The sequence below is a fragment of the Orcinus orca genome, unplaced genomic scaffold (assembly GCF_937001465.1).
Source record: "Orcinus orca unplaced genomic scaffold, mOrcOrc1.1 scaffold_41, whole genome shotgun sequence".
NCBI classification, from domain to species: Eukaryota; Metazoa; Chordata; class Mammalia; order Artiodactyla; family Delphinidae; genus Orcinus; species Orcinus orca.
This window is the reverse complement of record NW_026043744.1, coordinates 1,330,576-1,474,754: the sequence shown is the minus strand read 5'-3', so window position 1 is coordinate 1,474,754 and position 144,179 is coordinate 1,330,576.

Genomic DNA, 144,179 nt, shown 5'->3' with positions numbered 1-144,179 from the left:
GAGAGTTTTGGTGAGCAAATGAAGACCCTTTGAAGTCATATTGCATGGTACCCATTCCACGGGTCTCAACTCTCCAGGTTTAAGGGATTCTTCCTTCAGCTAAAACATGCATGTGGAACCCAGAGTATGATCAACCGTGTGATCGGGAGACGTGTTGAAATATGTCTCAGTTCTCGTACCCTGGTACTCGGGTGCAACATTCCAGATGCTTTACTAACACTCTCCCGACTTGGAGAGTCAGTGCCTTTAACCTCCTGTTTGGCCCAGTTTGCAAATTCCGCGGAAGATGAACAGGAATAGGGAGAACCAATGAGAGACTAGCTGGAGGTGTCTGGACGGGAAAATTTAACTCTCATTTCCCACCAGGAAGAGGAATTAACCAAAGGCTCAGCGTGCCATGCCGGAACCAGATTAGGGCCTGAAGCAATCCTGCGGTGTTGCGGCCAGCTCACAAGAAAGCGAGTTGAAGAAAGGAGCTCAGGGGCACTGTAATTCACAAACCTGCAGAGTTATAAATGACAGCTATCATCCAAAAATATACTGAAGTAAGGCTGCCAAGAGGACTTGAAAGCCGGGCAGAATTGCAGGAAACCGATTTCAGGAGGTAGACTGGAATTGCATTTAAAGCATAGGAAAAGAGGCAGAAGGTCGACAATGATGCACTTGGCCAAAAAGGGCGTATGCGTTTTTTCCTGAATATATTCAGGAAAAAACGCATACGCCCTTTTTGGCCAACCAAGCAAGCTTGCAAAGGAAATCTGCACTACAATGAAGTCTCACTTCCCCCCCCCCGTCAAAAGGGCCATCTGAAAAAAGTGTAAAATCCAGAAAGGCAGGACAGGCCATGGAGAACTGGGAGCCTTGTTATGCTGATGGGCGGGATGTAAATTGCCAACAGCCACTCGGGAGAAGTGTATGGTGTTTCCTGAAACATCTAAAAAACAAAGCAACAGAGCCTAGGGCACTTCCACTTATGGTCCTGCAGCTTAGGGAAATTAAAATCAAAAAGACACAGCCACCCCAACGTTTGGGATGGCTCTGTTTACAAGAAACTCGTTTACGGTACAAGTTCAATATCGCATAAAGCGAAAAATGGATAAAGAAGTTGTGGTACTTACGTACAATGCAATATCACTCAGCAATGACATCTATGTCATCAGGCCCATAGCAGCATAATGAGTGGATTCAGGTATGATGATTCTAACTGAAATAAGTCACACAGAAAAAGAAACATCATAAGATATCACTAATACACGGAATGTAAACTTGGCTACACAGGAACTGAATTTCAAAACAGAACATGGTCCCAAATTTAGAAAATCAACTTATGCTTGCTTAAGGGGAAAGGTGAGTTGGGGTGCTGCATAAAACCAGAGATTGAAATGAGCACAGATAAAGTTCCTTAAGCCAAATATGTAATAGACAAGAGCTACTCCTTGCTCAACGAAATGGACTCAAAACCCCATATTAAACGCCTAATAATGTACCTGACTAGTAAGTATCTTAAAACCTATGGATTGCTATGTCTCTGAAAGTGAATCAATCGTGAGTACAGGGGCAAAAACGCAGCAGTGATAGGATTGGAGAGTTTTGGTGAGCAAATGAAGACCCTTTGAAGTCATATTGCATGGTACCCATTCCACGGGTCTCAACTCTCCAGGTTTAAGGGATTCTTCCTTCAGCTAAAACATGCATGTGGAACCCAGAGTATGATCAACCGTGTGATCGGGAGACGTGTTGAAATATGTCTCAGTTCTCGTCCCCTGGTACTCGGGTGCAACATTCCAGATGCTTTACTAACACTCTCCCGACTTGGAGAGTCAGTGCCTCTAACCTCCTGTTTGGCCCAGTTTGCAAATTCCGCGGAAGATGAACAGGAATAGGAAGAACCAATGAGAGACTAGCTGGAGGTGTCTGGACGGGAAAATTTAACTCTCATTTCCCACCAGGAAGAGGAATTAACCAAAGGCTCAGCGTGCCATGCCGGAACCAGATTAGGGCCTGAAGCAATCCTGCGGTGTTGCGGCCAGCTCACAAGAAAGCGAGTTGAAGAAAGGAGCTCAGGGGCACTGTAATTCACAAACCTGCAGAGTTATAAATGACAGCTATCATCCAAAAATATACTGAAGTAAGGCTGCCAAGAGGACTTGAAAGCCGGGCAGAATTGCAGGAAACCGATTTCAGGAGGTAGACTGGAATTGCATTTAAAGCATAGGAAAAGAGGCAGAAGGTCGACAATGATGCACTTGGCCAAAAAGGGCGTATGCGTTTTTTCCTGAATATATTCAGGAAAAAACGCATACGCCCTTTTCGGCCAACCAAGCAAGCTTGCAAAGGAAATCTGCACTACAATGAAGTCTCACTTCCCCCCCCCGTCAAAAGGGCCATCTGAAAAAAGTGTAAAATCCAGAAAGGCAGGACAGGCCATGGAGAACTGGGAGCCTTGTTATGCTGATGGGCGGGATGTAAATTGCCAACAGCCACTCGGGAGAAGTGTATGGTGTTTCCTGAAACATCTAAAAAACAAAGCAACAGAGCCTAGGGCACTTCCACTTATGGTCCTGCAGCTTAGGGAAATTAAAATCAAAAAGACACAGCCACCCCAAAGTTTGGGATGGCTCTGATTACAAGAAACTCGTTTACGGTACAAGTTCAATATCGCATAAAGCGAAAAATGGATAAAGAAGTTGTGGTACTTACGTACAATGCAATATCACTCAGCAATGACATCTATGTCATCAGGCCCATAGCAGCATAATGAGTGGATTCAGGTATGATGATTCTAACTGAAATAAGTCACACAGAAAAAGAAACATCACAAGATATCACTAATACACGGAATGTAAACTTGGCTACACAGGAACTGAATTTCAAAACAGAACATGGTCCCAAATTTAGAAAATCAACTTATGCTTGCTTAAGGGGAAAGGTGAGTTGGGGTGCTGCATAAAACCAGAGATTGAAATGAGCACAGATAAAGTTCCTTAAGCCAAATATGTAATAGACAAGAGCTACTCCTTGCTCAACGAAATGGACTCAAAACCCCATATTAAACGCCTAATAATGTACCTGACTAGTAAGTATCTTAAAACCTATGGATTGCTATGTCTCTGAAAGTGAATCAATCGTGAGTACAGGGGCAAAAACGCAGCAGTGATAGGATTGGAGAGTTTTGGTGAGCAAATGAAGACCCTTTGAAGTCATATTGCATGGTACCCATTCCACGGGTCTCAACTCTCCAGGTTTAAGGGATTCTTCCTTCAGCTAAAACATGCATGTGGAACCCAGAGTATGATCAACCGTGTGATCGGGAGACGTGTTGAAATATGTCTCAGTTCTCGTCCCCTGGTACTCGGGTGCAACATTCCAGATGCTTTACTAACACTCTCCCGACTTGGAGAGTCAGTGCCTTTAACCTCCTGTTTGGCCCAGTTTGCAAATTCCGTGGAAGATGAACAGGAATAGGGAGAATCAATGAGAGACTAGCTGGAGGTGTCTGGACGGGAAAATTTAACTCTCATTTCCCACCAGGAAGAGGAATTAACCAAAGGCTCAGCGTGCCATGCCGGAACCAGATTAGGGCCTGAAGCAATCCTGCGGTGTTGCGGCCAGCTCACAAGAAAGCGAGTTGAAGAAAGGAGCTCAGGGGCACTGTAATTCACAAACCTGCAGAGTTATAAATGACAGCTATCATCCAAAAATATACTGAAGTAAGGCTGCCAAGAGGACTTGAAAGCCAGGCAGAATTGCAGGAAACCGATTTCAGGAGGTAGACTGGAATTGCATTTAAAGCATAGGAAAAGAGGCAGAAGGTCGACAATGATGCACTTGGCCAAAAAGGGCGTATGCGTTTTTTCCTGAATATATTCAGGAAAAAACGCATACGCCCTTTTTGGCCAACCAAGCAAGCTTGCAAAGGAAATCTGCACTACAATGAAGTCTCACTTCCCCCCCGTCAAAAGGGCCATCTGAAAAAAGTGTAAAATCCAGAAAGGCAGGACAGGCCATGGAGAACTGGGAGCCTTGTTATGCTGATGGGCGGGATGTAAATTGCCAACAGCCACTCGGGAGAAGTGTATGGTGTTTCCTGAAACATCTAAAAAAGAAAGCAACAGAGCCTAGGGCACTTCCACTTATGGTCCTGCAGCTTAGGGAAATTAAAATCAAAAAGACACAGCCACCCCAAAGTTTGGGATGGCTCTGTTTACAAGAAACTCGTTTACGGTACAAGTTCAATATCACATAAAGCGAAAAATGGATAAAGAAGTTGTGGTACTTACGTACAATGCAATATCACTCAGCAATGACATCTATGTCATCAGGCCCATAGCAGCATAATGAGTGGATTCAGGTATGATGATTCTAACTGAAATAAGTCACACAGAAAAAGAAACATCATAAGATATCACTAATACATGGAATGTAACCTTGGCTGCACAGGAACTGAATTTCAAAACAGAACATGGTCCCAAATTTAGAAAATCAACTTATGCTTGCTTAAGGGGAAAGGTGAGTTGGGGTGCTGCATAAAACCAGAGATTGAAATGAGCACAGATAAAGTTCCTTAAGCCAAATATGTAATAGACAAGAGCTACTCCTTGCTCAACGAAATGGACTCAAAACCCCATATTAAACGCCTAATAATGTACCTGACTAGTAAGTATCTTAAAACCTATGGATTGCTATGTCTCTGAAAGTGAATCAATCGTGAGTACAGGGGCAAAAACGCAGCAGTGATAGGATTGGAGAGTTTTGGTGAGCAAATGAAGACCCTTTGAAGTCATATTGCATGGTACCCATTCCACGGGTCTCAACTCTCCAGGTTTAAGGGATTCTTCCTTCAGCTAAAGCATGCATGTGGAACCCAGAGTATGATCAACCGTGTGATCGGGAGACGTGTTGAAATATGTCTCAGTTCTCGTCCCCTGGTACTCGGGTGCAACATTCCAGATGCTTTACTAACACTCTCCCGACTTGGAGAGTCAGTGCCTTTAACCTCCTGTTTGGCCCAGTTTGCAAATTCCGCGGAAGATGAACAGGAATAGGGAGAACCAATGAGAGACTAGCTGGAGGTGTCTGGATGGGAAAATTTAACTCTCATTTCCCACCAGGAAGAGGAATTAACCAAAGGCTCAGCGTGCCATGCCGGAACCAGATTAGGGCCTGAAGCAATCCTGCGGTGTTGCGGCCAGCTCACAAGAAAGCGAGTTGAAGAAAGGAGCTCAGGGGCACTGTAATTCACAAACTTGCAGAGTTATAAATGACAGCTATCATCCAAAAATATACTGAAGTAAGGCTGCCAAGAGGACTTGAAAGCCGGGCAGAATTGCAGGAATCCGACTTCAGGAGGTAGACTGGAATTGCATTTAAAGCATAGGAAAAGAGGCAGAAGGTCGACAATGATGCACTTGGCCAAAAAGGGCGTATGCGTTTTTTCCTGAATATATTCAGGAAAAAACGCATACGCCCTTTTTGGCCAACCAAGCAAGCTTGCAAAGGAAATCTGCACTACAATGAAGTCTCACTTCCCCCCCGTCAAAAGGGCCATCTGAAAAAAGTGTAAAATCCAGAAAGGCAGGACAGGCCATGGAGAACTGGGAGCCTTGTTATGCTGATGGGCGGGATGTAAATTGCCAACAGCCACTCGGGAGAAGTGTATGGTGTTTCCTGAAACATCTAAAAAAGAAAGCAACAGAGCCTAGGGCACTTCCACTTATGGTCCTGCAGCTTAGGGAAATTAAAATCAAAAAGACACAGCCACCCCAAAGTTTGGGATGGCTCTGTTTACAAGAAACTCGTTTACGGTACAAGTTCAATATCGCATAAAGCGAAAAATGGATAAAGAAGTTGTGGTACTTACGTACAATGCAATATCACTCAGCAATGACATCTATGTCATCAGGCCCATAGCAGCATAATGAGTGGATTCAGGTATGATGATTCTAACTGAAATAAGTCACACAGAAAAAGAAACATCATAAGATATCACTAATACATGGAATGTAACCTTGGCTACACAGGAACTGAATTTCAAAACAGAACATGGTCCCAAATTTAGAAAATCAACTTATGCTTGCTTAAGGGGAAAGGTGAGTTGGGGTGCTGCATAAAACCAGAGATTGAAATGAGCACAGATAAAGTTCCTTAAGCCAAATATGTAATAGACAAGAGCTACTCCTTGCTCAACGAAATGGACTCAAAACCCCATATTAAACGCCTAATAATGTACCTGACTAGTAAGTATCTTAAAACCTATGGATTGCTATGTCTCTGAAAGTGAATCAATCGTGAGTACAGGGGCAAAAACGCAGCAGTGATAGGATTGGAGAGTTTTGGTGAGCAAATGAAGACCCTTTGAAGTCATATTGCATGGTACCCATTCCACGGGTCTCAACTCTCCAGGTTTAAGGGATTCTTCCTTCAGCTAAAGCATGCATGTGGAACCCAGAGTATGATCAACCGTGTGATCGGGAGACGTGTTGAAATATGTCTCAGTTCTCGTCCCCTGGTACTCGGGTGCAACATTCCAGATGCTTTACTAACACTCTCCCGACTTGGAGAGTCAGTGCCTTTAACCTCCTGTTTGGCCCAGTTTGCAAATTCCGCGGAAGATGAACAGGAATAGGGAGAACCAATGAGAGACTAGCTGGAGGTGTCTGGATGGGAAAATTTAACTCTCATTTCCCACCAGGAAGAGGAATTAACCAAAGGCTCAGCGTGCCATGCCGGAACCAGATTAGGGCCTGAAGCAATCCTGCGGTGTTGCGGCCAGCTCACAAGAAAGCGAGTTGAAGAAAGGAGCTCAGGGGCACTGTAATTCACAAACTTGCAGAGTTATAAATGACAGCTATCATCCAAAAATATACTGAAGTAAGGCTGCCAAGAGGACTTGAAAGCCGGGCAGAATTGCAGGAATCCGACTTCAGGAGGTAGACTGGAATTGCATTTAAAGCATAGGAAAAGAGGCAGAAGGTCGACAATGATGCACTTGGCCAAAAAGGGCGTATGCGTTTTTTCCTGAATATATTCAGGAAAAAACGCATACGCCCTTTTTGGCCAACCAAGCAAGCTTGCAAAGGAAATCTGCACTACAATGAAGTCTCACTTCCCCCTCGTCAAAAGGGCCATCTGAAAAAAGTGTAAAATCCAGAAAGGCAGGACAGGCCATGGAGAACTGGGAGCCTTGTTATGCTGATGGGCGGGATGTAAATTGCCAACAGCCACTCGGGAGAAGTGTATGGTGTTTCCTGAAACATCTAAAAAACAAAGCAACAGAGCCTAGGGCACTTCCACTTATGGTCCTGCAGCTTAGGGAAATTAAAATCAAAAAGACACAGCCACCCCAAAGTTTGGGATGGCTCTGTTTACAAGAAACTCGTTTACGGTACAAGTTCAATATCGCATAAAGCGAAAAATGGATAAAGAAGTTGTGGTACTTACGTACAATGCAATATCACTCAGCAATGACATCTATGTCATCAGGCCCATAGCAGCATAATGAGTGGATTCAGGTATGATGATTCTAACTGAAATAAGTCACACAGAAAAAGAAACATCATAAGATATCACTAATACACGGAATGTAAACTTGGCTACACAGGAACTGGATTTCAAAACAGAACATGGTCCCAAATTTAGAAAACCAACTTATGCTTGCTTAAGGGGAAAGGTGAGTTGGGGTGCTGCATAAAACCAGAGATTGAAATGAGCACAGATAAAGTTCCTTAAGCCAAATATGTAATAGACAAGAGCTACTCCTTGCTCAACGAAATGGACTCAAAACCCCATATTAAACGCCTAATAATGTACCTGACTAGTAAGTATCTTAAAACCTATGGATTGCTATGTCTCTGAAAGTGAATCAATCGTGAGTACAGGGGCAAAAACGCAGCAGTGATAGGATTGGAGAGTTTTGGTGAGCAAATGAAGACCCTTTGAAGTCATATTGCATGGTACCCATTCCACGGGTCTCAACTCTCCAGGTTTAAGGGATTCTTCCTTCAGCTAAAGCATGCATGTGGAACCCAGAGTATGATCAACCGTGTGATCGGGAGACGTGTTGAAATATGTCTCAGTTCTCGTCCCCTGGTACTCGGGTGCAACATTCCAGATGCTTTACTAACACTCTCCCGACTTGGAGAGTCAGTGCCTTTAACCTCCTGTTTGGCCCAGTTTGCAAATTCCGCGGAAGATGAACAGGAATAGGGAGAACCAATGAGAGACTAGCTGGAGGTGTCTGGACGGGAAAATTTAACTCTCATTTCCCACCAGGAAGAGGAATTAACCAAAGGCTCAGCGTGCCATGCCGGAACCAGATTAGGGCCTGAAGCAATCCTGCGGTGTTGCGGCCAGCTCACAAGAAAGCGAGTTGAAGAAAGGAGCTCAGGGGCACTGTAATTCACAAACCTGCAGAGTTATAAATGACAGCTATCATCCAAAAATATACTGAAGTAAGGCTGCCAAGAGGACTTGAAAGCCGGGCAGAATTGCAGGAATCCGACTTCAAGAGGTAGACTGGAATTGCATTTAAAGCATAGGAAAAGAGGCAGAAGGTCGACAATGATGCACTTGGCCTAAAAGGGCGTATGCGTTTTTTCCTGAATATATTCAGGAAAAAACGCATACGCCCTTTTTGGCCAACCAAGCAAGCTTGCAAAGGAAATCTGCACTACAATGAAGTCTCACTTCCCCCCCGTCAAAAGGGCCATCTGAAAAAAGTGTAAAATCCAGAAAGGCAGGACAGGCCATGGAGAACTGGGAGCCTTGTTATGCTGATGGGCGGGATGTAAATTGCCAACAGCCACTCGGGAGAAGTGTATGGTGTTTCCTGAAACATCTAAAAAACAAAGCAACAGAGCCTAGGGCACTTCCACTTATGGTCCTGCAGCTTAGGGAAATTAAAATCAAAAAGACACAGCCACCCCAAAGTTTGGGATGGCTCTGTTTACAAGAAACTCGTTTACGGTACAAGTTCAATATCGCATAAAGCGAAAAATGGATAAAGAAGTTGTGGTACTTACGTACAATGCAATATCACTCAGCAATGACATCTATGTCATCAGGCCCATAGCAGCATAATGAGTGGATTCAGGTATGATGATTCTAACTGAAATAAGTCACACAGAAAAAGAAACATCATAAGATATCACTAATACACGGAATGTAAACTTGGCTACACAGGAACTGGATTTCAAAACAGAACATGGTCCCAAATTTAGAAAACCAACTTATGCTTGCTTAAGGGGAAAGGTGAGTTGGGGTGCTGCATAAAACCAGAGATTGAAATGAGCACAGATAAAGTTCCTTAAGCCAAATATGTAATAGACAAGAGCTACTCCTTGCTCAACGAAATGGACTCAAAACCCCATATTAAACGCCTAATAATGTACCTGACTAGTAAGTATCTTAAAACCTATGGATTGCTATGTCTCTGAAAGTGAATCAATCGTGAGTACAGGGGCAAAAACGCAGCAGTGATAGGATTGGAGAGTTTTGGTGAGCAAATGAAGACCCTTTGAAGTCATATTGCATGGTACCCATTCCACGGGTCTCAACTCTCCAGGTTTAAGGGATTCTTCCTTCAGCTAAAACATGCATGTGGAACCCAGAGTATGATCAACCGTGTGATCGGGAGACGTGTTGAAATATGTCTCAGTTCTCGTCCCCTGGTACTCGGGTGCAACATTCCAGATGCTTTACTAACACTCTCCCGACTTGGAGAGTCAGTGCCTTTAACCTCCTGTTTGGCCCAGTTTGCAAATTCCGCGGAAGATGAACAGGAATAGGGAGAACCAATGAGAGACTAGCTGGAGGTGTCTGGACGGGAAAATTTAACTCTCATTTCCCACCAGGAAGAGGAATTAACCAAAGGCTCAGCGTGCCATGCCGGAACCAGATTAGGGCCTGAAGCAATCCTGCGGTGTTGCGGCCAGCTCACAAGAAAGCGAGTTGAAGAAAGGAGCTCAGGGGCACTGTAATTCACAAACCTGCAGAGTTATAAATGACAGCTATCATCCAAAAATATACTGAAGTAAGGCTGCCAAGAGGACTTGAAAGCCGGGCAGAATTGCAGGAAACCGATTTCAGGAGGTAGACTGGAATTGCATTTAAAGCATAGGAAAAGAGGCAGAAGGTCGACAATGATGCACTTGGCCAAAAAGGGCGTATGCGTTTTTTCCTGAATATATTCAGGAAAAAACGCATACGCCCTTTTTGGCCAACCAAGCAAGCTTGCAAAGGAAATCTGCACTACAATGAAGTCTCACTTCCCCCCCGTCAAAAGGGCCATCTGAAAAAAGTGTAAAATCCAGAAAGGCAGGACAGGCCATGGAGAACTGGGAGCCTTGTTATGCTGATGGGCGGGATGTAAATTGCCAACAGCCACTCGGGAGAAGTGTATGGTGTTTCCTGAAACATCTAAAAAACAAAGCAACAGAGCCTAGGGCACTTCCACTTATGGTCCTGCAGCTTAGGGAAATTAAAATCAAAAAGACACAGCCACCCCAAAGTTTGGGATGGCTCTGTTTACAAGAAACTCGTTTACGGTACAAGTTCAATATCGCATAAAGCGAAAAATGGATAAAGAAGTTGTGGTACTTACGTACAATGCAATATCACTCAGCAATGACATCTATGTCATCAGGCCCATAGCAGCATAATGAGTGGATTCAGGTATGATGATTCTAACTGAAATAAGTCACACAGAAAAAGAAACATCATAAGATATCACTAATACACGGAATGTAAACTTGGCTACACAGGAACTGGATTTCAAAACAGAACATGCTCCCAAATTTAGAAAACCAACTTATGCTTGCTTAAGGGGAAAGGTGAGTTGGGGTGCTGCATAAAACCAGAGATTGAAATGAGCACAGATAAAGTTCCTTAAGCCAAATATGTAATAGACAAGAGCTACTCCTTGCTCAACGAAATGGACTCAAAACCCCATATTAAACGCCTAATAATGTACCTGACTAGTAAGTATCTTAAAACCTATGGATTGCTATGTCTCTGAAAGTGAATCAATCGTGAGTACAGGGGCAAAAACGCAGCAGTGATAGGATTGGAGAGTTTTGGTGAGCAAATGAAGACCCTTTGAAGTCATATTGCATGGTACCCATTCCACGGGTCTCAACTCTCCAGGTTTAAGGGATTCTTCCTTCAGCTAAAACATGCATGTGGAACCCAGAGTATGATCAACCGTGTGATCGGGAGACGTGTTGAAATATGTCTCAGTTCTCGTCCCCTGGTACTCGGGTGCAACATTCCAGATGCTTTACTAACACTCTCCCGACTTGGAGAGTCAGTGCCTTTAACCTCCTGTTTGGCCCAGTTTGCAAATTCCGCGGAAGATGAACAGGAATAGGGAGAACCAATGAGAGACTAGCTGGAGGTGTCTGGACGGGAAAATTTAACTCTCATTTCCCACCAGGAAGAGGAATTAACCAAAGGCTCAGCGTGCCATGCCGGAACCAGATTAGGGCCTGAAGCAATCCTGCGGTGTTGCGGCCAGCTCACAAGAAAGCGAGTTGAAGAAAGGAGCTCAGGGGCACTGTAATTCACAAACCTGCAGAGTTATAAATGACAGCTATCATCCAAAAATATACTGAAGTAAGGCTGCCAAGAGGACTTGAAAGCCGGGCAGAATTGCAGGAAACCGATTTCAGGAGGTAGACTGGAATTGCATTTAAAGCATAGGAAAAGAGGCAGAAGGTCGACAATGATGCACTTGGCCAAAAAGGGCGTATGCGTTTTTTCCTGAATATATTCAGGAAAAAACGCATACGCACTTTTTGGCCAACCAAGCAAGCTTGCAAAGGAAATCTGCACTACAATGAAGTCTCACTTCCCCCCCCGTCAAAAGGGCCATCTGAAAAAAGTGTAAAATCCAGAAAGGCAGGACAGGCCATGGAGAACTGGGAGCCTTGTTATGCTGATGGGCGGGATGTAAATTGCCAACAGCCACTCGGGAGAAGTGTATGGTGTTTCCTGAAACATCTAAAAAACAAAGCAACAGAGCCTAGGGCACTTCCACTTATGGTCCTGCAGCTTAGGGAAATTAAAATCAAAAAGACACAGCCACCCCAAAGTTTGGGATGGCTCTGTTTACAAGAAACTCGTTTACGGTACAAGTTCAATATCGCATAAAGCGAAAAATAGATAAAGAAGTTGTGGTACTTACGTACAATGCAATATCACTCAGCAATGACATCTATGTCATCAGGCCCATAGCAGCATAATGAGTGGATTCAGGTATGATGATTCTAACTGAAATAAGTCACACAGAAAAAGAAACATCATAAGATATCACTAATACACGGAATGTAAACTTGGCTACACAGGAACTGGATTTCAAAACAGAACATGGTCCCAAATTTAGAAAACCAACTTATGCTTGCTTAAGGGGAAAGGTGAGTTGGGGTGCTGCATAAAACCAGAGATTGAAATGAGCACAGATAAAGTTCCTTAAGCCAAATATGTAATAGACAAGAGCTACTCCTTGCTCAACGAAATGGACTCAAAACCCCATATTAAACGCCTAATAATGTACCTGACTAGTAAGTATCTTAAAACCTATGGATTGCTATGTCTCTGAAAGTGAATCAATCGTGAGTACAGGGGCAAAAACGCAGCAGTGATAGGATTGGAGAGTTTTGGTGAGCAAATGAAGACCCTTTGAAGTCATATTGCATGGTACCCATTCCACGGGTCTCAACTCTCCAGGTTTAAGGGATTCTTCCTTCAGCTAAAACATGCATGTGGAACCCAGAGTATGATCAACCGTGTGATCGGGAGACGTGTTGAAATATGTCTCAGTTCTCGTCCCCTGGTACTTGGGTGCAACATTCCAGATGCTTTACTAACACTCTCCCGACTTGGAGAGTCAGTGCCTTTAACCTCCTGTTTGGCCCAGTTTGCAAATTCCGCGGAAGATGAACAGGAATAGGGAGAACCAATGAGAGACTAGCTGGAGGTGTCTGGACGGGAAAATTTAACTCTCATTTCCCAACAGGAAGAGGAATTAACCAAAGGCTCAGCATGCCATGCCGGAACCAGATTAGGGCCTGAAGCAATCCTGCGGTGTTGCGGCCAGCTCACAAGAAAGCGAGTTGAAGAAAGGAGCTCAGGGGCACTGTAATTCACAAACCTGCAGAGTTATAAATGACAGCTATCATCCAAAAATATACTGAAGTAAGGCTGCCAAGAGGACTTGAAAGCCGGGCAGAATTGCAGGAAACCGATTTCAGGAGGTAGACTGGAATTGCATTTAAAGCATAGGAAAAGAGGCAGAAGGTCGACAATGATGCACTTGGCCAAAAAGGGCGTATGCGTTTTTTCCTGAATATATTCAGGAAAAAACGCATACGCCCTTTTTGGCCAACCAAGCAAGCTTGCAAAGGAAATCTGCACTACAATGAAGTCTCACTTCCCCCCCCCCCCCGTCAAAAGGGCCATCTGAAAAAAGTGTAAAATACAGAAAGGCAGGACAGGCCATGGAGAACTGGGAGCCTTGTTATGCTGATGGGCGGGATGTAAATTGCCAACAGCCACTCGGGAGAAGTGTATGGTGTTTCCTGAAACATCTAAAAAACAAAGCAACAGAGCCTAGGGCACTTCCACTTATGGTCCTGCAGCTTAGGGAAATTAAAATCAAAAAGACACAGCCACCCCAAAGTTTGGGATGGCTCTGTTTACAAGAAACTCGTTTACGGTACAAGTTCAATATCGCATAAAGCGAAAAATGGATAAAGAAGTTGTGGTACTTACGTACAATGCAATATCACTCAGCAATGACATCTATGTCATCAGGCCCATAGCAGCATAATGAGTGGATTCAGGTATGATGATTCTAACTGAAATAAGTCACACAGAAAAAGAAACATCATAAGATATCACTAATACACGGAATGTAAACTTGGCTACACAGGAACTGAATTTCAAAACAGAACATGCTCCCAAATTTAGAAAACCAACTTATGCTTGCTTAAGGGGAAAGGTGAGTTGGGGTGCTGCATAAAACCAGAGATTGAAATGAGCACAGATAAAGTTCCTTAAGCCAAATATGTAATAGACAAGAGCTACTCCTTGCTCAACGAAATGGACTCAAAACCCCATATTAAACGCCTAATAATGTACCTGACTAGTAAGTATCTTAAAACCTATGGATTGCTATGTCTCTGAAAGTGAATCAATCGTGAGTACAGGGGCAAAAACGCAACAGTGATAGGATTGGAGAGTTTTGGTGAGCAAATGAAGACCCTTTGAAGTCATATTGCATGGTACCCATTCCACGGGTCTCAACTCTCCAGGTTTAAGGGATTCTTCCTTCAGCTAAAACATGCATGTGGAACCCAGAGTATGATCAACCGTGTGATCGGGAGACGTGTTGAAATATGTCTCAGTTCTCGTCCCCTGGTACTCGGGTGCAACATTCCAGATGCTTTACTAACACTCTCCCGACTTGGAGAGTCAGTGCCTCTAACCTCCTGTTTGGCCCAGTTTGCAAATTCCGCGGAAGATGAACAGGAATAGGGAGAACCAATGAGAGACTAGCTGGAGGTGTCTGGACGGGAAAATTTAACTCTCATTTCCCACCAGGAAGAGGAATTAACCAAAGGCTCAGCGTGCCATGCCGGAACCAGATTAGGGCCTGAAGCAATCCTGCGGTGTTGCGGCCAGCTCACAAGAAAGCGAGTTGAAGAAAGGAGCTCAGGGGCACTGTAATTCACAAACCTGCAGAGTTATAAATGACAGCTATCATCCAAAAATATACTGAAGTAAGGCTGCCAAGAGGACTTGAAAGCCGGGCAGAATTGCAGGAAACCGATTTCAGGAGGTAGACTGGAATTGCATTTAAAGCATAGGAAAAGAGGCAGAAGGTCGACAATGATGCACTTGGCCAAAAAGGGCGTATGCGTTTTTTCCTGAATATATTCAGGAAAAAACGCATACGCCCTTTTTGGCCAACCAAGCAAGCTTGCAAAGGAAATCTGCACTACAATGAAGTCTCACTTCCCCCCCCCCGTCAAAAGGGCCATCTGAAAAAAGTGTAAAATCCAGAAAGGCAGGACAGGCCATGGAGAACTGGGAGCCTTGTTATGCTGATGGGCGGGATGTAAATTGCCAACAGCCACTCGGGAGAAGTGTATGGTGTTTCCTGAAACATCTAAAAAACAAAGCAACAGAGCCTAGGGCACTTCCACTTATGGTCCTGCAGCTTAGGGAAATTAAAATCAAAAAGACACAGCCACCCCAAAGTTTGGGATGGCTCTGTTTACAAGAAACTCGTTTACGGTACAAGTTCAATATCGCATAAAGCAAAAAATGGATAAAGAAGTTGTGGTACTTACGTACAATGCAATATCACTCAGCAATGACATCTATGTCATCAGGCCCATAGCAGCATAATGAGTGGATTCAGGTATGATGATTCTAACTGAAATAAGTCACACAGAAAAAGAAACATCATAAGATATCACTAATACACGGAATGTAAACTTGGCTACACAGGAACTGAATTTCAAAACAGAACATGGTCCCAAATTTAGAAAACCAACTTATGCTTGCTTAAGGGGAAAGGTGAGTTGGGGTGCTGCATAAAACCAGAGATTGAAATGAGCACAGATAAAGTTCCTTAAGCCAAATATGTAATAGACAAGAGCTACTCCTTGCTCAACGAAATGGACTCAAAACCCCATATTAAACGCCTAATAATGTACCTGACTAGTAAGTATCTTAAAACCTATGGATTGCTATGTCTCTGAAAGTGAATCAATCGTGAGTACAGGGGCAAAAACGCAGCAGTGATAGGATTGGAGAGTTTTGGTGAGCAAATGAAGACCCTTTGAAGTCATATTGCATGGTACCCATTCCACGGGTCTCAACTCTCCAGGTTTAAGGGATTCTTCCTTCAGCTAAAACATGCATGTGGAACCCAGAGTATGATCAACCGTGTGATCGGGAGACGTGTTGAAATATGTCTCAGTTCTCGTCCCCTGGTACTCGGGTGCAACATTCCAGACGCTTTACTAACACTCTCCCGACTTGGAGAGTCAGTGCCTCTAACCTCCTGTTTGGCCCAGTTTGCAAATTCCGCGGAAGATGAACAGGAATAGGGAGAACCAATGAGAGACTAGCTGGAGGTGTCTGGACGGGAAAATTTAACTCTCATTTCCCACCAGGAAGAGGAATTAACCAAAGGCTCAGCGTGCCATGCCGGAACCAGATTAGGGCCTGAAGCAATCCTGCGGTGTTGCGGCCAGCTCACAAGAAAGCGAGTTGAAGAAAGGAGCTCAGGGGCACTGTAATTCACAAACCTGCAGAGTTATAAATGACAGCTATCATCCAAAAATATACTGAAGTAAGGCTGCCAAGAGGACTTGAAAGCCGGGCAGAATTGCAGGAAACCGATTTCAGGAGGTAGACTGGAATTGCATTTAAAGCATAGGAAAAGAGGCAGAAGGTCGACAATGATGCACTTGGCCAAAAAGGGCGTATGCGTTTTTTCCTGAATATATTCAGGAAAAAACGCATACGCCCTTTTTGGCCAACCAAGCAAGCTTGCAAAGGAAATCTGCACTACAATGAAGTCTCACTTCCCCCCCGTCAAAAGGGCCATCTGAAAAAAGTGTAAAATCCAGAAAGGCAGGACAGGCCATGGAGAACTGGGAGCCTTGTTATGCTGATGGGCGGGATGTAAATTGCCAACAGCCACTCGGGAGAAGTGTATGGTGTTTCCTGAAATATCTAAAAAACAAAGCAACAGAGCCTAGGGCACTTCCACTTATGGTCCTGCAGCTTAGGGAAATTAAAATCAAAAAGACACAGCCACCCCAAAGTTTGGGATGGCTCTGTTTACAAGAAACTCGTTTACGGTACAAGTTCAATATCGGATAAAGCGAAAAATGGATAAAGAAGTTGTGGTACTTACGTACAATGCAATATCACTCAGCAATGACATCTATGTCATCAGGCCCATAGCAGCATAATGAGTGGATTCAGGTATGATGATTCTAACTGAAATAAGTCACACAGAAAAAGAAACATCATAAGATATCACTAATACACGGAATGTAAACTTGGCTACACAGGAACTGGATTTCAAAACAGAACATGGTCCCAAATTTAGAAAACCAACTTATGCTTGCTTAAGGGGAAAGGTGAGTTGGGGTGCTGCATAAAACCAGAGATTGAAATGAGCACAGATAAAGTTCCTTAAGCCAAATATGTAATAGACAAGAGCTACTCCTTGCTCAACGAAATGGACTCAAAACCCCATATTAAACGCCTAATAATGTACCTGACTAGTAAGTATCTTAAAACCTATGGATTGCTATGTCTCTGAAAGTGAATCAATCGTGAGTACAGGGGCAAAAACGCAGCAGTGATAGGATTGGAGAGTTTTGGTGAGCAAATGAAGACCCTTTGAAGTCATATTGCATGGTACCCATTCCACGGGTCTCAACTCTCCAGGTTTAAGGGATTCTTCCTTCAGCTAAAGCATGCATGTGGAACCCAGAATATGATCAACCGTGTGATCGGGAGACGTGTTGAAATATGTCTCAGTTCTCGTCCCCTGGTACTCGGGTGCAACATTCCAGACGCTTTACTAACACTCTCCCGACTTGGAGAGTCAGTGCCTCTAACCTCCTGTTTGGCCCAGTTTGCAAATTCCGCGGAAGATGAACAGGAATAGGGAGAACCAATGAGAGACTAGCTGGAGGTGTCTGGACGGGAAAATTTAACTCTCATTTCCCACCAGGAAGAGGAATTAACCAAAGGCTCAGCGTGCCATGCCGGAACCAGATTAGGGCCTGAAGCAATCCTGCGGTGTTGCGGCCAGCTCACAAGAAAGCGAGTTGAAGAAAGGAGCTCAGGGGCACTGTAATTCACAAACCTGCAGAGTTATAAATGACAGCTATCATCCAAAAATATACTGAAGTAAGGCTGCCAAGAGGACTTGAAAGCCGGGCAGAATTGCAGGAAACCGATTTCAGGAGGTAGACTGGAATTGCATTTAAAGCATAGGAAAAGAGGCAGAAGGTCGACAATGATGCACTTGGCCAAAAAGGGCGTATGCGTTTTTTCCTGAATATATTCAGGAAAAAACGCATACGCCCTTTTTGGCCAACCAAGCAAGCTTGCAAAGGAAATCTGCACTACAATGAAGTCTCACTTCCCCCCCGTCAAAAGGGCCATCTGAAAAAAGTGTAAAATCCAGAAAGGCAGGACAGGCCATGGAGAACTGGGAGCCTTGTTATGCTGATGGGCGGGATGTAAATTGCCAACAGCCACTCGGGAGAAGTGTATGGTGTTTCCTGAAATATCTAAAAAACAAAGCAACAGAGCCTAGGGCACTTCCACTTATGGTCCTGCAGCTTAGGGAAATTAAAATCAAAAAGACACAGCCACCCCAAAGTTTGGGATGGCTCTGTTTACAAGAAACTCGTTTACGGTACAAGTTCAATATCGGATAAAGCGAAAAATGGATAAAGAAGTTGTGGTACTTACGTACAATGCAATATCACTCAGCAATGACATCTATGTCATCAGGCCCATAGCAGCATAATGAGTGGATTCAGGTATGATGATTCTAACTGAAATAAGTCACACAGAAAAAGAAACATCATAAGATATCACTAATACACGGAATGTAAACTTGGCTACACAGGAACTGGATTTCAAAACAGAACATGGTCCCAAATTTAGAAAACCAACTTATGCTTGCTTAAGGGGAAAGGTGAGTTGGGGTGCTGCATAAAACCAGAGATTGAAATGAGCACAGATAAAGTTCCTTAAGCCAAATATGTAATAGACAAGAGCTACTCCTTGCTCAACGAAATGGACTCAAAACCCCATATTAAACGCCTAATAATGTACCTGACTAGTAAGTATCTTAAAACCTATGGATTGCTATGTCTCTGAAAGTGAATCAATCGTGAGTACAGGGGCAAAAACGCAGCAGTGATAGGATTGGAGAGTTTTGGTGAGCAAATGAAGACCCTTTGAAGTCATATTGCATGGTACCCATTCCACGGGTCTCAACTCTCCAGGTTTAAGGGATTCTTCCTTCAGCTAAAGCATGCATGTGGAACCCAGAGTATGATCAACCGTGTGATCGGGAGACGTGTTGAAATATGTCTCAGTTCTCGTCCCCTGGTACTCGGGTGCAACATTCCAGATGCTTTACTAACACTCTCCCGACTTGGAGAGTCAGTGCCTTTAACCTCCTGTTTGGCCCAGTTTGCAAATTCCGCGGAAGATGAACAGGAATAGGGAGAACCAATGAGAGACTAGCTGGAGGTGTCTGGACGGAAAAATTTAACTCTCATTTCCCACCAGGAAGAGGAATTAACCAAAGGCTCAGCGTGCCATGCCGGAACCAGATTAGGGCCTGAAGCAATCCTGCGGTGTTGCGGCCAGCTCACAAGAAAGCGAGTTGAAGAAAGGAGCTCAGGGGCACTGTAATTCACAAACCTGCAGAGTTATAAATGACAGCTATCATCCAAAAATATACTGAAGTAAGGCTGCCAAGAGGACTTGAAAGCCGGGCAGAATTGCAGGAAACCGATTTCAGGAGGTAGACTGGAATTGCATTTAAAGCATAGGAAAAGAGGCAGAAGGTCGACAATGATGCACTTGGCCAAAAAGGGCGTATGCGTTTTTTCCTGAATATATTCAGGAAAAAACGCATACGCCCTTTTTGGCCAACCAAGCAAGCTTGCAAAGGAAATCTGCACTACAATGAAGTCTCACTTCCCCCCCCCCCCCCCCGTCAAAAGGGCCATCTGAAAAAAGTGTAAAATACAGAAAGGCAGGACAGGCCATGGAGAACTGGGAGCCTTGTTATGCTGATGGGCGGGATGTAAATTGCCAACAGCCACTCGGGAGAAGTGTATGGTGTTTCCTGAAACATCTAAAAAACAAAGCAACAGAGCCTAGGGCACTTCCACTTATGGTCCTGCAGCTTAGGGAAATTAAAATCAAAAAGACACAGCCACCCCAAAGTTTGGGATGGCTCTGTTTACAAGAAACTCGTTTACGGTACAAGTTCAATATCGCATAAAGCGAAAAATGGATAAAGAAGTTGTGGTACTTACGTACAATGCAATATCACTCAGCAATGACATCTATGTCATCAGGCCCATAGCAGCATAATGAGTGGATTCAGGTATGATGATTCTAACTGAAATAAGTCACACAGAAAAAGAAACATCATAAGATATCACTAATACACGGAATGTAAACTTGGCTACACAGGAACTGGATTTCAAAACAGAACATGGTCCCAAATTTAGAAAACCAACTTATGCTTGCTTAAGGGGAAAGGTGAGTTGGGGTGCTGCATAAAACCAGAGATTGAAATGAGCACAGATAAAGTTCCTTAAGCCAAATATGTAATAGACAAGAGCTACTCCTTGCTCAACGAAATGGACTCAAAACCCCATATTAAACGCCTAATAATGTACCTGACTAGTAAGTATCTTAAAACCTATGGATTGCTATGTCTCTGAAAGTGAATCAATCGTGAGTACAGGGGCAAAAACGCAGCAGTGATAGGATTGGAGAGTTTTGGTGAGCAAATGAAGACCCTTTGAAGTCATATTGCATGGTACCCATTCCACGGGTCTCAACTCTCCAGGTTTAAGGGATTCTTCCTTCAGCTAAAACATGCATGTGGAACCCAGAGTATGATCAACCGTGTGATCGGGAGACGTGTTGAAATATGTCTCAGTTCTCGTCCCCTGGTACTCGGGTGCAACATTCCAGACGCTTTACTAACACTCTCCCGACTTGGAGAGTCAGTGCCTCTAACCTCCTGTTTGGCCCAGTTTGCAAATTCCGCGGAAGATGAACAGGAATAGGGAGAACCAATGAGAGACTAGCTGGAGGTGTCTGGACGGGAAAATTTAACTCTCATTTCCCACCAGGAAGAGGAATTAACCAAAGGCTCAGCGTGCCATGCCGGAACCAGATTAGGGCCTGAAGCAATCCTGCGGTGTTGCGGCCAGCTCACAAGAAAGCGAGTTGAAGAAAGGAGCTCAGGGGCACTGTAATTCACAAACCTGCAGAGTTATAAATGACAGCTATCATCCAAAAATATACTGAAGTAAGGCTGCCAAGAGGACTTGAAAGCCGGGCAGAATTGCAGGAAACCGATTTCAGGAGGTAGACTGGAATTGCATTTAAAGCATAGGAAAAGAGGCAGAAGGTCGACAATGATGCACTTGGCCAAAAAGGGCGTATGCGTTTTTTCCTGAATATATTCAGGAAAAAACGCATACGCCCTTTTTGGCCAACCAAGCAAGCTTGCAAAGGAAATCTGCACTACAATGAAGTCTCACTTCCCCCCCGTCAAAAGGGCCATCTGAAAAAAGTGTAAAATCCAGAAAGGCAGGACAGGCCATGGAGAACTGGGAGCCTTGTTATGCTGATGGGCGGGATGTAAATTGCCAACAGCCACTCGGGAGAAGTGTATGGTGTTTCCTGAAATATCTAAAAAACAAAGCAACAGAGCCTAGGGCACTTCCACTTATGGTCCTGCAGCTTAGGGAAATTAAAATCAAAAAGACACAGCCACCCCAAAGTTTGGGATGGCTCTGTTTACAAGAAACTCGTTTACGGTACAAGTTCAATATCGGATAAAGCGAAAAATGGATAAAGAAGTTGTGGTACTTACGTACAATGCAATATCACTCAGCAATGACATCTATGTCATCAGGCCCATAGCAGCATAATGAGTGGATTCAGGTATGATGATTCTAACTGAAATAAGTCACACAGAAAAAGAAACATCATAAGATATCACTAATACACGGAATGTAAACTTGGCTACACAGGAACTGGATTTCAAAACAGAACATGGTCCCAAATTTAGAAAACCAACTTATGCTTGCTTAAGGGGAAAGGTGAGTTGGGGTGCTGCATAAAACCAGAGATTGAAATGAGCACAGATAAAGTTCCTTAAGCCAAATATGTAATAGACAAGAGCTACTCCTTGCTCAACGAAATGGACTCAAAACCCCATATTAAACGCCTAATAATGTACCTGACTAGTAAGTATCTTAAAACCTATGGATTGCTATGTCTCTGAAAGTGAATCAATCGTGAGTACAGGGGCAAAAACGCAGCAGTGATAGGATTGGAGAGTTTTGGTGAGCAAATGAAGACCCTTTGAAGTCATATTGCATGGTACCCATTCCACGGGTCTCAACTCTCCAGGTTTAAGGGATTCTTCCTTCAGCTAAAGCATGCATGTGGAACCCAGAGTATGATCAACCGTGTGATCGGGAGACGTGTTGAAATATGTCTCAGTTCTCGTCCCCTGGTACTCGGGTGCAACATTCCAGATGCTTTACTAACACTCTCCCGACTTGGAGAGTCAGTGCCTTTAACCTCCTGTTTGGCCCAGTTTGCAAATTCCGCGGAAGATGAACAGGAATAGGGAGAACCAATGAGAGACTAGCTGGAGGTGTCTGGACGGGAAAATTTAACTCTCATTTCCCACCAGGAAGAGGAATTAACCAAAGGCTCAGCGTGCCATGCTGGAACCAGATTAGGGCCTGAAGCAATCCTGCGGTGTTGCGGCCAGCTCACAAGAAAGCGAGTTGAAGAAAGGAGCTCAGGGGCACTGTAATTCACAAACCTGCAGAGTTATAAATGACAGCTATCATCCAAAAATATACTGAAGTAAGGCTGCCAAGAGGACTTGAAAGCCGGGCAGAATTGCAGGAAACCGATTTCAGGAGGTAGACTGGAATTGCATTTAAAGCATAGGAAAAGAGGCAGAAGGTCGACAATGATGCACTTGGCCAAAAAGGGCGTATGCGTTTTTTCCTGAATATATTCAGGAAAAAACGCATACGCCCTTTTTGGCCAACCAAGCAAGCTTGCAAAGGAAATCTGCACCACAATGAAGTCTCACTTCCCCCCCGTCAAAAGGGCCATCTGAAAAAAGTGTAAAATCCAGAAAGGCAGGACAGGCCATGGAGAACTGGGAGCCTTGTTATGCTGATGGGCGGGATGTAAATTGCCAACAGCCACTCGGGAGAAGTGTATGGTGTTTCCTGAAACATCTAAAAAACAAAGCAACAGAGCCTAGGGCACTTCCACTTATGGTCCTGCAGCTTAGGGAAATTAAAATCAAAAAGACACAGCCACCCAAAAGCTTGGGATGGCTCTGTTTACAAGAAACTCGTTTACGGTACAAGTTCAATATCGCATAAAGCGAAAAATGGATAAAGAAGTTGTGGTACTTACGTACAATGCAATATCACTCAGCAATGACATCTATGTCATCAGGCCCATAGCAGCATAATGAGTGGATTCAGGTATGATGATTCTAACTGAAATAAGTCACACAGAAAAAGAAACATCATAAGATATCACTAATACACGGAATGTAAACTTGGCTACACAGGAACTGGATTTCAAAACAGAACATGGTCCCAAATTTAGAAAACCAACTTATGCTTGCTTAAGGGGAAAGGTGAGTTGGGGTGCTGCATAAAACCAGAGATTGAAATGAGCACAGATAAAGTTCCTTAAGCCAAATATGTAATAGACAAGAGCTACTCCTTGCTCAACGAAATGGACTCAAAACCCCATATTAAACGCCTAATAATGTACCTGACTAGTAAGTATCTTAAAACCTATGGATTGCTATGTCTCTGAAAGTGAATCAATCGTGAGTACAGGGGCAAAAACGCAGCAGTGATAGGATTGGAGAGTTTTGGTGAGCAAATGAAGACCCTTTGAAGTCATATTGCATGGTACCCATTCCACGGGTCTCAACTCTCCAGGTTTAAGGGATTCTTCCTTCAGCTAAAGCATGCATGTGGAACCCAGAGTATGATCAACCGTGTGATCGGGAGACGTGTTGAAATATGTCTCAGTTCTCGTCCCCTGGTACTCGGGTGCAACATTCCAGATGCTTTACTAACACTCTCCCGACTTGGAGAGTCAGTGCCTTTAACCTCCTGTTTGGCCCAGTTTGCAAATTCCGCGGAAGATGAACAGGAATAGGGAGAACCAATGAGAGACTAGCTGGAGGTGTCTGGACGGAAAAATTTAACTCTCATTTCCCACCAGGAAGAGGAATTAACCAAAGGCTCAGCGTGCCATGCCGGAACCAGATTAGGGCCTGAAGCAATCCTGCGGTGTTGCGGCCAGCTCACAAGAAAGCGAGTTGAAGAAAGGAGCTCAGGGGCACTGTAATTCACAAACCTGCAGAGTTATAAATGACAGCTATCATCCAAAAATATACTGAAGTAAGGCTGCCAAGAGGACTTGAAAGCCGGGCAGAATTGCAGGAAACCGATTTCAGGAGGTAGACTGGAATTGCATTTAAAGCATAGGAAAAGAGGCAGAAGGTCGACAATGATGCACTTGGCCAAAAAGGGCATATGCGTTTTTTCCTGAATATATTCAGGAAAAAACGCATACGCCCTTTTTGGCCAACCAAGCAAGCTTGCAAAGGAAATCTGCACCACAATGAAGTCTCACTTCCCCCCCGTCAAAAGGGCCATCTGAAAAAAGTGTAAAATCCAGAAAGGCAGGACAGGCCATGGAGAACTGGGAGCCTTGTTATGCTGATGGGCGGGATGTAAATTGCCAACAGCCACTCGGGAGAAGTGTATGGTGTTTCCTGAAACATCTAAAAAACAAAGCAACAGAGCCTAGGGCACTTCCACTTATGGTCCTGCAGCTTAGGGAAATTAAAATCAAAAAGACACAGCCACCCCAAAGCTTGGGATGGCTCTGTTTACAAGAAACTCGTTTACGGTACAAGTTCAATATCGCATAAAGCGAAAAATGGATAAAGAAGTTGTGGTACTTACGTACAATGCAATATCACTCAGCAATGACATCTATGTCATCAGGCCCATAGCAGCATAATGAGTGGATTCAGGTATGATGATTCTAACTGAAATAAGTCACACAGAAAAAGAAACATCATAAGATATCACTAATACACGGAATGTAAACTTGGCTACACAGGAACTGAATTTCAAAACAGAACATGCTCCCAAATTTAGAAAACCAACTTATGCTTGCTTAAGGGGAAAGGTGAGTTGGGGTGCTGCATAAAACCAGAGATTGAAATGAGCACAGATAAAGTTCCTTAAGCCAAATATGTAATAGACAAGAGCTACTCCTTGCTCAACGAAATGGACTCAAAACCCCATATTAAACGCCTAATAATGTACCTGACTAGTAAGTATCTTAAAACCTATGGATTGCTATGTCTCTGAAAGTGAATCAATCGTGTGTACAGGGGCAAAAACGCAGCAGTGATAGGATTGGAGAGTTTTGGTGAGCAAATGAAGACCCTTTGAAGTCATATTGCATGGTACCCATTCCACGGGTCTCAACTCTCCAGGTTTAAGGGATTCTTCCTTCAGCTAAAACATGCATGTGGAACCCAGAGTATGATCAACCGTGTGATCGGGAGACGTGTTGAAATATGTCTCAGTTCTCGTCCCCTGGTACTCGGGTGCAACATTCCAGATGCTTTACTAACACTCTCCCGACTTGGAGAGTCAGTGCCTTTAACCTCCTGTTTGGCCCAGTTTGCAAATTCCGCGGAAGATGAACAGGAATAGGGAGAACCAATGAGAGACTAGCTGGAGGTGTCTGGACGGGAAAATTTAACTCTCATTTCCCACCAGGAAGAGGAATTAACCAAAGGCTCAGCGTGCCATGCCGGAACCAGATTAGGGCCTGAAGCAATCCTGCGGTGTTGCGGCCAGCTCACAAGAAAGCGAGTTGAAGAAAGGAGCTCAGGGGCACTGTAATTCACAAACCTGCAGAGTTATAAATGACAGCTATCATCCAAAAATATACTGAAGTAAGGCTGCCAAGAGGACTTGAAAGCCGGGCAGAATTGCAGGAAACCGATTTCAGGAGGTAGACTGGAATTGCATTTAAAGCATAGGAAAAGAGGCAGAAGGTCGACAATGATGCACTTGGCCAAAAAGGGCGTATGCGTTTTTTCCTGAATATATTCAGGAAAAAACGCATACGCCCTTTTTGGCCAACCAAGCAAGCTTGCAAAGGAAATCTGCACTACAATGAAGTCTCACTTCCCCCCCGTCAAAAGGGCCATCTGAAAAAAGTGTAAAATCCAGAAAGGCAGGACAGGCCATGGAGAACTGGGAGCCTTGTTATGCTGATGGGTGGGATGTAAATTGCCAACAGCCACTCGGGAGAAGTGTATGGTGTTTCCTGAAACATCTAAAAAACAAAGCAACAGAGCCTAGGGCACTTCCACTTATGGTCCTGCAGCTTAGGGAAATTAAAATCAAAAAGACACAGCCACCCCAAAGCTTGGGATGGCTCTGTTTACAAGAAACTCGTTTACGGTACAAGTTCAATATCGCATAAAGCGAAAAATGGATAAAGAAGTTGTGGTACTTACGTACAATGCAATATCACTCAGCAATGACATCTATGTCATCAGGCCCATAGCAGCATAATGAGTGGATTCAGGTATGATGATTCTAACTGAAATAAGTCACACAGAAAAAGAAACATCATAAGATATCACTAATACACGGAATGTAAACTTGGCTACACAGGAACTGAATTTCAAAACAGAACATGCTCCCAAATTTAGAAAACCAACTTATGCTTGCTTAAGGGGAAAGGTGAGTTGGGGTGCTGCATAAAACCAGAGATTGAAATGAGCACAGATAAAGTTCCTTAAGCCAAATATGTAATAGACAAGAGCTACTCCTTGCTCAACGAAATGGACTCAAAACCCCATATTAAACGCCTAATAATGTACCTGACTAGTAAGTATCTTAAAACCTATGGATTGCTATGTCTCTGAAAGTGAATCAATCGTGTGTACAGGGGCAAAAACGCAGCAGTGATAGGATTGGAGAGTTTTGGTGAGCAAATGAAGACCCTTTGAAGTCATATTGCATGGTACCCATTCCACGGGTCTCAACTCTCCAGGTTTAAGGGATTCTTCCTTCAGCTAAAACATGCATGTGGAACCCAGAGTATGATCAACCGTGTGATCGGGAGACGTGTTGAAATATGTCTCAGTTCTCGTCCCCTGGTACTCGGGTGCAACATTCCAGATGCTTTACTAACACTCTCCCGACTTGGAGAGTCAGTGCCTTTAACCTCCTGTTTGGCCCAGTTTGCAAATTCCGCGGAAGATGAACAGGAATAGGGAGAACCAATGAGAGACTAGCTGGAGGTGTCTGGACGGGAAAATTTAACTCTCATTTCCCACCAGGAAGAGGAATTAACCAAAGGCTCAGCGTGCCATGCCGGAACCAGATTAGGGCCTGAAGCAATCCTGCGGTGTTGCGGCCAGCTCACAAGAAAGCGAGTTGAAGAAAGGAGCTCAGGGGCACTGTAATTCACAAACCTGCAGAGTTATAAATGACAGCTATCATCCAAAAATATACTGAAGTAAGGCTGCCAAGAGGACTTGAAAGCCGGGCAGAATTGCAGGAAACCGATTTCAGGAGGTAGACTGGAATTGCATTTAAAGCATAGGAAAAGAGGCAGAAGGTCGACAATGATGCACTTGGCCAAAAAGGGCGTATGCGTTTTTTCCTGAATATATTCAGGAAAAAACGCATACGCCCTTTTTGGCCAACCAAGCAAGCTTGCAAAGGAAATCTGCACTACAATGAAGTCTCACTTCCCCCCCGTCAAAAGGGCCATCTGAAAAAAGTGTAAAATCCAGAAAGGAAGGACAGGCCATGGAGAACTGGGAGCCTTGTTATGCTGATGGGTGGGATGTAAATTGCCAACAGCCACTCGGGAGAAGTGTATGGTGTTTCCTGAAACATCTAAAAAACAAAGCAACAGAGCCTAGGGCACTTCCACTTATGGTCCTGCAGCTTAGGGAAATTAAAATCAAAAACATACAGCCACCCCAAAGTTTGGGATGGCTCTGTTTACAAGAAACTCATTTACGGTAGAAGTTCAATATCGCATAAAGCGAAAAATGGATAAAGAAGTTGTGGTACTTACATACAATGCAATATCACTCAGCAATGACATCTATGTCATCAGGCCCATAGCAGCATAATGAGTGGATTCAGGTATGATGATTCTAACTGAAATAAGTCAAACAGAAAAAGAAACATCATAAGATATCACTAATACACGGAATGTAAACTTGGCTACACAGGAACTGAATTTCAAAACAGAACATGGTCCCAAATTTAGAAAATCAACTTATGCTTGCTTAAGGGAAAAGGTGAGTTGGGGTGCTGCATAAAACCAGAGATTGAAATGAGCACAGATAAAGTTCCTTAAGCCAAATATGTAATAGACAAGAGCTACTCCTTGCTCAATGAAATGGACTCAAAACCCCATATTAAACGCCTAATAATGTACCTGACTAGTAAGTACCTTAAAACCTATGGATTGCTATGTCTCTGAAAGTGAATCAATCGTGAGTACAGGGGCAAAAACGCAGCAGTGATAGGATTGGAGAGTTTTGGTGAGCAAATGAAGACCCTTTGAAGTCATATTGCATGGTACCCATTCCACGGGTCTCAACTCTCCAGGTTTAAGGGATTCTTCCTTCAGCTAAAACATGCATGAGGAACCCAGAGTATGATCAACCGTGTGATCGGGAGACGTGTTGAAATATGTCTCAGTTCTTGTCCCCTGGTACTCGGGTGCAACATTCCAGATGCTTTACTAACACTCTCCCGACTTGGAGAGTCAGTGCCTTTAACCTCCTGTTTGGCCCAGTTTGCAAATTCCGCGGAAGATGAACAGGAATAGGGAGAACCAATGAGAGACTAGCTGGAGGTGTCTGGACGGGAAAATTTAACTCTCATTTCCCACCAGGAAGAGGAATTAACCAAAGGCTCAGCGTGCCATGCCGGAACCAGATTAGGGCCTGAAGCAATCCTGCGGTGTTGCGGCCAGCTCACAAGAAAGCGAGTTGAAGAAAGGAGCTCAGGGGCACTGTAATTCACAAACCTGCAGAGTTATAAATGACAGCTATCATCCAAAAATATACTGAAGTAAGGCTGCCAAGAGGACTTGAAAGCCGGGCAGAATTGCAGGAAACCGATTTCAGGAGGTAGACTGGAATTGCATTTAAAGCATAGGAAAAGAGGCAGAAGGTCGACAATGATGCACTTGGCCAAAAAGGGCGTATGCGTTTTTTCCTGAATATATTCAGGAAAAAACGCATACGCCCTTTTTGGCCAACCAAGCAAGCTTGCAAAGGAAATCTGCACTACAATGAAGTCTCACTCCCCCCCCCGTCAAAAGGGCCATCTGAAAAAAGTGTAAAATCCAGAAAGGCAGGACAGGCCATGGAGAACTGGGAGCCTTGTTATGCTGATGGGCGGGATGTAAATTGCCAACAGCCACTCGGGAGAAGTGTATGGTGTTTCCTGAAACATCTAAAAAACAAAGCAACAGAGCCTAGGGCACTTCCACTTATGGTCCTGCAGCTTAGGGAAATTAAAATCAAAAAGACACAGCCACCCCAAAGCTTGGGATGGCTCTGTTTACAAGAAACTCGTTTACGGTACAAGTTCAATATCGCATAAAGCGAAAAATGGATAAAGAAGTTGTGGTACTTACGTACAATGCAATATCACTCAGCAATGACATCTATGTCATCAGGCCCATAGCAGCATAATGAGTGGATTCAGGTATGATGATTCTAACTGAAATAAGTCACACAGAAAAAGAAACATCATAAGATATCACTAATACACGGAATGTAAACTTGGCTACACAGGAACTGAATTTCAAAACAGAACATGCTCCCAAATTTAGAAAACCAACTTATGCTTGCTTAAGGGGAAAGGTGAGTTCGGGTGCTGCATAAAACCAGAGATTGAAATGAGCACAGATAAAGTTCCTTAAGCCAAATATGTAATAGACAAGAGCTACTCCTTGCTCAACGAAATGGACTCAAAACCCCATATTAAACGCCTAATAATGTACCTGACTAGTAAGTATCTTAAAACCTATGGATTGCTATGTCTCTGAAAGTGAATCAATCGTGAGTACAGGGGCAAAAACGCAGCAGTGATAGGATTGGAGAGTTTTGGTGAGCAAATGAAGACCCTTTGAAGTCATATTGCATGGTACCCATTCCACGGGTCTCAACTCTCCAGGTTTAAGGGATTCTTCCTTCAGCTAAAACATGCATGTGGAACCCAGAGTATGATCAACCGTGTGATCGGGAGACGTGTTGAAATATGTCTCAGTTCTCGTCCCCTGGTACTCGGGTGCAACATTCCAGATGCTTTACTAACACTCTCCCGACTTGGAGAGTCAGTGCCTTTAACCTCCTGTTTGGCCCAGTTTGCAAATTCCGCGGAAGATGAACAGGAATAGGGAGAACCAATGAGAGACTAGCTGGAGGTGTCTGGACGGGAAAATTTAACTCTCATTTCCCACCAGGAAGAGGAATTAACCAAAGGCTCAGCGTGCCATGCCGGAACCAGATTAGGGCCTGAAGCAATCCTGCGGTGTTGCGGCCAGCTCACAAGAAAGCGAGTTGAAGAAAGGAGCTCAGGGGCACTGTAATTCACAAACCTGCAGAGTTATAAATGACAGCTATCATCCAAAAATATACTGAAGTAAGGCTGCCAAGAGGACTTGAAAGCCGGGCAGAATTGCAGGAAACCGATTTCAGGAGGTAGACTGGAATTGCATTTAAAGCATAGGAAAAGAGGCAGAAGGTCGACAATGATGCACTTGGCCAAAAAGGGCGTATGCGTTTTTTCCTGAATATATTCAGGAAAAAACGCATACGCCCTTTTTGGCCAACCAAGCAAGCTTGCAAAGGAAATCTGCACTACAATGAAGTCTCACTTCCCCCCCGTCAAAAGGGCCATCTGAAAAAAGTGTAAAATCCAGAAAGGCAGGACAGGCCATGGAGAACTGGGAGCCTTGTTATGCTGATGGGTGGGATGTAAATTGCCAACAGCCACTCGGGAGAAGTGTATGGTGTTTCCTGAAACATCTAAAAAACAAAGCAACAGAGCCTAGGGCACTTCCACTTATGGTCCTGCAGCTTAGGGAAATTAAAATCAAAAACATACAGCCACCCCAAAGTTTGGGATGGCTCTGTTTACAAGAAACTCATTTACGGTAGAAGTTCAATATCGCATAAAGCGAAAAATGGATAAAGAAGTTGTGGTACTTACGTACAATGCAATATCACTCAGCAATGACATCTATGTCATCAGGCCCATAGCAGCATAATGAGTGGATTCAGGTATGATGATTCTAACTGAAATAAGTCAAACAGAAAAAGAAACATCATAAGATATCACTAATACACGGAATGTAAACTTGGCTACACAGGAACTGAATTTCAAAACAGAACATGGTCCCAAATTTAGAAAATCAACTTATGCTTGCTTAAGGGAAAAGGTGAGTTGGGGTGCTGCATAAAACCAGAGATTGAAATGAGCACAGATAAAGTTCCTTAAGCCAAATATGTAATAGACAAGAGCTACTCCTTGCTCAATGAAATGGACTCAAAACCCCATATTAAACGCCTAATAATGTACCTGACTAGTAAGTACCTTAAAACCTATGGATTGCTATGTCTCTGAAAGTGAATCAATCGTGAGTACAGGGGCAAAAACGCAGCAGTGATAGGATTGGAGAGTTTTGGTGAGCAAATGAAGACCCTTTGAAGTCATATTGCATGGTACCCATTCCACGGGTCTCAACTCTCCAGGTTTAAGGGATTCTTCCTTCAGCTAAAACATGCATGTGGAACCCAGAGTATGATCAACCGTGTGATCGGGAGACGTGTTGAAATATGTCTCAGTTCTCGTCCCCTGGTACTCGGGTGCAACATTCCAGATGCTTTACTAACACTCTCCCGACTTGGAGAGTCAGTGCCTTTAACCTCCTCTTTGGCCCAGTTTGCAAATTCCACGGAAGATGAACAGGAATAGGGAGAACCAATGAGAGACTAGCTGGAGGTTTCTGGACGGGAAAATTTAACTCTCATTTCCCACCAGGAAGAGGAATTAACCAAAGGCTCAGCGTGCCATGCCGGAACCAGATTAGGGCCTGAAGCAATCCTGCGGTGTTGCGGCCAGCTCACAAGAAAGCGAGTTGAAGAAAGGAGCTCAGGGGCACTGTAATTCACAAACCTGCAGAGTTATAAATGACAGCTATCATCCAAAAATATACTGAAGTAAGGCTGCCAAGAGGACTTGAAAGCCGGGCAGAATTGCAGGAAACCGATTTCAGGAGGTAGACTGGAATTGCATTTAAAGCATAGGAAAAGAGGCAGAAGGTCGACAATGATGCACTTGGCCAAAAAGGGCATATGCGTTTTTTCCTGAATATATTCAGGAAAAAACGCATACGCCCTTTTTGGCCAACCAAGCAAGCTTGCAAAGGAAATCTGCACTACAATGAAGTCTCACTTCCCCCCCGTCAAAAGGGCCATCTGAAAAAAGTGTAAAATCCAGAAAGGCAGGACAGGCCATGGAGAACTGGGAGCCTTGTTATGCTGATGGGCGGGATGTAAATTGCCAACAGCCACTCGGGAGAAGTGTATGGTGTTTCCTGAAACATCTAAAAAACAAAGCAACAGAGCCTAGGGCACTTCCACTTATGGTCCTGCAGCTTAGGGAAATTAAAATCAAAAAGACACAGCCACCCCAAAGTTTGGGATGGCTCTGTTTACAAGAAACTCGTTTACGGTACAAGTTCAATATCGCATAAAGCGAAAAATGGATAAAGAAGTTGTGGTACTTACGTACAATGCAATATCACTCAGCAATGACATCTATGTCATCAGGCCCATAGCAGCATAATGAGTGGATTCAGGTATGATGATTCTAACTGAAATAAGTCACACAGAAAAAGAAACATCATAAGATATCACTAATACACGGAATGTAAACTTGGCTACACAGGAACTGAATTTCAAAACAGAACATGGTCCCAAATTTAGAAAATCAACTTATGCTTGCTTAAGGGAAAAGGTGAGTTGGGGTGCTGCATAAAACCAGAGATTGAAATGAGCACAGATAAAGTTCCTTAAGCCAAATATGTAATAGACAAGAGCTACTCCTTGCTCAACGAAATGGACTCAAAACCCCATATTAAACGCCTAATAATGTACCTGACTAGTAAGTATCTTAAAACCTATGGATTGCTATGTCTCTGAAAGTGAATCAATCGTGAGTACAGGGGCAAAAACGCAGCAGTGATAGGATTGGAGAGTTTTGGTGAGCAAATGAAGACCCTTTGAAGTCATATTGCATGGTACCCATTCCACGGGTCTCAACTCTCCAGGTTTAAGGGATTCTTCCTTCAGCTAAAACATGCATGTGGAACCCAGAGTATGATCAACCGTGTGATCGGGAGACGTGTTGAAATATGTCTCAGTTCTCGTCCCCTGGTACTCGGGTGCAACATTCCAGATGCTTTACTAACACTCTCCCGACTTGGAGAGTCAGTGCCTTTAACCTCCTGTTTGGCCCAGTTTGCAAATTCCGCGGAAGATGAACAGGAATAGGGAGAATCAATGAGAGACTAGCTGGAGGTGTCTGGACGGGAAAATTTAACTCTCATTTCCCACCAGGAAGAGGAATTAACCAAAGGCTCAGCGTGCCATGCCGGAACCAGATTAGGGCCTGAAGCAATCCTGCGGTGTTGCGGCCAGCTCACAAGAAAGCGAGTTGAAGAAAGGAGCTCAGGGGCACTGTAATTCACAAACCTTCAGAGTTATAAATGACAGCTATCATCCAAAAATATACTGAAGTAAGGCTGCCAAGAGGACTTGAAAGCCGGGCAGAATTGCAGGAAACCGATTTCAGGAGGTAGACTGGAATTGCATTTAAAGCATAGGAAAAGAGGCAGAAGGTCGACAATGATGCACTTGGCCAAAAAGGGCGTATGCGTTTTTTCCTGAATATATTCAGGAAAAAACGCATACGCCCTTTTTGGCCAACCAAGCAAGCTTGCAAAGGAAATCTGCACTACAATGAAGTCTCACTTCCCCCCGTCAAAAGGGCCATCTGAAAAAAGTGTAAAATCCAGAAAGGCAGGACAGGCCATGGAGAACTGGGAGCCTTGTTATGCTGATGGGCGGGATGTAAATTGCCAACAGCCACTCAGGAGAAGTGTATGGTGTTTCCTGAAACATCTAAAAAACAAAGCAACAGAGCCTAGGGCACTTCCACTTATGGTCCTGCAGCTTAGGGAAATTAAAATAAAAAAGACACAGCCACCCCAAAGTTTGGGATGGCTCTGTTTACAAGAAACTCGTTTACGGTACAAGTTCAATATCGCATAAAGCGAAAAATGGATAAAGAAGTTGTGGTACTTACGTACAATGCAATATCACTCAGCAATGACATCTATGTCATCAGGCCCATAGCAGCATAATGAGTGGATTCAGGTATGATGATTCTAACTGAAATAAGTCACACAGAAAAAGAAACATCATAAGATATCACTAATACACGGAATGTAAACTTGGCTACACAGGAACTGGATTTCAAAACAGAACATGGTCCCAAATTTAGAAAACCAACTTATGCTTGCTTAAGGGGAAAGGTGAGTTGGGGTGCTGCATAAAACCAGAGATTGAAATGAGCACAGATAAAGTTCCTTAAGCCAAATATGTAATAGACAAGAGCTACTCCTTGCTCAACGAAATGGACTCAAAACCCCATATTAAACGCCTAATAATGTACCTGACTAGTAAGTATCTTAAAACCTATGGATTGCTATGTCTCTGAAAGTGAATCAATCGTGAGTACAGGGGCAAAAACGCAGCAGTGATAGGATTGGAGAGTTTTGGTGAGCAAATGAAGACCCTTTGAAGTCATATTGCATGGTACCCATTCCACGGGTCTCAACTCTCCAGGTTTAAGGGATTCTTCCTTCAGCTAAAACATGCATGTGGAACCCAGAGTATGATCAACCGTGTGATCGGGAGACGTGTTGAAATATGTCTCAGTTCTCATCCCCTGGTACTCGGGTGCAACATTCCAGATGCTTTACTAACACTCTCCCGACTTGGAGAGTCAGTGCCTTTAACCTCCTGTTTGGCCCAGTTTGCAAATTCCGCGGAAGATGAACAGGAATAGGGAGAACCAATGAGAGACTAGCTGGAGGTTTCTGGACGGGAAAATTTAACTCTCATTTCCCACCAGGAAGAGGAATTAACCAAAGGCTCAGCGTGCCATGCCGGAACCAGATTAGGGCCTGAAGCAATCCTGCGGTGTTGCGGCCAGCTCACAAGAAAGCGAGTTGAAGAAAGGAGCTCAGGGGCACTGTAATTCACAAACCTGCAGAGTTATAAATGACAGCTATCATCCAAAAATATACTGAAGTAAGGCTGCCAAGAGGACTTGAAAGCCGGGCAGAATTGCAGGAAACCGATTTCAGGAGGTAGACGGGAATTGCATTTAAAGCATAGGAAAAGAGGCAGAAGGTCGACAATGATGCACTTGGCCAAAAAGGGCGTATGCGTTTTTTCCTGAATATATTCAGGAAAAAACGCATACGCCCTTTTTGGCCAACCAAGCAAGCTTGCAAAGGAAATCTGCACCACAATGAAGTCTCACTTCCCCCCCCCGTCAAAAGGGCCATCTGAAAAAAGTGTAAAATCCAGAAAGGCAGGACAGGCCATGGAGAACTGGGAGCCTTGTTATGCTGATGGGCGGGATGTAAATTGCCAACAGCCACTCCGGAGAAGTGTATGGTGTTTCCTGAAACATCTAAAAAACAAAGCAACAGAGCCTAGGGCACTTCCACTTATGGTCCTATAGCTTAGGGAAATTAAAATCAAAAAGACACAGCCACCCCAAAGTTTGGGATGGCTCTGTTTACAAGAAACTCGTTTACGGTACAAGTTCAATATCGCATAAAGCGAAAAATGGATAAAGAAGTTGTGGTACTTACGTACAATGCAATATCACTCAGCAATGACATCTATGTCATCAAGCCCATAGCAGCATAATGAGTGGATTCACGTATGATGATTCTAACTGAAATAAGTCACACAGAAAAAGAAACATCATAAGATATCACTAATACACGGAATGTAAACTTGGCTACACAGGAACTGAATTTCAAAACAGAACATGGTCCCAAATTTAGAAAACCAACTTATGCTTGCTTAAGGGGAAAGGTGAGTTGGGGTGCTGCATAAAACCAGAGATTGAAATGAGCACAGATAAAGTTCCTTAAGCCAAATATGTAATAGACAAGAGCTACTCCTTGCTCAACGAAATGGACTCAAAACCCCATATTAAACGCCTAATAATGTACCTGACTAGTAAGTATCTTAAAACCTATGGATTGCTATGTCTCTGAAAGTGAATCAATCGTGAGTACAGGGGCAAAAACGCAGCAGTGATAGGATTGGAGAGTTTTGGTGAGCAAATGAAGACCCTTTGAAGTCATATTGCATGGTACCCATTCCACGGGTCTCAACTCTCCAGGTTTAAGGGATTCTTCCTTCAGCTAAAACATGCATGAGGAACCCAGAGTATGATCAACCGTGTGATCGGGAGACGTGTTGAAATATGTCTCAGTTCTCGTCCCCTGGTACTCGGGTGCAACATTCCAGATGCTTTACTAACACTCTCCCGACTTGGAGAGTCAGTGCCTTTAACCTCCTGTTTGGCCCAGTTTGCAAATTCCGCGGAAGATGAACAGGAATAGGGAGAACCAATGAGAGACTAGCTGGAGGTGTCTGGACGGGAAAATTTAACTCTCATTTCCCACCAGGAAGAGGAATTAACCAAAGGCTCAGCGTGCCATGCCGGAACCAGATTAGGGCCTGAAGCAATCCTGTGGTGTTGCGGCCAGCTCACAAGAAAGCGAGTTGAAGAAAGGAGCTCAGGGGCACTGTAATTCACAAACCTGCAGAGTTATAAATGACAGCTATCATCCAAAAATATACTGAAGTAAGGCTGCCAAGAGGACTTGAAAGCTGGGCAGAATTGCAGGAAACCGATTTCAGGAGGTAGACTGGAATTGCATTTAAAGCATAGGAAAAGAGGCAGAAGGTCGACAATGATGCACTTGGCCAAAAAGGGCGTATGCGTTTTTTCCTCAATATATTCAGGAAAAAACGCATACGCCCTTTTTGGCCAACCAAGCAAGCTTGCAAAGGAAATCTGCACTACAATGAAGTCTCACTTCCCCCCCGTCAAAAGGGCCATCTGAAAAAAGTGTAAAATCCAGAAAGGCAGGACAGGCCATGGAGAACTGGGAGCCTTGTTATGCTGATGGGCGGGATGTAAGTTGCCAACAGCCACTCGGGAGAAGTGTATGGTGTTTCCTGAAACATCTAAAAAACAAAGCAACAGAGCCTAGGGCACTTCCACTTATGGTCCTATAGCTTAGGGAAATTAAAATCAAAAAGACACAGCCACCCCAAAGTTTGGGATGGCTCTGTTTACAAGAAACTCGTTTACGGTACAAGTTCAATATCGCATAAAGCGAAAAATGGATAAAGAAGTTGTGGTACTTACGTACAATGCAATATCACTCAGCAATGACATCTATGTCATCAAGCCCATAGCAGCATAATGAGTGGATTCAGGTATGATGATTCTAACTGAAATAAGTCACACAGAAAAAGAAACATCATAAGATATCACTAATACACGGAATGTAAACTTGGCTACACAGGAACTGAATTTCAAAACAGAACATGGTCCCAAATTTAGAAAACCAACTTATGCTTGCTTAAGGGGAAAGGTGAGTTGGGGTGCTGCATAAAACCAGAGATTGAAATGAGCACAGATAAAGTTCCTTAAGCCAAATATGTAATAGACAAGAGCTACTCCTTGCTCAACGAAATGGACTCAAAACCCCATATTAAACGCGTAATAATGTACCTGACTACTAAGTATCTTAAAACCTATGGATTGCTATGTCTCTGAAAGTGAATCAATCGTGAGTACAGGGGCAAAAACGCAGCAGTGATAGGATTGGAGAGTTTTGGTGAGCAAATGAAGACCCTTTGAAGTCATATTGCATGGTACCCATTCCACGGGTCTCAACTCTCCAGGTTTAAGGGATTCTTCCTTCAGCTAAAACATGCATGTGGAACCCAGAGTATGATCAACCGTGTGATCGGGAGACGTGTTGAAATATGTCTCAGTTCTCGTCCCCTGGTACTCGGGTGCAACATTCCAGATGCTTTACTAACACTCTCCCGACTTGGAGAGTCAGTGCCTTTAACCTCCTGTTTGGCCCAGTTTGCAAATTCCGCAGAAGATGAACAGGAATAGGGAGAACCAATGAGAGACTAGCTGGAGGTGTCTGGACGGGAAAATTTAACTCTCATTTCCCACCAGGAAGAGGAATTAACCAAAGGCTCAGCGTGCCATGCCGGAACCAGATTAGGGCCTGAAGCAATCCTGCGGTGTTGCGGCCAGCTCACAAGAAAGCGAGTTGAAGAAAGGAGCTCAGGGGCACTGTAATTCACAAACCTTCAGAGTTATAAATGACAGCTATCATCCAAAAATATACTGAAGTAAGGCTGCCAAGAGGAGTTGAAAGCCGGGCAGAATTGCAGGAAACCGATTTCAGGAGGTAGACTGGAATTGCATTTAAAGCATAGGAAAAGAGGCAGAAGGTCGACAATGATGCACTTGGCCAAAAAGGGCATATGCGTTTTTTCCTGAATATATTCAGGAAAAAACGCATATGCCCTTTTTGGCCAACCAAGCAAGCTTGCAAAGGAAATCTGCACTACAATGAAGTCTCACTCCCACCCACCCCCGTCAAAAGGGCCATCTGAAAAAAGTGTAAAATCCAGAAAGGCAGGACAGGCCATGGAGAACTGGGAGCCTTGTTATGCTGATGGGCGGGATGTAAATTGCCAACAGCCACTCGGGAGAAGTGTATGGTGTTTCCTGAAACATCTAAAAAACAAAGCAACAGAGCCTAGGGCACTTCCACTTATGGTCCTATAGCTTAGGGAAATTAAAATCAAAAAGACACAGCCACCCCAAAGTTTGGGATGGCTCTGTTTACAAGAAACTCGTTTACGGTACAAGTTCAATATCGCATAAAGCGAAAAATGGATAAAGAAGTTGTGGTACTTACGTACAATGCAATATCACTCAGCAATGACATCTATGTCATCAGGTCCATAGCAGCATAATGAGTGGATTCAGGTATGATGATTCTAACTGAAATAAGTCACACAGAAAAAGAAACATCATAAGATATCACTAATACACGGAATGTAAACTTGGCTACACAGGAACTGAATTTCAAAACAGAACATGGTCCCAAATTTAGAAAATCAACTTATGCTTGCTTAAGGGGAAAGGTGAGTTGGGGTGCTGCATAAAACCAGAGATTGAAATGAGCACAGATAAAGTTCCTTAAGCCAAATATGTAATAGACAAGAGCTACTCCTTGCTCAACGAAATGGACTCAAAACCCCATATTAAACGCCTAATAATGTACCTGACTAGTAAGTATCTTAAAACCTATGGATTGCTATGTCTCTGAAAGTGAATCAATCGTGAGTACAGGGGCAAAAACGCAGCAGTGATAGGATTGGAGAGTTTTGGTGAGCAAATGAAGACTCTTTGAAGTCATATTGCATGGTACCCATTCCACGGGTCTCAACTCTCCAGGTTTAAGGGATTCTTCCTTCAGCTAAAACATGCATGTGGAACCCAGAGTATGATCAACCGTGTGATCGGGAGACGTGTTGAAATATGTCTCAGTTCTCGTCCCCTGGTACTCGGGTGCAACATTCCAGATGCTTTACTAACACTCTCCCGACTTGGAGAGTCAGTGCCTTTAACCTCCTCTTTGGCCCAGTTTGCAAATTCCACGGAAGATGAACAGGAATAGGGAGAACCAATGAGAGACTAGCTGGAGGTGTCTGGACGGGAAAATTTAACTCTCATTTCCCACCAGGAAGAGGAATTAACCAAAGGCTCAGCGTGCCATGCCGGAACCAGATTAGGGCCTGAAGCAATCCTGCGGTGTTGCGGCCAGCTCACAAGAAAGCGAGTTGAAGAAAGGAGCTCAGGGGCACTGTAATTCACAAACCTGCAGAGTTATAAATGACAGCTATCATCCAAAAATATACTGAAGTAAGGCTGCCAAGAGGACTTGAAAGCCGGGCAGAATTGCAGGAAACCGATTTCAGGAGGTAGACTGGAATTGCATTTAAAGCATAGGAAAAGAGGCAGAAGGTCGACAATGATGCACTTGGCCAAAAAGGGCATATGCGTTTTTTCCTGAATATATTCAGGAAAAAACGCATACGCCCTTTTTGGCCAACCAAGCAAGCTTGCAAAGGAAATCTGCACTACAATGAAGTCTCACTTCCCCCCCGTCAAAAGGGCCATCTGAAAAAAGTGTAAAATCCAGAAAGGCAGGACAGGCCATGGAGAACTGGGAGCCTTGTTATGCTGATGGGCGGGATGTAAATTGCCAACAGCCACTCGGGAGAAGTGTATGGTGTTTCCTGAAACATCTAAAAAACAAAGCAACAGAGCCTAGGGCACTTCCACTTATGGTCCTATAGCTTAGGGAAATTAAAATCAAAAAGACACAGCCACCCCAAAGTTTGGGATGGCTCTGTTTACAAGAAACTCGTTTACGGTACAAGTTCAATATCGCAGAAAGCGAAAAATGGATAAAGAAGTTGTGGTACTTACGTACAATGCAATATCACTCAGCAATGACATCTATGTCATCAGGCCCATAGCAGCATAATGAGTGGATTCAGGTATGATGATTCTAACTGAAATAAGTCACACAGAAAAAGAAACATCATAAGATATCACTAATACACGGAATGTAAACTTGGCTACACAGGAACTGGATTTCAAAACAGAACATGGTCCCAAATTTAGAAAACCAACTTATGCTTGCTTAAGGGGAAAGGTGAGTTGGGGTGCTGCATAAAACCAGAGATTGAAATGAGCACAGATAAAGTTCCTTAAGCCAAATATGTAATAGACAAGAGCTACTCCTTGCTCAACGAAATGGACTCAAAACCCCATATTAAACGCCTAATAATGTACCTGACTAGTAAGTATCTTAAAACCTATGGATTGCTATGTCTCTGAAAGTGAATCAATCGTGAGTACAGGGGCAAAAACGCAGCAGTGATAGGATTGGAGAGTTTTGGTGAGCAAATGAAGACCCTTTGAAGTCATATTGCATGGTACCCATTCCACGGGTCTCAACTCTCCAGGTTTAAGGGATTCTTCCTTCAGCTAAAACTTGCATGTGGAACCCAGAGTATGATCAACCGTGTGATCGGGAGACGTGTTGAAATATGTCTCAGTTCTCGTCCCCTGGTACTCGGGTGCAACATTCCAGATGCTTTACTAACACTCTCCCGACTTGGAGAGTCAGTGCCTTTAACCTCCTGTTTGGCCCAGTTTGCAAATTCCACGGAAGATGAACAGGAATAGGGAGAACCAATGAGAGACTAGCTGGAGGTGTCTGGACGGGAAAATTTAACTCTCATTTCCCACCAGGAAGAGGAATTAACCAAAGGCTCAGCGTGCCATGCCGGAACCAGATTAGGGCCTGAAGCAATCCTGCGGTGTTGCGGCCAGCTCACAAGAAAGCGAGTTGAAGAAAGGAGCTCAGGGGCACTGTAATTCACAAACCTGCAGAGTTATAAATGACAGCTATCATCCAAAAATATACTGAAGTAAGGCTGCCAAGAGGACTTGAAAGCCGGGCAGAATTGCAGGAAACCGATTTCAGGAGGTAGACTGGAATTGCATTTAAAGCATAGGAAAAGAGGCAGAAGGTCGACAATGATGCACTTGGCCAAAAAGGGCATATGCGTTTTTTCCTGAATATATTCAGGAAAAAACGCATATGCCCTTTTTGGCCAACCAAGCAAGCTTGCAAAGGAAATCTGCACTACAATGAAGTCTCACTTCCCCCCCGTCAAAAGGGCCATCTGAAAAAAGTGTAAAATCCAGAAAGGCAGGACAGGCCATGGAGAACTGGGAGCCTTGTTATGCTGATGGGCGGGATGTAACTTGCCAACAGCCACTCGGGAGAAGTGTATGGTGTTTCCTGAAACATCTAAAAAACAAAGCAACAGAGCCTAGGGCACTTCCACTTATGGTCCTGCAGCTTAGGGAAATTAAAATCAAAAAGACACAGCCACCCCAAAGTTTGGGATGGCTCTGTTTACAAGAAACTCGTTTACGGTACAAGTTCAATATCGCATAAAGCGAAAAATGGATAAAGAAGTTGTGGTACTTACGTACAATGCAATATCACTCAGCAATGACATCTATGTCATCAAGCCCATAGCAGCATAATGAGTGGATTCAGGTATGATGATTCTAACTGAAATAAGTCACACAGAAAAAGAAACATCATAAGATATCACTAATACACGGAATGTAAACTTGGCTACACAGGAACTGAATTTCAAAACAGAACATGGTCCCAAATTTAGAAAACCAACTTATGCTTGCTTAAGGGGAAAGGTGAGTTGGGGTGCTGCATAAAACCAGAGATTGAAATGAGCACAGATAAAGTTCCTTAAGCCAAATATGTAATAGACAAGAGCTACTCCTTGCTCAACGAAATGGACTCAAAACCCCATATTAAACGCCTAATAATGTACCTGACTAGTAAGTATCTTAAAACCTATGGATTGCTATGTCTCTGAAAGTGAATCAATCGTGAGTACAGGGGCAAAAACGCAGCAGTGATAGGATTGGAGAGTTTTGGTGAGCAAATGAAGACCCTTTGAAGTCATATTGCATGGTACCCATTCCACGGGTCTCAACTCTCCAGGTTTAAGGGATTCTTCCTTCAGCTAAAACATGCATGTGGAACCCAGAGTATGATCAACCGTGTGATCGGGAGACGTGTTGAAATATGTCTCAGTTCTCGTCCCCTGGTACTCGGGTGCAACATTCCAGATGCTTTACTAACACTCTCCCGACGTGGAGAGTCAGTGCCTTTAACCTCCTGTTTGGCCCAGTTTGCAAATTCCGCGGAAGATGAACAGGAATAGGGAGAACCAATGAGAGACTAGCTGGAGGTGTCTGGACGGGAAAATTTAACTCTCATTTCCCACCAGGAAGAGGAATTAACCAAAGGCTCAGCGTGCCATGCCGGAACCAGATTAGGGCCTGAAGCAATCCTGCGGTGTTGCGGCCAGCTCACAATAAAGCGAGTTGAAGAAAGGAGCTCAGGGGCACTGTAATTCACAAACCTTCAGAGTTATAAATGACAGCTATCGTCCAAAAATATACTGAAGTAAGGCTGCCAAGAGGACTTGAAAGCCGGGCAGAATTGCAGGAAACCGATTTCAGGAGGTAGACTGGAATTGCATTTAAAGCATAGGAAAAGAGGCAGAAGGTCGACAATGATGCACTTGGCCAAAAAGGGCGTATGCGTTTTTTCCTGAATATATTCAGGAAAAAACGCATACGCCCTTTTTGGTCAACCAAGCAAGCTTGCAAAGGAAATCTGCACTACAATGAAGTCTCACTTCCCCCCCGTCAAAAGGGCCATCTGAAAAAAGTGTAAAATCCAGAAAGGCAGGACAGGCCATGGAGAACTGGGAGCCTTGTTATGCTGATGGGCGGGATGTAAATTGCCAACAGCCACTCGGGAGAAGTGTATGGTGTTTCCTGAAACATCTAAAAAAGAAAGCAACAGAGCCTAGGGCACTTCCACTTATGGTCCTATAGCTTAGGGAAATTAAAATCAAAAAGACACAGCCACCCCAAAGTTTGGGATGGCTCTGTTTACAAGAAACTCGTTTACGGTACAAGTTCAATATCGCAGAAAGCGAAAAATGGATAAAGAAGTTGTGGTACTTACGTACAATGCAATATCACTCAGCAATGACATCTATGTCATCAGGCCCATAGCAGCATAATGAGTGGATTCAGGTATGATGATTCTAACTGAAATAAGTCACACAGAAAAAGAAACATCATAAGATATCACTAATACACGGAATGTAAACTTGGCTACACAGGAACTGAATTTCAAAACAGAACATGGTCCCAAATTTAGAAAATCAACTTATGCTTGCTTAAGGGGAAAGGTGAGTTGGGGTGCTGCATAAAACCAGAGATTGAAATGAGCACAGATAAAGTTCCTTAAGCCAAATATGTAATAGACAAGAGCTACTCCTTGCTCAACGAAATGGACTCAAAACCCCATATTAAACGCCTAATAATGTACCTGACTAGTAAGTATCTTAAAACCTATGGATTGCTATGTCTCTGAAAGTGAATCAATCGTGAGTACAGGGGCAAAAACGCAGCAGTGATAGGATTGGAGAGTTTTGGTGAGCAAATGAAGACCCTTTGAAGTCATATTGCATGGTACCCATTCCACGGGTCTCAACTCTCCAGGTTTAAGGGATTCTTCCTTCAGCTAAAACATGCATGTGGAACCCAGAGTATGATCAACCGTGTGATCGGGAGACGTGTTGAAATATGTCTCAGTTCTCGTCCCCTGGTACTCGGGTGCAACATTCCAGATGCTTTACTAACACTCTCCCGACTTGGAGAGTCAGTGCCTTTAACCTCCTGTTTGGCCCAGTTTGCAAATTCCGCGGAAGATGAACAGGAATAGGGAGAACCAATGAGAGACTAGCTGGAGGTTTCTGGACGGGAAAATTTAACTCTCATTTCCCACCAGGAAGAGGAATTAACCAAAGGCTCAGCGTGCCATGCCGGAACCAGATTAGGGCCTGAAGCAATCCTGCGGTGTTGCGGCCAGCTCACAAGAAAGCGAGTTGAAGAAAGGAGCTCAGGGGCACTGTAATTCACAAACCTGCAGAGTTATAAATGACAGCTATCATCCAAAAATATACTGAAGTAAGGCTGCCAAGAGGACTTGAAAGCCGGGCAGAATTGCAGGAAACCGATTTCAGGAGGTAGACTGGAATTGCATTTAAAGCATAGGAAAAGAGGCAGAAGGTCGACAATGATGCACTTGGCCAAAAAGGGCGTATGCGTTTTTTCCTGAATATATTCAGGAAAAAACGCATACGCCCTTTTTGGTCAACCAAGCAAGCTTGCAAAGGAAATCTGCACTACAATGAAGTCTCACTTCCCCCCCGTCAAAAGGGCCATCTGAAAAAAGTGTAAAATCCAGAAAGGCAGGACAGGCCATGGAGAACTGGGAGCCTTGTTATGCTGATGGGCGGGATGTAAATTGCCAACAGCCACTCGGGAGAAGTGTATGGTGTTTCCTGAAACATCTAAAAAACAAAGCAACAGAGCCTAGGGCACTTCCACTTATGGTCCTATAGCTTAGGGAAATTAAAATCAAAAAGACACAGCCACCCCAAAGTTTGGGATGGCTCTGTTTACAAGAAACTCGTTTACGGTACAAGTTCAATATCGCATAAAGCGAAAAATGGATAAAGAAGTTGTGGTACTTACGTACAATGCAATATCACTCAGCAATGACATCTATGTCATCAGGTCCATAACAGCATAATGAGGGGATTCAGGTATGATGATTCTAACTGAAATAAGTCACACAGAAAAAGAAACATCATAAGATATCACTAATACACGGAATGTAAACTTGGCTACACAGGAACTGAATTTCAAAACAGAACATGGTCCCAAATTTAGAAAATCAACTTATGCTTGCTTAAGGGGAAAGGTGGGTTGGGGTGCTGCATAAAACCAGAGATTGAAATGAGCACAGATAAAGTTCCTTAAGCCAAATATGTAATAGACAAGAGCTACTCCTTGCTCAACGAAATGGACTCAAAACCCCATATTAAACGCCTAATAATGTACCTGACTAGTAAGTATCTTAAAACCTATGGATTGCTATGTCTCTGAAAGTGAATCAATCGTGAGTACAGGGGCAAAAACGCAGCAGTGATAGGATTGGAGAGTTTTGGTGAGCAAATGAAGACCCTTTGAAGTCATATTGCATGGTACCCATTCCACGGGTCTCAACTCTCCAGGTTTAAGGGATTCTTCCTTCAGCTAAAACATGCATGTGGAGCCCAGAGTATGATCAACCGTGTGATCAGGAGACGTGTTCCAATATGTCTCAGTTCTCGTCCCTGGTACTCGGGTGCAACATTTCAGACGCTTTACTAACACTCTCCCGACTTGGAGAGTCAGTGCCTTTAACCTCTTGTTTTGCGCAGTTTGCAATTTCAGCGGAAGATGAACGGGAATAGGGAGAACCAATGAGAGACTAGCTGGAGGTGTCTGGATGGGCAAATTTAACTCTCATTTCCCACCAGGAAGAGGAATTAACCAAAGGCTCAGCTTGCCGTGCCAGAACAAGATTAGGGCCTGAAGCAATCCTGTGGTGTTGCGGCCAGCTTACAAGCAAGTGAGTTGAAGAAAGGAGCTCAGGGGCACTGTAATTCACAAACCTGCAGAGTTATAAATGAGAGCAATCATCCAAAAATATACTGAAGAATGGCTGCCAAGAGGATTTCAAAGCGGGGCAGAATTGCAGGAAACCGATTTCAGGAGGTAGACTGCAATTGCATTTAAAGCATAGGAAAAGAGGCAGAACGTCGACAATGATACACTTGGCAAAAAAGGGCGTATGTTTTTTTTCCTGAATATATTCAGGAAAAAACACATACGCTCTTTTAGGCCAACCAAGGAAGCTTGAAAAGGAAATCTACACTATAATGAAGTCTCACTTCCCACCGGTCAAAAGGGCCATCTGAAAAAAGTGTAAAATCCAGAAAGGCAGGACAGGCCATGGAGAACTGGGAGCGTTGTTATGCTGATCGGCGGGATGTAAATTGCCAGCAGCCAATCGGGAGATGTGTATGGTGTTTCCTGAAACATCTAAAAAACAAAGCAACAGAGCCTAGGGCACTTCCAATTATGGTCCTATAGCTTAGGGAAATTAAAATAAAAAAGACACAGCCACCCCAAAATTTGGGATGGCTCTGTTTACAAGAACCTCGTTTATGGTACAAGTTCAATATCGCAGAAAGCGAAAAATGGATAAAGAAGTTGTGGTACTTACGTACAATGCAATATCAATCAGCAATGAAATCTATGTCATCAGGCCCGTAGCAGCATAATGAGTGGATTCAGGTATGATGATTCTAACTGAAATAAGTCACACAGAAAAAGAAACATCATAAGATATCAGTAATACACGGAATGTAAACTTGGCTACACAGGAACCTGATTACAAAACAGAAGAGGGTCTCAAATTTAGAAAACCAACTTATGCTTGCTTAAGGGGAAAGGGGAGTTGGGGTGCTGCATAAAACCAGAGATTGAAATGAGCACAGATAAATTTCCTTAAGCCAAATATGTAACAGACAAGAGCTACTCCTTGCTCAATGAAATGGACTCAACACCCCATATTAAACGCCTAAGAATGTACCTGACTAGTAAGTATCTTAAAACCTATGGATTGCTATGTCTCCGAAAGAGAATCAAGCGTGTGTACAGGGGCATAAACGCAGCAGTGATAGTATTGCAGAGGTTCGGTGAGCAAATGAAGACCCTTTGAAGTCATATTGCATGGTACCCATTGAACGGGTCTCAACTCTCCAGGTTTAAGGGATTCTTCCTTCAGCTAAAACATGCATGTGGAACCCAGAGTATGATCAGCCGTGTGATCGGGACACGTGTTCAAATATATTTCAGTTTTCCTACCCTGGTACTCGGGTGCAACATTCCAGATGCTTTACTAACACTCTCCCAACTTGGAGAGTCAGTGCCTTTAACCTCCTGTTTGGCCCAGTTTGCAATTTCTGCGGAAGATGAACAGGAATAGGGAGAACCAATGAGAGACTAGCTGGAGGTGTCTGGACGGGCAAATTTAACTCTCATTTCCCACCAGGAAGAGGAATTAACCAAAGGCTCAGCGTGCCATGCCGGAACCAGATTAGGGCCTGAAGCAATCCTGCGGTGTTGCGGCCAGCTCACAAGAAAGCGAGTTGAAGAAAGGAGCTCAGGGGCACTGTAATTCACAAACCTGCAGAGTTATAAATGACAGCTATCGTCCAAAAATATACTGAAGTAAGGCTGCCAAGAGGACTTGAAAGCGGCGCAGAATTGCAGGAAACCAATTTCAGGAGGTAGACTGGAATTGCATTTAAAGCATAGGAAAAGAGGCAGAACGTCGACAATGATGCACTTGGCCAAAAAGGGCGTATGCGTTTTTTCCTGAATATATTCAGGAACAAATGCATACGCACTTTTTGGCCAACCAAGCAAGCTTGCAAAGGAAATCTGCACTACAATGAAGTGTCACTTCCCCCCGGTCAAAAGGGCCATCTGAAAAAAGTGTAAAATCCAGAAAGGCAGGACAGGTCATGGAGCACTGGGAGCCTTGTTATGCTGATGGGTGGGATGTAAATTGCCAACAGCCACTTGGGAGAAGTGTATGGTGTTTCCTGAAACATCTAAAAAACAAAGCAACAGAGCCTAGGGCACTTCCACTTATGGTCCTACAGCTTAGGGAAATTAAAATCAAAAAGACACAGCCACCCCAAAATTTCGGACGGCTCTGTTTAGAAGAACATCATTTACGGTACAATTTCAATATCGCAGAAAGTGAAAAATGGATAAAGAAGTTGGTACTTACGTACAATGCAATATCACTCAGCAAAGAAATCTATGCCATCAGGCACGTAGCAGCATAATGAGTGGATTCAGGTATGATGATTCTAACTGAAATAAGTCACACAGAAAAAGAAACATCATAAGATATCACTAATACACGGAATGTAAACTTGGCTACACAGGAACTGGATTACAAAACAGAACAGGGTCTCAAATTTAGAAAACCAACTTATGCTTGCTTAAGGGGAAAGGTGAGTTGGGGTGCTGCATAAATCCAGAGATTGAAATGAGCACAGATAAAGTTCCTTAAGCCAAATATGGAATAGAAAAGAGCTACTCCTTGCTCAACGAAATGGACTCAAAACCCCATATTAAACGCCTAAGAATGTACCTGACTAGTAAGTATCTTAAAACCTATAGATTGCTATGTCTCTGAAAGAGAATCAAGCGTGAGTACAGGGGCATAAACGCAGCAGTGATAGGATTGGAGAGGTTTGGTGAGCAAATGAAGACCCTTTGAAGTCATATTGCATGGTACCAATTCCACGGGTCTCAACTCTCCAGGTTTAAGGGATTCTACCTTCAGCTAAACATGCATGTGGAACTCAGACTATGATCAACCGTGTGATCGTGAGTCATGTTCAAATATGTGTCAGTTCTCATCCCCTGGTACTCGGGTGCAACATTCCAGACGCTTTACTAACACTCTCCCAACTTGGAGAGTCAGTGCCTTTAACCTCCTGTTTGGCCCAGTTTGCAAATTCCGCGGAAGATGAACAGGAATAGGGAGAACCAATGAGAGACTAGCTGGAGGTGTCTGGACGGGCAAATTTAACTCTCATTTCCCACCAGGAAGAGGAATTAACGAAAGGCTCAGCCTGCTGTGCCAGAACCAGATTAGGGCCTGAAGCAATCCTGCGGTGTTGCGGCCAGCTCACAAGAAAGCGAGTTGAAGAAAGGAGCTCGGGGCACTGTAATTCACAAACCTGCAGAGTTATAAATGACAGCTATCGTCCAAAAATATACTGAAGTAAGGCTGCCAAGAGGACTTGAAAGCGGGGCAGAATTGCAGGAAGCCGATTTCAGGAGGTAGACTGGAATTGCATTTAAAGCATAGGAAAAGAGGCAGAACGTCGACAATGATGCACTTGGCCAAAAAGGGCGTATGCGTTTTTTCCTGAATATATTCAGGAAAAAACGCATACGCCCTTTTTGGCCAACCAAGCAAGCTTGCAAAGGAAATCTGCACTACAATGAAGTCTCACTTCCCCCCGGTCAAAAGGGCCATCTGAAAAAAGTGTAAAATCCAGAAAGGCAGGACAGGCCATGGAGAACTGGGAGCCTTGTTATGCTGATGGGCGGGATGTAAATTGCCAACAGCCACTCGGGTGAAGTGTATGGTGTTTCCTGAAACATCTAAAAAACAAAGCAACAGAGCCTAGGGCACTTCCACTTATGGTCCTATAGCTTAGGGAAATTAAAATCAAAAAGACACATCCACCCCAAAATTTGGGACGGCTCTGTTTACAGGAACCTCTTCTGCAGCACAAGTTAAATATGTCAGAGAGCAAATAATGGATAAAGAAGTTGCGGTACTTACGTACAACAGAATACCTCTCAGCAATGAAAACTATGTCACCAGGCCCGTACCAGCATAATGAGTGGATTGAGGCACGGTGATTCTAAGTGAAAAATGTCACACAGAAAAAAAACATCATAAGGTACCACTAATACATGGAATGAGAACTTGGCTACTCATGAACTGAATTACAAAACAGAACAGGGTCTCATGTTTAGAAAACCAACTTATGCTTGCTTAAGGGGGAACGTGAGTTGGGGTGCTGCATAAAACCTGAGTTTGAAATTAGCACAGATACCGTTCCATAAGCTAAATATGTAATAGACAAGACCGACCCCTTGCTCAAGGAAATGGACTCAACAATGAGATATCACCTCACACCTGGTAGAATGGGCATCATCAGAAAATCTACAAACAAAAAATGCTGGAAAGGGTGTGGAGAAAAGGAACCCTCTTCCACTATTGTTGGGAATATAAATTGATACAGTCACTATGGAGAACAATATGGAGTTTCTTAAGAAACTAACAGTAGAATTACCATATGATACAGCAATCCCAGTTCTGGACATATACCCAGACAAAACCATAAATCAAAAAGAGACATTCACCGCAATGTTCATTGCCTCACTCTTTACAATATCGAGGTAATGGAAGCAACCTAAATGCCCACAGACAGACGAATGCATAAAGCTGTGGTACATATATAAAATGGAATATTAGTAAGCCATGAAAAGGAATGAAATTGGGTCATTTGTAGAGACGTCGATGGATCTAGAGAGTGTCATACAGAGTGAAGTAAGTCAGAAAGAGAAAAACAAATCTTGTATATTCATGCATATATGTGGAACCTAGAAATACTGTACAGGTTAACCATTTTGCAAGGCATAAATAGAGCAACAGATGTAGACAACAAACGTATGGACAACAAGGGGGGAAAGCTGTTGGGGTGGTGGTGGTGGGAGGAGTTGAGAGACTGGGATTGGCATGTATACATTTATATGTATAAAATAGATAACCAATAAGAACCTGCTGTATAAAAATATAAAATAAAATTCAAAATTAAAAAGAAATAAAATTTAAAAAATAAAACAGAAAAAACAATTATTCCCTTCACATACATGTATTTATATGAATAAATTATTTCAATGCTTATATCTGTAAATACAAAAAAGAGGAATAAAATCTACCTTGAACCAAAAACGAAAAAGAGAAAAAAATCACAGAACCCACCAGTTCCACAGAGGAAAACCGTATCAGGGCACTTGCTCCAGTTGTAAACAATTCTGAAGTTGGTCAGTGGTGGGGAATCGTCTCCCATTCAGCCAGCAGCCCCCATGCAACAAGCGTCCTCATTGCAAAGCTGGGGCACCGTGCCGAGGCATCTGTGAGTAAACGTGAGCTGAGCCCCAGGCCAGTTGCTGCTGAACTATTCCCACCCGTCCCAGGTAAAACACCTGAATATATACAAGGACTTGAAAGCCTAGAGGAAGGGCCATAGAGCCACACGAGTGACAGCATGCTGGCCGACTTGGTGCCTGCAGGCCAGCCAGGATGGTCCTGGCCCTGGGTGCTCTTCTGGAAGATTTCCATTTCCCTGCCTGAGATACCCGTTCTGTCCCTGCCCCCACTGCTTTTTTCCTTCCTCACCTCTGCCCAGGGAGAAATTCCAGCAGCAGGTATGGGTGACACATCCTCTTCTTTAGCAGGTGGCAGCCTGGCAACTGCTGCAGAAAGTCCAGCAGAGCCCCACTCACACTGGGCCACCCACAAAGCCGTGGCCTCTCACTCCCTCCCACCAGCCCAGCCCCGAGACTGCTGACAGGGCAGAGAAAATGGCGTCAGGCATGGCTGCAGGGGCTCTTGCTGCCTGGAGTGGTATTTATATTGATCTCAACCCAGGCACACCTGGGGAGGGCTGGCCGGCACGGTAAGGCTGCCCAGGTCAGCCAATCATCACCCCTCAGGGGCTCACAGTTGCAGAAAATGGAACTTGCTGAACCGGCCAGGTCCAAGGAACAGGTGTGGGCTCCTGAGAGTCAGGATAGACAAGGGGCTGCAGCTTTGGCTTGTTTTCTAATCATTTTATCTGGCCCATGAGTGGGAGACAACTTCAAAAAACCCTCTGCTAATGAGAGGAACCCAGGAGTCAGGGAGAGGAGGGGTGGGTGGTGGTTGGAGACAGAGGCCTGGTGCCCCGGGTGCAGTGGAAGTCTCTGGAAGACCAGGTGGAGGGAGGCCGCACAGAGTGATGCCCAGGGTCACAGACCTGTCGCAGCTGCTGTTTGTTAGTTCCAGTCCTGCTCTGAGGTGCTCTGTGTCAGCTCTGAGTGACAGGTGAGCTGGGGGTGCTCTGCAATGAGGGCTATGTGCACGGTTCCTGTGTGCCCAGCCCTGCCACGGTACCTGCAATGGTAGCTCTGTATCCTGGGAGGGGCCTGACCACGAGAGCCCCGTGGGCTGGTGTGGGGGTGGGGTACCTGCCCAGGTGAGCTCCATATTCTGGGATTGGTCTGACCACGAGAGCCCACTGGGCGCTGGGGACCTGGTAAAGGATGTCAGGACAGTCAGTGAAGCCACCGAGGATATACCTCCAACTGCTCCTAATTCCTACACCCTGCTGGTCATTCTACCAACCACCAGGACATGGTATTCTGTATTAGTCTTCAATGATGCCTTCTTTTGTATTCCATTAGTCCCAGAGTCACAAGAAATTTTGGCTTGTGAGTGGCAGGACTCAACATACAACTAAAACAATACTTCTGGGCCGTCTTGCCCCAAGGGTGCAAAAATTCCCACACCATCTTTGGGGAAAGCTTAGCTAAAGACCTAAAAGTTCTACCTCTGGAAAAGGAAACTCTCCTTCAGTACGCAGACGACATTCTGATCGCCAGCCCTACTAAGGAGGCCTCTGAACTACCAAGCCAATAAAGGATAGAAGTTGTCCAAGAAAAAGCTCAAATATCACAGACTGCGGTGACCTGCCTGGGCTTCATTCTCACAGAAGGTCGGAGAAGCCCATCCCAGGAAAGGAAAGAAACCATTTTCAGCCTTACCCCTTTCTAAAACTAGAAGACAGCTTAGGGGTTCCTGGGGAGGCCAGGGTTTGCTGCTTCTGGATCCCTAACTACAGTCTACTAGCTGGGCCTCTATATGAAACACTGAAAGGAAAAGTTGATGATCCTTTTGAATAGAATCCAGAAGTGGCCTTTCAAGAATGGAAAGAGCAGTCAATTCAGACCCTTGCCCCGGAACTCCCTAATTTAGCTAAACCCTTTGACCTTTACATTCCCGGTGAAAGGTGAATCGCCATTGGAGAATTAGTGCAAAAACTGGGACCACTTGAAATGGAACAATGCAAGAATGCCATCCAGGTAGGATAAACTACGGTCACCAAGGGGCTTGGCCCACTGCCACATCTGGCCAAGATACTGGCGGTATCTAAAAACCTGGAAATCAGCATCCCCAAAGGCCACCTCCCTCCTAAGGGAAAAGGACCCCACATGGTGATCCTAACCACCAACCATGCTCTGAAGTTGCAGGGTTCGCTCTGTGGGCACACCAACCTCGAGTGAGGAGGCCTTCCAACTCCAACATCCAGAGAGATAACCGGGGGCAACAGGGCACCATGACGACTCATGTGAACATCACTTGACCTGGAGTTTCTCTCATAAAACAACAAGAGTGTGTCCCAAAAGAGTAGACTACTGCTTGCAGGACTTACTGCACCCAGAGGGGAGCTAATAATCTTGGCGGGGGAACCATATATCACACTGTCACCATAGAAAAGCCTACAGACACCGTGATGATGGTGGCCAATGAGACTGGCTGGACTCCTGTTTACTTCAAAAGGCTGTTGAGGTGGGCTTCCCTGGTGGCGCAGTGGTTGAGAGTCTGCCTGCCAATGCAGGGGACGCGGGTTCGAGCCTTGGTCTGGGAGGATCCTCCATGCCGCGGAGCAACTAGGCCCGTGAGCCACAACTGCTGAGCCTGCGCGTCTGGAGCCTGTGCTCCACAACAAGAGAGGCCGCGATAGTGAGAGGCCTGCGCACTGCGATGAGGAGTGGCCCCCGCTTGCCGCAAATAGGGAAAGCCCTCACACAGAAATGACCTAGCATAGCCAACAATTAAATAAATACAAAAAAAACCCCAAAATGGTCCTTTAATTTACTGTTCAAAAAAAAAAAGGCTGTTGACTCAGTGGCCATCATGGTCCTTGATCAGCACTGACCCTGGACTGTCTGGGAGTTGAGCGGGCAGGGCTCTGACACCTGGTGCTGTTTGTACGTTAATTCAGGGGCCTAATTGAAGAAAGCGCAGACTACTGGTCAGAGCATCTAGGCTGGCAGAAACGCTCAGCCTAAGGTGGCCGAACAAATGTGGGGCGGGGTGACACCGGTCCCCACAGCGTCTCTGCACATCTCTTTCCTGGACCCTTAAAGGTCATTAGAATCTATAACACTTCCAATGCTGGTGCTCAGGTGGACGAGCAGGGAGGCCCGGGGCCTGGGGACAATCAACGTCATCTGGAGGCTGCTGGGGAGAAGCTCTGACCCTCGCCCCCGGGTATGAGGGCTCCCAACTCAGCACTCAGCAGTTACAGAAGAAGGGTCTGCACCCTCAGCACTCCAAGAATGAGGAACGGGACAAAAGGCAGAGGAGGGGTTTGTCCCCAGCAAAGCCCATTAAAAATCCCTGGGAGATAAAAATAGAATCTGGGCAATAAAGTCAAGTCTAACCGTTTTTATCCTTTGTGCTTTGTCTAATTTCATGTGCTCCTAGGGTCCCGCATGCAGAGGTTCCACACCCGGCACTTCAGACCAGATTTCCTAGTGCAGAATGGCTGGGTCGACACCTCAGCTCCTGGGGCCCAGTGCAGACTCCGCGATATAGAGCCTGAGCTGCAGCCAACCCGGCCCTCGAGAGCTCCGCCCCCTCCCTCCCACTGACTCTGACAGGATCTCTACACAGCAGCCCAGCCCACAGCCCACGGGGTAGTGCATGCTCTCACCTCTCCATTCTCTGATCAAAATATAAAGTTTCCTTTGCTTGTGAACCAAACTCAGTCTCGATCTGTTGGCCCCAATGACACTGGGCAGGGGTCACTTGTTGGGGTCCACTCTGGAGGATCAGTAACAGAAATTGAGACTATTGTAACCTCAATGAACAGATGTGTGAGCCAAACTGTAGTTAACATAGAACAGTGTATAAGGCTCGGGTAAAATAAGATGTTTCTAACACTTCCATTTGATATTTCCATCACTTTATTATAAGCAAGTTCAGTGAAAAGGTTTGTCTTATTTGTCAGGTCAATATTAGAGAAACGAAGTGATTTCTTTCCAAGGATGTACATCTAATAATCTTGGTTAAAGCTTCAATCTTGTTTTAAATGCTTTTCCATTGAAAATGATACCTCTCTTTCAGCTCCCCCATTTCTGAGAAGTATAAAATCTTATAATTTATTATTACCAAAGGGGAAAGGTGGGAGGAGGGATAAATTAACAGTTTGGGATTAACACATACACACTGCCATGTATAAAATAGATCATCAACAAGGAACTACTGTATAGCACAGGGAACTACACTCAACATTTTGCAATAAGCTATAAGGGGAAATAATCTGAAAAAGAATAGATATTTTTATTGACATCATCTATCAATGACAGTTAAAGTGTAACCTAAGGGAAGCTGGTGGTGAGTGCTTCTGACCCTGAAGACTTCAATCATCTAAAGTTTGGACTCTGCCTACTTCCCAAGGCCCTTAATGAACATATGTGTAGCCGTAGCTTAAAAAATTCCCCAGTTTGTGTTTCGGGGAGACACTGATTTTGAAAAAGCCCTGATGTTCTCCTTACATGAATGGGACTCTTCCTACTGCTAAAACATGTCTGTCACACCCAGAGGATGGTATACCGTCTGATCGGGAAGAGTTTGGAAAAGGCATCTCATCTCCTCATCTCCTGGTGCTCGGGTTCACCCCTCCAGCGTCTTTACTAACAGTCTCCCCACTTGGAGATGTCAGCACTGTCAACATCCTGTTGTGTACAGTTTGGAATTTGTCCAGAGGATGAAGCGGAAGGATGAAGAACAATGAGAGACAAGTCCTAGGTGTTCAGACAGGCACATGTCACTCTAATTTCCAATCAGGAAGACGAACTGACCAAAGGCTAGGGTTGCCCATGGAAACAGTATAGGGCTTGAGGAAATCCCGCTGCTTTGTGGCCAGTTCCCATAAACACAAGTTGAACAATGGAACTCAGGGGCAGTAAAATTCACGAAACTGCAGAGTTGAAAATATCCATCACTGAAAAATGTCTTGAGGAAAGTCAGAGAAAAGGACTTGTAAGCAAGGGAGAATGGCAGGAAAGGGATTTGAGGAGGTAGAAAGGACTCGCCATTAAGCACAAGAAAAGGAGCTGAACATTGCCAACATTGCAGTTGGCCAAAAAGGGTGTATGCGTTTTTTTCTGTATATATTCAAGAAAAGGGCATACACTTTTTTAGCCAAGCAAACAGGTGGGCACTGGAAGTCAATACTACAAAAGATATCACTTCGCATCAGTCAGAAGAGCCATCCTCATAAAGCGTAAACAACAGAAATGCAGGACAGGGCAAGGAAAAGAGGGAGCCCTGTGAGACTTATAGTGGAAATGTATATTGCCAACGGCCATTCTGGAGAAGTGTATTGTGTTTACTAAAGCATCTAAAAAATGAGCTACAGAGCATAGGGCACTTGCACTCATGGGCGTATATCTTGGGAAAAACAAAAATTGAGAGGACACAGGCACCCCAATGTTTACCCCCTCTCTGTTTAAAAGATCCTCGACTAGGATATAACTTAAATGTCTCTGGAGGGAAAAAATGGATAGAGATGTGGTACTTAGGTAGAGTGGAATATTATTCAGCCTGGAAATCAATGAAATATGGCCAGTTGTAACAACTCCGGAGGAGTTACGTATGATCTTTCTAAGTGACATAATTCAAAAAGAAAAAGACACATATCATAAGATATCACTTAAAGGTGGAATCCAAAATGGCTACACATGAAATAAATTACAAAACAAAAACATAGTCAAATATGTAGAAAACACGCATAAGGCTGCTAAACGGGAAAGGTGGGGAGGGGTGAGGCATCATCCAGGAGGTTGAAATTAGCAAAGATACCATTCCAAATACCAAACTGATAATCAACAAGGCCTACACGGTAGCTAAAAGAACTGCACTCAGCACACTCAAGTCACCGGAAAAGAATATATACGACTGGTAAGAATCTGAAAAAGAATTTACTGATGTCTCTCTGTACGTGAATCAAGTGGATGTACAGCAGCAAGAAACAGAGCTTTGAAAATCAGCTGTAACCAATATAGTAATAAATTGAAAAAAATAAACGACAGAGAGACAGAGAAAACCTCTTACAACTTTTCCTCAGGGACGGTGATGCAACATGGATTGAACACATCTAGACCCACAGCAGGATGAGACATAAGGCTGGAAACTGTTTGCACTAAGAGAAATGTGAGGTTGGGTGAGGAAATGCACACCCTTTAAAGTAATACTACCTGGTACCCATTCAATGGGTCCCAAATCTGCAGGTTCAAGGGATCTTCCTACAGCTAAAACATGCATGGAAAACCCAGAGGACTGTACACCATGTGATCGGGAGATGTGTCTAAAATGCAGCTCATTTATCCTCTCCTGGTGCACCTGTTCACCATTCCAGCCACGTTACTTAGAATCTCCCCACTTGGAGAATCAGCACATTTCAACTTCTGTTTCACACATTTTGCAAATTGTGAGGAGGATGAATGGGAAGAGGGGGAACCAATGAGAGAATAGTTGTAGGGGTTTGGACGGGCACATATCACTCTAATTTCCCATTAAGAATAAGAATTGAAAAAAGGCTCAGCCCGCCTCGCCGGAGCCAAAATAGGGCCTGAAGCAATCCTGTGGGTTTGAGGCCAGCTCACAAAAGAGCAACTTAAAAAATGGAGCTCAGGGTCACTGCAATTCACAAACCTGCAGAGTTATAAATGAAAACTAACGTCCAAAAATATGTTGAGGTAAGGCAAAGAAGAGGATCTGAATGCAAGACAGAATTGCAAGAAACAGATTTCAAGAGATAGATTGGACTCGTCTTTAAAGCACATGAAAAGCGGCAGAATTTCGACAATGATGCAGTTGGCCCAAAAGGGCGTATGCGTTTTTTCCTGATTATATCCAGGAAATAACGCATACGCACTTTATGGGCAACGAAGCAAGCAAGCAATGCAAATGTGCACAACAAAGAAGTCTCATTTCCCACCGGTCAAAAGGGCCATCCTAAAAAATTGTAAAAACCAGAAATGCAGGACAGGCCATAGAGAACAGGGAGCCTTTATACGCTGATGGGCAGTGTGTGAACTGCCAAGAGCCACTCTGGAGAAGTGTATGGTGGTTCCTAAATCATCTAAAAAACAGAGCTACAGAGCATAGGACACTTCCAATCATGGGAGTATATCTAGGGAAGTCTAAAAATCAACAAGACACAAGCACACCACAGTTTAGGGCTACTCTGTTTACAAGAACCTCAACTTCAGTACACCTTAAATATCCCAGGAAAGAGAACAATGGATAAAGAAGATGTGGTACTTATGTACAATGGAATATCTCTTCACCATGAAATCAAGGTAATAAGGCTAGTAGAAGGATAAAGAGTGGATTTAGGTCCGATAATACTACTTGAAATAAGTCAAACAGAAAAAGAAACATATCATAAGATATCACTTATAGAGGGAGGGTAAATATGGCTGCACAAGAAATGAATTACAGAACAGAACAGTGTCTCACATTTAGAAAACACACTTATGTCAGCTTAAGGGGAAAGGAAAGGTGGGGTGATGCATAAAACCAGAGTTTGAAATTAGCACAGATACCGTTCAATAAACCAAATAGATATTAGACAAGATCTACACCTTGCTCAATGAACTGGCCTCAACACACCCTATACACCGCAGAGAAATATATCTGAGTAATAAGAATCTTAAAACCCATGTATTGATATATCTCCATAAGGGAATCAAGTGTGTGCAGAGCGGCACAAACACAGCAGTGAAAATGAGCTAAACCCCATTATAGAAATAAATTTTAAAAACAAAACGCAGAAACAATGAAAGAGAGAAAAATTCTTACAAAATTTGCTCAGGGGCTGTGATGCAACCTGGATTGACCACATATAAACCCACAGCTGGATAAGACATAAGGCTGGACACTTGGGGCTGAGAGGATTGGTGAGCTTTGGTGAGCAACTGCCAAAAGTTTAATGCAATACTTCATGCTACTCATTCCAAGGGTCCCAAAACTCCAGGTTGAAGGGAATCTTCCTACAGCTAAACCATGCTTGGGAAACCCAGCGACTGGTATACCATATGATCGGGAAAGGTTTCTAAAACACACATCATTTTTCCTCTCCTGGGGCTCCAGATCGACATTCCAGCCGCTTTACTAACAATATCCCCACATGGAGAGTCAATGCCTTTAAGTTCTGGTATCGCACAGTCTGCAGTTAGTGCGGAGGATGAATGGGAATAGGGGGAACCAAGGAGAAACTAGCTGTAACAGTGTCAATGGGCACATGTCACTCTAATTTCACATCAGTAAGAAGAATTAACCAAAGGCACAGCAAGGTGCCCCAGAAGAAGAATAGGGCCTGAAGGAATCCTGTGGTTATGAGGCAAGATAACAAAAATAAGAGCTGAAAAATGGAGCTAAGGGCCACTGCAATTCAAAAACCTGCAGAGTTATAAAGGCCAACTATTTTCAAAAAATATATTGAGATAAGGCTATGAAGAGGCATTGAAAGCAAGGCACAATTGCAGGAAACCGATTTCAGGAGGTAGACTGGAATTGCATTTAAAGCATAGGAAAAGAGGCAGAAGGTCGACAATGATGCACTTGGCCAAAAAGGGCGTATGCGTTTTTTCCTGAATATATTCAGGAAAAAACGCATACGCCCTTTTTGGCCAACCAAGCAAGCTTGCAAAGGAAATCTGCACTACAATGAAGTCTCACTTCCCCCACCCCCGTCAAAAGGGCCATCTGAAAAAAGTGTAAAATCCAGAAAGGCAGGACAGGCCATGGAGAACTGGGAGCCTTGTTATGCTGATGGGCGGGATGTAAATTGCCAACAGCCACTCGGGAGAAGTGTATGGTGTTTCCTGAAACATCTAAAAAACAAAGCAACAGAGCCTAGGGCACTTCCACTTATGGTCCTGCAGCTTAGGGAAATTAAAATCAAAAAGACACAGCCACCCCAAAGTTTGGGATGGCTCTGTTTACAAGAAACTCGTTTACGGTACAAGTTCAATATCGCAGAAAGCGAAAAATGGATAAAGAAGTTGTGGTACTTACGTACAATGCAATATCACTCAGCAATGACATCTATGTCATCAGGCCCATAGCAGCATAATGAGTGGATTCAGGTATGATGATTCTAACTGAAATAAGTCACACAGAAAAAGAAACATCATAAGATATCACTAATACACGGAATGTAAACTTGGCTACACAGGAACTGAATTTCAAAACAGAACATGGTCCCAAATTTAGAAAACCAACTTATGCTTGCTTAAGGGGAAAGGTGAGTTGGGGTGCTGCATAAAACCAGAGATTGAAATGAGCACAGATAAAGTTCCTTAAGCCAAATATGTAATAGACAAGAGCTACTCCTTGCTCAACGAAATGGACTCAAAACCCCATATTAAACGCCTAATAATGTACCTGACTAGTAAGTATCTTAAAACCTATGGATTGCTATGTCTCTGAAAGTGAATCAATCGTGAGTACAGGGGCAAAAACGCAGCAGTGATAGGATTGGAGAGTTTTGGTGAGCAAATGAAGACCCTTTGAAGTCATATTGCATGGTACCCATTCCACGGGTCTCAACTCTCCAGGTTTAAGGGATTCTTCCTTCAGCTAAAACATGCATGTGGAACCCAGAGTATGATCAACCGTGTGATCGGGAGACGTGTTGAAATATGTCTCAGTTCTCGTCCCCTGGTACTCGGGTGCAACATTCCAGATGCTTTACTAACACTCTCCCGACTTGGAGAGTCAGTGCCTTTAACCTCCTGTTTGGCCCAGTTTGCAAATTCCGTGGAAGATGAACAGGAATAGGGAGAACCAATGAGAGACTAGCTGGAGGTGTCTGGACGGGAAAATTTAACTCTCATTTCCCACCAGGAAGAGGAATTAACCAAAGGCTCAGCGTGCCATGCCGGAACCAGATTAGGGCCTGAAGCAATCCTGCGGTGTTTCGGCCAGCTCACAAGAAAGCGAGTTGAAGAAAGGAGCTCAGGGGCACTGTAATTCACAAACCTGCAGAGTTATAAATGACAGCTATCATCCAAAAATATACTGAAGTAAGGCTGCCAAGAGGACTTGAAAGCCGGGCAGAATTGCAGGAAACCGATTTCAGGAGGTAGACTGGAATTGCATTTAAAGCATAGGAAAAGAGGCAGAAGGTCGACAATGATGCACTTGGCCAAAAAGGGCGTATGCGTTTTTTCCTGAATATATTCAGGAAAAAACGCATACGCCCTTTTTGGCCAACCAAGCAAGCTTGCAAAGGAAATCTGCACTACAATGAAGTCTCACTTCCCCCCCGTCAAAAGGGCCATCTGAAAAAAGTGTAAAATCCAGAAAGGCAGGACAGGCCATGGAGAACTGGGAGCCTTGTTATGCTGATGGGCGGGATGTAAATTGCCAACAGCCACTCGGGAGAAGTGTATGGTGTTTCCTGAAACATCTAAAAAACAAAGCAACAGAGCCTAGGGCACTTCCACTTATGGTCCTGCAGCTTAGGGAAATTAAAATCAAAAAGACACAGCCACCCCAAAGTTTGGGATGGCTCTGTTTACAAGAAACTCGTTTACGGTACAAGTTCAATATCGCATAAAGCGAAAAATGGATAAAGAAGTTGTGGTACTTACGTACAATGCAATATCACTCAGCAATGACATCTATGTCATCAGGCCCATAGCAGCATAATGAGTGGATTCAGGTATGATGATTCTAACTGAAATAAGTCACACAGAAAAAGAAACATCATAAGATATCACTAATACACGGAATGTAAACTTGGCTACACAGGAACTGAATTTCAAAACAGAACATGGTCCCAAATTTAGAAAATCAACTTATGCTTGCTTAAGGGGAAAGGTGAGTTGGGGTGCTGCATAAAACCAGAGATTGAAATGAGCACAGATAAAGTTCCTTAAGCCAAATATGTAATAGACAAGAGCTACTCCTTGCTCAACGAAATGGACTCAAAACCCCATATTAAACGCCTAATAATGTACCTGACTAGTAAGTATCTTAAAACCTATGGATTGCTATGTCTCTGAAAGTGAATCAATCGTGAGTACAGGGGCAAAATCGCAGCAGTGATAGGATTGGAGAGTTTTGGTGAGCAAATGAAGACGCTTTGAAGTCATATTGCATGGTACCCATTCCACGGGTCTCAACTCTCCAGGTTTAAGGGATTCTTCCTTCAGCTAAAGCATGCATGTGGAACCCAGAGTATGATCAACCGTGTGATCGGGAGACGTGTTGAAATATGTCTCAGTTCTCGTCCCCTGGTACTCGGGTGCAACATTCCAGATGCTTTACTAACACTCTCCCGACTTGGAGAGTCAGTGCCTTTAACCTCCTGTTTGGCCCAGTTTGCAAATTCCGCGGAAGATGAACAGGAATAGGGAGAACCAATGAGAGACTAGCTGGAGGTGTCTGGACGGGAAAATTTAACTCTCATTTCCCACCAGGAAGAGGAATTAACCAAAGGCTCAGCATGCCATGCCGGAACCAGATTAGGGCCTGAAGCAATCCTGCGGTGTTTCGGCCAGCTCACAAGAAAGCGAGTTGAAGAAAGGAGCTCAGGGGCACTGTAATTCACAAACCTGCAGAGTTATAAATGACAGCTATCATCCAAAAATATACTGAAGTAAGGCTGCCAAGAGGACTTGAAAGCCGGGCAGAATTGCAGGAAACCGATTTCAGGAGGTAGACTGGAATTGCATTTAAAGCATAGGAAAAGAGGCAGAAGGTCGACAATGATGCACTTGGCCAAAAAGGGCGTATGCGTTTTTTCCTGAATATATTCAGGAAAAAACGCATACGCCCTTTTTGGCCAACCAAGCAAGCTTGCAAAGGAAATCTGCACTACAATGAAGTCTCACTTCCCCCCCGTCAAAAGGGCCATCTGAAAAAAGTGTAAAATCCAGAAAGGCAGGACAGGCCATGGAGAACTGGGAGCCTTGTTATGCTGATGGGCGGGATGTAAATTGCCAACAGCCACTCGGGAGAAGTGTATGGTGTTTCCTGAAACATCTAAAAAACAAAGCAACAGAGCCTAGGGCACTTCCACTTATGGTCCTGCAGCTTAGGGAAATTAAAATCAAAAAGACACAGCCACCCCAAAGTTTGGGATGGCTCTGTTTACAAGAAACTCGTTTACGGTACAAGTTCAATATCGCATAAAGCGAAAAATGGATAAAGAAGTTGTGGTACTTACGTACAATGCAATATCACTCAGCAATGACATCTATGTCATCAGGCCCATAGCAGCATAATGAGTGGATTCAGGTATGATGATTCTAACTGAAATAAGTCACACAGAAAAAGAAACATCATAAGATATCACTAATACACGGAATGTAAACTTGGCTACACAGGAACTGAATTTCAAAACAGAACATGGTCCCAAATTTAGAAAATCAACTTATGCTTGCTTAAGGGGAAAGGTGAGTTGGGGTGCTGCATAAAACCAGAGATTGAAATGAGCACAGATAAAGTTCCTTAAGCCAAATATGTAATAGACAAGAGCTACTCCTTGCTCAACGAAATGGACTCAAAACCCCATATTAAACGCCTAATAATGTACCTGACTAGTAAGTATCTTAAAACCTATGGATTGCTATGTCTCTGAAAGTGAATCAATCGTGTGTACAGGGGCAAAAACGCAGCAGTGATAGGATTGGAGAGTTTTGGTGAGCAAATGAAGACCCTTTGAAGTCATATTGCATGGTACCCATTCCACGGGTCTCAACACTCCAGGTTTAAGGGATTCTTCCTTCAGCTAAAACATGCATGTGGAACCCAGAGTATGATCAACCGTGTGATCGGGAGACGTGTTGAAATATGTCTCAGTTCTCGTCCCCTGGTACTCGGGTGCAACATTCCAGATGCTTTACTAACACTCTCCCGACTTGGAGAGTCAGTGCCTCTAACCTCCTGTTTGGCCCAGTTTGCAAATTCCGCGGAAGATGAACAGGAATAGGGAGAACCAATGAGAGACTAGCTGGAGGTGTCTGGACGGGAAAATTTAACTCTCATTTCCCACCAGGAAGAGGAATTAACCAAAGGCTCAGCGTGCCATGCCGGAACCAGATTAGGGCCTGAAGCAATCCTGCGGTGTTGCGGCCAGCTCACAAGAAAGCGAGTTGAAGAAAGGAGCTCAGGGGCACTGTAATTCACAAACCTGCAGAGTTATAAATGACAGCTATCATCCAAAAATATACTGAAGTAAGGCTGCCAAGAGGACTTGAAAGCCGGGCAGAATTGCAGGAAACCGATTTCAGGAGGTAGACTGGAATTTCATTTAAAGCATAGGAAAAGACGCAGAAGGTCGACAATGATGCACTTGGCCAAAAAGGGCGTATGCGTTTTTTCCTGAATATATTCAGGAAAAAACGCATACGCCCTTTTTGGCCAACCAAGCAAGCTTGCAAAGGAAATCTGCACTACAATGAAGTCTCACTTCCTCCCCGTCAAAAGGGCCATCTGAAAAAAGTGTAAAATCCAGAAAGGCAGGACAGGCCATGGAGAACTGGGAGCCTTGTTATGCTGATGGGCGGGATGTAAATTGCCAACAGCCACTCTGGAGAAGTGTATGGTGTTTCCTGAAACATCTAAAAAACAAAGCAACAGAGCCTAGGGCACTTCCACTTATGGTCCTGCAGCTTAGGGAAATTAAAATCAAAAAGACACAGCCACCCCAAAGTTTGGGATGGCTCTGTTTACAAGAAACTCGTTTACGGTACAAGTTCAATATCGCATAAAGCGAAAAATGGATAAAGAAGTTGTGGTACTTACGTACAATGCAATATCACTCAGCAATGACATCTATGTCATCAGGCCCATAGCAGCATAATGAGTGGATTCAGGTATGATGATTCTAACTGAAATAAGTCACACAGAAAAAGAAACATCATAAGATATCACTAATACACGGAATGTAAACTTGGCTACACAGGAACTGAATTTCAAAACAGAACATGGTCCCAAATTTAGAAAATCAACTTATGCTTGCTTAAGGGGAAAGGTGAGTTGGGGTGCTGCATAAAACCAGAGATTGAAATGAGCACAGATAAAGTTCCTTAAGCCAAATATGTAATAGACAAGAGCTACTCCTTGCTCAACGAAATGGACTCAAAACCCCATATTAAACGCCTAATAATGTACCTGACTAGTAAGTATCTTAAAACCTATGGATTGCTATGTCTCTGAAAGTGAATCAATCGTGTGTACAGGGGCAAAAACGCAGCAGTGATAGGATTGGAGAGTTTTGGTGAGCAAATGAAGACCCTTTGAAGTCATATTGCATGGTACCCATTCCACGGGTCTCAACTCTCCAGGTTTAAGGGATTCTTCCTTCAGCTAAAACATGCATGTGGAACCCAGAGTATGATCAACCGTGTGATCGGGAGACGTGTTGAAATATGTCTCAGTTCTCGTCCCCTGGTACTCGGGTGCAACATTCCAGATGCTTTACTAACACTCTCCCGACTTGGAGAGTCAGTGCCTCTAACCTCCTGTTTGGCCCAGTTTGCAAATTCCGCGGAAGATGAACAGGAATAGGGAGAACCAATGAGAGACTAGCTGGAGGTGTCTGGACGGGAAAATTTAACTCTCATTTCCCACCAGGAAGAGGAATTAACCAAAGGCTCAGCGTGCCATGCCGGAACCAGATTAGGGCCTGAAGCAATCCTGCGGTGTTGCGGCCAGCTCACAAGAAAGCGAGTTGAAGAAAGGAGCTCAGGGGCACTGTAATTCACAAACCTGCAGAGTTATAAATGACAGCTATCATCCAAAAATATACTGAAGTAAGGCTGCCAAGAGGACTTGAAAGCCGGGCAGAATTGCAGGAAACCGATTTCAGGAGGTAGACTGGAATTGCATTTAAAGCATAGGAAAAGACGCAGAAGGTCGACAATGATGCACTTGGCCAAAAAGGGCGTATGCGTTTTTTCCTGAATATATTCAGGAAAAAACGCATACGCCCTTTTTGGCCAACCAAGCAAGCTTGCAAAGGAAATCTGCACTACAATGAAGTCTCACTTCCCCCCCGTCAAAAGGGCCATCTGAAAAAAGTGTAAAATCCAGAAAGGCAGGACAGGCCATGGAGAACTGGGAGCCTTGTTATGCTGATGGGCGGGATGTAAATTGCCAACAGCCACTCGGGAGAAGTGTATGGTGTTTCCTGAAACATCTAAAAAACAAAGCAACAGAGCCTAGGGCACTTCCACTTATGGTCCTGCAGCTTAGGGAAATTAAAATCAAAAAGACACAGCCACCCCAAAGTTTGGGATGGCTCTGTTTACAAGAAACTCGTTTACGGTACAAGTTCAATATCGCATAAAGCGAAAAATGGATAAAGAAGTTGTGGTACTTACGTACAATGCAATATCACTCAGCAATGACATCTACGTCATCAGGCCCATAGCAGCATAATGAGTGGATTCAGGTATGATGATTCTAACTGAAATAAGTCACACAGAAAAAGAAACATCATAAGATATCACTAATACACGGAATGTAAACTTGGCTACACAGGAACTGAATTTCAAAACAGAACATGGTCCCAAATTTAGAAAATCAACTTATGCTTGCTTAAGGGGAAAGGTGAGTTGGGGTGCTGCATAAAACCAGAGATTGAAATGAGCACAGATAAAGTTCCTTAAGCCAAATATGTAATAGACAAGAGCTACTCCTTGCTCAATGAAATGGACTCAAAACCCCATATTAAACGCCTAATAATGTACCTGACTAGTAAGTATCTTAAAACCTATGGATTGCTATGTCTCTGAAAGTGAATCAATCGTGAGTACAGGGGCAAAAACGCAGCAGTGATAGGATTGGAGAGTTTTGGTGAGCAAATGAAGACCCTTTGAAGTCATATTGCATGGTACCCATTCCACGGGTCTCAACTCTCCAGGTTTAAGGGATTCTTCCTTCAGCTAAAACATGCATGTGGAACCCAGAGTATGATCAACCGTGTGATCGGGAGACGTGTTGAAATATGTCTCAGTTCTCGTCCCCTGGTACTCGGGTGCAACATTCCAGATGCTTTACTAACACTCTCCCGACTTGGAGAGTCAGTGCCTCTAACCTCCTGTTTGGCCCAGTTTGCAAATTCCGCGGAAGATGAACAGGAATAGGGAGAACCAATGAGAGACTAGCTGGAGGTGTCTGGACGGGAAAATTTAACTCTCATTTCCCACCAGGAAGAGGAATTAACCAAAGGCTCAGCGTGCCATGCCGGAACCAGATTAGGGCCTGAAGCAATCCTGCGGTGTTGCGGCCAGCTCACAAGAAAGCGAGTTGAAGAAAGGAGCTCAGGGGCACTGTAATTCACAAACCTGCAGAGTTATAAATGACAGCTATCATCCAAAAATATACTGAAGTAAGGCTGCCAAGAGGACTTGAAAGCCGGGCAGAATTGCAGGAAACCGATTTCAGGAGGTAGACTGGAATTGCATTTAAAGCATAGGAAAAGAGGCAGAAGGTCGACAATGATGCACTTGGCCAAAAAGGGCGTATGCGTTTTTTCCTGAATATATTCAGGAAAAAACGCATACGCCCTTTTTGGCCAACCAAGCAAGCTTGCAAAGGAAATCTGCACTACAATGAAGTCTCACTTCCCCCCCGTCAAAAGGGCCATCTGAAAAAAGTGTAAAATCCAGAAAGGCAGGACAGGCCATGGAGAACTGGGAGCCTTGTTATGCTGATGGGCGGGATGTAAATTGCCAACAGCCACTCGGGAGAAGTGTATGGTGTTTCCTGAAACATCTAAAAAACAAAGCAACAGAGCCTAGGGCACTTCCACTTATGGTCCTGCAGCTTAGGGAAATTAAAATCAAAAAGACACAGCCACCCCAAAGTTTGGGATGGCTCTGTTTACAAGAAACTCGTTTACGGTACAAGTTCAATATCGCATAAAGCGAAAAATGGATAAAGAAGTTGTGGTACTTACGTACAATGCAATATCACTCAGCAATGACATCTATGTCATCAGGCCCATAGCAGCATAATGAGTGGATTCAGGTATGATGATTCTAACTGAAATAAGTCACACAGAAAAAGAAACATCATAAGATATCACTAATACACGGAATGTAAACTTGGCTACACAGGAACTGAATTTCAAAACAGAACATGGTCCCAAATTTAGAAAATCAACTTATGCTTGCTTAAGGGGAAAGGTGAGTTGGGGTGCTGCATAAAACCAGAGATTGAAATGAGCACAGATAAAGTTCCTTAAGCCAAATATGTAATAGACAAGAGCTACTCCTTGCTCAACGAAATGGACTCAAAACCCCATATTAAACGCCTAATAATGTACCTGACTAGTAAGTATCTTAAAACCTATGGATTGCTATGTCTCTGAAAGTGAATCAATCGTGAGTACAGGGGCAAAAACGCAGCAGTGATAGGATTGGAGAGTTTTGGTGAGCAAATGAAGACCCTTTGAAGTCATATTGCATGGTACCCATTCCACGGGTCTCAACTCTCCAGGTTTAAGGGATTCTTCCTTCAGCTAAAACATGCATGTGGAACCCAGAGTATGATCAACCGTGTGATCAGGAGACGTGTTGAAATATGTCTCCGTTCTCGTCCCCTGGTACTCGGGTGCAACATTCCAGATGCTTTACTAACACTCTCCCGACTTGGAGAGTCAGTGCCTCTAACCTCCTGTTTGGCCCAGTTTGCAAATTCCGCGGAAGATGAACAGGAATAGGGAGAACCAATGAGAGACTAGCTGGAGGTGTCTGGACGGGAAAATTTAACTCTCATTTCCCACCAGGAAGAGGAATTAACCAAAGGCTCAGCGTGCCATGCCGGAACCAGATTAGGGCCTGAAGCAATCCTGCGGTGTTGCGGCCAGCTCACAAGAAAGCGAGTTGAAGAAAGGAGCTCAGGGGCACTGTAATTCACAAACCTGCAGAGTTATAAATGACAGCTATCATCCAAAAATATACTGAAGTAAGGCTGCCAAGAGGACTTGAAAGCCGGGCAGAATTGCAGGAAACCGATTTCAGGAGGTAGACTGGAATTGCATTTAAAGCATAGGAAAAGAGGCAGAAGGTCGACAATGATGCACTTGGCCAAAAAGGGCGTATGCGTTTTTTCCTGAATATATTCAGGAAAAAACGCATACGCCCTTTTTGGCCAACCAAGCAAGCTTGCAAAGGAAATCTGCACTACAATGAAGTCTCACTTCCCCCCCGTCAAAAGGGCCATCTGAAAAAAGTGTAAAATCCAGAAAGGCAGGACAGGCCATGGAGAACTGGGAACCTTGTTATGCTGATGGGCGGGATGTAAATTGCCAACAGCCACTCGGGAGAAGTGTATGGTGTTTCCTGAAACATCTAAAAAACAAAGCAACAGAGCCTAGGGCACTTCCACTTATGGTCCTGCAGCTTAGGGAAATTAAAATCAAAAAGACACAGCCACCCCAAAGTTTGGGATGGCTCTGTTTACAAGAAACTCGTTTACGGTACAAGTTCAATATCGCATAAAGCGAAAAATGGATAAAGAAGTTGTGGTACTTACGTACAATGCAATATCACTCAGCAATGATATCTATGTCATCAGGCCCATAGCAGCATAATGAGTGGATTCAGGTATGATGATTCTAACTGAAATAAGTCACACAGAAAAAGAAACATCATAAGATATCACTAATACACGGAATGTAAACTTGGCTACACAGGAACTGAATTTCAAAACAGAACATGGTCCCAAATTTAGAAAATCAACTTATGCTTGCTTAAGGGGAAAGGTGAGTTGGGGTGCTGCATAAAACCAGAGATTGAAATGAGCACAGATAAAGTTCCTTAAGCCAAATATGTAATAGACAAGAGCTACTCCTTGCTCAACGAAATGGACTCAAAACCCCATATTAAACGCCTAATAATGTACCTGACTAGTAAGTATCTTAAAACCTATGGATTACTATATCTCTGAAAGTGAATCAATCGTGAGTACAGGGGCAAAAACGCAGCAGTGATAGGATTGGAGAGTTTTGGTGAGCAAATGAAGACCCTTTGAAGTCATATTGCATGGTACCCATTCCACGGGTCTCAACTCTCCAGGTTTAAGGGATTCTTCCTTCAGCTAAAACATGCATGTGGAACCCAGAGTATGATCAACCGTGTGATCGGGAGACGTGTTGAAATATGTCTCAGTTCTCGTCCCCTGGTACTCGGGTGCAACATTCCAGATGCTTTACTAACACTCTCCCGACTTGGAGAGTCAGTGCCTTTAACCTCCTGTTTGGCCCAGTTTGCAAATTCCGCGGAAGATGAACAGGAATAGGGAGAACCAATGAGAGACTAGCTGGAGGTGTCTGGACGGGAAAATTTAACTCTCATTTCCCACCAGGAAGAGGAATTAACCAAAGGCTCAGCGTGCCATGCCGGAACCAGATTAGGGCCTGAAGCAATCCTGCGGTGTTGCGGCCAGCTCACAAGAAAGCGAGTTGAAGAAAGGAGCTCAGGGGCACTGTAATTCACAAACCTGCAGAGTTATAAATGACAGCTATCATCCAAAAATATACTGAAGTAAGGCTGCCAAGAGGACTTGAAAGCCGGGCAGAATTGCAGGAAACCGATTTCAGGAGGTAGACTGGAATTGCATTTAAAGCATAGGAAAAGAGGCAGAAGGTCGACAATGATGCACTTGGCCAAAAAGGGCGTATGCGTTTTTTCCTGAATATATTCAGGAAAAAACGCATACGCCCTTTTTGGCCAACCAAGCAAGCTTGCAAAGGAAATCTGCACTACAATGAAGTCTCACTTCCCCCCCCCGTCAAAAGGGCCATCTGAAAAAAGTGTAAAATCCAGAAAGGCAGGACAGGCCATGGAGAACTGGGAGCCTTGTTATGCTGATGGGCGGGATGTAAATTGCCAACAGCCACTCGGGAGAAGTGTATGGTGTTTCCTGAAACATCTAAAAAACAAAGCAACAGAGCCTAGGGCACTTCCACTTATGGTCCTGCAGCTTAGGGAAATTAAAATCAAAAAGACACAGCCACCCCAAGGTTTGGGATGGCTCTGTTTACAAGAAACTCGTTTACGGTACAAGTTCAATATCGCATAAAGCGAAAAATGGATAAAGAAGTTGTGGTACTTACGTACAATGCAATATCACTCAGCAATGACATCTATGTCATCAGGCCCATAGCAGCATAATGAGTGGATTCAGGTATGATGATTCTAACTGAAATAAGTCACACAGAAAAAGAAACATCATAAGATATCACTAATACACGGAATGTAAACTTGGCTACACAGGAACTGAATTTCAAAACAGAACATGGTCCCAAATTTAGAAAATCAACTTATGCTTGCTTAAGGGGAAAGGTGAGTTGGGGTGCTGCATAAAACCAGAGATTGAAATGAGCACAGATAAAGTTCCTTAAGCCAAATATGTAATAGACAAGAGCTACTCCTTGCTCAACGAAATGGACTCAAAACCCCATATTAAACGCCTAATAATGTACCTGACTAGTAAGTATCTTAAAACCTATGGATTGCTATGTCTCTGAAAGTGAATCAATCGTGAGTACAGGGGCAAAAACGCAGCAGTGATAGGATTGGAGAGTTTTGGTGAGCAAATGAAGACCCTTTGAAGTCATATTGCATGGTACCCATTCCACGGGTCTCAACTCTCCAGGTTTAAGGGATTCTTCCTTCAGCTAAAACATGCATGTGGAACCCAGAGTATGATCAACCGTGTGATCGGGAGACGTGTTGAAATATGTCTCAGTTCTCGTCCCCTGGTACTCGGGTGCAACATTCCAGATGCTTTACTAACACTCTCCCGACTTGGAGAGTCAGTGCCTCTAACCTCCTGTTTGGCCCAGTTTGCAAATTCCGCGGAAGATGAACAGGAATAGGAAGAACCAATGAGAGACTAGCTGGAGGTGTCTGGACGGGAAAATTTAACTCTCATTTCCCACCAGGAAGAGGAATTAACCAAAGGCTCAGCGTGCCATGCCGGAACCAGATTAGGGCCTGAAGCAATCCTGCGGTGTTGCGGCCAGCTCACAAGAAAGCGAGTTGAAGAAAGGAGCTCAGGGGCACTGTAATTCACAAACCTGCAGAGTTATAAATGACAGCTATCATCCAAAAATATACTGAAGTAAGGCTGCCAAGAGGACTTGAAAGCCGGGCAGAATTGCAGGAAACCGATTTCAGGAGGTAGACTGGAATTGCATTTAAAGCATAGGAAAAGAGGCAGAAGGTCGACAATGATGCACTTGGCCAAAAAGGGCGTATGCGTTTTTTCCTGAATATATTCAGGAAAAAACGCATACGCCCTTTTTGGCCAACCAAGCAAGCTTGCAAAGGAAATCTGCACTACAATGAAGTCTCACTTCCCCCCCCCCGTCAAAAGGGCCATCTGAAAAAAGTGTAAAATCCAGAAAGGCAGGACAGGCCATGGAGAACTGGGAGCCTTGTTATGCTGATGGGCGGGATGTAAATTGCCAACAGCCACTCGGGAGAAGTGTATGGTGTTTCCTGAAACATCTAAAAAACAAAGCAACAGAGCCTAGGGCACTTCCACTTATGGTCCTGTAGCTTAGGGAAATTAAAATCAAAAAGACACAGCCACCCCAAAGTTTGGGATGGCTCTGATTACAAGAAACTCGTTTACGGTACAAGTTCAATATCGCATAAAGCGAAAAATGGATAAAGAAGTTGTGGTACTTACGTACAATGCAATATCACTCAGCAATGACATCTATGTCATCAGGCCCATAGCAGCATAATGAGTGGATTCAGGTATGATGATTCTAACTGAAATAAGTCACACAGAAAAAGAAACATCATAAGATATCACTAATACACGGAATGTAAACTTGGCTACACAGGAACTGAATTTCAAAACAGAACATGGTCCCAAATTTAGAAAATCAACTTATGCTTGCTTAAGGGGAAAGGTGAGTTGGGGTGCTGCATAAAACCAGAGATTGAAATGAGCACAGATAAAGTTCCTTAAGCCAAATATGTAATAGACAAGAGCTACTCCTTGCTCAACGAAATGGACTCAAAACCCCATATTAAACGCCTAATAATGTACCTGACTAGTAAGTATCTTAAAACCTATGGATTGCTATGTCTCTGAAAGTGAATCAATCGTGAGTACAGGGGCAAAAACGCAGCAGTGATAGGATTGGAGAGTTTTGGTGAGCAAATGAAGACCCTTTGAAGTCATATTGCATGGTACCCATTCCACGGGTCTCAACTCTCCAGGTTTAAGGGATTCTTCCTTCAGCTAAAACATGCATGTGGAACCCAGAGTATGATCAACCGTGTGATCGGGAGACGTGTTGAAATATGTCTCAGTTCTCGTCCCCTGGTACTCGGGTGCAACATTCCAGATGCTTTACTAACACTCTCCCGACTTGGAGAGTCAGTGCCTCTAACCTCCTGTTTGGCCCAGTTTGCAAATTCCGTGGAAGATGAACAGGAATAGGGAGAACCAATGAGAGACTAGCTGGAGGTTTCTGGACGGGAAAATTTAACTCTCATTTCCCACCAGGAAGAGGAATTAACCAAAGGCTCAGCGTGCCATGCCGGAACCAGATTAGGGCCTGAAGCAATCCTGCGGTGTTGCGGCCAGCTCACAAGAAAGCGAGTTGAAGAAAGGAGCTCAGGGGCACTGTAATTCACAAACCTGCAGAGTTATAAATGACAGCTATCATCCAAAAATATACTGAAGTAAGGCTGCCAAGAGGACTTGAAAGCCGGGCAGAATTGCAGGAAACCGATTTCAGGAGGTAGACTGGAATTGCATTTAAAGCATAGGAAAAGAGGCAGAAGGTCGACAATGATGCACTTGGCCAAAAAGGGCGTATGCGTTTTTTCCTGAATATATTCAGGAAAAAACGCATACGCCCTTTTTGGCCAACCAAGCAAGCTTGCAAAGGAAATCTGCACTACAATGAAGTCTCACTTCCCCCCCGTCAAAAGGGCCATCTGAAAAAAGTGTAAAATCCAGAAAGGCAGGACAGGCCATGGAGAACTGGGAGCCTTGTTATGCTGATGGGCGGGATGTAAATTGCCAACAGCCACTCGGGAGAAGTGTATGGTGTTTCCTGAAACATCTAAAAAACAAAGCAACAGAGCCTAGGGCACTTCCACTTATGGTCCTGCAGCTTAGGGAAATTAAAATCAAAAAGACACAGCCACCCCAAAGTTTGGGATGGCTCTGTTTACAAGAAACTCGTTTACGGTACAAGTTCAATATCGCATAAAGCGAAAAATGGATAAAGAAGTTGTGGTACTTACGTACAATGCAATATCACTCAGCAATGACATCTATGTCATCAGGCCCATAGCAGCATAATGAGTGGATTCAGGTATGATGATTCTAACTGAAATAAGTCACACAGAAAAAGAAACATCATAAGATATCACTAATACACGGAATGTAAACTTGGCTACACAGGAACTGGATTTCAAAACAGAACATGGTCCCAAATTTAGAAAACCAACTTATGCTTGCTTAAGGGGAAAGGTGAGTTGGGGTGCTGCATAAAACCAGAGATTGAAATGAGCACAGATAAAGTTCCTTAAGCCAAATATGTAATAGACAAGAGCTACTCCTTGCTCAACGAAATGGACTCAAAACCCCATATTAAACGCCTAATAATGTACCTGACTAGTAAGTATCTTAAAACCTATGGATTGCTATGTCTCTGAAAGTGAATCAATCGTGAGTACAGGGGCAAAAACGCAGCAGTGATAGGATTGGAGAGTTTTGGTGAGCAAATGAAGACCCTTTGAAGTCATATTGCATGGTACCCATTCCACGGGTCTCAACTCTCCAGGTTTAAGGGATTCTTCCTTCAGCTAAAACATGCATGTGGAACCCAGAGTATGATCAACCGTGTGATCGGGAGACGTGTTGAAATATGTCTCAGTTCTCGTCCCCTGGTACTCGGGTGCAACATTCCAGATGCTTTACTAACACTCTCCCGACTTGGAGAGTCAGTGCCTCTAACCTCCTGTTTGGCCCAGTTTGCAAATTCCGCGGAAGATGAACAGGAATAGGGAGAACCAATGAGAGACTAGCTGGAGGTGTCTGGACGGCAAAATTTAACTCTCATTTCCCACCAGGAAGAGGAATTAACCAAAGGCTCAGCGTGCCATGCCGGAACCAGATTAGGGCCTGAAGCAATCCTGCGGTGTTGCGGCCAGCTCACAAGAAAGCGAGTTGAAGAAAGGAGCTCAGGGGCACTGTAATTCACAAACCTGCAGAGTTATAAATGACAGCTATCATCCAAAAATATACTGAAGTAAGGCTGCCAAGAGGACTTGAAAGCCGGGCAGAATTGCAGGAAACCGATTTCAGGAGGTAGACTGGAATTGCATTTAAAGCATAGGAAAAGAGGCAGAAGGTCGACAATGATGCACTTGGCCAAAAAGGGCGTATGCGTTTTTTCCTGAATATATTCAGGAAAAAACGCATACGCCCTTTTTGGCCAACCAAGCAAGCTTGCAAAGGAAATCTGCACTACAATGAAGTCTCACTTCCCCCCCGTCAAAAGGGCCATCTGAAAAAAGTGTAAAATCCAGAAAGGCAGGACAGGCCATGGAGAACTGGGAGCCTTGTTATGCTGATGGGCGGGATGTAAATTGCCAACAGCCACTCGGGAGAAGTGTATGGTGTTTCATGAAACATCTAAAAAACAAAGCAACAGAGCCTAGGGCACTTCCACTTATGGTCCTGCAGCTTAGGGAAATTAAAATCAAAAAGACACAGCCACCCCAAAGTTTGGGATGGCTCTGTTTACAAGAAACTCGTTTACGGTACAAGTTCAATATCACATAAAGCGAAAAATGGATAAAGAAGTTGTGGTACTTACGTACAATGCAATATCACTCAGCAATGACATCTATGTCATCAGGCCCATAGCAGCATAATGAGTGGATTCAGGTATGATGATTCTAACTGAAATAAGTCACACAGAAAAAGAAACATCATAAGATATCACTAATACATGGAATGTAACCTTGGCTACACAGGAACTGAATTTCAAAACAGAACATGGTCCCAAATTTAGAAAATCAACTTATGCTTGCTTAAGGGGAAAGGTGAGTTGGGGTGCTGCATAAAACCAGAGATTGAAATGAGCACAGATAAAGTTCCTTAAGCCAAATATGTAATAGACAAGAGCTACTCCTTGCTCAACGAAATGGACTCAAAACCCCATATTAAACGCCTAATAATGTACCTGACTAGTAAGTATCTTAAAACCTATGGATTGCTATGTCTCTGAAAGTGAATCAATCGTGAGTACAGGGGCAAAAACGCAGCAGTGATAGGATTGGAGAGTTTTGGTGAGCAAATGAAGACCCTTTGAAGTCATATTGCATGGTACCCATTCCACGGGTCTCAACTCTCCAGGTTTAAGGGATTCTTCCTTCAGCTAAAGCATGCATGTGGAACCCAGAGTATGATCAACCGTGTGATCGGGAGACGTGTTGAAATATGTCTCAGTTCTCGTCCCCTGGTACTCGGGTGCAACATTCCAGATGCTTTACTAACACTCTCCCGACTTGGAGAGTCAGTGCCTTTAACCTCCTGTTTGGCCCAGTTTGCAAATTCCGCGGAAGATGAACAGGAATAGGGAGAACCAATGAGAGACTAGCTGGAGGTGTCTGGATGGGAAAATTTAACTCTCATTTCCCACCAGGAAGAGGAATTAACCAAAGGCTCAGCGTGCCATGCCGGAACCAGATTAGGGCCTGAAGCAATCCTGCGGTGTTGCGGCCAGCTCACAAGAAAGCGAGTTGAAGAAAGGAGCTCAGGGGCACTGTAATTCACAAACCTGCAGAGTTATAAATGACAGCTATCATCCAAAAATATACTGAAGTAAGGCTGCCAAGAGGACTTGAAAGCCGGGCAGAATTGCAGGAATCCGACTTCAGGAGGTAGACTGGAATTGCATTTAAAGCATAGGAAAAGAGGCAGAAGGTCGACAATGACGCACTTGGCCAAAAAGGGCGTATGCGTTTTTTCCTGAATATATTCAGGAAAAAACGCATACGCCCTTTTTGGCCAACCAAGCAAGCTTGCAAAGGAAATCTGCACTACAATGAAGTCTCACTTCCCCCTCGTCAAAAGGGCCATCTGAAAAAAGTGTAAAATCCAGAAAGGCAGGACAGGCCATGGAGAACTGGGAGCCTTGTTATGCTGATGGGCGGGATGTAAATTGCCAACAGCCACTCGGGAGAAGTGTATGGTGTTTCCTGAAACATCTAAAAAACAAAGCAACAGAGCCTAGGGCACTTCCACTTATGGTCCTGCAGCTTAGGGAAATTAAAATCAAAAAGACACAGCCACCCCAAAGTTTGGGATGGCTCTGTTTACAAGAAACTCGTTTACGGTACAAGTTCAATATCACATAAAGCGAAAAATGGATAAAGAAGTTGTGGTACTTACGTACAATGCAATATCACTCAGCAATGACATCTATGTCATCAGGCCCATAGCAGCATAATGAGTGGATTCAGGTATGATGATTCTAACTGAAATAAGTCACACAGAAAAAGAAACATCATAAGATATCACTAATACACGGAATGTAAACTTGGCTACACAGGAACTGGATTTCAAAACAGAACATGGTCCCAAATTTAGAAAACCAACTTATGCTTGCTTAAGGGGAAAGGTGAGTTGGGGTGCTGCATAAAACCAGAGATTGAAATGAGCACAGATAAAGTTCCTTAAGCCAAATATGTAATAGACAAGAGCTACTCCTTGCTCAACGAAATGGACTCAAAACCCCATATTAAACGCCTAATAATGTACCTGACTAGTAAGTATCTTAAAACCTATGGATTGCTATGTCTCTGAAAGTGAATCAATCGTGAGTACAGGGGCAAAAACGCAGCAGTGATAGGATTGGAGAGTTTTGGTGAGCAAATGAAGACCCTTTGAAGTCATATTGCATGGTACCCATTCCACGGGTCTCAACTCTCCAGGTTTAAGGGATTCTTCCTTCAGCTAAAGCATGCATGTGGAACCCAGAGTATGATCAACCGTGTGATCGGGAGACGTGTTGAAATATGTCTCAGTTCTCGTCCCCTGGTACTCGGGTGCAACATTCCAGATGCTTTACTAACACTCTCCCGACTTGGAGAGTCAGTGCCTTTAACCTCCTGTTTGGCCCAGTTTGCAAATTCCGCGGAAGATGAACAGGAATAGGGAGAACCAATGAGAGACTAGCTGGAGGTGTCTGGACGGGAAAATTTAACTCTCATTTCCCACCAGGAAGAGGAATTAACCAAAGGCTCAGCGTGCCATGCCGGAACCAGATTAGGGCCTGAAGCAATCCTGCGGTGTTGCGGCCAGCTCACAAGAAAGCGAGTTGAAGAAAGGAGCTCAGGGGCACTGTAATTCACAAACCTGCAGAGTTATAAATGACAGCTATCATCCAAAAATATACTGAAGTAAGGCTGCCAAGAGGACTTGAAAGCCGGGCAGAATTGCAGGAATCCGACTTCAAGAGGTAGACTGGAATTGCATTTAAAGCATAGGAAAAGAGGCAGAAGGTCGACAATGATGCACTTGGCCAAAAAGGGCGTATGCGTTTTTTCCTGAATATATTCAGGAAAAAACGCATACGCCCTTTTTGGCCAACCAAGCAAGCTTGCAAAGGAAATCTGCACTACAATGAAGTCTCACTTCCCCCCCGTCAAAAGGGCCATCTGAAAAAAGTGTAAAATCCAGAAAGGCAGGACAGGCCATGGAGAACTGGGAGCCTTGTTATGCTGATGGGCGGTATGTAAATTGCCAACAGCCACTCGGGAGAAGTGTATGGTGTTTCCTGAAACATCTAAAAAACAAAGCAACAGAGCCTAGGGCACTTCCACTTATGGTCCTGCAGCTTAGGGAAATTAAAATCAAAAAGACACAGCCACCCCAAAGTTTGGGATGGCTCTGTTTACAAGAAACTCGTTTACGGTACAAGTTCAATATCGCATAAAGCGAAAAATGGATAAAGAAGTTGTGGTACTTACGTACAATGCAATATCACTCAGCAATGACATCTATGTCATCAGGCCCATAGCAGCATAATGAGTGGATTCAGGTATGATGATTCTAACTGAAATAAGTCACACAGAAAAAGAAACATCATAAGATATCACTAATACACGGAATGTAAACTTGGCTACACAGGAACTGGATTTCAAAACAGAACATGGTCCCAAATTTAGAAAACCAACTTATGCTTGCTTAAGGGGAAAGGTGAGTTGGGGTGCTGCATAAAACCAGAGATTGAAATGAGCACAGATAAAGTTCCTTAAGCCAAATATGTAATAGACAAGAGCTACTCCTTGCTCAACGAAATGGACTCAAAACCCCATATTAAACGCCTAATAATGTACCTGACTAGTAAGTATCTTAAAACCTATGGATTGCTATGTCTCTGAAAGTGAATCAATCGTGAGTACAGGGGCAAAAACGCAGCAGTGATAGGATTGGAGAGTTTTGGTGAGCAAATGAAGACCCTTTGAAGTCATATTGCATGGTACCCATTCCACGGGTCTCAACTCTCCAGGTTTAAGGGATTCTTCCTTCAGCTAAAACATGCATGTGGAACCCAGAGTATGATCAACCGTGTGATCGGGAGACGTGTTGAAATATGTCTCAGTTCTCGTCCCCTGGTACTCGGGTGCAACATTCCAGATGCTTTACTAACACTCTCCCGACTTGGAGAGTCAGTGCCTTTAACCTCCTGTTTGGCCCAGTTTGCAAATTCCGCGGAAGATGAACAGGAATAGGGAGAACCAATGAGAGACTAGCTGGAGGTGTCTGGACGGGAAAATTTAACTCTCATTTCCCACCAGGAAGAGGAATTAACCAAAGGCTCAGCGTGCCATGCCGGAACCAGATTAGGGCCTGAAGCAATCCTGCGGTGTTGCGGCCAGCTCACAAGAAAGCGAGTTGAAGAAAGGAGCTCAGGGGCACTGTAATTCACAAACCTGCAGAGTTATAAATGACAGCTATCATCCAAAAATATACTGAAGTAAGGCTGCCAAGAGGACTTGAAAGCCGGGCAGAATTGCAGGAAACCGATTTCAGGAGGTAGACTGGAATTGCATTTAAAGCATAGGAAAAGAGGCAGAAGGTCGACAATGATGCACTTGGCCAAAAAGGGCGTATGCGTTTTTTCCTGAATATATTCAGGAAAAAACACATACGCCCTTTTTGGCCAACCAAGCAAGCTTGCAAAGGAAATCTGCACTACAATGAAGTCTCACTTCCCCCCCGTCAAAAGGGCCATCTGAAAAAAGTGTAAAATCCAGAAAGGCAGGACAGGCCATGGAGAACTGGGAGCCTTGTTATGCTGATGGGCGGGATGTTACTTGCCAACAGCCACTCGGGAGAAGTGTATGGTGTTTCCTGAAACATCTAAAAAACAAAGCAACAGAGCCTAGGGCACTTCCACTTATGGTCCTGCAGCTTAGGGAAATTAAAATCAAAAAGACACAGCCACCCCAAAGTTTGGGATGGCTCTGTTTACAAGAAACTCGTTTACGGTACAAGTTCAATATCACATAAAGCGAAAAATGGATAAAGAAGTTGTGGTACTTACGTACAATGCAATATCACTCAGCAATGACATCTATGTCATCAGGCCCATAGCAGCATAATGAGTGGATTCAGGTATGATGATTCTAACTGAAATAAGTCACACAGAAAAAGAAACATCATAAGATATCACTAATACACGGAATGTAAACTTGGCTACACAGGAACTGAATTTCAAAACAGAACATGGTCCCAAATTTAGAAAATCAACTTATGCTTGCTTAAGGGGAAAGGTGAGTTGGGGTGCTGCATAAAACCAGAGATTGAAATGAGCACAGATAAAGTTCCTTAAGCCAAATATGTAATAGACAAGAGCTACTCCTTGCTCAACGAAATGGACTCAAAACCCCATATTAAACGCCTAATAATGTACCTGACTAGTAAGTATCTTAAAACCTATGGATTGCTATGTCTCTGAAAGTGAATCAATCGTGAGTACAGGGGCAAAAACGCAGCAGTGATAGGATTGGAGAGTTTTGGTGAGCAAATGAAGACCCTTTGAAGTCATATTGCATGGTACCCATTCCACGGGTCTCAACTCTCCAGGTTTAAGGGATTCTTCCTTCAGCTAAAACATGCATGTGGAACCCAGAGTATGATCAACCGTGTGATCGGGAGACGTGTTGAAATATGTCTCAGTTCTCGTCCCCTGGTACTCGGGTGCAACATTCCAGATGCTTTACTAACACTCTCCCGACTTGGAGAGTCAGTGCCTTTAACCTCCTGTTTGGCCCAGTTTGCAAATTCCGCGGAAGATGAACAGGAATAGGGAGAACCAATGAGAGACTAGCTGGAGGTGTCTGGACGGGAAAATTTAACTCTCATTTCCCACCAGGAAGAGGAATTAACCAAAGGCTCAGCGTGCCATGCCGGAACCAGATTAGGGCCTGAAGCAATCCTGCGGTGTTGCGGCCAGCTCACAAGAAAGCGAGTTGAAGAAAGGAGCTCAGGGGCACTGTAATTCACAAACCTGCAGAGTTATAAATGACAGCTATCATCCAAAAATATACTGAAGTAAGGCTGCCAAGAGGACTTGAAAGCCGGGCAGAATTGCAGGAAACCGATTTCAGGAGGTAGACTGGAATTGCATTTAAAGCATAGGAAAAGAGGCAGAAGGTCGACAATGATGCACTTGGCCAAAAAGGGCGTATGCGTTTTTTCCTGAATATATTCAGGAAAAAACACATACGCCCTTTTTGGCCAACCAAGCAAGCTTGCAAAGGAAATCTGCACTACAATGAAGTCTCACTTCCCCCCCGTCAAAAGGGCCATCTGAAAAAAGTGTAAAATCCAGAAAGGCAGGACAGGCCATGGAGAACTGGGAGCCTTGTTATGCTGATGGGCGGGATGTTACTTGCCAACAGCCACTCGGGAGAAGTGTATGGTGTTTCCTGAAACATCTAAAAAACAAAGCAACAGAGCCTAGGGCACTTCCACTTATGGTCCTGCAGCTTAGGGAAATTAAAATCAAAAAGACACAGCCACCCCAAAGTTTGGGATGGCTCTGTTTACAAGAAACTCGTTTACGGTACAAGTTCAATATCACATAAAGCGAAAAATGGATAAAGAAGTTGTGGTACTTACGTACAATGCAATATCACTCAGCAATGACATCTATGTCATCAGGCCCATAGCAGCATAATGAGTGGATTCAGGTATGATGATTCTAACTGAAATAAGTCACACAGAAAAAGAAACATCATAAGATATCACTAATACACGGAATGTAAACTTGGCTACACAGGAACTGAATTTCAAAACAGAACATGGTCCCAAATTTAGAAAATCAACTTATGCTTGCTTAAGGGGAAAGGTGAGTTGGGGTGCTGCATAAAACCAGAGATTGAAATGAGCACAGATAAAGTTCCTTAAGCCAAATATGTAATAGACAAGAGCTACTCCTTGCTCAACGAAATGGACTCAAAACCCCATATTAAACGCCTAATAATGTACCTGACTAGTAAGTATCTTAAAACCTATGGATTGCTATGTCTCTGAAAGTGAATCAATCGTGAGTACAGGGGCAAAAACGCAGCAGTGATAGGATTGGAGAGTTTTGGTGAGCAAATGAAGACCCTTTGAAGTCATATTGCATGGTACCCATTCCACGGGTCTCAACTCTCCAGGTTTAAGGGATTCTTCCTTCAGCTAAAGCATGCATGTGGAACCCAGAGTATGATCAACCGTGTGATCGGGAGACGTGTTGAAATATGTCTCAGTTCTCGTCCCCTGGTACTCGGGTGCAACATTCCAGATGCTTTACTAACACTCTCCCGACTTGGAGAGTCAGTGCCTTTAACCTCTTGTTTGGCCCAGTTTGCAAATTCCGCGGAAGATGAACAGGAATAGGGAGAACCAATGAGAGACTAGCTGGAGGTGTCTGGACGGGAAAATTTAACTCTCATTTCCCACCAGGAAGAGGAATTAACCAAAGGCTCAGCGTGCCATGCCGGAACCAGATTAGGGCCTGAAGCAATCCTGCGGTGTTGCGGCCAGCTCACAAGAAAGCGAGTTGAAGAAAGGAGCTCAGGGGCACTGTAATTCACAAACCTGCAGAGTTATAAATGACAGCTATCATCCAAAAATATACTGAAGTAAGGCTGCCAAGAGGACTTGAAAGCCGGGCAGAATTGCAGGAATCCGACTTCAGGAGGTAGACTGGAATTGCATTTAAAGCATAGGAAAAGAGGCAGAAGGTCGACAATGATGCACTTGGCCAAAAAGGGCGTATGCGTTTTTTCCTGAATATATTCAGGAAAAAACGCATACGCCCTTTTTGGCCAACCAAGCAAGCTTGCAAAGGAAATCTGCACTACAATGAAGTCTCACTTCCCCCCCGTCAAAAGGGCCATCTGAAAAAAGTGTAAAATCCAGAAAGGCAGGACAGGCCATGGAGAACTGGGAGCCTTGTTATGCTGATGGGCGGGATGTAAATTGCCAACAGCCACTCGGGAGAAGTGTATGGTGTTTCCTGAAACATCTAAAAAACAAAGCAACAGAGCCTAGGGCACTTCCACTTATGGTCCTGCAGCTTAGGGAAATTAAAATCAAAAAGACACAGCCACCCCAAAGTTTGGGATGGCTCTGTTTACAAGAAACTCGTTTACGGTACAAGTTCAATATCGCATAAAGCGAAAAATGGATAAAGAAGTTGTGGTACTTACGTACAATGCAATATCACTCAGCAATGACATCTATGTCATCAGGCCCATAGCAGCATAATGAGTGGATTCAGGTATGATGATTCTAACTGAAATAAGTCACACAGAAAAAGAAACATCATAAGATATCACTAATACACGGAATGTAAACTTGGCTACACAGGAACTGGATTTCAAAACAGAACATGGTCCCAAATTTAGAAAACCAACTTATGCTTGCTTAAGGGGAAAGGTGAGTTGGGGTGCTGCATAAAACCAGAGATTGAAATGAGCACAGATAAAGTTCCTTAAGCCAAATATGTAATAGACAAGAGCTACTCCTTGCTCAACGAAATGGACTCAAAACCCCATATTAAACGCCTAATAATGTACCTGACTAGTAAGTATCTTAAAACCTATGGATTGCTATGTCTCTGAAAGTGAATCAATCGTGAGTACAGGGGCAAAAACGCAGCAGTGATAGGATTGGAGAGTTTTGGTGAGCAAATGAAGACCCTTTGAAGTCATATTGCATGGTACCCATTCCACGGGTCTCAACTCTCCAGGTTTAAGGGATTCTTCCTTCAGCTAAAACATGCATGTGGAACCCAGAGTATGATCAACCGTGTGATCGGGAGACGTGTTGAAATATGTCTCAGTTCTCGTCCCCTGGTACTTGGGTGCAACATTCCAGATGCTTTACTAACACTCTCCCGACTTGGAGAGTCAGTGCCTTTAACCTCCTGTTTGGCCCAGTTTGCAAATTCCGCGGAAGATGAACAGGAATAGGGAGAACCAATGAGAGACTAGCTGGAGGTGTCTGGACGGGAAAATTTAACTCTCATTTCCCAACAGGAAGAGGAATTAACCAAAGGCTCAGCATGCCATGCCGGAACCAGATTAGGGCCTGAAGCAATCCTGCGGTGTTGCGGCCAGCTCACAAGAAAGCGAGTTGAAGAAAGGAGCTCATGGGCACTGTAATTCACAAACCTGCAGAGTTATAAATGACAGCTATCATCCAAAAATATACTGAAGTAAGGCTGCCAAGAGGACTTGAAAGCCGGGCAGAATTGCAGGAATCCGACTTCAGGAGGTAGACTGGAATTGCATTTAAAGCATAGGAAAAGAGGCAGAAGGTCGACAATGACGCACTTGGCCAAAAAGGGCGTATGCGTTTTTTCCTGAATATATTCAGGAAAAAACGCATACGCCCTTTTTGGCCAACCAAGCAAGCTTGCAAAGGAAATCTGCACTACAATGAAGTCTCACTTCCCCCTCGTCAAAAGGGCCATCTGAAAAAAGTGTAAAATCCAGAAAGGCAGGACAGGCCATGGAGAACTGGGAGCCTTGTTATGCTGATGGGCGGGATGTAAATTGCCAACAGCCACTCGGGAGAAGTGTATGGTGTTTCCTGAAACATCTAAAAAACAAAGCAACAGAGCCTAGGGCACTTCCACTTATGGTCCTGCAGCTTAGGGAAATTAAAATCAAAAAGACACAGCCACCCCAAAGTTTGGGATGGCTCTGTTTACAAGAAACTCGTTTACGGTACAAGTTCAATATCGCATAAAGCGAAAAATGGATAAAGAAGTTGTGGTACTTACGTACAATGCAATATCACTCAGCAATGACATCTATGTCATCAGGCCCATAGCAGCATAATGAGTGGATTCAGGTATGATGATTCTAACTGAAATAAGTCACACAGAAAAAGAAACATCATAAGATATCACTAATACACGGAATGTAAACTTGGCTACACAGGAACTGGATTTCAAAACAGAACATGGTCCCAAATTTAGAAAACCAACTTATGCTTGCTTAAGGGGAAAGGTGAGTTGGGGTGCTGCATAAAACCAGAGATTGAAATGAGCACAGATAAAGTTCCTTAAGCCAAATATGTAATAGACAAGAGCTACTCCTTGCTCAACGAAATGGACTCAAAACCCCATATTAAACGCCTAATAATGTACCTGACTAGTAAGTATCTTAAAACCTATGGATTGCTATGTCTCTGAAAGTGAATCAATCGTGAGTACAGGGGCAAAAACGCAGCAGTGATAGGATTGGAGAGTTTTGGTGAGCAAATGAAGACCCTTTGAAGTCATATTGCATGGTACCCATTCCACGGGTCTCAACTCTCCAGGTTTAAGGGATTCTTCCTTCAGCTAAAGCATGCATGTGGAACCCAGAGTATGATCAACCGTGTGATCGGGAGACGTGTTGAAATATGTCTCAGTTCTCGTCCCCTGGTACTCGGGTGCAACATTCCAGATGCTTTACTAACACTCTCCCGACTTGGAGAGTCAGTGCCTTTAACCTCCTGTTTGGCCCAGTTTGCAAATTCCGCGGAAGATGAACAGGAATAGGGAGAACCAATGAGAGACTAGCTGGAGGTGTCTGGACGGGAAAATTTAACTCTCATTTCCCACCAGGAAGAGGAATTAACCAAAGGCTCAGCGTGCCATGCCGGAACCAGATTAGGGCCTGAAGCAATCCTGCGGTGTTGCGGCCAGCTCACAAGAAAGCGAGTTGAAGAAAGGAGCTCAGGGGCACTGTAATTCACAAACCTGCAGAGTTATAAATGACAGCTATCATCCAAAAATATACTGAAGTAAGGCTGCCAAGAGGACTTGAAAGCCGGGCAGAATTGCAGGAATCCGACTTCAAGAGGTAGACTGGAATTGCATTTAAAGCATAGGAAAAGAGGCAGAAGGTCGACAATGATGCACTTGGCCAAAAAGGGCGTATGCGTTTTTTCCTGAATATATTCAGGAAAAAACGCATACGCCCTTTTTGGCCAACCAAGCAAGCTTGCAAAGGAAATCTGCACTACAATGAAGTCTCACTTCCCCCCCCGTCAAAAGGGCCATCTGAAAAAAGTGTAAAATCCAGAAAGGCAGGACAGGCCATGGAGAACTGGGAGCCTTGTTATGCTGATGGGCGGGATGTAAATTGCCAACAGCCACTCGGGAGAAGTGTATGGTGTTTCCTGAAACATCTAAAAAACAAAGCAACAGAGCCTAGGGCACTTCCACTTATGGTCCTGCAGCTTAGGGAAATTAAAATCAAAAAGACACAGCCACCCCAAAGTTTGGGATGGCTCTGTTTACAAGAAACTCGTTTACGGTACAAGTTCAATATCGCATAAAGCGAAAAATGGATAAAGAAGTTGTGGTACTTACGTACAATGCAATATCACTCAGCAATGACATCTATGTCATCAGGCCCATAGCAGCATAATGAGTGGATTCAGGTATGATGATTCTAACTGAAATAAGTCACACAGAAAAAGAAACATCATAAGATATCACTAATACACGGAATGTAAACTTGGCTACACAGGAACTGGATTTCAAAACAGAACATGGTCCCAAATTTAGAAAACCAACTTATGCTTGCTTAAGGGGAAAGGTGAGTTGGGGTGCTGCATAAAACCAGAGATTGAAATGAGCACAGATAAAGTTCCTTAAGCCAAATATGTAATAGACAAGAGCTACTCCTTGCTCAACGAAATGGACTCAAAACCCCATATTAAACGCCTAATAATGTACCTGACTAGTAAGTATCTTAAAACCTATGGATTGCTATGTCTCTGAAAGTGAATCAATCGTGAGTACAGGGGCAAAAACGCAGCAGTGATAGGATTGGAGAGTTTTGGTGAGCAAATGAAGACCCTTTGAAGTCATATTGCATGGTACCCATTCCACGGGTCTCAACTCTCCAGGTTTAAGGGATTCTTCCTTCAGCTAAAACATGCATGTGGAACCCAGAGTATGATCAACCGTGTGATCGGGAGACGTGTTGAAATATGTCTCAGTTCTCGTCCCCTGGTACTCGGGTGCAACATTCCAGATGCTTTACTAACACTCTCCCGACTTGGAGAGTCAGTGCCTTTAACCTCCTGTTTGGCCCAGTTTGCAAATTCCGCGGAAGATGAACAGGAATAGGGAGAACCAATGAGAGACTAGCTGGAGGTGTCTGGACGGGAAAATTTAACTCTCATTTCCCACCAGGAAGAGGAATTAACCAAAGGCTCAGCGTGCCATGCCGGAACCAGATTAGGGCCTGAAGCAATCCTGCGGTGTTGCGGCCAGCTCACAAGAAAGCGAGTTGAAGAAAGGAGCTCAGGGGCACTGTAATTCACAAACCTGCAGAGTTATAAATGACAGCTATCATCCAAAAATATACTGAAGTAAGGCTGCCAAGAGGACTTGAAAGCCGGGCAGAATTGCAGGAAACCGATTTCAGGAGGTAGACTGGAATTGCATTTAAAGCATAGGAAAAGAGGCAGAAGGTCGACAATGATGCACTTGGCCAAAAAGGGCGTATGCGTTTTTTCCTGAATATATTCAGGAAAAAACGCATACGCCCTTTTTGGCCAACCAAGCAAGCTTGCAAAGGAAATCTGCACTACAATGAAGTCTCACTTCCCCCCCGTCAAAAGGGCCATCTGAAAAAAGTGTAAAATCCAGAAAGGCAGGACAGGCCATGGAGAACTGGGAGCCTTGTTATGCTGATGGGCGGGATGTAAATTGCCAACAGCCACTCGGGAGAAGTGTATGGTGTTTCCTGAAACATCTAAAAAACAAAGCAACAGAGCCTAGGGCACTTCCACTTATGGTCCTGCAGCTTAGGGAAATTAAAATCAAAAAGACACAGCCACCCCAAAGTTTGGGATGGCTCTGTTTACAAGAAACTCGTTTACGGTACAAGTTCAATATCACATAAAGCGAAAAATGGATAAAGAAGTTGTGGTACTTACGTACAATGCAATATCACTCAGCAATGACATCTATGTCATCAGGCCCATAGCAGCATAATGAGTGGATTCAGGTATGATGATTCTAACTGAAATAAGTCACACAGAAAAAGAAACATCATAAGATATCACTAATACATGGAATGTAAACTTGGCTACACAGGAACTGAATTTCAAAACAGAACATGGTCCCAAATTTAGAAAATCAACTTATGCTTGCTTAAGGGGAAAGGTGAGTTGGGGTGCTGCATAAAACCAGAGATTGAAATGAGCACAGATAAAGTTCCTTAAGCCAAATATGTAATAGACAAGAGCTACTCCTTGCTCAACGAAATGGACTCAAAACCCCATATTAAACGCCTAATAATGTACCTGACTAGTAAGTATCTTAAAACCTATGGATTGCTATGTCTCTGAAAGTGAATCAATCGTGAGTACAGGGGCAAAAACGCAGCAGTGATAGGATTGGAGAGTTTTGGTGAGCAAATGAAGACCCTTTGAAGTCATATTGCATGGTACCCATTCCACGGGTCTCAACTCTCCAGGTTTAAGGGATTCTTCCTTCAGCTAAAGCATGCATGTGGAACCCAGAGTATGATCAACCGTGTGATCGGGAGACGTGTTGAAATATGTCTCAGTTCTCGTCCCCTGGTACTCGGGTGCAACATTCCAGATGCTTTACTAACACTCTCCCGACTTGGAGAGTCAGTGCCTTTAACCTCTTGTTTGGCCCAGTTTGCAAATTCCGCGGAAGATGAACAGGAATAGGGAGAACCAATGAGAGACTAGCTGGAGGTGTCTGGACGGGAAAATTTAACTCTCATTTCCCACCAGGAAGAGGAATTAACCAAAGGCTCAGCGTGCCATGCCGGAACCAGATTAGGGCCTGAAGCAATCCTGCGGTGTTGCGGCCAGCTCACAAGAAAGCGAGTTGAAGAAAGGAGCTCAGGGGCACTGTAATTCACAAACCTGCAGAGTTATAAATGACAGCTATCATCCAAAAATATACTGAAGTAAGGCTGCCAAGAGGACTTGAAAGCCGGGCAGAATTGCAGGAATCCGACTTCAGGAGGTAGACTGGAATTGCATTTAAAGCATAGGAAAAGAGGCAGAAGGTCGACAATGATGCACTTGGCCAAAAAGGGCGTATGCGTTTTTTCCTGAATATATTCAGGAAAAAACGCATACGCCCTTTTTGGCCAACCAAGCAAGCTTGCAAAGGAAATCTGCACTACAATGAAGTCTCACTTCCCCCCCGTCAAAAGGGCCATCTGAAAAAAGTGTAAAATCCAGAAAGGCAGGACAGGCCATGGAGAACTGGGAGCCTTGTTATGCTGATGGGTGGGATGTAAATTGCCAACAGCCACTCGGGAGAAGTGTATGGTGTTTCCTGAAACATCTAAAAAACAAAGCAACAGAGCCTAGGGCACTTCCACTTATGGTCCTGCAGCTTAGGGAAATTAAAATCAAAAAGACACAGCCACCCCAAAGTTTGGGATGGCTCTGTTTACAAGAAACTCGTTTACGGTACAAGTTCAATATCGCATAAAGCGAAAAATAGATAAAGAAGTTGTGGTACTTACGTACAATGCAATATCACTCAGCAATGACATCTATGTCATCAGGCCCATAGCAGCATAATGAGTGGATTCAGGTATGATGATTCTAACTGAAATAAGTCACACAGAAAAAGAAACATCATAAGATATCACTAATACACGGAATGTAAACTTGGCTACACAGGAACTGGATTTCAAAACAGAACATGGTCCCAAATTTAGAAAACCAACTTATGCTTGCTTAAGGGGAAAGGTGAGTTGGGGTGCTGCATAAAACCAGAGATTGAAATGAGCACAGATAAAGTTCCTTAAGCCAAATATGTAATAGACAAGAGCTACTCCTTGCTCAACGAAATGGACTCAAAACCCCATATTAAACGCCTAATAATGTACCTGACTAGTAAGTATCTTAAAACCTATGGATTGCTATGTCTCTGAAAGTGAATCAATCGTGAGTACAGGGGCAAAAACGCAGCAGTGATAGGATTGGAGAGTTTTGGTGAGCAAATGAAGACCCTTTGAAGTCATATTGCATGGTACCCATTCCACGGGTCTCAACTCTCCAGGTTTAAGGGATTCTTCCTTCAGCTAAAACATGCATGTGGAACCCAGAGTATGATCAACCGTGTGATCGGGAGACGTGTTGAAATATGTCTCAGTTCTCGTCCCCTGGTACTTGGGTGCAACATTCCAGATGCTTTACTAACACTCTCCCGACTTGGAGAGTCAGTGCCTTTAACCTCCTGTTTGGCCCAGTTTGCAAATTCCGCGGAAGATGAACAGGAATAGGGAGAACCAATGAGAGACTAGCTGGAGGTGTCTGGACGGGAAAATTTAACTCTCATTTCCCAACAGGAAGAGGAATTAACCAAAGGCTCAGCATGCCATGCCGGAACCAGATTAGGGCCTGAAGCAATCCTGCGGTGTTGCGGCCAGCTCACAAGAAAGCGAGTTGAAGAAAGGAGCTCATGGGCACTGTAATTCACAAACCTGCAGAGTTATAAATGACAGCTATCATCCAAAAATATACTGAAGTAAGGCTGCCAAGAGGACTTGAAAGCCGGGCAGAATTGCAGGAATCCGACTTCAGGAGGTAGACTGGAATTGCATTTAAAGCATAGGAAAAGAGGCAGAAGGTCGACAATGACGCACTTGGCCAAAAAGGGCGTATGCGTTTTTTCCTGAATATATTCAGGAAAAAACGCATACGCCCTTTTTGGCCAACCAAGCAAGCTTGCAAAGGAAATCTGCACTACAATGAAGTCTCACTTCCCCCTCGTCAAAAGGGCCATCTGAAAAAAGTGTAAAATCCAGAAAGGCAGGACAGGCCATGGAGAACTGGGAGCCTTGTTATGCTGATGGGCGGGATGTAAATTGCCAACAGCCACTCGGGAGAAGTGTATGGTGTTTCCTGAAACATCTAAAAAACAAAGCAACAGAGCCTAGGGCACTTCCACTTATGGTCCTGCAGCTTAGGGAAATTAAAATCAAAAAGACACAGCCACCCCAAAGTTTGGGATGGCTCTGTTTACAAGAAACTCGTTTACGGTACAAGTTCAATATCGCATAAAGCGAAAAATGGATAAAGAAGTTGTGGTACTTACGTACAATGCAATATCACTCAGCAATGACATCTATGTCATCAGGCCCATAGCAGCATAATGAGTGGATTCAGGTATGATGATTCTAACTGAAATAAGTCACACAGAAAAAGAAACATCATAAGATATCACTAATACACGGAATGTAAACTTGGCTACACAGGAACTGGATTTCAAAACAGAACATGGTCCCAAATTTAGAAAACCAACTTATGCTTGCTTAAGGGGAAAGGTGAGTTGGGGTGCTGCATAAAACCAGAGATTGAAATGAGCACAGATAAAGTTCCTTAAGCCAAATATGTAATAGACAAGAGCTACTCCTTGCTCAACGAAATGGACTCAAAACCCCATATTAAACGCCTAATAATGTACCTGACTAGTAAGTATCTTAAAACCTATGGATTGCTATGTCTCTGAAAGTGAATCAATCGTGAGTACAGGGGCAAAAACGCAGCAGTGATAGGATTGGAGAGTTTTGGTGAGCAAATGAAGACCCTTTGAAGTCATATTGCATGGTACCCATTCCACGGGTCTCAACTCTCCAGGTTTAAGGGATTCTTCCTTCAGCTAAAGCATGCATGTGGAACCCAGAGTATGATCAACCGTGTGATCGGGAGACGTGTTGAAATATGTCTCAGTTCTCGTCCCCTGGTACTCGGGTGCAACATTCCAGATGCTTTACTAACACTCTCCCGACTTGGAGAGTCAGTGCCTTTAACCTCCTGTTTGGCCCAGTTTGCAAATTCCGCGGAAGATGAACAGGAATAGGGAGAACCAATGAGAGACTAGCTGGAGGTGTCTGGACGGGAAAATTTAACTCTCATTTCCCACCAGGAAGAGGAATTAACCAAAGGCTCAGCGTGCCATGCCGGAACCAGATTAGGGCCTGAAGCAATCCTGCGGTGTTGCGGCCAGCTCACAAGAAAGCGAGTTGAAGAAAGGAGCTCAGGGGCACTGTAATTCACAAACCTGCAGAGTTATAAATGACAGCTATCATCCAAAAATATACTGAAGTAAGGCTGCCAAGAGGACTTGAAAGCCGGGCAGAATTGCAGGAATCCGACTTCAAGAGGTAGACTGGAATTGCATTTAAAGCATAGGAAAAGAGGCAGAAGGTCGACAATGATGCACTTGGCCAAAAAGGGCGTATGCGTTTTTTCCTGAATATATTCAGGAAAAAACGCATACGCCCTTTTTGGCCAACCAAGCAAGCTTGCAAAGGAAATCTGCACTACAATGAAGTCTCACTTCCCCCCCCGTCAAAAGGGCCATCTGAAAAAAGTGTAAAATCCAGAAAGGCAGGACAGGCCATGGAGAACTGGGAGCCTTGTTATGCTGATGGGCGGGATGTAAATTGCCAACAGCCACTCGGGAGAAGTGTATGGTGTTTCCTGAAACATCTAAAAAACAAAGCAACAGAGCCTAGGGCACTTCCACTTATGGTCCTGCAGCTTAGGGAAATTAAAATCAAAAAGACACAGCCACCCCAAAGTTTGGGATGGCTCTGTTTACAAGAAACTCGTTTACGGTACAAGTTCAATATCGCATAAAGCGAAAAATGGATAAAGAAGTTGTGGTACTTACGTACAATGCAATATCACTCAGCAATGACATCTATGTCATCAGGCCCATAGCAGCATAATGAGTGGATTCAGGTATGATGATTCTAACTGAAATAAGTCACACAGAAAAAGAAACATCATAAGATATCACTAATACACGGAATGTAAACTTGGCTACACAGGAACTGGATTTCAAAACAGAACATGGTCCCAAATTTAGAAAACCAACTTATGCTTGCTTAAGGGGAAAGGTGAGTTGGGGTGCTGCATAAAACCAGAGATTGAAATGAGCACAGATAAAGTTCCTTAAGCCAAATATGTAATAGACAAGAGCTACTCCTTGCTCAACGAAATGGACTCAAAACCCCATATTAAACGCCTAATAATGTACCTGACTAGTAAGTATCTTAAAACCTATGGATTGCTATGTCTCTGAAAGTGAATCAATCGTGAGTACAGGGGCAAAAACGCAGCAGTGATAGGATTGGAGAGTTTTGGTGAGCAAATGAAGACCCTTTGAAGTCATATTGCATGGTACCCATTCCACGGGTCTCAACTCTCCAGGTTTAAGGGATTCTTCCTTCAGCTAAAACATGCATGTGGAACCCAGAGTATGATCAACCGTGTGATCGGGAGACGTGTTGAAATATGTCTCAGTTCTCGTCCCCTGGTACTCGGGTGCAACATTCCAGATGCTTTACTAACACTCTCCCGACTTGGAGAGTCAGTGCCTTTAACCTCCTGTTTGGCCCAGTTTGCAAATTCCGCGGAAGATGAACAGGAATAGGGAGAACCAATGAGAGACTAGCTGGAGGTGTCTGGACGGGAAAATTTAACTCTCATTTCCCACCAGGAAGAGGAATTAACCAAAGGCTCAGCGTGCCATGCCGGAACCAGATTAGGGCCTGAAGCAATCCTGCGGTGTTGCGGCCAGCTCACAAGAAAGCGAGTTGAAGAAAGGAGCTCAGGGGCACTGTAATTCACAAACCTGCAGAGTTATAAATGACAGCTATCATCCAAAAATATACTGAAGTAAGGCTGCCAAGAGGACTTGAAAGCCGGGCAGAATTGCAGGAAACCGATTTCAGGAGGTAGACTGGAATTGCATTTAAAGCATAGGAAAAGAGGCAGAAGGTCGACAATGATGCACTTGGCCAAAAAGGGCGTATGCGTTTTTTCCTGAATATATTCAGGAAAAAACGCATACGCCCTTTTTGGCCAACCAAGCAAGCTTGCAAAGGAAATCTGCACTACAATGAAGTCTCACTTCCCCCCCGTCAAAAGGGCCATCTGAAAAAAGTGTAAAATCCAGAAAGGCAGGACAGGCCATGGAGAACTGGGAGCCTTGTTATGCTGATGGGCGGGATGTAAATTGCCAACAGCCACTCGGGAGAAGTGTATGGTGTTTCCTGAAACATCTAAAAAACAAAGCAACAGAGCCTAGGGCACTTCCACTTATGGTCCTGCAGCTTAGGGAAATTAAAATCAAAAAGACACAGCCACCCCAAAGTTTGGGATGGCTCTGTTTACAAGAAACTCGTTTACGGTACAAGTTCAATATCACATAAAGCGAAAAATGGATAAAGAAGTTGTGGTACTTACGTACAATGCAATATCACTCAGCAATGACATCTATGTCATCAGGCCCATAGCAGCATAATGAGTGGATTCAGGTATGATGATTCTAACTGAAATAAGTCACACAGAAAAAGAAACATCATAAGATATCACTAATACATGGAATGTAAACTTGGCTACACAGGAACTGAATTTCAAAACAGAACATGGTCCCAAATTTAGAAAATCAACTTATGCTTGCTTAAGGGGAAAGGTGAGTTGGGGTGCTGCATAAAACCAGAGATTGAAATGAGCACAGATAAAGTTCCTTAAGCCAAATATGTAATAGACAAGAGCTACTCCTTGCTCAACGAAATGGACTCAAAACCCCATATTAAACGCCTAATAATGTACCTGACTAGTAAGTATCTTAAAACCTATGGATTGCTATGTCTCTGAAAGTGAATCAATCGTGAGTACAGGGGCAAAAACGCAGCAGTGATAGGATTGGAGAGTTTTGGTGAGCAAATGAAGACCCTTTGAAGTCATATTGCATGGTACCCATTCCACGGGTCTCAACTCTCCAGGTTTAAGGGATTCTTCCTTCAGCTAAAGCATGCATGTGGAACCCAGAGTATGATCAACCGTGTGATCGGGAGACGTGTTGAAATATGTCTCAGTTCTCGTCCCCTGGTACTCGGGTGCAACATTCCAGATGCTTTACTAACACTCTCCCGACTTGGAGAGTCAGTGCCTTTAACCTCTTGTTTGGCCCAGTTTGCAAATTCCGCGGAAGATGAACAGGAATAGGGAGAACCAATGAGAGACTAGCTGGAGGTGTCTGGACGGGAAAATTTAACTCTCATTTCCCACCAGGAAGAGGAATTAACCAAAGGCTCAGCGTGCCATGCCGGAACCAGATTAGGGCCTGAAGCAATCCTGCGGTGTTGCGGCCAGCTCACAAGAAAGCGAGTTGAAGAAAGGAGCTCAGGGGCACTGTAATTCACAAACCTGCAGAGTTATAAATGACAGCTATCATCCAAAAATATACTGAAGTAAGGCTGCCAAGAGGACTTGAAAGCCGGGCAGAATTGCAGGAATCCGACTTCAGGAGGTAGACTGGAATTGCATTTAAAGCATAGGAAAAGAGGCAGAAGGTCGACAATGATGCACTTGGCCAAAAAGGGCGTATGCGTTTTTTCCTGAATATATTCAGGAAAAAACGCATACGCCCTTTTTGGCCAACCAAGCAAGCTTGCAAAGGAAATCTGCACTACAATGAAGTCTCACTTCCCCCCCGTCAAAAGGGCCATCTGAAAAAAGTGTAAAATCCAGAAAGGCAGGACAGGCCATGGAGAACTGGGAGCCTTGTTATGCTGATGGGTGGGATGTAAATTGCCAACAGCCACTCGGGAGAAGTGTATGGTGTTTCCTGAAACATCTAAAAAACAAAGCAACAGAGCCTAGGGCACTTCCACTTATGGTCCTGCAGCTTAGGGAAATTAAAATCAAAAAGACACAGCCACCCCAAAGTTTGGGATGGCTCTGTTTACAAGAAACTCGTTTACGGTACAAGTTCAATATCGCATAAAGCGAAAAATAGATAAAGAAGTTGTGGTACTTACGTACAATGCAATATCACTCAGCAATGACATCTATGTCATCAGGCCCATAGCAGCATAATGAGTGGATTCAGGTATGATGATTCTAACTGAAATAAGTCACACAGAAAAAGAAACATCATAAGATATCACTAATACACGGAATGTAAACTTGGCTACACAGGAACTGGATTTCAAAACAGAACATGGTCCCAAATTTAGAAAACCAACTTATGCTTGCTTAAGGGGAAAGGTGAGTTGGGGTGCTGCATAAAACCAGAGATTGAAATGAGCACAGATAAAGTTCCTTAAGCCAAATATGTAATAGACAAGAGCTACTCCTTGCTCAACGAAATGGACTCAAAACCCCATATTAAACGCCTAATAATGTACCTGACTAGTAAGTATCTTAAAACCTATGGATTGCTATGTCTCTGAAAGTGAATCAATCGTGAGTACAGGGGCAAAAACGCAGCAGTGATAGGATTGGAGAGTTTTGGTGAGCAAATGAAGACCCTTTGAAGTCATATTGCATGGTACCCATTCCACGGGTCTCAACTCTCCAGGTTTAAGGGATTCTTCCTTCAGCTAAAACATGCATGTGGAACCCAGAGTATGATCAACCGTGTGATCGGGAGACGTGTTGAAATATGTCTCAGTTCTCGTCCCCTGGTACTTGGGTGCAACATTCCAGATGCTTTACTAACACTCTCCCGACTTGGAGAGTCAGTGCCTTTAACCTCCTGTTTGGCCCAGTTTGCAAATTCCGCGGAAGATGAACAGGAATAGGGAGAACCAATGAGAGACTAGCTGGAGGTGTCTGGACGGGAAAATTTAACTCTCATTTCCCAACAGGAAGAGGAATTAACCAAAGGCTCAGCATGCCATGCCGGAACCAGATTAGGGCCTGAAGCAATCCTGCGGTGTTGCGGCCAGCTCACAAGAAAGCGAGTTGAAGAAAGGAGCTCAGGGGCACTGTAATTCACAAACCTGCAGAGTTATAAATGACAGCTATCATCCAAAAATATACTGAAGTAAGGCTGCCAAGAGGACTTGAAAGCCGGGCAGAATTGCAGGAAACCGATTTCAGGAGGTAGACTGGAATTGCATTTAAAGCATAGGAAAAGAGGCAGAAGGTCGACAATGATGCACTTGGCCAAAAAGGGCGTATGCGTTTTTTCCTGAATATATTCAGGAAAAAACGCATACGCCCTTTTTGGCCAACCAAGCAAGCTTGCAAAGGAAATCTGCACTACAATGAAGTCTCACTTCCCCCCCGTCAAAAGGGCCATCTGAAAAAAGTGTAAAATCCAGAAAGGCAGGACAGGCCATGGAGAACTGGGAGCCTTGTTATGCTGATGGGCGGGATGTAAATTGCCAACAGCCACTCGGGAGAAGTGTATGGTGTTTCCTGAAACATCTAAAAAACAAAGCAACAGAGCCTAGGGCACTTCCACTTATGGTCCTGCAGCTTAGGGAAATTAAAATCAAAAAGACACAGCCACCCCAAAGTTTGGGATGGCTCTGTTTACAAGAAACTCGTTTACGGTACAAGTTCAATATCGCATAAAGCGAAAAATGGATAAAGAAGTTGTGGTACTTACGTACAATGCAATATCACTCAGCAATGACATCTATGTCATCAGGCCCATAGCAGCATAATGAGTGGATTCAGGTATGATGATTCTAACTGAAATAAGTCACACAGAAAAAGAAACATCATAAGATATCACTAATACACGGAATGTAAACTTGGCTACACAGGAACTGGATTTCAAAACAGAACATGCTCCCAAATTTAGAAAACCAACTTATGCTTGCTTAAGGGGAAAGGTGAGTTGGGGTGCTGCATAAAACCAGAGATTGAAATGAGCACAGATAAAGTTCCTTAAGCCAAATATGTAATAGACAAGAGCTACTCCTTGCTCAACGAAATGGACTCAAAACCCCATATTAAACGCCTAATAATGTACCTGACTAGTAAGTATCTTAAAACCTATGGATTGCTATGTCTCTGAAAGTGAATCAATCGTGAGTACAGGGGCAAAAACGCAGCAGTGATAGGATTGGAGAGTTTTGGTGAGCAAATGAAGACCCTTTGAAGTCATATTGCATGGTACCCATTCCACGGGTCTCAACTCTCCAGGTTTAAGGGATTCTTCCTTCAGCTAAAACATGCATGTGGAACCCAGAGTATGATCAACCGTGTGATCGGGAGACGTGTTGAAATATGTCTCAGTTCTCGTCCCCTGGTACTCGGGTGCAACATTCCAGATGCTTTACTAACACTCTCCCGACTTGGAGAGTCAGTGCCTTTAACCTCCTGTTTGGCCCAGTTTGCAAATTCCGCGGAAGATGAACAGGAATAGGGAGAACCAATGAGAGACTAGCTGGAGGTGTCTGGACGGGAAAATTTAACTCTCATTTCCCACCAGGAAGAGGAATTAACCAAAGGCTCAGCGTGCCATGCCGGAACCAGATTAGGGCCTGAAGCAATCCTGCGGTGTTGCGGCCAGCTCACAAGAAAGCGAGTTGAAGAAAGGAGCTCAGGGACACTGTAATTCACAAACCTGCAGAGTTATAAATGACAGCTATCATCCAAAAATATACTGAAGTAAGGCTGCCAAGAGGACTTGAAAGCCGGGCAGAATTGCAGGAAACCGATTTCAGGAGGTAGACTGGAATTGCATTTAAAGCATAGGAAAAGAGGCAGAAGGTCGACAATGATGCACTTGGCCAAAAAGGGCGTATGCGTTTTTTCCTGAATATATTCAGGAAAAAACGCATACGCACTTTTTGGCCAACCAAGCAAGCTTGCAAAGGAAATCTGCACTACAATGACGTCTCACTTCCCCCCCCGTCAAAAGGGCCATCTGAAAAAAGTGTAAAATCCAGAAAGGCAGGACAGGCCATGGAGAACTGGGAGCCTTGTTATGCTGATGGGCGGGATGTAAATTGCCAACAGCCACTCGGGAGAAGTGTATGGTGTTTCCTGAAACATCTAAAAAACAAAGCAACAGAGCCAAGGGCACTTCCACTTATGGTCCTGCAGCTTAGGGAAATTAAAATCAAAAAGACACAGCCACCCCAAAGCTTGGGATGGCTCTGTTTACAAGAAACTCGTTTACGGTACAAGTTCAATATCGCATAAAGCGAAAAATGGATAAAGAAGTTGTGGTACTTACGTACAATGCAATATCACTCAGCAATGACATCTATGTCATTAGGCCCATAGCAGCATAATGAGTGGATTCAGGTATGATGATTCTAACTGAAATAAGTCACACAGAAAAAGAAACATCATAAGATATCACTAATACACGGAATGTAAACTTGGCTACACAGGAACTGAATTTCAAAACAGAACATGGTCCCAAATTTAGAAAACCAACTTATGCTTGCTTAAGGGGAAAGGTGAGTTGGGGTGCTGCATAAAACCAGAGATTGAAATGAGCACAGATAAAGTTCCTTAAGCCAAATATGTAATAGACAAGAGCTACTCCTTGCTCAACGAAATGGACTCAAAACCCCATATTAAACGCCTAATAATGTACCTGACTAGTAAGTATCTTAAAACCTATGGATTGCTATGTCTCTGAAAGTGAATCAATCGTGAGTACAGGGGCAAAAACGCAGCAGTGATAGGATTGGAGAGTTTTGGTGAGCAAATGAAGACCCTTTGAAGTCATATTGCATGGTACCCATTCCACGGGTCTCAACTCTCCAGGTTTAAGGGATTCTTCCTTCAGCTAAAACATGCATGTGGAACCCAGAGTATGATCAACCGTGTGATCGGGAGACGTGTTGAAATATGTCTCAGTTCTCGTCCCCTGGTACTCGGGTGCAACATTCCAGATGCTTTACTAACACTCTCCCGACTTGGAGAGTCAGTGCCTCTAACCTCCTGTTTGGCCCAGTTTGCAAATTCCGCGGAAGATGAACAGGAATAGGGAGAACCAATGAGAGACTAGCTGGAGGTGTCTGGACGGGAAAATTTAACTCTCATTTCCCACCAGGAAGAGGAATTAACCAAAGGCTCAGTGTGCCATGCCGGAACCAGATTAGGGCCTGAAGCAATCCTGCGGTGTTGCGGCCAGCTCACAAGAAAGCGAGTTGAAGAAAGGAGCTCAGGGGCACTGTAATTCACAAACCTGCAGAGTTATAAATGACAGCTATCATCCAAAAATATACTGAAGTAAGGCTGCCAAGAGGACTTGAAAGCCGGGCAGAATTGCAGGAAACCGATTTCAGGAGGTAGACTGGAATTGCATTTAAAGCATAGGAAAAGAGGCAGAAGGTCGACAATGATGCACTTGGCCAAAAAGGGCGTATGCGTTTTTTCCTGAATATATTCAGGAAAAAACGCATACGCCCTTTTTGGCCAACCAAGCAAGCTTGCAAAGGAAATCTGCACTACAATGAAGTCTCACTTCCCCCCCCCCCGTCAAAAGGGCCATCTGAAAAAAGTGTAAAATACAGAAAGGCAGGACAGGCCATGGAGAACTGGGAGCCTTGTTATGCTGATGGGCGGGATGTAAATTGCCAACAGCCACTCGGGAGAAGTGTATGGTGTTTCCTGAAACATCTAAAAAACAAAGCAACAGAGCCTAGGGCACTTCCACTTATGGTCCTGCAGCTTAGGGAAATTAAAATCAAAAAGACACAGCCACCCCAAAGTTTGGGATGGCTCTGTTTACAAGAAACTCGTTTACGGTACAAGTTCAATATCGCAGAAAGCGAAAAATGGATAAAGAAGTTGTGGTACTTACGTACAATGCAATATCACTCAGCAATGACATCTATGTCATCAGGCCCATAGCAGCATAATGAGTGGATTCAGGTATGATGATTCTAACTGAAATAAGTCACACAGAAAAAGAAACATCATAAGATATCACTAATACACGGAATGTAAACTTGGCTACACAGGAACTGGATTTCAAAACAGAACATGGTCCCAAATTTAGAAAACCAACTTATGCTTGCTTAAGGGGAAAGGTGAGTTGGGGTGCTGCATAAAACCAGAGATTGAAATGAGCACAGATAAAGTTCCTTAAGCCAAATATGTAATAGACAAGAGCTACTCCTTGCTCAACGAAATGGACTCAAAACCCCATATTAAACGCCTAATAATGTACCTGACTAGTAAGTATCTTAAAACCTATGGATTGCTATGTCTCTGAAAGTGAATCAATCGTGAGTACAGGGGCAAAAACGCAACAGTGATAGGATTGGAGAGTTTTGGTGAGCAAATGAAGACCCTTTGAAGTCATATTGCATGGTACCCATTCCACGGGTCTCAACTCTCCAGGTTTAAGGGATTCTTCCTTCAGCTAAAACATGCATGTGGAACCCAGAGTATGATCAACCGTGTGATCGGGAGACGTGTTGAAATATGTCTCAGTTCTCGTCCCCTGGTACTCGGGTGCAACATTCCAGATGCTTTACTAACACTCTCCCGACTTGGAGAGTCAGTGCCTCTAACCTCCTGTTTGGCCCAGTTTGCAAATTCCGCGGAAGATGAACAGGAATAGGGAGAACCAATGAGAGACTAGCTGGAGGTGTCTGGACGGGAAAATTTAACTCTCATTTCCCACCAGGAAGAGGAATTAACCAAAGGCTCAGCGTGCCATGCCGGAACCAGATTAGGGCCTGAAGCAATCCTGCGGTGTTGCGGCCAGCTCACAAGAAAGCGAGTTGAAGAAAGGAGCTCAGGGGCACTGTAATTCACAAACCTGCAGAGTTATAAATGACAGCTATCATCCAAAAATATACTGAAGTAAGGCTGCCAAGAGGACTTGAAAGCCGGGCAGAATTGCAGGAAACCGATTTCAGGAGGTAGACTGGAATTGCATTTAAAGCATAGGAAAAGAGGCAGAAGGTCGACAATGATGCACTTGGCCAAAAAGGGCGTATGCGTTTTTTCCTGAATATATTCAGGAAAAAACGCATACGCCCTTTTTGGCCAACCAAGCAAGCTTGCAAAGGAAATCTGCACTACAATGAAGTCTCACTTCCCCCCCCCCCGTCAAAAGGGCCATCTGAAAAAAGTGTAAAATCCAGAAAGGCAGGACAGGCCATGGAGAACTGGGAGCCTTGTTATGCTGATGGGCGGGATGTAAATTGCCAACAGCCACTCGGGAGAAGTGTATGGTGTTTCCTGAAACATCTAAAAAACAAAGCAACAGAGCCTAGGGCACTTCCACTTATGGTCCTGCAGCTTAGGGAAATTAAAATCAAAAAGACACAGCCACCCCAAAGTTTGGGATGGCTCTGTTTACAAGAAACTCGTTTACGGTACAAGTTCAATATCGCATAAAGCAAAAAATGGATAAAGAAGTTGTGGTACTTACGTACAATGCAATATCACTCAGCAATGACATCTATGTCATCAGGCCCATAGCAGCATAATGAGTGGATTCAGGTATGATGATTCTAACTGAAATAAGTCACACAGAAAAAGAAACATCATAAGATATCACTAATACACGGAATGTAAACTTGGCTACACAGGAACTGAATTTCAAAACAGAACATGGTCCCAAATTTAGAAAACCAACTTATGCTTGCTTAAGGGGAAAGGTGAGTTGGGGTGCTGCATAAAACCAGAGATTGAAATGAGCACAGATAAAGTTCCTTAAGCCAAATATGTAATAGACAAGAGCTACTCCTTGCTCAACGAAATGGACTCAAAACCCCATATTAAACGCCTAATAATGTACCTGACTAGTAAGTATCTTAAAACCTATGGATTGCTATGTCTCTGAAAGTGAATCAATCGTGAGTACAGGGGCAAAAACGCAGCAGTGATAGGATTGGAGAGTTTTGGTGAGCAAATGAAGACCCTTTGAAGTCATATTGCATGGTACCCATTCCACGGGTCTCAACTCTCCAGGTTTAAGGGATTCTTCCTTCAGCTAAAACATGCATGTGGAACCCAGAGTATGATCAACCGTGTGATCGGGAGACGTGTTGAAATATGTCTCAGTTCTCGTCCCCTGGTACTCGGGTGCAACATTCCAGACGCTTTACTAACACTCTCCCGACTTGGAGAGTCAGTGCCTCTAACCTCCTGTTTGGCCCAGTTTGCAAATTCCGCGGAAGATGAACAGGAATAGGGAGAACCAATGAGAGACTAGCTGGAGGTGTCTGGACGGGAAAATTTAACTCTCATTTCCCACCAGGAAGAGGAATTAACCAAAGGCTCAGCGTGCCATGCCGGAACCAGATTAGGGCCTGAAGCAATCCTGCGGTGTTGCGGCCAGCTCACAAGAAAGCGAGTTGAAGAAAGGAGCTCAGGGGCACTGTAATTCACAAACCTGCAGAGTTATAAATGACAGCTATCATCCAAAAATATACTGAAGTAAGGCTGCCAAGAGGACTTGAAAGCCGGGCAGAATTGCAGGAAACCGATTTCAGGAGGTAGACTGGAATTGCATTTAAAGCATAGGAAAAGAGGCAGAAGGTCGACAATGATGCACTTGGCCAAAAAGGGCGTATGCGTTTTTTCCTGAATATATTCAGGAAAAAACGCATACGCCCTTTTTGGCCAACCAAGCAAGCTTGCAAAGGAAATCTGCACTACAATGAAGTCTCACTTCCCCCCCGTCAAAAGGGCCATCTGAAAAAAGTGTAAAATCCAGAAAGGCAGGACAGGCCATGGAGAACTGGGAGCCTTGTTATGCTGATGGGCGGGATGTAAATTGCCAACAGCCACTCGGGAGAAGTGTATGGTGTTTCCTGAAATATCTAAAAAACAAAGCAACAGAGCCTAGGGCACTTCCACTTATGGTCCTGCAGCTTAGGGAAATTAAAATCAAAAAGACACAGCCACCCCAAAGTTTGGGATGGCTCTGTTTACAAGAAACTCGTTTACGGTACAAGTTCAATATCGGATAAAGCGAAAAATGGATAAAGAAGTTGTGGTACTTACGTACAATGCAATATCACTCAGCAATGACATCTATGTCATCAGGCCCATAGCAGCATAATGAGTGGATTCAGGTATGATGATTCTAACTGAAATAAGTCACACAGAAAAAGAAACATCATAAGATATCACTAATACACGGAATGTAAACTTGGCTACACAGGAACTGGATTTCAAAACAGAACATGGTCCCAAATTTAGAAAACCAACTTATGCTTGCTTAAGGGGAAAGGTGAGTTGGGGTGCTGCATAAAACCAGAGATTGAAATGAGCACAGATAAAGTTCCTTAAGCCAAATATGTAATAGACAAGAGCTACTCCTTGCTCAACGAAATGGACTCAAAACCCCATATTAAACGCCTAATAATGTACCTGACTAGTAAGTATCTTAAAACCTATGGATTGCTATGTCTCTGAAAGTGAATCAATCGTGAGTACAGGGGCAAAAACGCAGCAGTGATAGGATTGGAGAGTTTTGGTGAGCAAATGAAGACCCTTTGAAGTCATATTGCATGGTACCCATTCCACGGGTCTCAACTCTCCAGGTTTAAGGGATTCTTCCTTCAGCTAAAGCATGCATGTGGAACCCAGAGTATGATCAACCGTGTGATCGGGAGACGTGTTGAAATATGTCTCAGTTCTCGTCCCCTGGTACTCGGGTGCAACATTCCAGACGCTTTACTAACACTCTCCCGACTTGGAGAGTCAGTGCCTCTAACCTCCTGTTTGGCCCAGTTTGCAAATTCCGCGGAAGATGAACAGGAATAGGGAGAACCAATGAGAGACTAGCTGGAGGTGTCTGGACGGGAAAATTTAACTCTCATTTCCCACCAGGAAGAGGAATTAACCAAAGGCTCAGCGTGCCATGCCGGAACCAGATTAGGGCCTGAAGCAATCCTGCGGTGTTGCGGCCAGCTCACAAGAAAGCGAGTTGAAGAAAGGAGCTCAGGGGCACTGTAATTCACAAACCTGCAGAGTTATAAATGACAGCTATCATCCAAAAATATACTGAAGTAAGGCTGCCAAGAGGACTTGAAAGCCGGGCAGAATTGCAGGAAACCGATTTCAGGAGGTAGACTGGAATTGCATTTAAAGCATAGGAAAAGAGGCAGAAGGTCGACAATGATGCACTTGGCCAAAAAGGGCGTATGCGTTTTTTCCTGAATATATTCAGGAAAAAACGCATACGCCCTTTTTGGCCAACCAAGCAAGCTTGCAAAGGAAATCTGCACTACAATGAAGTCTCACTTCCCCCCCGTCAAAAGGGCCATCTGAAAAAAGTGTAAAATCCAGAAAGGCAGGACAGGCCATGGAGAACTGGGAGCCTTGTTATGCTGATGGGCGGGATGTAAATTGCCAACAGCCACTCGGGAGAAGTGTATGGTGTTTCCTGAAATATCTAAAAAACAAAGCAACAGAGCCTAGGGCACTTCCACTTATGGTCCTGCAGCTTAGGGAAATTAAAATCAAAAAGACACAGCCACCCCAAAGTTTGGGATGGCTCTGTTTACAAGAAACTCGTTTACGGTACAAGTTCAATATCGGATAAAGCGAAAAATGGATAAAGAAGTTGTGGTACTTACGTACAATGCAATATCACTCAGCAATGACATCTATGTCATCAGGCCCATAGCAGCATAATGAGTGGATTCAGGTATGATGATTCTAACTGAAATAAGTCACACAGAAAAAGAAACATCATAAGATATCACTAATACACGGAATGTAAACTTGGCTACACAGGAACTGGATTTCAAAACAGAACATGGTCCCAAATTTAGAAAACCAACTTATGCTTGCTTAAGGGGAAAGGTGAGTTGGGGTGCTGCATAAAACCAGAGATTGAAATGAGCACAGATAAAGTTCCTTAAGCCAAATATGTAATAGACAAGAGCTACTCCTTGCTCAACGAAATGGACTCAAAACCCCATATTAAACGCCTAATAATGTACCTGACTAGTAAGTATCTTAAAACCTATGGATTGCTATGTCTCTGAAAGTGAATCAATCGTGAGTACAGGGGCAAAAACGCAGCAGTGATAGGATTGGAGAGTTTTGGTGAGCAAATGAAGACCCTTTGAAGTCATATTGCATGGTACCCATTCCACGGGTCTCAACTCTCCAGGTTTAAGGGATTCTTCCTTCAGCTAAAGCATGCATGTGGAACCCAGAGTATGATCAACCGTGTGATCGGGAGACGTGTTGAAATATGTCTCAGTTCTCGTCCCCTGGTACTCGGGTGCAACATTCCAGATGCTTTACTAACACTCTCCCGACTTGGAGAGTCAGTGCCTTTAACCTCCTGTTTGGCCCAGTTTGCAAATTCCGCGGAAGATGAACAGGAATAGGGAGAACCAATGAGAGACTAGCTGGAGGTGTCTGGACGGAAAAATTTAACTCTCATTTCCCACCAGGAAGAGGAATTAACCAAAGGCTCAGCGTGCCATGCCGGAACCAGATTAGGGCCTGAAGCAATCCTGCGGTGTTGCGGCCAGCTCACAAGAAAGCGAGTTGAAGAAAGGAGCTCAGGGGCACTGTAATTCACAAACCTGCAGAGTTATAAATGACAGCTATCATCCAAAAATATACTGAAGTAAGGCTGCCAAGAGGACTTGAAAGCCGGGCAGAATTGCAGGAAACCGATTTCAGGAGGTAGACTGGAATTGCATTTAAAGCATAGGAAAAGAGGCAGAAGGTCGACAATGATGCACTTGGCCAAAAAGGGCGTATGCGTTTTTTCCTGAATATATTCAGGAAAAAACGCATACGCCCTTTTTGGCCAACCAAGCAAGCTTGCAAAGGAAATCTGCACTACAATGAAGTCTCACTTCCCCCCCCCCCCCGTCAAAAGGGCCATCTGAAAAAAGTGTAAAATCCAGAAAGGCAGGACAGGCCATGGAGAACTGGGAGCCTTGTTATGCTGATGGGCGGGATGTAAATTGCCAACAGCCACTCGGGAGAAGTGTATGGTGTTTCCTGAAACATCTAAAAAACAAAGCAACAGAGCCTAGGGCACTTCCACTTATGGTCCTGCAGCTTAGGGAAATTAAAATCAAAAAGACACAGCCACCCCAAAGTTTGGGATGGCTCTGTTTACAAGAAACTCGTTTACGGTACAAGTTCAATATCGCATAAAGCGAAAAATGGATAAAGAAGTTGTGGTACTTACGTACAATGCAATATCACTCAGCAATGACATCTATGTCATCAGGCCCATAGCAGCATAATGAGTGGATTCAGGTATGATGATTCTAACTGAAATAAGTCACACAGAAAAAGAAACATCATAAGATATCACTAATACACGGAATGTAAACTTGGCTACACAGGAACTGGATTTCAAAACAGAACATGGTCCCAAATTTAGAAAACCAACTTATGCTTGCTTAAGGGGAAAGGTGAGTTGGGGTGCTGCATAAAACCAGAGATTGAAATGAGCACAGATAAAGTTCCTTAAGCCAAATATGTAATAGACAAGAGCTACTCCTTGCTCAACGAAATGGACTCAAAACCCCATATTAAACGCCTAATAATGTACCTGACTAGTAAGTATCTTAAAACCTATGGATTGCTATGTCTCTGAAAGTGAATCAATCGTGAGTACAGGGGCAAAAACGCAACAGTGATAGGATTGGAGAGTTTTGGTGAGCAAATGAAGACCCTTTGAAGTCATATTGCATGGTACCCATTCCACGGGTCTCAACTCTCCAGGTTTAAGGGATTCTTCCTTCAGCTAAAACATGCATGTGGAACCCAGAGTATGATCAACCGTGTGATCGGGAGACGTGTTGAAATATGTCTCAGTTCTCGTCCCCTGGTACTCGGGTGCAACATTCCAGATGCTTTACTAACACTCTCCCGACTTGGAGAGTCAGTGCCTCTAACCTCCTGTTTGGCCCAGTTTGCAAATTCCGCGGAAGATGAACAGGAATAGGGAGAACCAATGAGAGACTAGCTGGAGGTGTCTGGACGGGAAAATTTAACTCTCATTTCCCACCAGGAAGAGGAATTAACCAAAGGCTCAGCGTGCCATGCCGGAACCAGATTAGGGCCTGAAGCAATCCTGCGGTGTTGCGGCCAGCTCACAAGAAAGCGAGTTGAAGAAAGGAGCTCAGGGGCACTGTAATTCACAAACCTGCAGAGTTATAAATGACAGCTATCATCCAAAAATATACTGAAGTAAGGCTGCCAAGAGGACTTGAAAGCCGGGCAGAATTGCAGGAAACCGATTTCAGGAGGTAGACTGGAATTGCATTTAAAGCATAGGAAAAGAGGCAGAAGGTCGACAATGATGCACTTGGCCAAAAAGGGCGTATGCGTTTTTTCCTGAATATATTCAGGAAAAAACGCATACGCCCTTTTTGGCCAACCAAGCAAGCTTGCAAAGGAAATCTGCACTACAATGAAGTCTCACTTCCCCCCACCGTCAAAAGGGCCATCTGAAAAAAGTGTAAAATCCAGAAAGGCAGGACAGGCCATGGAGAACTGGGAGCCTTGTTATGCTGATGGGCGGGATGTAAATTGCCAACAGCCACTCGGGAGAAGTGTATGGTGTTTCCTGAAACATCTAAAAAACAAAGCAACAGAGCCTAGGGCACTTCCACTTATGGTCCTGCAGCTTAGGGAAATTAAAATCAAAAAGACACAGCCACCCCAAAGTTTGGGATGGCTCTGTTTACAAGAAACTCGTTTACGGTACAAGTTCAATATCGCAGAAAGCGAAAAATGGATAAAGAAGTTGTGGTACTTACGTACAATGCAATATCACTCAGCAATGACATCTATGTCATCAGGCCCATAGCAGCATAATGAGTGGATTCAGGTATGATGATTCTAACTGAAATAAGTCACACAGAAAAAGAAACATCATAAGATATCACTAATACACGGAATGTAAACTTGGCTACACAGGAACTGGATTTCAAAACAGAACATGGTCCCAAATTTAGAAAACCAACTTATGCTTGCTTAAGGGGAAAGGTGAGTTGGGGTGCTGCATAAAACCAGAGATTGAAATGAGCACAGATAAAGTTCCTTAAGCCAAATATGTAATAGACAAGAGCTACTCCTTGCTCAACGAAATGGACTCAAAACCCCATATTAAACGCCTAATAATGTACCTGACTAGTAAGTATCTTAAAACCTATGGATTGCTATGTCTCTGAAAGTGAATCAATCGTGAGTACAGGGGCAAAAACGCAACAGTGATAGGATTGGAGAGTTTTGGTGAGCAAATGAAGACCCTTTGAAGTCATATTGCATGGTACCCATTCCACGGGTCTCAACTCTCCAGGTTTAAGGGATTCTTCCTTCAGCTAAAACATGCATGTGGAACCCAGAGTATGATCAACCGTGTGATCGGGAGACGTGTTGAAATATGTCTCAGTTCTCGTCCCCTGGTACTCGGGTGCAACATTCCAGACGCTTTACTAACACTCTCCCGACTTGGAGAGTCAGTGCCTCTAACCTCCTGTTTGGCCCAGTTTGCAAATTCCGCGGAAGATGAACAGGAATAGGGAGAACCAATGAGAGACTAGCTGGAGGTGTCTGGACGGGAAAATTTAACTCTCATTTCCCACCAGGAAGAGGAATTAACCAAAGGCTCAGCGTGCCATGCCGGAACCAGATTAGGGCCTGAAGCAATCCTGCGGTGTTGCGGCCAGCTCACAAGAAAGCGAGTTGAAGAAAGGAGCTCAGGGGCACTGTAATTCACAAACCTGCAGAGTTATAAATGACAGCTATCATCCAAAAATATACTGAAGTAAGGCTGCCAAGAGGACTTGAAAGCCGGGCAGAATTGCAGGAAACCGATTTCAGGAGGTAGACTGGAATTGCATTTAAAGCATAGGAAAAGAGGCAGAAGGTCGACAATGATGCACTTGGCCAAAAAGGGCGTATGCGTTTTTTCCTGAATATATTCAGGAAAAAACGCATACGCCCTTTTTGGCCAACCAAGCAAGCTTGCAAAGGAAATCTGCACTACAATGAAGTCTCACTTCCCCCCCCCCCGTCAAAAGGGCCATCTGAAAAAAGTGTAAAATCCAGAAAGGCAGGACAGGCCATGGAGAACTGGGAGCCTTGTTATGCTGATGGGCGGGATGTAAATTGCCAACAGCCACTCGGGAGAAGTGTATGGTGTTTCCTGAAACATCTAAAAAACAAAGCAACAGAGCCTAGGGCACTTCCACTTATGGTCCTGCAGCTTAGGGAAATTAAAATCAAAAAGACACAGCCACCCCAAAGTTTGGGATGGCTCTGTTTACAAGAAACTCGTTTACGGTACAAGTTCAATATCGCATAAAGCAAAAAATGGATAAAGAAGTTGTGGTACTTACGTACAATGCAATATCACTCAGCAATGACATCTATGTCATCAGGCCCATAGCAGCATAATGAGTGGATTCAGGTATGATGATTCTAACTGAAATAAGTCACACAGAAAAAGAAACATCATAAGATATCACTAATACACGGAATGTAAACTTGGCTACACAGGAACTGAATTTCAAAACAGAACATGGTCCCAAATTTAGAAAACCAACTTATGCTTGCTTAAGGGGAAAGGTGAGTTGGGGTGCTGCATAAAACCAGAGATTGAAATGAGCACAGATAAAGTTCCTTAAGCCAAATATGTAATAGACAAGAGCTACTCCTTGCTCAACGAAATGGACTCAAAACCCCATATTAAACGCCTAATAATGTACCTGACTAGTAAGTATCTTAAAACCTATGGATTGCTATGTCTCTGAAAGTGAATCAATCGTGAGTACAGGGGCAAAAACGCAGCAGTGATAGGATTGGAGAGTTTTGGTGAGCAAATGAAGACCCTTTGAAGTCATATTGCATGGTACCCATTCCACGGGTCTCAACTCTCCAGGTTTAAGGGATTCTTCCTTCAGCTAAAACATGCATGTGGAACCCAGAGTATGATCAACCGTGTGATCGGGAGACGTGTTGAAATATGTCTCAGTTCTCGTCCCCTGGTACTCGGGTGCAACATTCCAGACGCTTTACTAACACTCTCCCGACTTGGAGAGTCAGTGCCTCTAACCTCCTGTTTGGCCCAGTTTGCAAATTCCGCGGAAGATGAACAGGAATAGGGAGAACCAATGAGAGACTAGCTGGAGGTGTCTGGACGGGAAAATTTAACTCTCATTTCCCACCAGGAAGAGGAATTAACCAAAGGCTCAGCGTGCCATGCCGGAACCAGATTAGGGCCTGAAGCAATCCTGCGGTGTTGCGGCCAGCTCACAAGAAAGCGAGTTGAAGAAAGGAGCTCAGGGGCACTGTAATTCACAAACCTGCAGAGTTATAAATGACAGCTATCATCCAAAAATATACTGAAGTAAGGCTGCCAAGAGGACTTGAAAGCCGGGCAGAATTGCAGGAAACCGATTTCAGGAGGTAGACTGGAATTGCATTTAAAGCATAGGAAAAGAGGCAGAAGGTCGACAATGATGCACTTGGCCAAAAAGGGCGTATGCGTTTTTTCCTGAATATATTCAGGAAAAAACGCATACGCCCTTTTTGGCCAACCAAGCAAGCTTGCAAAGGAAATCTGCACTACAATGAAGTCTCACTTCCCCCCCGTCAAAAGGGCCATCTGAAAAAAGTGTAAAATCCAGAAAGGCAGGACAGGCCATGGAGAACTGGGAGCCTTGTTATGCTGATGGGCGGGATGTAAATTGCCAACAGCCACTCGGGAGAAGTGTATGGTGTTTCCTGAAATATCTAAAAAACAAAGCAACAGAGCCTAGGGCACTTCCACTTATGGTCCTGCAGCTTAGGGAAATTAAAATCAAAAAGACACAGCCACCCCAAAGTTTGGGATGGCTCTGTTTACAAGAAACTCGTTTACGGTACAAGTTCAATATCGGATAAAGCGAAAAATGGATAAAGAAGTTGTGGTACTTACGTACAATGCAATATCACTCAGCAATGACATCTATGTCATCAGGCCCATAGCAGCATAATGAGTGGATTCAGGTATGATGATTCTAACTGAAATAAGTCACACAGAAAAAGAAACATCATAAGATATCACTAATACACGGAATGTAAACTTGGCTACACAGGAACTGGATTTCAAAACAGAACATGGTCCCAAATTTAGAAAACCAACTTATGCTTGCTTAAGGGGAAAGGTGAGTTGGGGTGCTGCATAAAACCAGAGATTGAAATGAGCACAGATAAAGTTCCTTAAGCCAAATATGTAATAGACAAGAGCTACTCCTTGCTCAACGAAATGGACTCAAAACCCCATATTAAACGCCTAATAATGTACCTGACTAGTAAGTATCTTAAAACCTATGGATTGCTATGTCTCTGAAAGTGAATCAATCGTGAGTACAGGGGCAAAAACGCAGCAGTGATAGGATTGGAGAGTTTTGGTGAGCAAATGAAGACCCTTTGAAGTCATATTGCATGGTACCCATTCCACGGGTCTCAACTCTCCAGGTTTAAGGGATTCTTCCTTCAGCTAAAGCATGCATGTGGAACCCAGAGTATGATCAACCGTGTGATCGGGAGACGTGTTGAAATATGTCTCAGTTCTCGTCCCCTGGTACTCGGGTGCAACATTCCAGACGCTTTACTAACACTCTCCCGACTTGGAGAGTCAGTGCCTCTAACCTCCTGTTTGGCCCAGTTTGCAAATTCCGCGGAAGATGAACAGGAATAGGGAGAACCAATGAGAGACTAGCTGGAGGTGTCTGGACGGGAAAATTTAACTCTCATTTCCCACCAGGAAGAGGAATTAACCAAAGGCTCAGCGTGCCATGCCGGAACCAGATTAGGGCCTGAAGCAATCCTGCGGTGTTGCGGCCAGCTCACAAGAAAGCGAGTTGAAGAAAGGAGCTCAGGGGCACTGTAATTCACAAACCTGCAGAGTTATAAATGACAGCTATCATCCAAAAATATACTGAAGTAAGGCTGCCAAGAGGACTTGAAAGCCGGGCAGAATTGCAGGAAACCGATTTCAGGAGGTAGACTGGAATTGCATTTAAAGCATAGGAAAAGAGGCAGAAGGTCGACAATGATGCACTTGGCCAAAAAGGGCGTATGCGTTTTTTCCTGAATATATTCAGGAAAAAACGCATACGCCCTTTTTGGCCAACCAAGCAAGCTTGCAAAGGAAATCTGCACTACAATGAAGTCTCACTTCCCCCCCGTCAAAAGGGCCATCTGAAAAAAGTGTAAAATCCAGAAAGGCAGGACAGGCCATGGAGAACTGGGAGCCTTGTTATGCTGATGGGCGGGATGTAAATTGCCAACAGCCACTCGGGAGAAGTGTATGGTGTTTCCTGAAATATCTAAAAAACAAAGCAACAGAGCCTAGGGCACTTCCACTTATGGTCCTGCAGCTTAGGGAAATTAAAATCAAAAAGACACAGCCACCCCAAAGTTTGGGATGGCTCTGTTTACAAGAAACTCGTTTACGGTACAAGTTCAATATCGGATAAAGCGAAAAATGGATAAAGAAGTTGTGGTACTTACGTACAATGCAATATCACTCAGCAATGACATCTATGTCATCAGGCCCATAGCAGCATAATGAGTGGATTCAGGTATGATGATTCTAACTGAAATAAGTCACACAGAAAAAGAAACATCATAAGATATCACTAATACACGGAATGTAAACTTGGCTACACAGGAACTGGATTTCAAAACAGAACATGGTCCCAAATTTAGAAAACCAACTTATGCTTGCTTAAGGGGAAAGGTGAGTTGGGGTGCTGCATAAAACCAGAGATTGAAATGAGCACAGATAAAGTTCCTTAAGCCAAATATGTAATAGACAAGAGCTACTCCTTGCTCAACGAAATGGACTCAAAACCCCATATTAAACGCCTAATAATGTACCTGACTAGTAAGTATCTTAAAACCTATGGATTGCTATGTCTCTGAAAGTGAATCAATCGTGAGTACAGGGGCAAAAACGCAGCAGTGATAGGATTGGAGAGTTTTGGTGAGCAAATGAAGACCCTTTGAAGTCATATTGCATGGTACCCATTCCACGGGTCTCAACTCTCCAGGTTTAAGGGATTCTTCCTTCAGCTAAAGCATGCATGTGGAACCCAGAGTATGATCAACCGTGTGATCGGGAGACGTGTTGAAATATGTCTCAGTTCTCGTCCCCTGGTACTCGGGTGCAACATTCCAGATGCTTTACTAACACTCTCCCGACTTGGAGAGTCAGTGCCTTTAACCTCCTGTTTGGCCCAGTTTGCAAATTCCGCGGAAGATGAACAGGAATAGGGAGAACCAATGAGAGACTAGCTGGAGGTGTCTGGACGGAAAAATTTAACTCTCATTTCCCACCAGGAAGAGGAATTAACCAAAGGCTCAGCGTGCCATGCCGGAACCAGATTAGGGCCTGAAGCAATCCTGCGGTGTTGCGGCCAGCTCACAAGAAAGCGAGTTGAAGAAAGGAGCTCAGGGGCACTGTAATTCACAAACCTGCAGAGTTATAAATGACAGCTATCATCCAAAAATATACTGAAGTAAGGCTGCCAAGAGGACTTGAAAGCCGGGCAGAATTGCAGGAAACCGATTTCAGGAGGTAGACTGGAATTGCATTTAAAGCATAGGAAAAGAGGCAGAAGGTCGACAATGATGCACTTGGCCAAAAAGGGCGTATGCGTTTTTTCCTGAATATATTCAGGAAAAAACGCATACGCCCTTTTTGGCCAACCAAGCAAGCTTGCAAAGGAAATCTGCACTACAATGAAGTCTCACTTCCCCCCCCCCCCCCGTCAAAAGGGCCATCTGAAAAAAGTGTAAAATCCAGAAAGGCAGGACAGGCCATGGAGAACTGGGAGCCTTGTTATGCTGATGGGCGGGATGTAAATTGCCAACAGCCACTCGGGAGAAGTGTATGGTGTTTCCTGAAACATCTAAAAAACAAAGCAACAGAGCCTAGGGCACTTCCACTTATGGTCCTGCAGCTTAGGGAAATTAAAATCAAAAAGACACAGCCACCCCAAAGTTTGGGATGGCTCTGTTTACAAGAAACTCGTTTACGGTACAAGTTCAATATCGCATAAAGCGAAAAATGGATAAAGAAGTTGTGGTACTTACGTACAATGCAATATCACTCAGCAATGACATCTATGTCATCAGGCCCATAGCAGCATAATGAGTGGATTCAGGTATGATGATTCTAAGTGAAATAAGTCACACAGAAAAAGAAACATCATAAGATATCACTAATACACGGAATGTAAACTTGGCTACACAGGAACTGGATTTCAAAACAGAACATGGTCCCAAATTTAGAAAACCAACTTATGCTTGCTTAAGGGGAAAGGTGAGTTGGGGTGCTGCATAAAACCAGAGATTGAAATGAGCACAGATAAAGTTCCTTAAGCCAAATATGTAATAGACAAGAGCTACTCCTTGCTCAACGAAATGGACTCAAAACCCCATATTAAACGCCTAATAATGTACCTGACTAGTAAGTATCTTAAAACCTATGGATTGCTATGTCTCTGAAAGTGAATCAATCGTGAGTACAGGGGCAAAAACGCAACAGTGATAGGATTGGAGAGTTTTGGTGAGCAAATGAAGACCCTTTGAAGTCATATTGCATGGTACCCATTCCACGGGTCTCAACTCTCCAGGTTTAAGGGATTCTTCCTTCAGCTAAAACATGCATGTGGAACCCAGAGTATGATCAACCGTGTGATCGGGAGACGTGTTGAAATATGTCTCAGTTCTCGTCCCCTGGTACTCGGGTGCAACATTCCAGATGCTTTACTAACACTCTCCCGACTTGGAGAGTCAGTGCCTCTAACCTCCTGTTTGGCCCAGTTTGCAAATTCCGCGGAAGATGAACAGGAATAGGGAGAACCAATGAGAGACTAGCTGGAGGTGTCTGGACGGGAAAATTTAACTCTCATTTCCCACCAGGAAGAGGAATTAACCAAAGGCTCAGCGTGCCATGCCGGAACCAGATTAGGGCCTGAAGCAATCCTGCGGTGTTGCGGCCAGCTCACAAGAAAGCGAGTTGAAGAAAGGAGCTCAGGGGCACTGTAATTCACAAACCTGCAGAGTTATAAATGACAGCTATCATCCAAAAATATACTGAAGTAAGGCTGCCAAGAGGACTTGAAAGCCGGGCAGAATTGCAGGAAACCGATTTCAGGAGGTAGACTGGAATTGCATTTAAAGCATAGGAAAAGAGGCAGAAGGTCGACAATGATGCACTTGGCCAAAAAGGGCGTATGCGTTTTTTCCTGAATATATTCAGGAAAAAACGCATACGCCCTTTTTGGCCAACCAAGCAAGCTTGCAAAGGAAATCTGCACTACAATGAAGTCTCACTTCCCCCCACCGTCAAAAGGGCCATCTGAAAAAAGTGTAAAATCCAGAAAGGCAGGACAGGCCATGGAGAACTGGGAGCCTTGTTATGCTGATGGGCGGGATGTAAATTGCCAACAGCCACTCGGGAGAAGTGTATGGTGTTTCCTGAAACATCTAAAAAACAAAGCAACAGAGCCTAGGGCACTTCCACTTATGGTCCTGCAGCTTAGGGAAATTAAAATCAAAAAGACACAGCCACCCCAAAGTTTGGGATGGCTCTGTTTACAAGAAACTCGTTTACGGTACAAGTTCAATATCGCATAAAGCAAAAAATGGATAAAGAAGTTGTGGTACTTACGTACAATGCAATATCACTCAGCAATGACATCTATGTCATCAGGCCCATAGCAGCATAATGAGTGGATTCAGGTATGATGATTCTAACTGAAATAAGTCACACAGAAAAAGAAACATCATAAGATATCACTAATACACGGAATGTAAACTTGGCTACACAGGAACTGAATTTCAAAACAGAACATGGTCCCAAATTTAGAAAACCAACTTATGCTTGCTTAAGGGGAAAGGTGAGTTGGGGTGCTGCATAAAACCAGAGATTGAAATGAGCACAGATAAAGTTCCTTAAGCCAAATATGTAATAGACAAGAGCTACTCCTTGCTCAACGAAATGGACTCAAAACCCCATATTAAACGCCTAATAATGTACCTGACTAGTAAGTATCTTAAAACCTATGGATTGCTATGTCTCTGAAAGTGAATCAATCGTGAGTACAGGGGCAAAAACGCAGCAGTGATAGGATTGGAGAGTTTTGGTGAGCAAATGAAGACCCTTTGAAGTCATATTGCATGGTACCCATTCCACGGGTCTCAACTCTCCAGGTTTAAGGGATTCTTCCTTAAGCTAAAACATGCATGTGGAACCCAGAGTATGATCAACCGTGTGATCGGGAGACGTGTTGAAATATGTCTCAGTTCTCGTCCCCTGGTACTCGGGTGCAACATTCCAGACGCTTTACTAACACTCTCCCGACTTGGAGAGTCAGTGCCTCTAACCTCCTGTTTGGCCCAGTTTGCAAATTCCGCGGAAGATGAACAGGAATAGGGAGAACCAATGAGAGACTAGCTGGAGGTGTCTGGACGGGAAAATTTAACTCTCATTTCCCACCAGGAAGAGGAATTAACCAAAGGCTCAGCGTGCCATGCCGGAACCAGATTAGGGCCTGAAGCAATCCTGCGGTGTTGCGGCCAGCTCACAAGAAAGCGAGTTGAAGAAAGGAGCTCAGGGGCACTGTAATTCACAAACCTGCAGAGTTATAAATGACAGCTATCATCCAAAAATATACTGAAGTAAGGCTGCCAAGAGGACTTGAAAGCCGGGCAGAATTGCAGGAAACCGATTTCAGGAGGTAGACTGGAATTGCATTTAAAGCATAGGAAAAGAGGCAGAAGGTCGACAATGATGCACTTGGCCAAAAAGGGCGTATGCGTTTTTTCCTGAATATATTCAGGAAAAAACGCATACGCCCTTTTTGGCCAACCAAGCAAGCTTGCAAAGGAAATCTGCACTACAATGAAGTCTCACTTCCCCCCCGTCAAAAGGGCCATCTGAAAAAAGTGTAAAATCCAGAAAGGCAGGACAGGCCATGGAGAACTGGGAGCCTTGTTATGCTGATGGGCGGGATGTAAATTGCCAACAGCCACTCGGGAGAAGTGTATGGTGTTTCCTGAAATATCTAAAAAACAAAGCAACAGAGCCTAGGGCACTTCCACTTATGGTCCTGCAGCTTAGGGAAATTAAAATCAAAAAGACACAGCCACCCCAAAGTTTGGGATGGCTCTGTTTACAAGAAACTCGTTTACGGTACAAGTTCAATATCGGATAAAGCGAAAAATGGATAAAGAAGTTGTGGTACTTACGTACAATGCAATATCACTCAGCAATGACATCTATGTCATCAGGCCCATAGCAGCATAATGAGTGGATTCAGGTATGATGATTCTAACTGAAATAAGTCACACAGAAAAAGAAACATCATAAGATATCACTAATACACGGAATGTAAACTTGGCTACACAGGAACTGGATTTCAAAACAGAACATGGTCCCAAATTTAGAAAACCAACTTATGCTTGCTTAAGGGGAAAGGTGAGTTGGGGTGCTGCATAAAACCAGAGATTGAAATGAGCACAGATAAAGTTCCTTAAGCCAAATATGTAATAGACAAGAGCTACTCCTTGCTCAACGAAATGGACTCAAAACCCCATATTAAACGCCTAATAATGTACCTGACTAGTAAGTATCTTAAAACCTATGGATTGCTATGTCTCTGAAAGTGAATCAATCGTGAGTACAGGGGCAAAAACGCAGCAGTGATAGGATTGGAGAGTTTTGGTGAGCAAATGAAGACCCTTTGAAGTCATATTGCATGGTACCCATTCCACGGGTCTCAACTCTCCAGGTTTAAGGGATTCTTCCTTCAGCTAAAGCATGCATGTGGAACCCAGAGTATGATCAACCGTGTGATCGGGAGACGTGTTGAAATATGTCTCAGTTCTCGTCCCCTGGTACTCGGGTGCAACATTCCAGATGCTTTACTAACACTCTCCCGACTTGGAGAGTCAGTGCCTTTAACCTCCTGTTTGGCCCAGTTTGCAAATTCCGCGGAAGATGAACAGGAATAGGGAGAACCAATGAGAGACTAGCTGGAGGTGTCTGGACGGAAAAATTTAACTCTCATTTCCCACCAGGAAGAGGAATTAACCAAAGGCTCAGCGTGCCATGCCGGAACCAGATTAGGGCCTGAAGCAATCCTGCGGTGTTGCGGCCAGCTCACAAGAAAGCGAGTTGAAGAAAGGAGCTCAGGGGCACTGTAATTCACAAACCTGCAGAGTTATAAATGACAGCTATCATCCAAAAATATACTGAAGTAAGGCTGCCAAGAGGACTTGAAAGCCGGGCAGAATTGCAGGAAACCGATTTCAGGAGGTAGACTGGAATTGCATTTAAAGCATAGGAAAAGAGGCAGAAGGTCGACAATGATGCACTTGGCCAAAAAGGGCGTATGCGTTTTTTCCTGAATATATTCAGGAAAAAACGCATACGCCCTTTTTGGCCAACCAAGCAAGCTTGCAAAGGAAATCTGCACCACAATGAAGTCTCACTTCCCCCCCGTCAAAAGGGCCATCTGAAAAAAGTGTAAAATCCAGAAAGGCAGGACAGGCCATGGAGAACTGGGAGCCTTGTTATGCTGATGGGCGGGATGTAAATTGCCAACAGCCACTCGGGAGAAGTGTATGGTGTTTCCTGAAACATCTAAAAAACAAAGCAACAGAGCCTAGGGCACTTCCACTTATGGTCCTGCAGCTTAGGGAAATTAAAATCAAAAAGACACAGCCACCCAAAAGCTTGGGATGGCTCTGTTTACAAGAAACTCGTTTACGGTACAAGTTCAATATCGCATAAAGCGAAAAATGGATAAAGAAGTTGTGGTACTTACGTACAATGCAATATCACTCAGCAATGACATCTATGTCATCAGGCCCATAGCAGCATAATGAGTGGATTCAGGTATGATGATTCTAACTGAAATAAGTCACACAGAAAAAGAAACATCATAAGATATCACTAATACACGGAATGTAAACTTGGCTACACAGGAACTGGATTTCAAAACAGAACATGGTCCCAAATTTAGAAAACCAACTTATGCTTGCTTAAGGGGAAAGGTGAGTTGGGGTGCTGCATAAAACCAGAGATTGAAATGAGCACAGATAAAGTTCCTTAAGCCAAATATGTAATAGACAAGAGCTACTCCTTGCTCAACGAAATGGACTCAAAACCCCATATTAAACGCCTAATAATGTACCTGACTAGTAAGTATCTTAAAACCTATGGATTGCTATGTCTCTGAAAGTGAATCAATTGTGAGTACAGGGGCAAAAACGCAGCAGTGATAGGATTGGAGAGTTTTGGTGAGCAAATGAAGACCCTTTGAAGTCATATTGCATGGTACCCATTCCACGGGTCTCAACTCTCCAGGTTTAAGGGATTCTTCCTTCAGCTAAAGCATGCATGTGGAACCCAGAGTATGATCAACCGTGTGATCGGGAGACGTGTTGAAATATGTCTCAGTTCTCGTCCCCTGGTACTCGGGTGCAACATTCCAGATGCTTTACTAACACTCTCCCGACTTGGAGAGTCAGTGCCTTTAACCTCCTGTTTGGCCCAGTTTGCAAATTCCGCGGAAGATGAACAGGAATAGGGAGAACCAATGAGAGACTAGCTGGAGGTGTCTGGACGGAAAAATTTAACTCTCATTTCCCACCAGGAAGAGGAATTAACCAAAGGCTCAGCGTGCCATGCCGGAACCAGATTAGGGCCTGAAGCAATCCTGCGGTGTTGCGGCCAGCTCACAAGAAAGCGAGTTGAAGAAAGGAGCTCAGGGGCACTGTAATTCACAAACCTGCAGAGTTATAAATGACAGCTATCATCCAAAAATATACTGAAGTAAGGCTGCCAAGAGGACTTGAAAGCCGGGCAGAATTGCAGGAAACCGATTTCAGGAGGTAGACTGGAATTGCATTTAAAGCATAGGAAAAGAGGCAGAAGGTCGACAATGATGCACTTGGCCAAAAAGGGCATATGCGTTTTTTCCTGAATATATTCAGGAAAAAACGCATACGCCCTTTTTGGCCAACCAAGCAAGCTTGCAAAGGAAATCTGCACCACAATGAAGTCTCACTTCCCCCCCGTCAAAAGGGCCATCTGAAAAAAGTGTAAAATCCAGAAAGGCAGGACAGGCCATGGAGAACTGGGAGCCTTGTTATGCTGATGGGCGGGATGTAAATTGCCAACAGCCACTCGGGAGAAGTGTATGGTGTTTCCTGAAACATCTAAAAAACAAAGCAACAGAGCCTAGGGCACTTCCACTTATGGTCCTGCAGCTTAGGGAAATTAAAATCAAAAAGACACAGCCACCCCAAAGCTTGGGATGGCTCTGTTTACAAGAAACTCGTTTACGGTACAAGTTCAATATCGCATAAAGCGAAAAATGGATAAAGAAGTTGTGGTACTTACGTACAATGCAATATCACTCAGCAATGACATCTATGTCATCAGGCCCATAGCAGCATAATGAGTGGATTCAGGTATGATGATTCTAACTGAAATAAGTCACACAGAAAAAGAAACATCATAAGATATCACTAATACACGGAATGTAAACTTGGCTACACAGGAACTGAATTTCAAAACAGAACATGCTCCCAAATTTAGAAAACCAACTTATGCTTGCTTAAGGGGAAAGGTGAGTTGGGGTGCTGCATAAAACCAGAGATTGAAATGAGCACAGATAAAGTTCCTTAAGCCAAATATGTAATAGACAAGAGCTACTCCTTGCTCAACGAAATGGACTCAAAACCCCATATTAAACGCCTAATAATGTACCTGACTAGTAAGTATCTTAAAACCTATGGATTGCTATGTCTCTGAAAGTGAATCAATCGTGTGTACAGGGGCAAAAACGCAGCAGTGATAGGATTGGAGAGTTTTGGTGAGCAAATGAAGACCCTTTGAAGTCATATTGCATGGTACCCATTCCACGGGTCTCAACTCTCCAGGTTTAAGGGATTCTTCCTTCAGCTAAAACATGCATGTGGAACCCAGAGTATGATCAACCGTGTGATCGGGAGACGTGTTGAAATATGTCTCAGTTCTCGTCCCCTGGTACTCGGGTGCAACATTCCAGATGCTTTACTAACACTCTCCCGACTTGGAGAGTCAGTGCCTTTAACCTCCTGTTTGGCCCAGTTTGCAAATTCCGCGGAAGATGAACAGGAATAGGGAGAACCAATGAGAGACTAGCTGGAGGTGTCTGGACGGGAAAATTTAACTCTCATTTCCCACCAGGAAGAGGAATTAACCAAAGGCTCAGCGTGCCATGCCGGAACCAGATTAGGGCCTGAAGCAATCCTGCGGTGTTGCGGCCAGCTCACAAGAAAGCGAGTTGAAGAAAGGAGCTCAGGGGCACTGTAATTCACAAACCTGCAGAGTTATAAATGACAGCTATCATCCAAAAATATACTGAAGTAAGGCTGCCAAGAGGACTTGAAAGCCGGGCAGAATTGCAGGAAACCGATTTCAGGAGGTAGACTGGAATTGCATTTAAAGCATAGGAAAAGAGGCAGAAGGTCGACAATGATGCACTTGGCCAAAAAGGGCGTATGCGTTTTTTCCTGAATATATTCAGGAAAAAACGCATACGCCCTTTTTGGCCAACCAAGCAAGCTTGCAAAGGAAATCTGCACTACAATGAAGTCTCACTTCCCCCCCGTCAAAAGGGCCATCTGAAAAAAGTGTAAAATCCAGAAAGGCAGGACAGGCCATGGAGAACTGGGAGCCTTGTTATGCTGATGGGTGGGATGTAAATTGCCAACAGCCACTCGGGAGAAGTGTATGGTGTTTCCTGAAACATCTAAAAAACAAAGCAACAGAGCCTAGGGCACTTCCACTTATGGTCCTGCAGCTTAGGGAAATTAAAATCAAAAAGACACAGCCACCCCAAAGCTTGGGATGGCTCTGTTTACAAGAAACTCGTTTACGGTACAAGTTCAATATCGCATAAAGCGAAAAATGGATAAAGAAGTTGTGGTACTTACGTACAATGCAATATCACTCAGCAATGACATCTATGTCATCAGGCCCATAGCAGCATAATGAGTGGATTCAGGTATGATGATTCTAACTGAAATAAGTCACACAGAAAAAGAAATATCATAAGATATCACTAATACACGGAATGTAAACTTGGCTACACAGGAACTGAATTTCAAAACAGAACATGCTCCCAAATTTAGAAAACCAACTTATGCTTGCTTAAGGGGAAAGGTGAGTTGGGGTGCTGCATAAAACCAGAGATTGAAATGAGCACAGATAAAGTTCCTTAAGCCAAATATGTAATAGACAAGAGCTACTCCTTGCTCAACGAAATGGACTCAAAACCCCATATTAAACGCCTAATAATGTACCTGACTAGTAAGTATCTTAAAACCTATGGATTGCTATGTCTCTGAAAGTGAATCAATCGTGTGTACAGGGGCAAAAACGCAGCAGTGATAGGATTGGAGAGTTTTGGTGAGCAAATGAAGACCCTTTGAAGTCATATTGCATGGTACCCATTCCACGGGTCTCAACTCTCCAGGTTTAAGGGATTCTTCCTTCAGCTAAAACATGCATGTGGAACCCAGAGTATGATCAACCGTGTGATCGGGAGACGTGTTGAAATATGTCTCAGTTCTCGTCCCCTGGTACTCGGGTGCAACATTCCAGATGCTTTACTAACACTCTCCCGACTTGGAGAGTCAGTGCCTTTAACCTCCTGTTTGGCCCAGTTTGCAAATTCCGCGGAAGATGAACAGGAATAGGGAGAACCAATGAGAGACTAGCTGGAGGTGTCTGGACGGGAAAATTTAACTCTCATTTCCCACCAGGAAGAGGAATTAACCAAAGGCTCAGCGTGCCATGCCGGAACCAGATTAGGGCCTGAAGCAATCCTGCGGTGTTGCGGCCAGCTCACAAGAAAGCGAGTTGAAGAAAGGAGCTCAGGGGCACTGTAATTCACAAACCTGCAGAGTTATAAATGACAGCTATCATCCAAAAATATACTGAAGTAAGGCTGCCAAGAGGACTTGAAAGCCGGGCAGAATTGCAGGAAACCGATTTCAGGAGGTAGACTGGAATTGCATTTAAAGCATAGGAAAAGAGGCAGAAGGTCGACAATGATGCACTTGGCCAAAAAGGGCGTATGCGTTTTTTCCTGAATATATTCAGGAAAAAACGCATACGCCCTTTTTGGCCAACCAAGCAAGCTTGCAAAGGAAATCTGCACTACAATGAAGTCTCACTTCCCCCCCGTCAAAAGGGCCATCTGAAAAAAGTGTAAAATCCAGAAAGGCAGGACAGGCCATGGAGAACTGGGAGCCTTGTTATGCTGATGGGCGGGATGTAAATTGCCAACAGCCACTCGGGAGAAGTGTATGGTGTTTCCTGAAACATCTAAAAAACAAAGCAACAGAGCCTAGGGCACTTCCACTTATGGTCCTATAGCTTAGGGAAATTAAAATCAAAAAGACACAGCCACCCCAAAGTTTGGGATGGCTCTGTTTACAAGAAACTCGTTTACGGTACAAGTTCAATATCGCATAAAGCGAAAAATGGATAAAGAAGTTGTGGTACTTACGTACAATGCAATATCACTCAGCAATGACATCTATGTCATCAGGCCCATAGCAGCATAATGAGTGGATTCAGGTATGATGATTCTAACTGAAATAAGTCACACAGAAAAAGAAACATCATAAGATATCACTAATACACGGAATGTAAACTTGGCTACACAGGAACTGAATTTCAAAACAGAACATGGTCCCAAATTTAGAAAATCAACTTATGCTTGCTTAAGGGAAAAGGTGAGTTGGGGTGCTGCATAAAACCAGAGATTGAAATGAGCACAGATAAAGTTCCTTAAGCCAAATATGTAATAGACAAGAGCTACTCCTTGCTCAACGAAATGGACTCAAAACCCCATATTAAACGCCTAATAATGTACCTGACTAGTAAGTATCTTAAAACCTATGGATTGCTATGTCTCTGAAAGTGAATCAATCGTGAGTACAGGGGCAAAAACGCAGCAGTGATAGGATTGGAGAGTTTTGGTGAGCAAATGAAGACCCTTTGAAGTCATATTGCATGGTACCCATTCCACGGGTCTCAACTCTCCAGGTTTAAGGGATTCTTCCTTCAGCTAAAACATGCATGTGGAACCCAGAGTATGATCAACCGTGTGATCGGGAGACGTGTTGAAATATGTCTCAGTTCTCGTCCCCTGGTACTCGGGTGCAACATTCCAGATGCTTTACTAACACTCTCCCGACTTGGAGAGTCAGTGCCTTTAACCTCCTGTTTGGCCCAGTTTGCAAATTCCGCGGAAGATGAACAGGAATAGGGAGAATCAATGAGAGACTAGCTGGAGGTGTCTGGACGGGAAAATTTAACTCTCATTTCCCACCAGGAAGAGGAATTAACCAAAGGCTCAGCGTGCCATGCCGGAACCAGATTAGGGCCTGAAGCAATCCTGCGGTGTTGCGGCCAGCTCACAAGAAAGCGAGTTGAAGAAAGGAGCTCAGGGGCACTGTAATTCACAAACCTGCAGAGTTATAAATGACAGCTATCATCCAAAAATATACTGAAGTAAGGCTGCCAAGAGGACTTGAAAGCCGGGCAGAATTGCAGGAAACCGATTTCAGGAGGTAGACTGGAATTGCATTTAAAGCATAGGAAAAGAGGCAGAAGGTCGACAATGATGCACTTGGCCAAAAAGGGCGTATGCGTTTTTTCCTGAATATATTCAGGAAAAAACGCATACGCCCTTTTTGGCCAACCAAGCAAGCTTGCAAAGGAAATCTGCACTACAATGAAGTCTCACTTCCCCCCGTCAAAAGGGCCATCTGAAAAAAGTGTAAAATCCAGAAAGGCAGGACAGGCCATGGAGAACTGGGAGCCTTGTTATGCTGATGGGCGGGATGTAAATTGCCAACAGCCACTCAGGAGAAGTGTATGGTGTTTCCTGAAACATCTAAAAAACAAAGCAACAGAGCCTAGGGCACTTCCACTTATGGTCCTATAGCTTAGGGAAATTAAAATAAAAAAGACACAGCCACCCCAAAGTTTGGGATGGCTCTGTTTACAAGAAACTCGTTTACGGTACAAGTTCAATATCGCATAAAGCGAAAAATGGATAAAGAAGTTGTGGTACTTACGTACAATGCAATATCACTCAGCAATGACATCTATGTCATCAGGCCCATAGCAGCATAATGAGTGGATTCAGGTATGATGATTCTAACTGAAATAAGTCACACAGAAAAAGAAACATCATAAGATATCACTAATACACGGAATGTAAACTTGGCTACACAGGAACTGGATTTCAAAACAGAACATGGTCCCAAATTTAGAAAACCAACTTATGCTTGCTTAAGGGGAAAGGTGAGTTGGGGTGCTGCATAAAACCAGAGATTGAAATGAGCACAGATAAAGTTCCTTAAGCCAAATATGTAATAGACAAGAGCTACTCCTTGCTCAACGAAATGGACTCAAAACCCCATATTAAACGCCTAATAATGTACCTGACTAGTAAGTATCTTAAAACCTATGGATTGCTATGTCTCTGAAAGTGAATCAATCGTGAGTACAGGGGCAAAAACGCAGCAGTGATAGGATTGGAGAGTTTTGGTGAGCAAATGAAGACCCTTTGAAGTCATATTGCATGGTACCCATTCCACGGGTCTCAACTCTCCAGGTTTAAGGGATTCTTCCTTCAGCTAAAACATGCATGTGGAACCCAGAGTATGATCAACCGTGTGATCGGGAGACGTGTTGAAATATGTCTCAGTTCTCATCCCCTGGTACTCGGGTGCAACATTCCAGATGCTTTACTAACACTCTCCCGACTTGGAGAGTCAGTGCCTTTAACCTCCTGTTTGGCCCAGTTTGCAAATTCCGCAGAAGATGAACAGGAATAGGGAGAACCAATGAGAGACTAGCTGGAGGTTTCTGGACGGGAAAATTTAACTCTCATTTCCCACCAGGAAGAGGAATTAACCAAAGGCTCAGCGTGCCATGCCGGAACCAGATTAGGGCCTGAAGCAATCCTGCGGTGTTGCGGCCAGCTCACAAGAAAGCGAGTTGAAGAAAGGAGCTCAGGGGCACTGTAATTCACAAACCTGCAGAGTTATAAATGACAGCTATCATCCAAAAATATACTGAAGTAAGGCTGCCAAGAGGACTTGAAAGCCGGGCAGAATTGCAGGAAACCGATTTCAGGAGGTAGACGGGAATTGCATTTAAAGCATAGGAAAAGAGGCAGAAGGTCGACAATGATGCACTTGGCCAAAAAGGGCGTATGCGTTTTTTCCTGAATATATTCAGGAAAAAACGCATACGCCCTTTTTGGCCAACCAAGCAAGCTTGCAAAGGAAATCTGCACCACAATGAAGTCTCACTTCCCCCCCCGTCAAAAGGGCCATCTGAAAAAAGTGTAAAATCCAGAAAGGCAGGACAGGCCATGGAGAACTGGGAGCCTTGTTATGCTGATGGGCGGGATGTAAATTGCCAACAGCCACTCGGGAGAAGTGTATGGTGTTTCCTGAAACATCTAAAAAACAAAGCAACAGAGCCTAGGGCACTTCCACTTATGGTCCTATAGCTTAGGGAAATTAAAATCAAAAAGACACAGCCACCCCAAAGTTTGGGATGGCTCTGTTTACAAGAAACTCGTTTACGGTACAAGTTCAATATCGCATAAAGCGAAAAATGGATAAAGAAGTTGTGGTACTTACGTACAATGCAATATCACTCAGCAATGACATCTATGTCATCAAGCCCATAGCAGCATAATGAGTGGATTCAGGTATGATGATTCTAACTGAAATAAGTCACACAGAAAAAGAAACATCATAAGATATCACTAATACACGGAATGTAAACTTGGCTACACAGGAACTGAATTTCAAAACAGAACATGGTCCCAAATTTAGAAAACCAACTTATGCTTGCTTAAGGGGAAAGGTGAGTTGGGGTGCTGCATAAAACCAGAGATTGAAATGAGCACAGATAAAGTTCCTTAAGCCAAATATGTAATACACAAGAGCTACTCCTTGCTCAACGAAATGGACTCAAAACCCCATATTAAATGCCTAATAATGTACCTGACTAGTAAGTATCTTAAAACCTATGGATTGCTATGTCTCTGAAAGTGAATCAATCGTGAGTACAGGGGCAAAAACGCAGCAGTGATAGGATTGGAGAGTTTTGGTGAGCAAATGAAGACCCTTTGAAGTCATATTGCATGGTACCCATTCCACGGGTCTCAACTCTCCAGGTTTAAGGGATTCTTCCTTCAGCTAAAACATGCATGAGGAACCCAGAGTATGATCAACCGTGTGATCGGGAGACGTGTTGAAATATGTCTCAGTTCTCGTCCCCTGGTACTCGGGTGCAACATTCCAGATGCTTTACTAACACTCTCCCGACTTGGAGAGTCAGTGCCTTTAACCTCCTGTTTGGCCCAGTTTGCAAATTCCGCGGAAGATGAACAGGAATAGGGAGAACCAATGAGAGACTAGCTGGAGGTGTCTGGACGGGAAAATTTAACTCTCATTTCCCACCAGGAAGAGGAATTAACCAAAGGCTCAGCGTGCCATGCCGGAACCAGATTAGGGCCTGAAGCAATCCTGTGGTGTTGCGGCCAGCTCACAAGAAAGCGAGTTGAAGAAAGGAGCTCAGGGGCACTGTAATTCACAAACCTGCAGAGTTATAAATGACAGCTATCATCCAAAAATATACTGAAGTAAGGCTGCCAAGAGGACTTGAAAGCTGGGCAGAATTGCAGGAAACCGATTTCAGGAGGTAGACTGGAATTGCATTTAAAGCATAGGAAAAGAGGCAGAAGGTCGACAATGATGCACTTGGCCAAAAAGGGCGTATGCGTTTTTTCCTGAATATATTCAGGAAAAAACGCATACGCCCTTTTTGGCCAACCAAGCAAGCTTGCAAAGGAAATCTGCACTACAATGAAGTCTCACTTCCCCCCCGTCAAAAGGGCCATCTGAAAAAAGTGTAAAATCCAGAAAGGCAGGACAGGCCATGGAGAACTGGGAGCCTTGTTATGCTGATGGGCGGGATGTAAGTTGCCAACAGCCACTCGGGAGAAGTGTATGGTGTTTCCTGAAACATCTAAAAAACAAAGCAACAGAGCCTAGGGCACTTCCACTTATGGTCCTATAGCTTAGGGAAATTAAAATCAAAAAGACACAGCCACCCCAAAGTTTGGGATGGCTCTGTTTACAAGAAACTCGTTTACGGTACAAGTTCAATATCGCATAAAGCGAAAAATGGATAAAGAAGTTGTGGTACTTACGTACAATGCAATATCACTCAGCAATGACATCTATGTCATCAAGCCCATAGCAGCATAATGAGTGGATTCAGGTATGATGATTCTAACTGAAATAAGTCACACAGAAAAAGAAACATCATAAGATATCACTAATACACGGAATGTAAACTTGGCTACACAGGAACTGAATTTCAAAACAGAACATGGTCCCAAATTTAGAAAACCAACTTATGCTTGCTTAAGGGGAAAGGTGAGTTGGGGTGCTGCATAAAACCAGAGATTGAAATGAGCACAGATAAAGTTCCTTAAGCCAAATATGTAATAGACAAGAGCTACTCCTTGCTCAACGAAATGGACTCAAAACCCCATATTAAACGCCTAATAATGTACCTGACTACTAAGTATCTTAAAACCTATGGATTGCTATGTCTCTGAAAGTGAATCAATCGTGAGTACAGGGGCAAAAACGCAGCAGTGATAGGATTGGAGAGTTTTGGTGAGCAAATGAAGACCCTTTGAAGTCATATTGCATGGTACCCATTCCACGGGTCTCAACTCTCCAGGTTTAAGGGATTCTTCCTTCAGCTAAAACATGCATGTGGAACCCAGAGTATGATCAACCGTGTGATCGGGAGACGTGTTGAAATATGTCTCAGTTCTCGTCCCCTGGTACTCGGGTTCAACATTCCAGATGCTTTACTAACACTCTCCCGACTTGGAGAGTCAGTGCCTTTAACCTCCTGTTTGGCCCAGTTTGCAAATTCCGCAGAAGATGAACAGGAATAGGGAGAACCAATGAGAGACTAGCTGGAGGTGTCTGGACGGGAAAATTTAACTCTCATTTCCCACCAGGAAGAGGAATTAACCAAAGGCTCAGCGTGCCATGCCGGAACCAGATTAGGGCCTGAAGCAATCCTGCGGTGTTGCGGCCAGCTCACAAGAAAGCGAGTTGAAGAAAGGAGCTCAGGGGCACTGTAATTCACAAACCTTCAGAGTTATAAATGACAGCTATCATCCAAAAATATACTGAAGTAAGGCTGCCAAGAGGAGTTGAAAGCCGGGCAGAATTGCAGGAAACCGATTTCAGGAGGTAGACTGGAATTGCATTTAAAGCATAGGAAAAGAGGCAGAAGGTCGACAATGATGCACTTGGCCAAAAAGGGCATATGCGTTTTTTCCTGAATATATTCAGGAAAAAACGCATACGCCCTTTTTGGCCAACCAAGCAAGCTTGCAAAGGAAATCTGCACTACAATGAAGTCTCACTCCCACCCACCCCCGTCAAAAGGGCCATCTGAAAAAAGTGTAAAATCCAGAAAGGCAGGACAGGCCATGGAGAACTGGGAGCCTTGTTATGCTGATGGGCGGGATGTAAATTGCCAACAGCCACTCGGGAGAAGTGTATGGTGTTTCCTGAAACATCTAAAAAACAAAGCAACAGAGCCTAGGGCACTTCCACTTATGGTCCTATAGCTTAGGGAAATTAAAATCAAAAAGACACAGCCACCCCAAAGTTTGGGATGGCTCTGTTTACAAGAAACTCGTTTACGGTACAAGTTCAATATCGCATAAAGCGAAAAATGGATAAAGAAGTTGTGGTACTTACGTACAATGCAATATCACTCAGCAATGACATCTATGTCATCAGGTCCATAGCAGCATAATGAGTGGATTCAGGTATGATGATTCTAACTGAAATAAGTCACACAGAAAAAGAAACATCATAAGATATCACTAATACACGGAATGTAAACTTGGCTACACAGGAACTGAATTTCAAAACAGAACATGGTCCCAAATTTAGAAAATCAACTTATGCTTGCTTAAGGGGAAAGGTGAGTTGGGGTGCTGCATAAAACCAGAGATTGAAATGAGCACAGATAAAGTTCCTTAAGCCAAATATGTAATAGACAAGAGCTACTCCTTGCTCAACGAAATGGACTCAAAACCCCATATTAAACGCCTAATAATGTACCTGACTAGTAAGTATCTTAAAACCTATGGATTGCTATGTCTCTGAAAGTGAATCAATCGTGAGTACAGGGGCAAAAACGCAGCAGTGATAGGATTGGAGAGTTTTGGTGAGCAAATGAAGACCCTTTGAAGTCATATTGCATGGTACCCATTCCACGGGTCTCAACTCTCCAGGTTTAAGGGATTCTTCCTTCAGCTAAAACATGCATGTGGAACCCAGAGTATGATCAACCGTGTGATCGGGAGACGTGTTGAAATATGTCTCAGTTCTCGTCCCCTGGTACTCGGGTGCAACATTCCAGATGCTTTACTAACACTCTCCCGACTTGGAGAGTCAGTGCCTTTAACCTCCTGTTTGGCCCAGTTTGCAAATTCCGCGGAAGATGAACAGGAATAGGGAGAACCAATGAGAGACTAGCTGGAGGTGTCTGGACGGGAAAATTTAACTCTCATTTCCCACCAGGAAGAGGAATTAACCAAAGGCTCAGCGTGCCATGCCGGAACCAGATTAGGGCCTGAAGCAATCCTGCGGTGTTGCGGCCAGCTCACAAGAAAGCGAGTTGAAGAAAGGAGCTCAGGGGCACTGTAATTCACAAACCTGCAGAGTTATAAATGACAGCTATCATCCAAAAATATACTGAAGTAAGGCTGCCAAGAGGACTTGAAAGCCGGGCAGAATTGCAGGAAACCGATTTCAGGAGGTAGACTGGAATTGCATTTAAAGCATAGGAAAAGAGGCAGAAGGTCGACAATGATGCACTTGGCCAAAAAGGGCGTATGCGTTTTTTCCTGAATATATTCAGGAAAAAACGCATACGCCCTTTTTGGCCAACCAAGCAAGCTTGCAAAGGAAATCTGCACTACAATGAAGTCTCACTTCCCCCCCGTCAAAAGGGCCATCTGAAAAAAGTGTAAAATCCAGAAAGGCAGGACAGGCCATGGAGAACTGGGAGCCTTGTTATGCTGATGGGCGGGATGTAAATTGCCAACAGCCACTCGGGAGAAGTGTATGGTGTTTCCTGAAACATCTAAAAAACAAAGCAACAGAGCCTAGGGCACTTCCACTTATGGTCCTATAGCTTAGGGAAATTAAAATCAAAAAGACACAGCCACCCCAAAGTTTGGGATGGCTCTGTTTACAAGAAACTCGTTTACGGTACAAGTTCAATATCGCATAAAGCGAAAAATGGATAAAGAAGTTGTGGTACTTACGTACAATGCAATATCACTCAGCAATGACATCTATGTCATCAGGTCCATAGCAGCATAATGAGTGGATTCAGGTATGATGATTCTAACTGAAATAAGTCACACAGAAAAAGAAACATCATAAGATATCACTAATACACGGAATGTAAACTTGGCTACACAGGAACTGAATTTCAAAACAGAACATGGTCCCAAATTTAGAAAATCAACTTATGCTTGCTTAAGGGGAAAGGTGAGTTGGGGTGCTGCATAAAACCAGAGATTGAAATGAGCACAGATAAAGTTCCTTAAGCCAAATATGTAATAGACAAGAGCTACTCCTTGCTCAACGAAATGGACTCAAAACCCCATATTAAACGCCTAATAATGTACCTGACTAGTAAGTATCTTAAAACCTATGGATTGCTATGTCTCTGAAAGTGAATCAATCGTGAGTACAGGGGCAAAAACGCAGCAGTGATAGGATTGGAGAGTTTTGGTGAGCAAATGAAGACTCTTTGAAGTCATATTGCATGGTACCCATTCCACGGGTCTCAACTCTCCAGGTTTAAGGGATTCTTCCTTCAGCTAAAACATGCATGTGGAACCCAGAGTATGATCAACCGTGTGATCGGGAGACGTGTTGAAATATGTCTCAGTTCTCGTCCCCTGGTACTCGGGTGCAACATTCCAGATGCTTTACTAACACTCTCCCGACTTGGAGAGTCAGTGCCTTTAACCTCCTCTTTGGCCCAGTTTGCAAATTCCACGGAAGATGAACAGGAATAGGGAGAACCAATGAGAGACTAGCTGGAGGTGTCTGGACGGGAAAATTTAACTCTCATTTCCCACCAGGAAGAGGAATTAACCAAAGGCTCAGCGTGCCATGCCGGAACCAGATTAGGGCCTGAAGCAATCCTGCGGTGTTGCGGCCAGCTCACAAGAAAGCGAGTTGAAGAAAGGAGCTCAGGGGCACTGTAATTCACAAACCTGCAGAGTTATAAATGACAGCTATCATCCAAAAATATACTGAAGTAAGGCTGCCAAGAGGACTTGAAAGCCGGGCAGAATTGCAGGAAACCGATTTCAGGAGGTAGACTGGAATTGCATTTAAAGCATAGGAAAAGAGGCAGAAGGTCGACAATGATGCACTTGGCCAAAAAGGGCGTATGCGTTTTTTCCTGAATATATTCAGGAAAAAACGCATACGCCCTTTTTGGCCAACCAAGCAAGCTTGCAAAGGAAATCTGCACTACAATGAAGTCTCACTTCCCCCCCGTCAAAAGGGCCATCTGAAAAAAGTGTAAAATCCAGAAAGGCAGGACAGGCCATGGAGAACTGGGAGCCTTGTTATGCTGATGGGCGGGATGTAAATTGCCAACAGCCACTCGGGAGAAGTGTATGGTGTTTCCTGAAACATCTAAAAAACAAAGCAACAGAGCCTAGGGCACTTCCACTTATGGTCCTATAGCTTAGGGAAATTAAAATCAAAAAGACACAGCCACCCCAAAGTTTGGGATGGCTCTGTTTACAAGAAACTCGTTTACGGTACAAGTTCAATATCGCAGAAAGCGAAAAATGGATAAAGAAGTTGTGGTACTTACGTACAATGCAATATCACTCAGCAATGACATCTATGTCATCAGGCCCATAGCAGCATAATGAGTGGATTCAGGTATGATGATTCTAACTGAAATAAGTCACACAGAAAAAGAAACATCATAAGATATCACTAATACACGGAATGTAAACTTGGCTACACAGGAACTGGATTTCAAAACAGAACATGGTCCCAAATTTAGAAAACCAACTTATGCTTGCTTAAGGGGAAAGGTGAGTTGGGGTGCTGCATAAAACCAGAGATTGAAATGAGCACAGATAAAGTTCCTTAAGCCAAATATGTAATAGACAAGAGCTACTCCTTGCTCAACGAAATGGACTCAAAACCCCATATTAAACGCCTAATAATGTACCTGACTAGTAAGTATCTTAAAACCTATGGATTGCTATGTCTCTGAAAGTGAATCAATCGTGAGTACAGGGGCAAAAACGCAGCAGTGATAGGATTGGAGAGTTTTGGTGAGCAAATGAAGACCCTTTGAAGTCATATTGCATGGTACCCATTCCACGGGTCTCAACTCTCCAGGTTTAAGGGATTCTTCCTTCAGCTAAAACTTGCATGTGGAACCCAGAGTATGATCAACCGTGTGATCGGGAGACGTGTTGAAATATGTCTCAGTTCTCGTCCCCTGGTACTCGGGTGCAACATTCCAGATGCTTTACTAACACTCTCCCGACTTGGAGAGTCAGTGCCTTTAACCTCCTGTTTGGCCCAGTTTGCAAATTCCACGGAAGATGAACAGGAATAGGGAGAACCAATGAGAGACTAGCTGGAGGTGTCTGGACGGGAAAATTTAACTCTCATTTCCCACCAGGAAGAGGAATTAACCAAAGGCTCAGCGTGCCATGCCGGAACCAGATTAGGGCCTGAAGCAATCCTGCGGTGTTGCGGCCAGCTCACAAGAAAGCGAGTTGAAGAAAGGAGCTCAGGGGCACTGTAATTCACAAACCTGCAGAGTTATAAATGACAGCTATCATCCAAAAATATACTGAAGTAAGGCTGCCACGAGGACTTGAAAGCCGGGCAGAATTGCAGGAAACCGATTTCAGGAGGTAGACTGGAATTGCATTTAAAGCATAGGAAAAGAGGCAGAAGGTCGACAATGATGCACTTGGCCAAAAAGGGCATATGCGTTTTTTCCTGAATATATTCAGGAAAAAACGCATATGCCCTTTTTGGCCAACCAAGCAAGCTTGCAAAGGAAATCTGCACTACAATGAAGTCTCACTTCCCCCCCGTCAAAAGGGCCATCTGAAAAAAGTGTAAAATCCAGAAAGGCAGGACAGGCCATGGAGAACTGGGAGCCTTGTTATGCTGATGGGCGGGATGTAACTTGCCAACAGCCACTCGGGAGAAGTGTATGGTGTTTCTTGAAACATCTAAAAAACAAAGCAACAGAGCCTAGGGCACTTCCACTTATGGTCCTGCAGCTTAGGGAAATTAAAATCAAAAAGACACAGCCACCCCAAAGTTTGGGATGGCTCTGTTTACAAGAAACTCGTTTACGGTACAAGTTCAATATCGCATAAAGCGAAAAATGGATAAAGAAGTTGTGGTACTTACGTACAATGCAATATCACTCAGCAATGACATCTATGTCATCAAGCCCATAGCAGCATAATGAGTGGATTCAGGTATGATGATTCTAACTGAAATAAGTCACACAGAAAAAGAAACATCATAAGATATCACTAATACACGGAATGTAAACTTGGCTACACAGGAACTGAATTTCAAAACAGAACATGGTCCCAAATTTAGAAAACCAACTTATGCTTGCTTAAGGGGAAAGGTGAGTTGGGGTGCTGCATAAAACCAGAGATTGAAATGAGCACAGATAAAGTTCCTTAAGCCAAATATGTAATAGACAAGAGCTACTCCTTGCTCAACGAAATGGACTCAAAACCCCATATTAAACGCCTAATAATGTACCTGACTAGTAAGTATCTTAAAACCTATGGATTGCTATGTCTCTGAAAGTGAATCAATCGTGAGTACAGGGGCAAAAACGCAGCAGTGATAGGATTGGAGAGTTTTGGTGAGCAAATGAAGACCCTTTGAAGTCATATTGCATGGTACCCATTCCACGGGTCTCAACTCTCCAGGTTTAAGGGATTCTTCCTTCAGCTAAAACATGCATGTGGAACCCAGAGTATGATCAACCGTGTGATCGGGAGACGTGTTGAAATATGTCTCAGTTCTCGTCCCCTGGTACTCGGGTGCAACATTCCAGATGCTTTACTAACACTCTCCCGACGTGGAGAGTCAGTGCCTTTAACCTCCTGTTTGGCCCAGTTTGCAAATTCCGCGGAAGATGAACAGGAATAGGGAGAACCAATGAGAGACTAGCTGGAGGTGTCTGGACGGGAAAATTTAACTCTCATTTCCCACCAGGAAGAGGAATTAACCAAAGGCTCAGCGTGCCATGCCGGAACCAGATTAGGGCCTGAAGCAATCCTGCGGTGTTGCGGCCAGCTCACAAGAAAGCGAGTTGAAGAAAGGAGCTCAGGGGCACTGTAATTCACAAACCTTCAGAGTTATAAATGACAGCTATCGTCCAAAAATATACTGAAGTAAGGCTGCCAAGAGGACTTGAAAGCCGGGCAGAATTGCAGGAAACCGATTTCAGGAGGTAGACTGGAATTGCATTTAAAGCATAGGAAAAGAGGCAGAAGGTCGACAATGATGCACTTGGCCAAAAAGGGCGTATGCGTTTTTTCCTGAATATATTCAGGAAAAAACGCATACGCCCTTTTTGGTCAACCAAGCAAGCTTGCAAAGGAAATCTGCACTACAATGAAGTCTCACTTCCCCCCCGTCAAAAGGGCCATCTGAAAAAAGTGTAAAATCCAGAAAGGCAGGACAGGCCATGGAGAACTGGGAGCCTTGTTATGCTGATGGGCGGGATGTAAATTGCCAACAGCCACTCGGGAGAAGTGTATGGTGTTTCCTGAAACATCTAAAAAACAAAGCAACAGAGCCTAGGGCACTTCCACTTATGGTCCTATAGCTTAGGGAAATTAAAATCAAAAAGACACAGCCACCCCAAAGTTTGGGATGGCTCTGTTTACAAGAAACTCGTTTACGGTACAAGTTCAATATCGCATAAAGCGAAAAATGGATAAAGAAGTTGTGGTACTTACGTACAATGCAATATCACTCAGCAATGACATCTATGTCATCAGGCCCATAGCAGCATAATGAGTGGATTCAGGTATGATGATTCTAACTGAAATAAGTCACACAGAAAAAGAAACATCATAAGATATCACTAATACACGGAATGTAAACTTGGCTACACAGGAACTGAATTTCAAAACAGAACATGGTCCCAAATTTAGAAAATCAACTTATGCTTGCTTAAGGGGAAAGGTGAGTTGGGGTGCTGCATAAAACCAGAGATTGAAATGAGCACAGATAAAGTTCCTTAAGCCAAATATGTAATAGACAAGAGCTACTCCTTGCTCAACGAAATGGACTCAAAACCCCATATTAAACGCCTAATAATGTACCTGACTAGTAAGTATCTTAAAACCTATGGATTGCTATGTCTCTGAAAGTGAATCAATCGTGAGTACAGGGGCAAAAACGCAGCAGTGATAGGATTGGAGAGTTTTGGTGAGCAAATGAAGACCCTTTGAAGTCATATTGCATGGTACCCATTCCACGGGTCTCAACTCTCCAGGTTTAAGGGATTCTTCCTTCAGCTAAAACATGCATGTGGAACCCAGAGTATGATCAACCGTGTGATCGGGAGACGTGTTGAAATATGTCTCAGTTCTCGTCCCCTGGTACTCGGGTACAACATTCCAGATGCTTTACTAACACTCTCCCGACTTGGAGAGTCAGTGCCTTTAACCTCTTGTTTGGCCCAGTTTGCAAATTCCGCGGAAGATGAACAGGAATAGGGAGAACCAATGAGAGACTAGGTGGAGGTGTCTGGACGGGAAAATTTAACTCTCATTTCCCACCAGGAAGAGGAATTAACCAAAGGCTCAGCGTGCCATGCCGGAACCAGATTAGGGCCTGAAGCAATCCTGCGGTGTTGCGGCCAGCTCACAAGAAAGCGAGTTGAAGAAAGGAGCTCAGGGGCACTGTAATTCACAAACCTGCAGAGTTATAAATGACAGCTATCATCCAAAAATATACTGAAGTAAGGCTGCCAAGAGGACTTGAAAGCCGGGCAGAATTGCAGGAAACCGATTTCAGGAGGTAGACTGGAATTGCATTTAAAGCATAGGAAAAGAGGCAGAAGGTCGACAATGATGCACTTGGCCAAAAAGGGCGTATGCGTTTTTTCCTGAATATATTCAGGAAAAAACGCATACGCCCTTTTTGGCCAACCAAGCAAGCTTGCAAAGGAAATCTGCACTACAATGAAGTCTCACTTCCCCCCCCCCCCCGTCAAAAGGGCCATCTGAAAAAAGTGTAAAATCCAGAAAGGCAGGACAGGCCATGGAGAACTGGGAGCCTTGTTATGCTGATGGGCGGGATGTAACTTGCCAACAGCCACTCGGGAGAAGTGTATGGTGTTTCCTGAAACATCTAAAAAACAAAGCAACAGAGCCTAGGGCACTTCCACTTATGGTCCTATAGCTTAGGGAAATTAAAATCAAAAAGACACAGCCACCCCAAAGTTTGGGATGGCTCTGTTTACAAGAAACTCGTTTACGGTACAAGTTCAATATCGCATAAAGCGCAAAATGGATAAAGAAGTTGTGGTACTTACGTACAATGCAATATCACTCAGCAATGACATCTATGTCATCAGGCCCATAGCAGCATAATGAGTGGATTCAGGTATGATGATTCTAACTGAAATAAGTCACACAGAAAAAGAAACATCATAAGATATCACTAATACACGGAATGTAAACTTGGCTACACAGGAACTGGATTTCAAAACAGAACATGGTCCCAAATTTAGAAAACCAACTTATGCTTGCTTAAGGGGAAAGGTGAGTTGGGGTGCTGCATAAAACCAGAGATTGAAATGAGCACAGATAAAGTTCCTTAAGCCAAATATGTAATAGACAAGAGCTACTCCTTGCTCAACGAAATGGACTCAAAACCCCATATTAAATGCCTAATAATGTACCTGACTAGTAAGTATCTTAAAACCTATGGATTGCTATGTCTCTGAAAGTGAATCAATCGTGAGTACAGGGGCAAAAACGCAGCAGTGATAGGATTGGAGAGTTTTGGTGAGCAAATGAAGACCCTTTGAAGTCATATTGCATGGTACCCATTCCACGGGTCTCAACTCTCCAGGTTTAAGGGATTCTTCCTTCAGCTAAAACATGCATGTGGAACCCAGAGTATGATCAACCGTGTGATCGGGAGACGTGTTGAAATATGTCTCAGTTCTCGTCCCCTGGTACTCGGGTGCAACATTCCAGAAGCTTTACTAACACTCTCCCGACTTGGAGAGTCAGTGCCTTTAACCTCCTGTTTGGCCCAGTTTGCAAATTCCGCGGAAGATGAACAGGAATAGGGAGAACCAATGAGAGACTAGCTGGAGGTGTCTGGACGGGAAAATTTAACTCTCATTTCCCACCAGGAAGAGGAATTAACCAAAGGCTCAGCGTGCCATGCCGGAACCAGATTAGGGCCTGAAGCAATCCTGCGGTGTTGCGGCCAGCTCACAAGAAAGCGAGTTGAAGAAAGGAGCTCAGGGGCACTGTAATTCACAAACCTGCAGAGTTATAAATGACAGCTATCATCCAAAAATATACTGAAGTAAGGCTGCCAAGAGGACTTGAAAGCCGGGCAGAATTGCAGGAAACCGATTTCAGGAGGTAGACTGGAATTGCATTTAAAGCATAGGAAAAGAGGCAGAAGGTCGACAATGATGCACTTGGCCAAAAAGGGCGTATGCGTTTTTTCCTGAATATATTCAGGAAAAAACGCATACGCCCTTTTTGGCCAACCAAGCAAGCTTGCAAAGGAAATCTGCACTACAATGAAGTCTCACTTCCCCCCCGTCAAAAGGGCCATCTGAAAAAAGTGTAAAATCCAGAAAGGCAGGACAGGCCATGGAGAACTGGGAGCCTTGTTATGCTGATGGGCGGGATGTTACTTGCCAACAGCCACTCGGGAGAAGTGTATGGTGTTTCCTGAAACATCTAAAAAACAAAGCAACAGAGCCTAGGGCACTTCCACTTATGGTCCTATAGCTTAGGGAAATTAAAATCAAAAAGACACAGCCACCCCAAAGTTTGGGATGGCTCTGTTTACAAGAAACTCGTTTACGGTACAAGTTCAATATCGCATAAAGCGCAAAATGGATAAAGAAGTTGTGGTACTTACGTACAATGCAATATCACTCAGCAATGACATCTATGTCATCAGGCCCATAGCAGCATAATGAGTGGATTCAGGTATGATGATTCTAACTGAAATAAGTCACACAGAAAAAGAAACATCATAAGATATCACTAATACACGGAATGTAAACTTGGCTACACAGGAACTGGATTTCAAAACAGAACATGGTCCCAAATTTAGAAAACCAACTTATGCTTGCTTAAGGGGAAAGGTGAGTTGGGGTGCTGCATAAAACCAGAGATTGAAATGAGCACAGATAAAGTTCCTTAAGCCAAATATGTAATAGACAAGAGCTACTCCTTGCTCAACGAAATGGACTCAAAACCCCATATTAAATGCCTAATAATGTACCTGACTAGTAAGTATCTTAAAACCTATGGATTGCTATGTCTCTGAAAGTGAATCAATCGTGAGTACAGGGGCAAAAACGCAGCAGTGATAGGATTGGAGAGTTTTGGTGAGCAAATGAAGACCCTTTGAAGTCATATTGCATGGTACCCATTCCACGGGTCTCAACTCTCCAGGTTTAAGGGATTCTTCCTTCAGCTAAAACATGCATGTGGAACCCAGAGTATGATCAACCGTGTGATCGGGAGACGTGTTGAAATATGTCTCAGTTCTCGTCCCCTGGTACTCGGGTGCAACATTCCAGAAGCTTTACTAACACTCTCCCGACTTGGAGAGTCAGTGCCTTTAACCTCCTGTTTGGCCCAGTTTGCAAATTCCGCGGAAGATGAACAGGAATAGGGAGAACCAATGAGAGACTAGCTGGAGGTGTCTGGACGGGAAAATTTAACTCTCATTTCCCACCAGGAAGAGGAATTAACCAAAGGCTCAGCGTGCCATGCCGGAACCAGATTAGGGCCTGAAGCAATCCTGCGGTGTTGCGGCCAGCTCACAAGAAAGCGAGTTGAAGAAAGGAGCTCAGGGGCACTGTAATTCACAAACCTGCAGAGTTATAAATGACAGCTATCATCCAAAAATATACTGAAGTAAGGCTGCCAAGAGGACTTGAAAGCCGGGCAGAATTGCAGGAAACCGATTTCAGGAGGTAGACTGGAATTGCATTTAAAGCATAGGAAAAGAGGCAGAAGGTCGACAATGATGCACTTGGCCAAAAAGGGCGTATGCGTTTTTTCCTGAATATATTCAGGAAAAAACGCATACGCCCTTTTTGGCCAACCAAGCAAGCTTGCAAAGGAAATCTGCACTACAATGAAGTCTCACTTCCCCCCCGTCAAAAGGGCCATCTGAAAAAAGTGTAAAATCCAGAAAGGCAGGACAGGCCATGGAGAACTGGGAGCCTTGTTATGCTGATGGGCGGGATGTTACTTGCCAACAGCCACTCGGGAGAAGTGTATGGTGTTTCCTGAAACATCTAAAAAACAAAGCAACAGAGCCTAGGGCACTTCCACTTATGGTCCTATAGCTTAGGGAAATTAAAATCAAAAAGACACAGCCACCCCAAAGTTTGGGATGGCTCTGTTTACAAGAAACTCATTTACGGTACAAGTTCAATATCGCATAAAGCGAAAAATGGATAAAGAAGTTGTGGTACTTACGTACAATGCAATATCACTCAGCAATGACATCTATGTCATCAGGCCCATAGCAGCATGATGAGTGGATTCAGGTATGATGATTCTAACTGAAATAAGTCACACAGAAAAAGAAACATCATAAGATATCACTAATACACGGAATGTAAACTTGGCTACACAGGAACTGGATTTCAAAACAGAACATGGTCCCAAATTTAGAAAATCAACTTATGCTTGCTTAAGGGGAAAGGTGAGTTGGGGTGCTGCATAAAACCAGAGATTGAAATGAGCACAGATAAAGTTCCTTAAGCCAAATATGTTATAGACAAGAGCTACTCCTTGCTCAACGAAATGGACTCAAAACCCCATATTAAACGCCTAATAATGTACCTGACTAGTAAGTATCTTAAAACCTATGGATTGCTATGTCTCTGAAAGTGAATCAATCGTGAGTACAGGGGCAAAAACGCAGCAGTGATAGGATTGGAGAGTTTTGGTGAGCAAATGAAGACCCTTTGAAGTCATATTGCATGGTACCCATTCCACGGGTCTCAACTCTCCAGGTTTAAGGGATTCTTCCTTCAGCTAAAACATGCATGTGGAACCCAGAGTATGATCAACCGTGTGATCGGGAGACGTGTTGAAATATGTCTCAGTTCTCGTCCCCTGGTACTCGGGTGCAACATTCCAGAAGCTTTACTAACACTCTCCCGACTTGGAGAGTCAGTGCCTTTAACCTCCTGTTTGGCCCAGTTTGCAAATTCCGCGGAAGATGAACAGGAATAGGGAGAACCAATGAGAGACTAGCTGGAGGTGTCTGGACGGGAAAATTTAACTCTCATTTCCCACCAGGAAGAGGAATTAACCAAAGGCTCAGCGTGCCATGCCGGAACCAGATTAGGGCCTGAAGCAATCCTGCGGTGTTGCGGCCAGCTCACAAGAAAGCGAGTTGAAGAAAGGAGCTCAGGGGCACTGTAATTCACAAACCTGCAGAGTTATAAATGACAGCTATCATCCAAAAATATACTGAAGTAAGGCTGCCAAGAGGACTTGAAAGCCGGGCAGAATTGCAGGAAACCGATTTCAGGAGGTAGACTGGAATTGCATTTAAAGCATAGGAAAAGAGGCAGAAGGTCGACAATGATGCACTTGGCCAAAAAGGGCGTATGCGTTTTTTCCTGAATATATTCAGGAAAAAACGCATACGCCCTTTTTGGCCAACCAAGCAAGCTTGCAAAGGAAATCTGCACTACAATGAAGTCTCACTTCCCCCCCGTCAAAAGGGCCATCTGAAAAAAGTGTAAAATCCAGAAAGGCAGGACAGGCCATGGAGAACTGGGAGCCTTGTTATGCTGATGGGCGGGATGTTACTTGCCAACAGCCACTCGGGAGAAGTGTATGGTGTTTCCTGAAACATCTAAAAAACAAAGCAACAGAGCCTAGGGCACTTCCACTTATGGTCCTATAGCTTAGGGAAATTAAAATCAAAAAGACACAGCCACCCCAAAG